This window comes from Pseudopipra pipra, chromosome 3 (assembly GCF_036250125.1).
Source record: "Pseudopipra pipra isolate bDixPip1 chromosome 3, bDixPip1.hap1, whole genome shotgun sequence".
In the NCBI taxonomy this organism is placed as follows: Eukaryota; Metazoa; Chordata; class Aves; order Passeriformes; family Pipridae; genus Pseudopipra; species Pseudopipra pipra.
In genome coordinates, this window is record NC_087551.1 from 8,897,652 (window position 1) to 9,041,830 (window position 144,179).

At 40.7% G+C, this 144,179-nt stretch overlaps 2 long non-coding RNA genes across 2 annotated transcripts; both read right to left on the reverse strand.

Annotated features, from left to right (window-relative positions):
- Positions 1-18,374: 18,374 nt before the first annotated feature.
- On the reverse strand, positions 18,375-73,218 carry LOC135412468 (uncharacterized). The gene is made up of 3 exons (XR_010429663.1): positions 73,133-73,218; positions 70,847-70,996; positions 18,375-18,499 (listed from the first exon to the last, which is right to left on the reverse strand). It is a non-coding gene; the product is annotated as an uncharacterized LOC135412468 (long non-coding RNA).
- Positions 73,219-103,839: 30,621 nt separating this feature from the next.
- On the reverse strand, positions 103,840-109,371 carry LOC135412469 (uncharacterized). Its single transcript, XR_010429664.1, has 3 exons — positions 109,112-109,371; positions 107,409-107,603; positions 103,840-104,794 (listed from the first exon to the last, which is right to left on the reverse strand). It is a non-coding gene; the product is annotated as an uncharacterized LOC135412469 (long non-coding RNA).
- Positions 109,372-144,179: the final 34,808 nt, after the last annotated feature.

The following is a 144,179-nucleotide window of genomic DNA, read 5'->3' on the forward strand; positions in this document are numbered from 1 at the left end:
AGGAGTTTGTCTGATGCCCATAAAGGAAGTTGCTCAGGCTTGCCTGGGCAAAAGCCTTAGTTATCCCAGAGCTCTGCTAAGTGATCCCAGCCTATTCTTGCCTCTTTTTGCTAGAGAACAGTAACTATGAAACATGTACCATGAAGGAAACACTATGCAGGACAGGCACAAGCTCAACACTACAGTCTGCACAGGCCTCCTGAGGTGGGCTTTCTCCAGGTGACTCAAAATACCTGCCTGCATCCTCTGTCCATGCCAGGAGACACAGAGCCATATGCAGAGATGGCCAGCATGGTGCTGTCTGATAAAGTTGTGACGCACAGAGAAGACTAAGCTGCAAAAACAAAGTTCTGAGATAAAACCAATCTGTTTTAGCAGACCAATAAGTACATTTGGTCAAGTACCCTGTCAGGTACACACACATTTCTGCAGGTTACAGAAAACACCTATGGGTGGTGGTGGCTTAGAGGTAAGTCTGTGCACCTGAAAGCTGAGAAGCTGATAAAGACATTATTGCTACCTACAAACTTCTGTCATGGATGCAACATTTCCACTTCACTGTATAGAAGAGGGCACTCGGCAGCATTTCAGTATAAAGCTGAAGAGCTGCTTGAATTCGCTCTTCCACTCCAGCTAACTCTTGGTTGACTTTATTCCTTGGCTCTGCCCTTCCACCCTCTCAGTGTAGAAGTTATCCTGCTTTGCTGCTCCATAACTTATCCCAGCACACGTCACCTCTCAGCCTAGCCAGTTCAGTTTTCTGCATCTTAGGTTTCAAACTTTCCATAATTTCAGACTTTGAAAGGTCCCCAGGTTGCCAGAGAGGCAAATCAGGACACAGTACTTCTAGTGTAAAAGAAGATGCCGATCTATATTTTTACTTTTCATAAAAAAGTATCCAAGAATGGAATCAATGTCAAGAATTAATTCAATGCCAGAACCCATTCCCCTCCCTAGGTCATTCCTTCCTTCCTTTAAGCAATGTTAGTTAATGTCTATCATATTTGGATATGTTAAACCAGACCCTCGGTAATGAGCATGAAAATGAAATGGTTTCATTCAGTTCAGAAAGGGCACAAAGCAGGCAGATGGTGAGGGCTCAGACACAGCTCTGTTAGAGCAGCTTAAAAATTTAGCAAAGCTCCTTCACACACGTACATAACCGGGATGAAACGCTGTTTTACTCCAAGCACTCGTGAAAAATGAGGCCTCACTAGCAAAGTCTGCTGCAGGCAATCCAGCAGAGAATTGCTGGATTGCCTGGAATATGACTTGCCCAGTGACATACAAGTGATGGAGTTTGGGCTCCTCGGTTGCATTGCCTTGGAAATGAGGCAAGGACAGAACGAGCAATTAGTGCAGGTTAAGGTAGGACAGGTGCCTTACCAAAGCAACTGCACATCTGGGCACACTGACTTCCTCAAGGACTTTGACTCCTAAGTGCCTGCCACCTCTGAAGTGGAGATGTAGACTCCCAAATTACTGGAGGCTTTCAGAAATGTTACCCTGCCACGTCCCACCCTTTCCATCACCCACAGAGCAGCTGAACCAGGAATTGTGTCAGACAAGGCTTGAAGAGCAATAGTGTCATTCTCAAGCGGGAGACTCAAATTTGCAGACCCCAGGTCTTCCTTTTAAGGGAAGTCTATAAAGACAAATAAATGAAAGCTGTAGGAGCAGAGGCAGCTGCCCTGACACTGCTAATGTGGCTGCAAGTGCACCAGCCCTGCAAGGAATGAATAGGCCTTCCAGAAATGCTAAAAACGAGAAATTATTGCCTCTCTTCAGTCACTTTTTCCTCCCTTTTTTTTTTTTAGGCAAAATATCTAGACAAATAGAGGAAAAACAAGTGTTTAGTAGTTATGGATAGAGTAGTTCAGGGTAGGTCACAGAAGAAGGTAACATTTAGTGTCTGCAGGAAAGTGATCAGAGTACATTAGACTACATTCTTCACTTCTAAATAACAATATCCAGAAAAAGCAACAAAGATATGCTACACATTAACTTTTAGTGTGGTTTGGGTTTTTGCCCCTGACATATATATTCAAATAAGAAAGGACAAAAAAGGAAAAGGCAATACTGACATGCAAATCAAGATAAAAGCTACAGTATAAAATTTAGTTTATGAAAAAGTAGTGACTATTTGAGATACAAAAGGAAATGGTGTTTCAGGAGAAAAATTAACTTGCTATTCCTAATTATAACTTCACTAACACAATATTCAGGACTAAAAATAAAGTTTGGCTTATAATAGATAGGAATCATAATAGCCAAATGCTGTAAATTTTGACAAAATAACTTCATTCGAAATGTATTTGTTATCTCACACAGAAAGTCTGAAGTGTGGCAGTAATATCACCTTATATAGTATTCTAATTTTTTTTACTGGCCCCAAAGAACAAAAATAGTTTATGTACAAGTTTTTCTTACATATTTTTCCCATTTCTTTTCTTTTTTATGTGTTTGTTTTTTTTTTAATTTCAGGCCTCAGGAGAAAAAACAATACTACAAAGTTAAAAGAAAAGAAGTCACTGTTTTTGTGTTTCCCCACAAACTGTGTGTTGTTGCCCAGTGCAATGTCAGACTCAGCGGAGAGAAAAGCCCTTGAAATCAGAGCAACTTCTTGTGAGTAAGGAGTCATCCAGACAACCAAGGTCTCAATTTTTGGAGCTGCTATTCTGATTCAGTTAAAGTTAGTGTAGCTAAATGAAAGGGCATGATTGGGAGGCATGAAAGGAGTCAATTTTGCTGCCTTATTCACATTTAGGGAACTGCTGAGATTTTCATGTTAAACTGGATCCTCATAAGGGCAGGCTTTGGCCCAAAAATGCATTTCAAAACAATCCAAACAGATGGTAGCACTTAATATATCCACGAGAAGTGTTTCTCACTCCCATGCAAGCTTTCTGAGCTCTCAGCTGGGCGGGATAGGGAAAACTCTCTTTCAAGTCATGTTTGTTTTCTATATGAGCATAGAGAGTTCTATAATGGGGGGAAAATTGGTGAAAACTATCCAATATCAGTCTGCAACAGGTCAAACTGAAGAGAGAAAAGGAGTCCTTGAAGACTCTGAGTGCATGTCCATGCCCAGGACTTGAAGACAATTTTAACTGTGTAGTTTCCATCAAGTTAAATCCCCATATTTTGCAGTAGGTATTTGTTACACCGTGAAACAAATGTGCTTTGTTCAGGGAATCTAATTCCTAATGATGAATATGAAATAGTTTTGTCAAGTGACTCTTTTCTCAAATAACAATTTGTTACTGAATGTTAAAATTGCAGCCTAGGCCTTATTCTCACACAGGCTACACGTGTGACGAACTTGAAAGCGAGTATTCCTTTAATCAACAATTCTGCAGGAGGATTTTCAAAGGGGGTTTGTTTGTTTGTTTGAGGTCTCAGGAGAGCTGCTATCTTTTTTAAGGCACAAGATCCTGGATTCATGCAGATTATGAGATTAACAGCAGTTATTATTTAATCTGCAAGCCAGTTTTTAGCTCAAGTGGTCACGAGGAAAAATTAGGAAAATAAGATTTAAAGGTAGCATGCACAACAAGAACTGAAACAATCCCTCCTCTTCTGAAGCTCACTAGTAGCATGATTTCTAGGGCCTGTCTCAAAAGTCATGGCTATTTGGAATTTTACCTGTAAACTATACAAATAAGCCAATCTCTGGAACTGAAAAAAGTACTAAAGTACTTTTTTTGTGTAAAACACACTCTCAGCCTAAAAATTCTTTCCCTAGTAAAAATGTTCCTCTGAAGCAAGAGACAGATAATGGACCCTTCAAAGCTTTAAGGAGATCCTTGTAGTTATGAGACAACCAAAGTGAAGTTTAAAGCAAAGAACAAGTTAACTCTTTCTTAAGCAGTACAAAGATTTCACCTGTGTGGAATCTGAAGAGCAAAGTGCATTGATATCCTTCATAGTTATTATCTTTATGGGTACTCTGCCTTCCTTTGTAGTGTGAAAATATCACAAGATATTGTGCCTAATTTCAGAAGATGGGTGGTTCATAATTTTTATTTCAGATTAGTCATCAGATTGTTTTATCTGAATAAAAAAGAGAAAGGTCACCTCCTGCTCTGACACATTTCTAACCTCCTGATTTTCCCCTTTTTCACAGACAAAGCTTCCAAAGTTATTTTAATTACTATAATTTTTTTCAACCAAAACATTGCTTCTCAGGTGGAAATGTCAACTCCCTGAAGTCAGTGATTTTACCCTTAATTTAATAGTGGCAAGACTTTACCAACTGCCACTCTTTTCCAGACTTCACACAAACAGAGAAATTGGTTAGAACCTCCCCTCTAATTTTGACATCAGTAGCAGAAAATAGAAGTATTGAAATTAATGCAAAGCTACCTGAATTTCTGTATTTATAACATGTACCAATTATATATAATCTTGACTTTGTATATACCCCTTTCCACTTTCTGTTCAACAAGATCTTTCTTTAAGTTGTAGGGTTAAAAGGCACCTTTCTCTGAACCAAGATTATGAGTCTTTACCATAAGAAAAGAAAGAAAAAAAGAAAAAAAAAAAAAAACAACCTTAAGAAGCCTCATCTGAAGGTAATCTCTTGTCCTTGAGACAGCTCCTCTCCAGCTTTTTAAAGGGAAGAGTGAGCCCACAGTCCCTCCAGGGTATAAGGATCACACACCATGTTCTCACTGCCCGATGGGTTTGGGTCGTCTATTTTAATGTTTCCAGTCCTTCATCTACATATGCCACTAGACATCCTGCCCCGAGCAGCCTGGGAACATGGCCATTTGTTAAATCTTGCTGGCGTCAGCTGCAAATTGTGCCAGCTCGAGCCTTAATTTCTATTCGAGTGTAACTATCAACTCTACTGCTAATAAAAAGTCTTTGAAGAACCTCATCCTTTATTTGTATTCTCTGCTGAATTGAACACCAACAGCAGCACGCACCCAACCTCACACCTGGTGGAGACAGTCAACAAACCTGACTGTTGTGACACTTCTATTTAAGAGTTTGAACCATTTTTCCTGAATTTTACTGTTGTAGAGAAAACTTATTATTAAAAAACCACACAAACAAACAAAATAAGCAGCTAAAGTCACCTGATCAGATTATATGAAGTTCATTAACTTTCTTATTGTCTAAATCAGATTTCCTACTGGATTACAAACCAATCTGAAGAGAGTGCTTTGATCCAAGTTTAATCAGTTGCTTTGTATCATTCATTTACACATTCTGTGTAGGAGAAAATGTCCTTTCAACTAATTGCAGTCCTGAGAAAAAATAAATGGCCATTTTCACCTGCCCCCCTAGCACCTCCTTTGGTTATTTTGAGGCTTTAGATCTGCTTCAGTGTTCAGAGAACTGCAATTATTAGATTATTTGGCTGATGGTGAGAGGCTGGCTCGTTCTCCCCAATAAGATCAGAGCATTGTGCCCAGGGCTCCAGGCACAGACCTGCACACAGACAGATTTTCTAAACACAGAGTTAATGCAACCATGTCATCTCATAACCACTCAAGTGGTTATTTACCCCTTCAAGTGTTTCTCGCTCAGCTGCTGAGTTCAAAAGGGAGGAAAAGTCCAAACTGAATATGAAAATTTTACCTACCTATTTTTGGGGCATAGTCTAAACCACTTTGATTTAATGGAAAGACTCCAGCTGGCTGTGAATCAAATCTAGTATGGAGGTCCTTAAGTGTTGCTGAGTTCTTGTACCATTCACTGTGGAACAATTATTATAATTTTCATATCAGTCCCTCAAAATATGAGAGGGCCTTTTGTATTATTTATGTCTCGTGCTAGGGGTTGATAAAGTTTATTGTGGCAAGGATATTAGTCACTGATTGTAATCTTTGCCAGTTGTGATAGAGTTTAGGGTTTCTTTGTGTGGGTTGAAAGAACAATATGACGAATAAATAAAAACACAGAATTGAAGGGAGAAACGACAGAGTTCCCCTTCTTGCCCAGATATATAGGAGGCCAAATGAGCCCTCAACCCTGCCAAAACATATGTGGGAATAAAAGCAAAATGTGTATGTTCGAGGTAGTTATCATCCGTGTATTTTGGACAAGCTGCATTTGTTTCTTGAGTGCTCTATCAGACAAGGGTGGAAACCAATGCCAACATTGCAAAAACACACACAAAAGCCTGGGGTAAGCCAACTCCACTGGGCACTTTTGGTGCTAAATTAGGGATAAAATGTTGGAAACCAGCCCTAACCTAGCAAAAAATAAACAAACTATCCAGTGATGGAGGAACTGCAAACAGCTTGGTTCAGAGACAGGGTCTCAACTTCTTCCCTATTCAGGCCCCATAAGTTCCTCTCAATAAATAATTCTGGAAATTCTGAAAACAGAATAAGGAGAGTAAGGGTGCAAAAAGAGATCAGTTTCCCTTTTCTAACAGAGAAATGCCTCTTCAATAATTCACTAAAAATATAAATACCTTCTCTAATGATTTGCTTATCAGCACTAAACATTGTTTTTCTAAACATGGAATTAATTAGCTGATAGGAAGTGCTACTAATAAATAAATAGAGATGAAGCCAGTGAGTACGAATATTTTACTATGGAATAAAGACAAACATACTAAGACATGGAGAGAGAAAGATACTGCAATGCACAAGGTCTTTTTCTTGCCAGCTGACACCTTTCTAAAATAGGAGGGGAAAACAATGAAAAGAGAAAGCATCAGCATCATTGATTTGTAAGGAAAAAACAACAACAACAAAAACCCCAAAAACTTTAAAGTTTTATGTTTAGATATTCTATGTAAACAGAGACATAGTGGTATGCAAATGCAGAAGAAACTCATTATTCTAAAGAAAATGCTTGGAAAAAAAATCAACCTGACATGCCTATATTATTTCAATACCGTGTAGTTAATAGAGAAGAACATGAGGATCAATCTGCCTTTGGCATGTGGTACACAGGAAGTGGCACTGCAGAATCCTCTTAGTTTGGGAATAAAACAAATTGAATGGAATACCTATCAGCTGGAGAAAGCAATGTGAAGGACTGAAGGGCAGCAGTAACGCCCTTAGTTTTAACACTGTTCTGAAAACTATTTCATTGCTCAACACCAAAATGTTTCACACCATTTTTTTCTTTTTCCTCCCAGATATACCCCTGTACTGTGCTGTTGTTGAAGGTTATCATGGTGTTCTAGACTGCTAATTTCTTTATCCAGACTCTCAAAGCCATTTTTAAAGGGACAAGTTAAGAGTGACCTACTACCATTCTCCAAAGCAGGAGAAGTTGCTTATTCCCTTCCCTAGATTCAGCCATCAGGCTTCCTCATTATCCTTATTCAGCTAAATTCAACGTGTATTCCATAGATGAGTACAAGTGTTCTCAGGATCAAAGTGTGTTTTGATTTGGAAAAGGGACTTGGATCCATTTTAGAATATCCCATATGTTAATTTTGTAATTCTACCCAAAATACTACAGCTAATACTGGGGAATAGATGAGAGCAGCAGGGTAATTGCATCAGGAGCCACGTGGAAAGAAGAAACTATGTTTTCAACTGACATTTCTATTGGGAAAGGACATGAAGGACACAGACAGAGACATGAAAACTGTTTCAGATGGCAGAATAATAGAGAAAAATTCTTCTGTGTCAAGACAATAATTGGTGTGAGGCGATAGAGTTTAGGCCAATATTGAAAATAAGGGAGAATCTTGTATCTGTTGTTTGGATATAAATCTACACTAAATTATTCAGTCTTACTTCAAATTCAACTCTGTAAGCTAAGATCAGAATATAGCCCAGTATGTTTAAGATTGTAAGCAAATTTTTCCATACAGGAAATTTTCAGCTGCAATAGGACATTGCTGGCTAGAACTTGGTGTCATAATTGAAAATATTCATAGCTACATATAAGTAGCCAAGTAGGACAAATACAAGTTACTCTCTGTAACTTGCATGTGATATGGAGCAGAAATACTGAAAACAAAAACTGCACAGAGACTGTGTCTTCAAAACAAAACTACTCTTGGTTTTTCTATCAGAAAAACTAAGATCCACACCTTGGTCCTTGCAGACTGCCTAAGATGCAGGTAAGTAAAAAAAATGATTACTTGAAATAACTGGTTTTGAGTGAGGAAATTAGGAGTTACCTACAGCCCTAGCCAGAGGAACATTATCTGACAGACAGACAGACAGCTCCGTGTGGAGTTCAGATGCTCACACTCTCACTTCCTCTTTTCCACGCTTCTTAGACTGTCACAGAGTAAATATTACACCACTGGCATGTTAACCTCAACAGTCATGCCATGTATAAAAACAAAATGTTATGCCTTTACTATAAATATGTTCCTGGGATAGAAAGGACTCACAGGTAAAAGACCAAAGGAGGGGAGGACAGAGAGCCTCAAGGCAAAGTTGTGTCCCCAACTGGCTAGAAATATCTGATGAGCCAATAGCTGGAGGAGGATGGGGGGGAAATCTGTCGTCCTAAAATAGAAATCTTTACTATTACTATATAATCAGACTGAATCTGCCTATTTCAAACTTTACTGAGTATAAGACTTGATATGCAAACTGTTTCATTTATTTTGATCATACCAAAACTATCTATTCATCATAAATCTTGTTTTAATTCCAGCCCTGGATCTCACAGCTTTTTTCTCACATTAAATTTCAACTTAGATTGACTGACTTTTTAATGCAAATCATTCCCAAAACAACTTTTATCAGCTTTGGGAAGAAACACTTTCACCTATTGCTTCACACAAAGCAGGACAGGTGAGAAATGGAGACACAGACCCATTCATCTCTGGCAGGAGGATGTGCTAAGTAGCTGCAGACATATTCTTTTATACATTTGGTAAGTCTGATGAATTCTTGGATCTCTTCCAAGGTCCAGACCCTAACTATCACTTCATCTATCCCTGAAAGGCAGAGAACCACAAACACATATGACGTCACCAGGTACAAATCAACTGACTTTATCTATTCTCTGCTCAATTCTGATGAAATGTTCTGGACTTCCACATGAATTCCAAATAGGTACTATAGATCATTAAAACAGAGTGAATTCAAGCAAGTTTTTGTTTGCTGCCCATTGCAGAGCAGAGGAAACTGATTGTTTTTTATACCTTTAATAATACATCTACCAGGTTTCTATGACACATTATTCTTTCCCTTTGAGTAACTTGTTTAGAATGGCCACCTTATTTTATCAAAGTTTTGAATGAACATCTGTATGAAATGGATTGATCCCTACTAAATTCTCTGGTGTTTTCATTAAAGGGACGGGAAACAATTCATGCCACTTCTAGTTTGTTATCGCCTCACTCCATTTTGAACTAGAGCTGATGCCTTCCTGCTGTCTACATAACCCTGCCAATATCTTCTAAATCTGTTGTCCAGCTTCAACCAGATCTGCTAGAGGGGTACAAACTTCAAGGATTAGGAAGTTCCCACAGATTTCAGGAAAATCAGTCAGATTTATGAGAAAGGTCTGGACTAGCCTCCTGACAGAAGAGCAGGCTCAGCTGTTACAAATGCTGCTTGGGAGCAGTCACCCAACCATCAGCACCACCTCCCCTGCTGGTTTGCACGCACAGAGCTCCAGACAGACCACACACCCAACAGCAACCAGAGGTGAGGCCACAGAGGCGGGTGTCATTGCAGCGTAACAGCGTGGGAGATGTGGGTAACAAGAAAATCCTGTTTCATTAGTTCTGCCACTCATGGCACAAAGCATCCCCTCCTGAAGGCCAAGCCCAAGCTGAGCAGGTAATCCAAACTAAGAGCATCAGACCAAACTTTGTGTTTGCTTTAGCAGAATTTACTAATGAATAGATGAGAACAGAGATACAAATTCTTTTCAGAAAATAGTGACCTGGGCATCTCCTTTAGCAAACAAAAGCCAGAGGCTTCCCGTGCACTGAAGATTAAAACCTTTGCTTCATTTAAGCCAGGCCCACCACTCCCACTGATTTCAAACAGACCAGGAATTCGCTCCAAACCTTTAGAGTTTTTCAATTTGTGCTGACAGTTCCGGAGAATTACAGCTCCACAATTCAGAATAAAGGGACATTCGAAATGTCTTACCCTTCACTAAGAAATAACCAAGATCAGGTGGCCCTGTGATTCCATTATTTATGTAATGCCTCAAAACGTCATTTGTCTTTTAATACGAGATGACAGGTTTCACATGTACAAGTTTTCTGTAAGAGTAACGGGCTCATCTTGATCCACTCAATACACACATTGCTAATTTCAGATAAAAGATTTATCACACAGATCCTGTAGTTAATTGTCTGCACTAGCCCCTTTTTTCTCTTTACTATGTAGATTTATTTGGAATTTCTTTATAGATGTTCCAGTTTTCAAAAATGATATATTCAGACCACGGGTTTCTTTTGGGAAAGCTTTTATTTTCACTTTCTATATCCTGGTACCTCACAGTATGTGTTCCTAATGGCTACTTGAGGCTTCCATGTGTTCTTGCATGCTCACACAAGCAGAATAAAATAGGTTTTAATACTTATTTTATTGTTCTCTTTAAGCACCAATAAGAAAATTGTTCATTTTAGTTATCAAACCCCACGTGACATACACAAAACTGTGTTTGTGACTTCAGTGACTTACACTCTTATGCTTAAACTAAGATTTAACTGATATTTGAAATTAACAAAACAGGACAATCTTTCCCCTCAGTGCTGTTTTTTTTCTACCAGCTCAAGGAAGCAGCATCAATTATTATTTGTCATTAGTGTCCAAGTGTTTGACAGCAATTCACCTGCTCAAAGAAAGGGCAACTACAGTACATTACCCCAGACTCTATCCAGCTGCATTTTGAACATCTCCAAGGACAGAGAATTCACAACCTCTCTGTGCAACCTGTTCCAGTGTTCAAACATCCCCACAGTTATTTATAAAAATCTGGAGAATATTTCATTATTCTGCAAGACAAACTGATCAGCTTGGTCCAACAACCTACACTCACAGTCTGGCAGGAGTCTCTCATAGATACACTCTGGGAATGGGGAAGACACGCTGGCTCTAGAGGATGCAAAGCACTGTGAGATACAGGCAACTGGTGTAGTCTGGTTTGGTTAAACTGGTATTAAAATCATAATTGAAACACAAAGTGGCTGTTAAAAACTGCAAGGTCCATTCCCCCATTCCTGCTATCTCTTCTCCTGAGAGAAAAGTCCCTGTTGAGTTTCACAGGAGCTTTGTTTTTCCAGTCTCCAGAACACATGTGTGTTTGGAAGTACTCTCCCTTTACATGTTTAGGAAGCAGTGTTTTTTATTATGGTGGATTCCTTTTCTGTCCATGACTTTTAGAAGATCAGCTCCCTCCTCAGACAATCAAAACCTGTCCTATCTGCAAAACTGTTGGGTAGAAGGTCAAGGATATCACCTGAATGAAGTTTGTAAAAAGAGAAAGAGAAAATAAAAGTGCAACTCGTGAAGTGTTAAGACACATGGTCGAATTAAGCTGACCCTTTTATCAATTCCTTCACCAGACTTGTGCTTAACTAAAATAAATGACTGTGTGAGAGGACATGAAGCAGCATTGCAGGTCACTGCTGACTTTGGTTTCTGACCCCTGACCTCATGTTTTAAAAGGATGGAGGTTACAACAACACTTTGTTTCTATATTGATGATATAACATCGCACCTAGTCTATGAACACAAAAAAGCATGCCCTGAACAAGGACACCTCGAAAGTGCCAAATAGCAAAGACAGACATTATACTCCCTTACACTGGGCCACTGTCCTGACGTTGTGTAACAGCTGTGTTTTGCTTCCCGCAACACTGTTTGCTTTCTATCACCTTTATTAATGTCTTTATCCAAATTCCTTCACCTCCTGCATTTGCCTTCTCTCTCACAGATGTGAAGCAAAGCCGTATCATCATTTCAGGTGGGGAGTCCTCCCCTCTCTCCCAGACTGAGGCTCAAGGTGGGCGGTTGACACTTCATCCATTGGGCTTCTTTGATCACCTGTGTTTTGAGGAAACTCTATTGGGGTCCAACAAGAACCTCTCCTATAAAGTTTAGAGAGCTTGATTTGGGCTACTTTTGCTGAAGGTAATCTAGCACAGGCTATGCCTAATGGGACAATATTCCAGTCTCAGTTACAGAATGGGTAAATCTGTAGCTTTACAGAAGAGAAGAAAAACTCAACATTGACATGGACAGAATGTCAGAGGCAATCCTACACAGGATCACTTTTCTAAGACCTGACACAAGTTTTCAAAATTTGGCAACTAGAGTGAAGTGAATATGACCTTTCCCCAGAGGGGCAGAGACAAGAAAGAAAACTGAGACTTGGAAAAGACACAGTCTCCTTTAACATTATGATAAAAAGAAGCCACCCTTCCTGGAAAAGAAACACTTAGGGGCTTGAAGCCAGCATTTGATCTGTGCTAAGAAACATTTGGATATTTTTATGAGCAGCAAGTTCATCAAGAAACTTGCTTGAGGTTAAACCTCACAGAAAAGACAAAATAAGGTTAGTAAGGACTCTTCATGTGGGCAAAGATGTACAGGAAGAGGCCAATGTGTTGATCTTGCATTATGGAAATCAATTAAGCATTAATTATAAATGTTCCTGAAGGTTAAGTGAAGTGTGCCTTGCTACAGAGCCAGCAGCCTGACGGACCCACAGGGCTTCCTGACACAAACAGCTATGGGTTCCTTGGGCAGAGGGGAATGCTGAGCCTCACTGCCTCTCTGCAGCAGGGCACCTCGCCCTGTAGATATGGCAGGAGTTTGCCACATGCAACAGAGGGGTCTCTGAGACTTGCACCAAGCACTAGGCATCCTTGAGAGACCAAGAGCGATCAACAGTCCTCCTGTTTCCTAAATAACCTCACTCCTAGTCTTACTAGACTAAAATAGCAAGCCCCTCTGAGTTGCTCCCATTGGCAAAAATTTTGCCTCAGCAAGAGCAGAGTGAAGAGATCAAGCTTTGAAACATTCCCTCCCTTGGCAGCATTCCCAGGAGGCAGGTTGCAAGAAAAGGCCCCAATGGAGCTTCTCTTTGTTGAGAATGTGGTACATCTAATGTTGATCAAGCAGTTTCTGCCTTCTCTCCCTTCCCTGTCATGTGGTTCCTGAAAAAGGGCTTCTCCTGCTCTGCTGTATCTGTGGACTAAGGTGGTTTGTCTGCAGTACTCTGATTATGCACAGCTTAATTATCTACTGACTAATTGCACTTGCCTTCTTGAATGTCTCCAGGTAACAGGAGTACTGCTTTCTTTTTGCTCACTGGGCCGTGAAGGCAACCAGTTTGTCTCATTCTTTCTGGTACTTCCAGACAAAGGGCCTTTCAAAAGAAAATAGTCCTGGGCAGATAATCTAAGTAATCCCTCTTTCCCCACCCCAAATAAGACAAATATATGTGTGTGCACAAGTCCATCCTAGAGTCAGCTCTTAATGCAGTAACTTTACTGTACCACCCTGAGAGATTTACCTGTACCCAGAGGAGGAGCAGCCTGCCCATATTTACCTTCCAAGTGATTTATTAAAGGGAATTTTCAGGAATGCAGGGTTAATCCTGACAGCACAAATAAGTGTGTTGCCACTCACCACATGTGGGTCAGTGCTACCGTTTTTCACCTGGGAATTGCCAGCTCTCACCCCGAGGAAGCACTTTGCCTATTCCCCATCACAAGCCAAGTGCAGCAAAGTGAATTACACTTAAAATAGAGACAGAAGTTTATGCTGTAGCAAAACAAGGAGCACACAGTCAGTTTACTGCATCTCTGAGAAGAAGCAGCAACGTGGGATAGATCAATAACCAGCTCACTTGCATGCCCGTGTGATCAGCCCTTACAGAAGGGTCAGCACATATCCCTTGGGACATTCTCTTTTCAACATTTATCTAAAATGGGAAACAGTCAAGAAGTTGAGCATTTCCCAGCAGAGGTCCCTGAGCCAACAGAAGTGCAGGTGATGCAATGCAGCAGCCTCAGCTGCACATCTCCATTTGGGAATACTTGGCATGCTGATGCACTTCTAACTGCATCTGTTCTCAGCAGACTCCAATACCTTCGTAGATTACTCTTCCTGAGTCAACCACAGCAGGGAAGAACCACTATATAAAAACAGGCAGAAAATTCCTTCTCTGGAGATCCAAATGGATTATGAACCCAACAGAGACCCAAATCCCATTGGGAAAATTGTCAGGAAAAACAGGCTCTCTGAGTAAATACCAGTAAGTGAAAAAATAGATTGGCACTCCTGCATGTTTTCTGTCAGCTACTTATCAAAGCCTGATGCACAGGCTTTTGTACTGTGTCTGTCCAACAAGCAACACTCACAGGCCAAACTAACAGAAAAAGGTGGAGGCTGTGGCAGAGCATCTTTCCCTTTTTGGAGTAGCAGCAGATAACACTCACCTGCCATAGGAAACTTGTCTTTCTGAAACCTGAGTTGATCCACAGCTCGAATGGCAGAGTATAGAGGCTGGTCCTGAAAACAAACTTCTGACTAGACAAGCAGGGCATTAAACATTGATGCTTCCACTTTCACAGCTTTGCAGCTAAGGACAGTTTTAAAGCCCACATAAAAGGCAGTGGCTTGGTCAGTAGGTATAAAGGTTGATACAAAGATTTTCTTCAACTGAAATGATCCCGTAATCGTGTTCGTAAAAATAAAAAAATCTCCTCCAAATCATGCATATTCCCCAACTTCCCCTGAAGAGGCTCTGCTAAAAATCCGTTTTTGAAAATTGATTCTGGTACACAAAAATTAGCGTAAATCTCCAATAAAAAGTATCTGAGCGTAATCTGGATACCCTGGGATGATGATACGAGAGGTTATTGACTAAAATGTCAACAAGGCTTTGGTTTTATGTCAGCTATCAGCCTGTTGCTGTCTGGAAATCAATATTTGAAATTTAAATTCTGTATTTTGTGGGTTATTGGAGTTTCTCTTCCCTGTACTGTTTGGTTTTTTTTGTTTGTTTGTTTGTTTTTTTGTGGGATTCCCCCATCCCCCTCCAGTCAGATCTGCTGAGTTAATTCATTTAACCCCCTTGATTTTTCTCTCCTGACATCCTTCACCGTCCTCCCTTTGCTACGAGCTAAACTTAACCCAACACTAATAAATTAAATATATCAAGTCCTCTATCCCCACTGTCATGACTGCATTAGCCCAAGAAATTCATAAAAGCCTCCTTTAAATTTTGTCAACCCCCTCACCACTCTTACCTCCTTTTATGGGGTCTTTTCCTGTGTTACTCTGGGACATGGAACTCAGTCTTGTTCAACAAAAGTAAAGTCTCCTGAGCAGGATTTTGAAACAGGGTTTCTCCCTTGCTAAGGGAATGTGCCATAACTGCCTGTCTCTGGCTCTGTTTTAGACCAAAAAGCCCACAACTGAGTTTTGTGAGGGGTCCAAACACAGTCTGGAAAAAGACCCTATAAAAAGCATTAGCATGTTTTTTTCTATGTCTCACCAACACTTATGGAGGAAGCAGGGAACAAGCTGCTTGGAGTAGGGCAGTTATGGGCACAGAGGGAAGCAGATCTCCAGGTTGCTGAAGAACTCTGAGCCCAAACTGATGAGAGTTGAAGACCATACGCATTAAAACAGAAGCTGAGAATGACCATTCTACTCTAAGAAAAGCCCCTCCATATGTCTTCAGCACCAAATTAGGGCAATAAACTCTTTCTTGTAGAGTTTGTCTGCAGCAACAAACTCAGAGGGGGAAGGTTTATGATTAGACAGTGTCTGCCAGGTAGTTTACTCCTATGAGAGACTAAAACTAAGCCATAGCATCCATCTGAGATTTATACTGCTAAAATAGAAATGATCTAATTGAGAAACAAATGCCTTATTTGCTCTCATGCCTGAAGTTGACCAGAGCTACTCTCCTGAAGAGCTGCTGGCTGCAGAAAATAGAAATTACTGGGGGAAAAATTACACCACACATGGGAAGACAATACCAAGTAACTAGAGAAATGGGTAAATAAAAGCAGTTATCAAATGCAGCATGAAAAGACAAAAGTTTCCTTTTATACTCTGCTTTTGCACTAGTCTTATCTAGACACATCATATGTTGGCACTCAGTGAAGTTAGACGAGACACTCAGCTTTTCTCAGCACTTGGGCACTGATATTTATTTCAGAAATAAAAGGGCCTTGTAATTAATTTGTAAGGCTGTACATGGTTAATTTTTGATGCCTTGTAAATGCTAATTATGAAAGCATATGTTAAAGGGTTCCTCAGGAAATCAATACTTTATTATACAATAATTGCATCTGAAATTATAATGTTCTTCATAAGACTGTGAAAGAATGGAAGAGGTTGGGAGGTCAGATGATGCAAATGGGGGCTGCATGACCTGGAAAGTTATCAAGAATTTGAGGCCCAGTAAAATGTCCACATCACTAAACCATTTTCAAAAATCCAACACTTATCATGGAAAGCAAACTGTGAGTACATCTGTCTAGATGACACTTTGGCCCAGTATAGACCTCGGCACACTTATAATTGAAATGGCTGTTTCGTTATTCATCCAAGAGCCTTGATTATTCCCTTGTCTGAATGATTTGTTTCTCTCAGGAGCAGCATTTCAGCTCTGTCCCCCCTCATCTTCCCCTGGCTCACTCCCCAGTTCTTCCAGCTTTCTACATAGGAATCAGCGATGAGCTACCGTTGGGGTTATAAGCCCTGGAGACAGGATATAGCTGAAAAATCATTCTTCCAAGAATTTCTGGGTCACTGTCTAATTGATACTAGCATTAGCATGCTTCATATTCATGTTTCAACTCCACAGGCAGTACTTACTCTGTACCCAGCCATGTGGGACTGCTCTAGGCGGTGAGTGGGAACCCAAAACAACGCTACTGTATCAGCCTAAGAACGCAGCAGCCCCAAGAGTTTTACAATAGCAAAACAGTGGTCACCAGTGCAGCAGTACATTCCTCTGTTTTTTATTACATGCTTTTAAAAAGAAATATTCCATGTTTCTTAGAGCTTATTAATTTGTAAAGAAACCACAAGTTATTTCCTTACATCATTATGGGGTTTTTTAAATTTTTTTTTTTTTTTTAATTCTTACAGACTATGAAAGTCCAGGGACTTCAAAGGAAATGAGTTTAAGGCTCAGTATGTTATAAAAGGAGTCCAGACCACGTTCACAAATAAGATACCTTTTGCTAACAGCAAAGTATTTCACAGGTTGTATTGTAGCTTATACTCGGTCAAGAAAATGAATGAGAAGTGAGTAGTGATTCATAAAACAATCTGTACATTTAATGCACGATAAAATAAGATAGTATGGCATGGCTTTCTTGGAGAGGCAAAAGGCGGTGCCTTGTGTTCAGCAAACTAGGCAAATAAAAACCCAGCAGGAGGGGGTGTAATGCGGAATTGCTGCAACCACTCCTTAGTGATTCATCTCTTCTCCAGCAACTCAGCTAGTCAGCACATCCAAAATGCAATAGGAGAATTTAATGTACGCCCCTGTCCCCTCCTCCCCAAAAGGGGTGAAAAAAGGACAATATGGGCATATGTTCACACGTGTGGTGTGCATAAAACACTTCTCTGTGAAAGGAGGTTCACTTCTGTGCTGTTGTGAGAATTTTGGTTTGGCTGCCTACAGACAGGTCAGAGGGAATCTGCCTCAATGCCTCAGCCGTATACTGACAGAGGTTTTTTCAGGAATTTCATTTTACAGGAGAAAGTTTGGTCCTTGCTGAACACAGTAAACACCCCAAGAAATCTCCAAAAGTAGGAATCCCGGCACATTGAAATACCCTCTCTTCCTTTTTTTGCCTGATGATGCATTTTTCTGGCACTTGTCCATGATCACTTGATACATTCATTTATGAAGGAGTGACACATCACTGCTTAACACCCGCAAGCAAAACACGCTAAAGAAGTAACCTCATGTATACTGGAGAATTGGCAATGCCAAAAAGGAATTTCTTTTTCCAGCATGTCAAACATGACCTCACTCTAAACCATTAAGGGCGAAGAGCTCTACCTGTATGTTCCACAAACCCTGCCTGACAGAAGATGCTTCGCTCAGTGCTTTGTAACCTGGAGATGTAGTCAACACAGGGAACAGAAGTAAGCCCATCAACACTATTCCCAAACTTTCCTGAGGGTATTACCAACACCCAGGATACACTTTTTAAAGACAAATCAGCACCCAGAGAGTCACCAAGCTAATTATCCTGGCCGGCTGAGTCGGAGTGCTTTGGAAATCTTGCTTTTGTTGTGAAGCCTATTGAAAACCTATCCTGAAAGCGACCCATACAGGGATAGCTTCTCCAGATGACATAAATGTCCTCTTATGAGTCTGGGCAATGAAATTAGATGCATAATTCTAAAAACAAACAAACAAACAAAAAAACCAAACCCCCAAAAATCAACAAACGGGAATAAATAAATGTGCTTACCCTCAAATTTTCCTTTCTTCAAGAACAGCACCTGCTGGTCTTACCCAGCATCTTCACAGCTGTCTGGAAGGCTGAGGACCCAATCCAGGCTCATCAATCCGTGCCACAAGCACAACTCTCCCGCTGAAAAGCCTGTTAGCGAGAACGACTCAAAAGTTATGATTGAAAATGTGTCCTTCTGACAACAAACACCTGTACTTCGGTCAAACACCAAACACTGCATATACACACCTACTGGAGAGCACAGGAACTCTGCCATTCAGTAAATCATGGAATAGCAAGAGCTTATCTTTGAGCTAGTCCGTAACATGTAACCGGCATCACTGCCTGAAGAAGGGAAACAGCAAGGTAAACACCTGAATGGGCTTTTTATTCTTATGCACAATGAAAATCACAAGGGCACCTTATCATCCACAGAAGGTGTGGAAGGAAATGAGATTAGCTTGTAAACACAGTGTCCACCAGGAATAGCTAATTAGGCACACTACTTCCTGCTGACAAAAGCCTAGGCCAATTTCAGACTGTGGAACAGCTAGAGACATTTCAAGGATGTCATTTCAATCAGAATAGGTTTGGCAATTAAGTGTTTGGTCTCAGCTGCAAAACAGGGGTGAGAAGAGGATGGAGACAGCTGCTGTTGGAAGGCCTGCCCAAACCCTACCAAATTGAATAAACTCTACAGATGCAGCTTAAGGAATGCAACTCAGTGTGCCCATCCTGCAGATTAATTTTCAGAGCAGTGTTGCTTCCCAAATGGTCTTAGGGATTTCAGGATGTGGTCTCAGAGATTTCAGGATGTCATCTCAAGTATGAACATTTTCATGTCCAGACACCGAAAAAGTGTCTCCAGTCCCTTCCCGGCTGATGATGAAGCATCACCAGCTATAGGCATAATCTTGAGCATGCTTTGGGCCTGGAAAAGCTGCTGTGAGAACATCTCATTTATCTGCATCTACTGGACAGAGCAGTTTGGCAGGGAGGGATGTTACAAGGAACAGGAAAAAGGAATAGAGTTGAAGGGGGACTGCCCCCAAAGTCATTCTTACAGTATGTAGGATCTTATCCTGACGTCCCCAGTCGAGACACCTCATATCATCTCCCTATAATAAGACAATAAGAACAGTCCTAACAGACAATCATACTGTTCCTTGAGCTTTTGCCCAGAGCATTGTCTGAGAGAGTAAACTCAACAATGCTGTCTCCAGAGAGGCTGACAATCCACTGCTGGCTAGCCAAGATGTGCTTAAAGAAGTCCAAGTATTTGAAGGAATATTTCAGTGGGTTTTCCATGGTTTCCCACAGCACCTGATATTGTCACACTTGGATGACCTTCCACAAACTGACTATGCCACCTCAAGGGCTACTTTGAAGTAGAAGAGGAGCACCAGAGCAGCTCTCACTAGAGCCAGTTTCTAGTCAGCACTCATATGAATGAGTTATAATTTGCCTGGAAGAAACAGATGCTCATCATGAGACTGAATTGGAATGGAGATTAGAAGAGAGGTCTTGCTACACTGAGAGAGATCATTCCTGCTAATGACATGGGGAGATATACATCTCTGTGACAAAATACATACCCATCTTCCTTAGCAGGGTAGGATGGCTTTGTCCCAAACACAGAGAAAAGTCAAGAGGGAAGAGAGTGAATAATTGCTTTTCAATGAGATCACACGCACACACACACACACACATTCCCAAACAGACAGCCCTGAGTGTTTAAAATAATCTTCTGGATTTCTTAATAGTTCAAAGAGCACCTTGCTAAACATGTCATTTAAACGAGGAACCAAAGCAATTGTATTTTTCCTACTTTCTTGTGGGATTTATTGAGGCTTTGAGGTTCATACTTTTAAGTTCTCTCCAAAGCCTTGAGACCTCATGATTTATTGAAAGATAAGATTGTCACATAACATCTTGCCTTCAGAAGCTTGAATTTTAACAAAACACCACTACTGCCATGCTAATGACAGGATTGTAATAGTTGGCCCCTCTCAAATTTGGTACAAACACCACCTGTTGAGTGATCAACAGACGCCTCAGATTGGAATCTGAGCAACATTCCTTTGCTATGAAGTCTCTTCCGCGCCACTCTGGATAAGAAGAGAATATCTACTTCAGCTTATAATTGTCTGGTTTCTGTCATTTTTTTGTTGCAACTTTACCACCAGTGCTGTCATCTCAAATTTGGCTGAAATGACAGATTTTTGTCAAATAGGCTTTCCCAGCATGTTACAAGAAGCAACACATTCCTATGACTTTAAAACAAAAATTCCAGAGCAAAGGGTTGTTTTGGAAAAAGTAGACACTTCTGCAGTACTGAAGCACTAAAGAACTTGGAGGTTGAACTGCTTATAGACAACACTTCAACACCATGTGGAAAAGTAAATACTAGGGGGTGGAGGGGGAAGAAAAGAGGGGGGAAAAAAAAGAGCATTCTAATTTTTCCCTGTTGTCTCAATTTAAAAATTTTTATAAATAACATATTTTTACAGATTCATTTCCCTCCACTGATTTCTAAGTCTTCAGGAAGTTTTCTGCCATACCAAAGATTTTTTCTTTGTGCTAAAGTAGAAGTTCAATAATATCTTGCCCTGACGTAACTTTTTTTGAGTAGACTTAAAAGTATCATTATCCTCATTCCATAGGTGAGGAAATAGCTTTTGTAAATTGCTGAAGGTCACTAACCAGTCAACAGTGCAGGCTCAAGGCTCTCTCTCCCCTCCACCACACTTTACGGGAAATGGAATTAAAGAAAATTTCTAAATGAAGAATATTATTTTTCCTTTTAAGTCCTGTCCTTAATGCCTGACCCAGAGACCACCAGTTCTATGCTCCGAAACATCTGAGAAAGGGGAGAGGTATCTAAATTGGAATAGCTAGCAGGAGTTCATATCAGCAAATGAGGGAAAGAAACCACTACAAACACACTTTCTTTCTGGAAGTATGGGTGCTGAGGCTCTACTTGATTTTTTCTGCTTGATGTAGTTGGGCAGGTGTCAACCCATAAACATCCAGACCCATAAACATCCTGTGCATCTTTGTTGAACAGAAATATCCACCTACCAGGGTTGCAAAAAAACAGAGAGGGGATGCTCTGCTCTTTGCCTTGACCAGATCTCACACCCAAGGGATTCTCCTGTTCTAATGTGCCCATTTATCTTCAGGATTGACATAACAGGACACTAAGTTCATGAAGATTTGACACTGCATCTACTTTGCAGACTCTTCATCTTCTACTCTGAGCAGCTTTCCAGCTCAAACAATGAAAGACCAGAGGGAGAGGTAATAAGTAAAAGTTTCCTGTGGCCAGTGATGCTACTGGCCCCGTATGAATAATGTGCTCTCCCAACCACTTGGGCTCCCTTGCCAATTAGCTATCCTCCACTCTTCACAATAATTAGTCTTTTGCTCTTCTCTTTGTAGACTTTTGAATGAGAATGTCCCCCCTCCCTTTCTAACAGTATTTGGAGGAACTCACAGTATTTACACAGCAGAACTCACTGGCATGAAGAGGCCAAACTGGCTGATGATACCTTAGCATATGACGTGCTCCATGCTAAGCAATTTATTGAAGTCAACCAGTTGCAATTGGTCCTTAAATACAAGTTATTTCCAGCAAAAAGGTCTCCTTTTTCCCCAAAGGTCAAGCATTTTAACCTGCCAGCCAGGTCTCATGCAGAATCTTTGCAAATACAGATTTATGTGCCATTAGGTGTTGATTGTTAATCATCATCATCATAATAATAATTAAAAAAAAATCATAGCTAGCAAGAGTCAGCTTAGCATTTACAGAACATCACTGCTGGTGGACCTACCATTGCAAAAACCTTACACATTTAAGATGTTTCAAAGCAGAATGCTGGGAACTGACATCAGTGCCTTTCACCGAGATGAGACTGACAAAATCGGGCAAAACTTCTACAGCTTCTTCTAGGCAAAAAACTATTGCTTTCAGCAGGATATAGGGATGCTCATAATGTAAAATGACTCTAAGATTTCATGCCTTTTAACTCAAGTGGATGCTGCCAAAATTTTCTGGTCTTCTTCTCTACGTAGAACAGGTCAGTGCTTCCTGCATTAACCTCTATCCGTGCTTCAATATAGCAGGTTTTGTGTTAGCAAGCTTCTTCAACTTTCATTGCACTCTGCCTGGGGTTTTTATGTCTAACACACTAAGGTTACACTCAGAAAGGTTATTCAATCTGCAGCCAACATTACTGCAATGGGAGGAAGGGACGCTCCCGTGCTTCAATGCAGCCAGAACCCAAGTGAGGGTGGCAATATTCACGAGCTCTTCACTGGGAATATCCTCAGGAAAACACAGGGCACCTTACTTGGGAAAGGAGAGGACTAATAGTCTTGCCAAGGTGTGTTTTGTAATTTATATACAATGACCTAGACATATCAGGAAATGGATTTGGCTTCCCCAGTACAAGAATGTATTGGAGAAGTCCAGGGAAGAGATACGAAAATGATTGAGGGACTGGAGCATCTGTCACATGGAAAAAAACTGAGGCAGCTTGGGTTGAGCAGCCTGGAGAAGATTCAGGGGATCTTATCCATGTACATAAATGTCTGATGAGGATTATGATGGGCAATAAAGAAGATGGAGGCAGGCTCTTCTCAGAGGTGCCCAGTGACAAAGCCTCTTCCCAGAGATGCCCAAGAGACAACTGGCACAATTTGAAATACAGAAAACTCAATTTAAACGTAATAAAAACATTATTACTGTGATAGTGGTTAAACAGTGAAACAAGTTACCCAGAAATTTGTGTCATCTCCATCCTTGGAGATATTAAAAAAAAAACCACTGTACATGGTCCTGAGCAATCTGCTCTTGTGGACCTTGCTTTGAGTAGGGTTAGTCAGACTAGATGATTTTCAAAGACTGCTTCCTACCTCAACCACTCTGCAACTCTGACTTTTTCACTTTATAAAATTGAAATAAGTAATTATTTTTTAGCAGTAGTCACCGATAACACCCAAACAGTACAAATGTTTATTTAGATTGAATAACACAGCTGTATTTGAAGTGCTGGCAAAACCAGGTTAGAGTATAAACTAACAAAGCAAGTAGGAATTTAAGGCGCACAAGCCTTGCCCTGATGAAGGTAATTATTAGGTCAGCCCCAGAAAAACTGATGAACCTAACATAACACTCCCAAACAGATCAACAGTCTTCATATAAATTTTGGTCCTGGCTCCTATAAAACCATTAGCATTCCCTAGCATTGTAATTTACAGCCTGATGATGCACTGAATCATATTTTAATTTATCTGGAAGATATAAACAAACATTCTTGGGTGGAAATTAATACCTGATCTTTGGCTACCGCTTGTGGTATAAAAATCCAGAGAGGAATTACATTAGGAAAAAAAAAAAAAGAGAGAAAAAAACATTAAAGAAAATCATTGCCCAACTGATGAGCTTGTCAAATAATTCTAAGGAGAAAATTAGTTCTTAGAGGTTTTGTGTGTTAGAAGCCCAGAACTTACTGTGAAAATGCCTTCTAGAGTATAAGGAGGGTGAATATTTCTGTAAGTATATGCCATGGATGGCATCTGTTTTCATACACAAGTGGAGGGCAGATAAAGAAATAAACCAATGCCTAACCTCTTCCACGTTCCTCATGTCCACTGTTCTGCAAAACATTTGATGCTCTTGTAAGGGTTTTGTGTTTAGAGAGAAATCTGTGAAGCATTGCTAACCTAGGGAGAAAAACCCAGGAAGCTGACATGAACCTCTGCTGCACAACCAGAGCTCTCACACATAAAACCAGGCTAAACAGCTACAAGTAATCCCAAGTATAGTAAAGGTGCAAGATATACAGTTATGGAGAGGAGAATCGTAAGTGCAGCTGGCATGCTGAGAGAACATCTGTACACTTATTGTACCACAGTTCATCAACTGTTTGTTTCACCAAGTACCAGACGCAAAGCAGAAATGGGGGGAGCACGAACACGAAACAGAATTTGCTCAGATATAGAGAATCAGATGGTAGACCCACGATCTGAGTTAAACAAGAAAAACAAAAGAGAGTCTCAGAATGAGACAGTAGTTCTATCTGGCCTCCTACTGAAGCAAATCAGTGTAGCCCCAACAAGGCTCATGGCTCTTATTAGTTCTGGTCTACTTTTATGTAAACCCAGAACTTTCTTCTGTGGTTACAACAGTAATTCAAAAAGCAGTCACATTCCCTAGGGTAGAAACAGAGACTTGTCCAAAGAGAAAGAATTTATGCAACTTCACTGTTTTCATGGGTTTTTAAGAAGGCCTGACAATTTGGGGGTTAGAGTAGAAATTCAGGTCTTGCTCAAATAATTTCCCATCACCACCCAATAAACTGAAGAACCAGCAAGATCACTAGATCACATTAACCGGGGTCAAAAAACACACTTTGGTTTCTCTCTGCATAACTAAATTAATATTGGGGATAGTCTTAATTTTCCTGAGAATTTAGCATTCCCTACCACTCAAGAAATTGTTCCTACCCATATTGCCAAAGGCATGGCTTGTGGGAACACCATCCAATGAAAACAAGAGTTTTGCCTTAAAGACTACACCTATATTAGATGGCCTATCAGTCCAAAATCTTCTCTTGCTCTAACCCTGAGTGTCACAGACCTTTGCAGAGTAGACTTCAGCCCACAGTAAATATATGGTTGGAGAAAGAGCTGTGCCACGTAAATATCTATTGATATATAAAAGGAAATAAGACAGAACACAGTAAACAAGTGAGAAGAAGAAACAGTTCAGATGAAAACACCAGAGAGAAAACAGAGCAACATATAGTCACCCTCAAATCAGGGGCATCATAAAAGGTGATATTACATACAAGTTGATTTTGTGGCAGGTATCAATGTTTTCTGTAACCAAGGTCAAGAGAAAATTATTTTTACCACCTCTACACATTGTGCTGTGGAAGTCAATCCAAATACATAAGTGTTTCTATCACACTCCTCATCATGCTGTAGGTGGTAGGAAACAAAATCTTCTGCAAAGATTGGAAAGTATCCAGTAGTATATGAGCAGAAAAGAGTGACAGCATTAACTGCACCACTCCAGAGCCCCCTGAGCAGCTGAGAAAGTCACTGCCAGGACTACTGTGAAAGGAGATAGGCAACACAAACGCTGCAACAAAGGAAATGGAGTACTCTGATGGATGATAATGAACCAGAGAGAGATGACTCCTGGACAACCAAGAGCAGACTGCAAAGGAGATCTCCACATGGGAATTTGCAAGAAATTGAAGTGGAAAAGAGAGGGTTCTCCTAAGGAGGAGTAGACCAGAAGAGTGCAAAAACATAGCTGTGTCTAAGGTATCCTTTGTACACGAGCATCCTGCAGAAAAAGGCACACTCCCTCCTTACGTGCTAATCTCTCGATGGCCAGCACTCACATTCAGATAGCTACAGACAGAGAAATAAAATTTCATCACCAACTCAAAAAGCCATTATAAAATTTGCTGAGGAAATTGCAAACCCAAAATGGAAGCCAGCTGAGACCACAGCCTGCAGGGTCATGTATCATTAGCGCCAAGTGAACCAAGTCCAAATGTCCAGTTTACTGTTCAGGAGGAAACAAAAGCACTACTATATATGTGGGCAAAGTATCATCTTTTTCTAATCAAACCTCTCTTAGGTCTGGGTTCAGAAAAGCACTCAAGCATGTGCTAAAAGTCTCTTTTTTCAGAAAACAGCTCAAAACACATATTTACCTGTAAGCACTTGCTAACAGCTGTGAATAACAGTGAAAACCATAACTAAAATCTTCTGAGAAAGAGGTGCTAAAAAAAAAAAAGCAAAATGTGATGTGATTGTCCATTGCTGTATCTCTCAGCTAGGAATACTGTGGGATAAACAATGAATAATACAAGACTGCTCCCAGACTAAGATGGACGAGACATTAGGCACAATATCCTAGTCACAAAAAATATATAATCAGCACACCAGCATATTCTTGGGTTTATTTATGGCATTGCCACAGGGCCAGTAAAAAAGAAATTAGAGCAGCTCCAAGTTTTAGCCCGTTCTCAGCCATACAAGTTCCAAAAGGGATTTTTTGCAGGAGTCTGAAGTGAAAGTTATGACCTCGTTTAGTGCCACTCACTAATGGCAGTAAACATGACACAGTTTTCACACCCTGGCTCAGCCCTGATGCCTGCTTGCAGTACATTAATAATCCTGTCAGAGCTGTCAAGGGGACGCAATACTTGCTGTTCTGGTGACGTTCTGTCCCTGTCTCCATGCAAATAATTTGTCTTTCATCACCATCAGAATTGTTTTCCAGCATTTCTGTTTGACTTGGTGACTTTTGATCCCTGGCCTAATGTTCCATTCACCCTTATCAAAAAAAAAAAAAAAAGGAAACAGAAAACAAACCCACAAATCTGAATAATTAGCTAGAAAGTTGCTGGCTAACAAATCTAAAAGGTTGCAAAGGCAAACTGTCACTAATCTTATCGTGATTAATACAAGTTGACTTAAATCCACGTTACCTCCCTGGGAAATACCCTTCTGCACCAGTTATTCTTAGGTGTTATTTCTGATTAATTATGCTCTCGCTCCATTAGAAAACTGATGGCCAACTTTGCATCTGTCTCTTTGCTTTGTATCTTACAAAGACAGTGGTTATAAAAAATTCATAGGAATGAATGAATAAGTGGTCAGTGTGTCCAAGGAGGTGTGGCAGCTCAGGTTTGCTGTCCTGGGAGTAGAAAAGCGAAGGTCACAGAAGCATCAGTTGACACAGAACCTAATCTTCCCAGGTAGAGGTGCAGTTTTTCACTCACTGTGCAGTTTAACACAGTAGAATTATTAACAATTCCATGAAAAAATACCAGATGCATCCTCAGTTTTATGAATGCAAATAGCCCTATTGGACTCAAGGGGAATACTCACATGTGTTTAAGTTAGACACATGCATAAGCAAAGGCAGGATCAGAGCCCAAGCTATAAATATTTATGTCTGCAGTACAACACAGCCTCAAAAATGCATTCACAAAACAAGTTATAATGCAAGATCCTGACAATACGGGTTACTCCATAGAATTTCAATGGAAGGCTCTCCTTTTCTGGATCCCTTTGAAAACCCCAGCCTCTATTATTTTAATAAAGCCTCCAATGTCATTTCAGCAATCTTGGTCAATAACACCCAAAAAAAATCAAGACAGAAAGTATAGTAAAAAATAATAAAAATAATTTGTTACTGTCAATGTAAAAATATTTTCACATTATGTTTTAGCTTTTTATTGATTATTGAGTACTAAACAGATCTGACTTTGAAGCACTAACATACATCTTCAACTAAGATTAGCACAAATCAAGCAAACTCCCACCTCTCTCTTCCTTAGACTTAAAATTAGATTTGGGTGACTAACGCAGACAAAAATATTCATTCACTTCAGCCATACAATCTGGTTTCCTGGCACAAATGTTTGCAGAAAACAAATGTCAAAGCAAATGCCATTACTTACTTTGGAAGAATATTTCTATACATCCAATCATAGAATAGAAACACCAGCAGGTGACTTATGCAGCCAGTCAGAAATAATATCCCTCATATTTGAAACAGTCAATTCACAGAGGAAGAACATTTGGGAAAAATTCTGTCAGATCCACTTGAACTCAGAATACATAAAATAGGAACCAGAAAAGTACTGAAGGAGAAGAAAAGGTGGACTTAGTCAAAACAAATCCCTCGCTCTGAACCCAAGCCAATAAAGGCTTTTCCCCTCCAGTTCAAAGGATTTTGGATCAGGCCCCTACAGTTCAATTTTAAAGGCTCACAGAAACCTGGGCACATGACCCTGCAAGCAAATTTCAGGCACTTGGACTGTTAGAGTATTGCAGGACCAAGTCTTGTAGTGTATCAAACACAAGTTGTAATTAAAATAATTTACATGCTGCTAGCAAGTCAGCTAAAGCAAGCACATCAGGTTCCCAGCATGGATTTCAATTTGCTTCAAAATTACTCAAGGATAGGAGCTCATATTTTTCAAGATCATCCTAGTTAGCCTAGAAAATAATGGAAGACCCAAGTGACAGCTGTTTGATTGGAAGAAGGTGGGGGTGGCAATTACTTGTTAGGTGTTTATCTTTACTCACTTGCCTGGATTCATCATAAAGCAAACATCCATGCTGTGCATACACTACCAGCAAACACGTCACTGGCTGAAAAAGAAACAGGCTGGGTTGTTTTGCCCCCACGGACATACGTGTGATGCTCCACAAGCAGAGCAGGTTGGTAATTCCTAGTGGAATCTGACCTAATGAGAGTCAATCCCTACACATGGATACCGTCTTCACCCTCCCTTGCACTCCTCAAGCAACCCAGTCCTTGATGGAGTTTGCTCTGACGGCTTCTTTCTTCACCCTGGTGTAGTTTCTTCACAAGCTGTGATTGCTTGGCCAGCCTTAAAATCCAGTCAAGTTGTTCTCCCCAGGATGAGTCACCTTTTGCCTATTGAAATACTGAGATTAACTCCAGCGAGTCCTGGAGCAAGCACCTATTCCTCTACAGGATCACATTTATCTCCACAAATGGCAGTGGAGATGGAGGGAATTGTGTGAAAATGAACCAGCATGTGAGAAATCCCATTTCTCCCTCCATGGGTCAAGTACCTCAGAGAAAATCAGATGATGAAAAACACCCCACAGAACAACACCAATATAATTGTAGCATTTTCTAATAGCTATGCACATTATCTACAAAAATTAAAATATATTTCCTGTTAGTCTGTTTGGTTTAAGCATTCATAAGCTCTCCCTCTCAAATGAAGTATGGAGTCTTGTTTTAAGGATGGAGACAATCCGGTTTTCTTATTTTTTACTTAGGAGCAGTGCAGTTGCTGAAATCTGTGAATCTTGGGGGGTTGGGTTCTTTTTGGTTTGCTTGGTTTTTCCATTGTAGAAATTAATATTTTAAGGTCATAAACAAATCCACTCCAATACTTATCCTTGCTAATGTTATAGTGCAGGTGGGTGGATGTTAAAGGTGACTCCTACCCACACAAGCCTCTGACAGACAATCTGGGACATGTTTAACTGCAAACATTGAAGGAGTTACCATACCCAGGAGACCAACCCCCAAGGTAACCATGCCCACGGAAAAGTCAGCAGGTTGGAGCACCTCTGCTGATGTTCCTGAGACTTCACCACAAAGCTTGGAGTCTCCTCTTACAAGGACAGTTGTATTTTAAAACTGAAACCCAATGCTGACTGGCAGAGACCAAAATTGAAACTTCCTAGATCCTTCCTAGATTTGGAGCCTCAGCTCTTGAATATTTCTATACAGGCCACAGAAGTCTTGATGAATCTCACAGCTCATCTGCTATGACAATTCCTTTGCTTCTCACATCTGTAACATAAAAGTTTATATTTAAATCTTTGCAGCAGAGTAGCTAGAGTCTCATTTATGCTCTATTACTTACTGAGCTGACAAGTCATTTAATTATTGCATTTCTGAGGAAGCAAAAGTTAATATGTTGTCCTGAACTTATCAAGATTAAAGTTTAAAAAACCTAATTCATAGGATCACACCTGAAACGAGCAGATCAGGAGTGGAAGTTATTAGCCTAGATTCAAGGTTTTAGCTGGAATAACGTGTGTTCTCGATCTCCACGGATTGTGTGGTCAGGAGGGGGATATCTGGCTAGATGGGATTTTGCACATCTGTCAGCTACATCAGAGATCCAAATGCAAAAGCCAGCATGTAAGAACATTATGTGGATTTGTGACCCTCTCCCGGGGATTTGGGGTCCATAAACCAATGAATGGATTACAAAGAAACATAGTTATAGTATTTTCATCTGTGACAGATACCACTGCACCTCCGGAGTGGCTCACAATATTTAAAGGAAAACCATGCCCATTCTGCACACAGGCCTTGTGAAAACACAAAAGGAAAGCACTGCTCAGCATGAAGAAACTGGAAAATGTATGTTAAAATTGTTTTTTATCTGACTTGAAAACTCCAGATTATTATGGTCAGAACAGTGTGGGAGCTTTCTCCTCCTTCATGTTTGTTCTGTGTATGAATCCATGTAGAAGAGTCACTGGGTGAATACCCTGAACCACATTATAGACACATGCAAAGAAAGTCACCAGAGGGGTTAGAGTTCCTATTCATCCAGAATCAGATGACATTTAATAGGCAAACTACATGATCTTGTTTGTGGACATTTCCTATCAATCCATTTCATACCTCCCAAACTCTGCTTCAAATATCTTAGCATGAGAACTGCTGAGCTTCAGATCTATTTGGGTGCTTTCAGGGAAACCAAGGAAATACCAAAAGCAGATGAAACTCAACCACTAGATGTGTTACAGATTAGAATTTCAAAATTCCCACCCCCAAACTCAGCAAATTTGCCAAGGGAAATTTAACTCAGGAAAAGCTGTGAAACTAAAATTCTAAGGGAATTTAAAATACCGAACAGCACTAAAACCACAAGGGAACACATGAAATAGGCAATTTCTGGTCGAAAAGAAACAGCTAAATCTGGCACAAAGAGGTGAGACAACAGCATTCCCCATTTCATGCAAAACTGTTCATGCTCACAGAGGCACGTGCATTAGTGACCACATTTCCTCACTAAGCTGAGCCCAAAATCTCACCAGTTCTTCGCACCCCAGGTCTAGGTTTCAGAACTCTGCACTTCAGAGAGTGAAGTGCTGAGCAACACATCTTCTCTTGGCTCCTCCAACATGGTAACCACTACTTCAGCTCCCCATAAACCCACTGAAAAAAAATCACATTCTCCCCAGTGATCACCTTTCTCTTTTTTGCAAAGACTATGCTTTTTACAGTCACAAAGATCATATTCTGATCAAGTTGCACACTTTAGAGCACTTTCCACACATCAGTTTTCCCTTTCAAGTCCAAAGGTACACACAGGCTCCTAACAAAGTGCAAAGCATAGCAGCCAAACAGTAGTTTGCTGGAGATCTCCAAGGGTTCTAGTCACCAGAGTGACCAAGCACATCACTGTACAGATACTTCACACTTGGAAAGCAAGGAAAGCAACACATGAATTTATTTTTTCAGCCACACAATGTAAAATTGTTTGCTCGACCCACTGGACTAGTCTGTGTACATCCTCAGTGAGAGAGTTCTTTGTTTCTGTGTTCTCAGGGGGTGGCACCACCAGAAGGAGTCCTATTTGTTTCCTTCAGATCTTGTTTGGAAAGGCAGTCATTCTAATTTGAAGCCAGGGCTGACACTTTGCACCGTGACAAGACATTATCTGTTGGGTTTTTTCCTGAGTTCACCTGTTTATGTTTAATAAAAATGCTCTTTTTTGACTCATGATGGGCTAGAGAATTCCCAAACCATTCAAAATACTTTAAAGTTCTTTTGGGACATAGCCAGATACTTAATATTGTATTACATTTTATAGTTGTCACTTAATCAAGCTATTTAATATTATAGTACATTTTAAAACTGTCACTTAATCACATTTTCTTGACCCTTTTATGTGAATTAAAGATCACTGTAGATAAAAAATGGCATGCTTTAGTTTAAATAGATTCAGTATGTCCAGTTTGACAGTTACTTCTGAGACATTAAAAGAATTTTCTGTGATTAATGTGACCCCCACACGTTAGGTAGTATAATGTTCCATTTCTTCAACCATTAGAGGAAACAGCATTAGACAGAAGGAGCGAAAACTTGTCTGACTGTATGTAAAGCTAAGAAAGCCTAAAGGTAATGTACAGCTCTGTGTGGTGTACTGTGAGACCGAGTTAAACCAACTAAGTGTTCTCTCTTTCCTTACAAATCAAAACAAAAATAATAATAAAAAAAAATGTTCAGTATTAGCCCAGTAAGCCTACATTCCACAATTAAAGAAAGCATCTTACTGCAGTTTGCTCAGAAAAGGAATAAATGCACTTTATGCCATGACAGGTGAGCAGGACTGTCTGCGTTTAATATAAATGATTGATAGCCATGCATTCTAATCTTGGAAGAAATCTTACATACACATTTACTCACAAGAGCAAAAAAAAGTACGTAAGATGTGACCATCTTCAGAACCATTTATAATGGCAATCATCATCATCATTTTATGTGGTTGATCCAGAACTGCGTCATTGAAAGATTTTATGCTTTTAAGTCATACATAGTAAATTACCTTCTCTCATAAGCACGTTTAAAACTATTGTCTTTTACTGTAACCTTGGTCCTCAGATCCTATTTAATTCATCGAATTCTAATCGCTCTTCCTTTGTATCTTAATCTCAAATCAGATGTACCACATTTGTTAACAGCTGTGACTGTAAGTGCTGCCCATTCTTTGAACATTCTGTGTGCTTTTCTTGATAGTTTAATTAGAATAAATACCCTTTTTAATCCATGAAGTGGGACATAGTACGATAACATTGATCTTTCATTTGACAGCAAATTTGTTTGATAATAGAACAGGGTTTAGTGTAACCAAATCAGCAACAGTAATTCATTTTGGATAGTCAATTAAAAATAGTGTGTATACAGTACCTCTGCAAACAATGAACGGTGGGCTAAAATAATCAAGACATGAAAAGAGCCTGCACAGAAATCATGATGCTGACAGAGAAGAATAGTTCAAAATTATTTACAAGAGCTGCCACTGAGATGCATGTGAGTATAAATGTGTCTCTCTCCAAAAATGTGGGCACACTGGGGAAAGAAATCAATTAATGGGGTCTGCTCAACAGAACTGCTGCCTCCCGCTCATTTACTCCAGAAGGATATTTTGTTAATCTAAATTTTGCCCACAGGACAGCCTTTGCCTTCTCCTGGGAGATGTGAACCAGCTTTTGCACTGGACTACGAGCAGCTTGGAAAAGAACCTCCCCCTTCATCCAAGAGCAGACATCATCTCAAGCAATCTCAACTGCTCTTTCCGTCAAAAAGTTACAATCATGAAGAGCAGATTCATACACTAGAGACACACTTTTCCCTCTGTCCAGAAAAAAATTATAGCCATCTAGACTAACTGAAGAGCTCCGTGAACCCAAGTTGCAGAACCTCCAAATTAGTCTTGCTGCTGTAGTATGGATGTCCTAGGCGTTGGACAGTTCTTGAATGTAAGCACAGCAGTAAAGAGGACAGGTATTGTTGCTACCACTAGGTAAATGGATATTCTCCTTTTCCCTTCATCCATTTTTTCTCTTCCTAGTTGTCACCAGCATTCTTAGATCTTCAATTAGATTGCAAACTCCCTGGGACATAAACCAGGTCATTATTGTGTCTTCAAAAAGGGATCATCGCAAGGGGCCAAAATTGTGTCAATGCTGCTTGGAGCCTTTGGGCAAAATATTACTAAATTGCCCTTCAACTCCAACCCAAAATTATAGGCATGCTGTGTGCAGTATTTTGTAAGCCATTGTTTTGCAACGTGGAAATATGCAAGTGAACATGATACTTGAACAAAATAATTCATTTTCCATTCATAAGCCACAATGGGTATCTCATGGCACTGTTTGCTCTTCAGTTTCAAATGTGAACTTGCATACAAAGTCAAGCAAATGAGCTTTCCTTCACGTTGTTTTATTAAGCTCTTGGACTGCACTCTAAGCCCTAGAAGAAGAAATTACAGTTGCTGTTGTCTCACAAAAGCAGTGAAATTCCCAAAGAAATTAAGAATTCGGCCCTAGGTTGTGTATGAAAGCAGCTCTAAGCTCCCTGCACGACCTCATGCTACGTCCTCTGCTGCTTTTCTTATCATTCCTTGTGCCAGCACTGCATTTGTGTTCAAAAGTGAAAATTAAGTTTTACAGCAATATCCTGTAAAAACCCACATCTTAACTTTTGGAGAATATCCTCAATGACATTATTGGCCTGAAAATTTTAAAGATAGCTATGTTTTAATTTCTCTTTAGCTTTTCACTCAAATATCCCATGTATGACATTATTATAATTCTTCTACCGGCTTTATACTTGCCAGCTCCTCTCCTATTCTTTTGTTCTTGGGCTAATCTTTCCTTTTATATTAATGAAGCCCTTTGAAGTATCTCTTCAAATCTTCAACTAGATTCCTTTGTGACTCTTTTCCTCCCCCTAAACCTGATAGGGTCTTTTTACCATGAAAATTATTAATACTTCCCCCACTTCTGGCATTGTACTGTCAGCTTTAAAACGTTCTATTATTATTTCTGATCTTAAGGCGCTTTCTCCTGACCCAGGAATATTGGCAAATTACCGACCTATAGCCAAGCTTTTATAGGGAAGGTCTTGCATCAAGTGGTAGCCTTTCAAGTGCTTAACCACCTAGTAATAATCTTTATGACAAATGGCCTCCTGGTTTGCAGTTATGCCTAGAGTGCTAAGAGTGTCCCTTAAAGTGGTCAATGACTTTTTATAAAACCATACCTTGAGTATCATGTCAGCTCTTACCCACCTTGCTATTAGCACACCTCCAGACACTGCAGATCACAGTAACCCTTTCTGACCATAGGCCAAGTTATAAAACACAGGGGGCTTTGCTCGATCTAAAGACATCAACTTGTCACTCTGGAACATCATTCATCCACATCGAGCAACATGCATCATTTTCTTGTGATCAATGCAGAGTCCACTGCTCCTGAATGTTACTGCAGCTAATCATTAAGACAAATTTAATTGTTAAGAGTACAAGAGTACGGACACTTCTTTTCAGGTGCTTTATTCAAAGAATTGATTCCTACACCTACAATTACGCATTTTGCTGCGAATCAGGCTTTTTTTATATTTTTCTCTTTCTACTCCTTTATCACATTGTCCTAAGGGCAATGCAGTGGTTTAAAATTAAGTTTTTAACAACAGGAAGTGTTTGTGAGTAGGAATTTTCCAGATTTTGTTTCAGGTCACCTTTGTCAATCAAGAGCATGCCTAAAATTACTGCAAACTAGAAATCAAGACTATTAGCCATGAAACAACATGAAAAAAATGTTCCTTAACAGGTCCTTTCCTGGTCACTTAGCTGAGTAAAAATTCCACAGGCAAACAACTTTTCACCTCCCAAACACAATTCATTGTTTTTTAAAATTGCCTCATAATCATAATCAGAGGTTTTGTCATGGCTTTCATCACAAAAACAAACCCAGAAACAAACCCAGATGACAAGGACTGTGACAGATGCCTTTGTTTGATGCAACGATCCTCCCTATGTGGATAAAGAACCACAGTCAAGAGTGGTGAGTATTTTTTGACAAATCTCATTTTGCTGGGAATATTGAGGAGGGAGGTGGCTGATAAAACTTGTTCTCTTAATTAGAAAATTGTCAGCTGGTCCACAGACAATGATATCCTTCTGATTTTCACTAACCTGGCCTCCAATTAACAATAATATTTTTTTACCAGAAATATAGAACAATCAAGCTTATAAAATGACTTTTTAATGTTCAGCTGTATTTATCTCTACTGAGTCTATTTGCAATACTTGCTGTGCTTAATCCAAAAGATGAGGCAAACATCACACATGAATGAAAAGCATTTGGCAAATGCCCTATTCAAATAATCCTGTCCTCTCATATGCCCACAAGCACAAGACCTTTTTCATATCCTCAGCATTCCCTAATACAACTTAATTCAAGTCTTTCTGCTCTCAAATTAACTCCTACCATCATCTCACAAAAGAATAAATTAAAAGGCAGACTTCTTGAGGCTTTCGCAAAGAGACTCGGGCAGAACCAAGCGGAACCGAGAAATCTGCTGGCCCCAGCAAAACCAACCTGAGTCAGCTGAAAGCTCCTAAGGGACAATCAAACTTCTAGGTCAGGTTCCTGGTCATTCCATTGCTGCAGTCCTTGGTCACTGAGACACATTGCAGGTGACAGTTCCATTCACACACTCAGCATTATTCTGCAAGTGCTCTGTTGAAGCTGGTGGGGGCTTCACAGTTGAAATACATTTGAAAACACACACAATTATGATGCTCCAGAGCTGAACTTGGAGCATTAAATGCACGTGCCAAGGACTCCAACCAAAACCAACAATTGCTCCTGGCAAAAAGCTGTTCACTGCTGAACTGGGGATTTGCCTCTAACCTTGTACACAGTCAATGTTGATGAGGGAGGGGAGCAAGCTGAATATTAAAAACTGCTGCCTCAAGAATAATATCATGTACAGATTTAATCATAATAAAAAATGATCTGCAAGTAATTGTAGTCATTACTACATCTGCTAGAGCTGTGGGTAATCATTATGTATGAGTGAGTTAAATCAAATTCCATATCATGGGCCTGATCCTAGCATTTCTTGAGTAAACTCACCTCATATTAATAATCTCCCTGAGTGTAGTGAGTCTATTTGCTTCTATGGATAAGTTTCTTACGTGAAGAATCTTTCAGCTCTTCTGTACTTTAAATGTAATTAAAACTTAATCCAAAAAACTTAAGAAAGTAGACTGAAAGACAGATTTCAAAAGGTGGGAAATGAATTTATTCAGGCTGCTCTTCTCTCTGTAAAGGCGAAGGAGGTAGAGAGCCTGAGCAAAGGAAAAGACAAAGCCTTCCATGACAAAAAGTTAGCTCAAATTCCTTCCTTCTGTCACTAAATCCCATGGTGCTGGAGACACAGGTGTAATTTATAGCACAGAGTGGGAATGTCAAACCCTGACTCATGGAGATAAGAAAAACCTGTTTACAAAAAAGCTGCTGAAGGGCAGAGCTGGAGCCAAACTCAAACTAGATCAATAGCCAGATGAATTATTAGTCAAAGAAATAAATTATTAGTGTAATTTCTTCTCTGTCATCTATGCCAAGTGTTAGAGACTGCATTTTAGTATATCATCATGAAAATCTACCCAAACCAGAAAGTTTTTGCTCCAATGGTCTTGTGCTGACCTCTGTGTATGTTTGAAATGAGGAGTAAGAACTGAGGTCCCGCACGTAGCCTCTGTGCAGAAGGCAAGTTTTAACCTTCTTACAGATAAGGGTCCAAGGCAGGCATCATGCTCTTCCAAAGATGCAGGAGAGAAATACAACTAGGTCTGAATTCTTCCTCACATGTTCTTGGTGAGGTCACAAGAAAATGTGTTATAACCTGAGTTTAGGTGACGCTTTCAATGTCTTCTTCGTGGTGGATATTCTACCAAAAATAGTCTTGAGGGCAGATGGTGCAAGGAGAAACCATAGTAGTTTGCCTCTGTACATCTCCCCATCACCCACAGCTGCACACATATACTCTCACTACTAATGTAGGTAATTGAGTGGAGTAACACAAATGATCATTTTTTTTCTCCTGCAACAGAAATGAGCTGGCAAGCATAATCAAACAATGAGAATCATTTTTCCAAAGAAGACTGAGAGTAACAACAACAAAAAAAATCCAGTGAGAATTATGACAACAACGTAAGAATGCAATCAGGAGAGAAATCCTGATAAATGAGGACCTTACATTTTTAAATGCCTTAAAACCAGTACAAATAAATATAAATTTGAACAGAATTCAATGCACAATTGAATTAGAAGGGAAAAAAATCAACCAAACTGCTAAACTTCCACTATAGAATTGCAAGTAGTTTATCTAGATAAAGCTATAAAATGAATAAAACAGCAGCAAAAAGGATTGAACTTTTGCTGTCAGTAAGAAATCCAAATCACGGATAAGAGTATTATGAATGCTGCATAAAGAGCTCTGCAAAATATCCTCCAGTGAACAGGAACTAATGATAGATGAATGTGCACATGTAATTGAACATGCAGAAAAGAAAACCAACATTCCAAGAAGGAAAACAGAAAAGCTATCAGGAGTACTGACTCATGTGAACATCCACGAGAATGAGATGCATACAAGGAGAAAAGGCAAATTACCGAAAACGCAGCCTGCTCTGTAAAATAAAATACATGTTTGGGTGTACACATATTCTTCATTAGATTATCAAGGGAGCATGTGTCACACTCACAGTCCCAAGGAATGCTGGCAGGAACATTCAACCACATAAAGCTCGCCTGGTTTTGGGTTTCATTACCAACGTCAGGCCTCATGTTGTTCCCATCTTAATTGATGGCAAACTTCCCTTTGACTTCATGGAGAACAGGATCAGGCCCTTGCCATTTAGCTTGCTCGGCAAAGGGTTAAAAACCAAAGTGTATTAAAGCCCTTGAAATGTACCTCAGCCCAGAAGTAAGCCACTCCAAAGAACCGATCCCTTTTGCATTCCGCACCATAGGAAATAGGATTTTCCTACCTGTGTTTTGTGTTAAGTTGTTGGGCTCAGCTAAATCAAAACTCAAGCAAAGCAAACCCACTAGAACTTAAAATCAAATGAAATTTCACACTCCCCCTGCACATTGAAGCAGCCCTACACAAAGGTACTTTCAGCAGATGAAGCCAGTGCACTTTTTAAGAGTAAGCAGAAATAGAACATATTTTTAACAGACAAATTAGAAGTGCATCAAGGTACTGGATGAAAATATTTATTGAACATAAGCCAACTACACAGTAGGAATAGGTTAGAAGGCTAAGTCATTTCTAACCACAACTTAAAGAAGACTTCACAGTAAAAATAATATCCTTTTTTAACTCTTTTCTTCCAAGCACACATCACAACTTTTGTTTCCATTGGTTTTAGTCCCTATTTCAAAAGCAGCATTTGCTGCAACAGCTCATTTTTTCATGCAAAATACTGAATCTAATTGCGGAAATATGTCATTCCCTCCTCTCCGCCACATGGCATGAGTTAATGATGATGAATGAAAGTAATAAAACCCAAATCTTTTTCAAACTAAAGCTCCTGTTAAATTACTGGAAATTATATGCATGCGTCTACAATGAGGACACTGCAGAAGGTCAAAGATCTTGCTTCCTGCATTTGGCCAAACTATTCAACAGGCGGCTTGGCTGAACCTGCACAGACACGTTTTTGCTGAGGTTTGGGGGAGCCACCTAAGAAAAGCAGCTTAGTTCAAGGCTGGTGATTTCATTAGAGCATTTCTCCCTTTCCCCATGGAACACTAAATATTGTTCACCAGAGTCTATGACCTGCCCCACATGTCCATGGCAAGCTATTTTTGGATGTTCGAGGCCGGGGTTTGGAAGAGTAATATATCATCTGATGTGATATACATTTTTAATGAAGGTCCCAATTTCCCCAATACAAAACTTTATTCTGTGGCATTGATATGAAGCAGAAGGAATACAGAAGATTTAGAGCCAGATGCTGCCTCTCTCATTTGCTCTGAATCACACCCAATTTCTCCAGTTGGGCCACTAAGAAGACAGGTAAACCATTCAAAGATTAAGGTCTGTCGTGGCTTAACCCCAGCCAGCAACTAAGTCCCAAAGCAGCCGCTTGTTCACTTCCCCCCACCAGTGGGAAGGGGAGGAGAATCAGGGACAGGAGGAAAAAAAAAAAAGAAAAACTTGCACATTGAAATAAGAATAGTTTAATAATTGAAAAAAAAAAGTTAAAAAACCGCTAATATTACTATCACTAATAATAATGATAATTGTAATAAAAAAAGAAGAGAAAGAGAAAAAAACCAACATGGACAAGTGATGCACAAAACAACTGCTTACCACGCACTGACCAAACCCCAGCCCATCCCCAGACAGGAATGAGCCCCTCCCAGACAATTCTCCCCAGTTTATATACTGGACATCATGTTCTATGGTATGGAATATCCCGTTGGACAGTTCTGGTCAGCTGTCCTGGCTATGCTCCCTCACAGCTTCTTGTGCAGCTCCTCACTGGCAGAGTATGGGGCACAGAGAAGTCCTTGAGTTAGGGTAAGCACTGCTCAGCAACAACCAAAACATCACAGTGTTATCAACATTATTCTCATCCTAAATCCAAAGCACTGTACCAGCTACTAAGAAGAAAATTAACTGTATCCCAGGCAAAAGAAGGACAAGGTCCTACTCAATAAGAACACAGCTGGCAAAATGTATTCCTTTCCTGTCTGCAAACTCTGTTTCTAATTCTGTATGCTGCAAATTGCACCAGTCTATTGCTGTTCTCCCCATTCATTCATTTCTTCATTTTGCTTAACTGGACGACAGTTCTGTGGTCCCTTCTTTTCCTCTGGGCGTTCGGACATTATGTTCTCCCTTCTTTTCCCCTGGCTCACTTTGGAGTCTTTTTGTCTCCCTTCCTTTCATCATCAATTCATTGAGGTTTCATTGTTTTTGTCTTCCCACTATGCTGATCTCCCACTCTCCATGCTTTCCTCTTATGGTCCATTTCACAGATGGGCCACAGAAGACATGGAAAAAGAAACATGAGGAGAGGAATTCCTAATAACTACCCTTAATGTATTTTCTCTCCACAGATGAGTTTGAAGGCTTTGAATCTTGGGCTGGTGTAAATCACTGTGTTACTTTGCACAAGTCAGCGGACTTTATTTGGAAAAAAAAAAAGAAAAGTATTTGTAGCATCAGGTTTAACAGCAGCAAAGCAAAATTTACCATTTTTGCAAGTTTAGTTTTTCTATCCACGAAAAACAGTTTGCAGAATTAAAGTGCATAGAATTAGAAACGTCGGTTTTCAGAAACAAAAGACTTAAATTCTACCACTGATATTCACAGCAAGGGATAACTTACTCTCTAAGCAGTACTCATTTCAGCTTGTTAGAGTCATCAAGAAATCACGTGGAATTCTAGTCTCCAGTCCACTCACTGCTCATTTTTTTCTCTCTCATTGCATAGGCAGAAACAGCCAGAGATGTTATTAGCAGGTAAATAACATAAAGGTACAAGTTTCACATTTTCCGTGGAACTCATGCAAATATGTGAGCAAGAAGCTGAAAACCTTCAATTTGCTTCAGATCTTGCCAGTGCACACCTGGCTCTCAGAAACCGGATTTGGGATGATTCTCCAGAGCTCCCACATCACCACTACACTGTTGGACATTTCTAACTACTCTACTGTGATGAAGTCACTTAATTTTGATCCTGGTCATGCACAAAAGGCGGAGAAAACCTCATAGAGCCACTCGGGATGGTATTTTGCCAACTGTTTTTGAATGGAATGGACACCCGGAAGTTTCAAAAATCTCCATTATCTTTGAAAAAGAAAATGCCTAAGGGATGAAAGCAAACTAACTATGTAACATCTTTGCAAGCATAATCCTCATCTTAATTGTTTAAGACTTGGTTTTTTGGTTCAGTAGTTTTGCATGAAGCTTATAAATATCATACAGAATACATTGTTGTTTTCTGGCATCCTCTGTCCACAAACAGGGCCATGTGTTGGAGTGGGATTAAATCCGTTTGCAAGGCAGAATGTCCAGTTTAAAAGAAGCATATTCTAAGCTTTACCTCTTTGTAGATTGAGAGAAATTGCCTCATCCTACAACTGGGGGCACCCCTTCCAGGGGGAAAAAGACACCACCATAAATAAGTAGGTTTCATAACCAAAGCTGGCCATGTGAGCTTTTACATACTAGATGAATATTTATAAGGACATGTCCTCATTTACTAAGCTTCTGGGAACATTTTCACAATTAAAAACCAAAACAAAACAAATTGAAAATAATTGTCAACATACTGAAAACAATTGGCAGCTTTCAAAACAACTCACAATGCCATCTCCAGGCCTTCAAAACCTCTCCCACAGTGAAATCCCATTACCATCCTATCCAGATGCTTATGTTAATCTTTGGAGTTTCCCTCCATTCCCATGCCCCCACCTATCTAAATGAAACCCTCAGTAAGATTTGAATCACGAACCCAATGCCACATTTCAGAGTCACACTGAGGCAGTCAAAGGAGGGTATTTCAGTTTGTTGCTAAATAACTTCCTTCAGCCACATGGAACGGGTTATAAGCATTGTCATGGCCTGAGCAGATGCAACAATTCCCACTAAGGTAAAATAGATTTATGGAGACATCGTATTTGTGGCCACTGCTGTCAAAAGGAACTGCAATGAAGTTATACAATAAGCATTTCTGATGAAGTTGTTACTTACCATCAAAAAGCTCACAGGACCAACTCAGGACAAGTGCAGCATGCAACTCCAGAACATTTTACAATTTTATCTAGTGCATAGAGGTAGTGGAGATGGCTGCTGAGAATGAGAAACCTCAAATCCTGAGATCATCTCCCCTAGAACATTTGAAAAACAAAGACAATAAGCTGCTGCAGAACCATGATTCAGCCTTGGAAAGTTCTACAGGAGCACTAGGACTCAGAACACCAGCACAGGGAAGCTTAGATTTAATATGAGATGACGGGGGAGCTCAGATCTCATTTGAGGTGATAAAGGAGGCAAGCCTGACCAACCTACTTTGCATTCCCTAAAGATAAGCACAGTCCAGCAAACACTGCAGCTCTCTCATAGCAAAGGCTGCTCAGCAGAGGAAAAGTAAAACCAGAACACCTGGAATAGTGCCCTGCATAGACAGAAAAAGGCCATTTTTAAAACCACAAGCAGACAAATCTCACCTGGTTGCACAACGTTCACACTTTGTGCAAAAGTTTTGCATAGCTGCGATTTCATGACATCCAGCGCATTTCAGGAAAGGAGGAGGGAGAAGGGAGGCAAAGAAAGTTTGCCTCTGGATTCTGCACGGCCAGCATCACAGAACTCTGGAGGCATGAATCACCAGTCAGCTCCAGGAGTGCTGAGCTGTGGAGTCTCTGTGACCGGCACCCACAGAGACACAATTTGAGATGAATAGACGTCTCTGAGTTGGACCGTGGTGAGCAATGTAACACTTTTACAGATGGCACAGTCATAACTATTAAACAGTTATGACCAGCTTGAGTGAGAGAGTGAAGAATGTGTGCACCGGGTGATAAAACACACCCACAAAGTTGAGAAAAACACAGATATTCTGGTTTTAGACGCATGGGTTATCGAAGATAAGCGAGTCCTCACTACAGTATGATCTGTTATCAGAAACCTAAGGCAGCTGGTTGGATTCTGAACTTCGACTCACAGATTCACATTTGGTCACAGCTTTTTGGAAAGCAGGGAGAAAAAAAAGCCAAGAGCTCTTTTAGCACAGGGAGTCTAATCCAGTCAAACGATTTCTCCTTCTCTCCATCCCTGACCCCATTTAAGTGCTATCTTAAATATTCCTAGGGACCCACTGGTCCATAAAGAAAAAACTCTAAAGAAAATATAATCTTTCAAGGGCTGACATTACCTAGTTCCCAGCGCAGCTACAGACTAGTTGCCGTGAAATGCAACAACCTGGTGGGAATTAGAAAACTGTCTTTTAACTGCCATTATTATCTCTAAAGCCTCTCTAACAGCAATCCCAGAATATAGGTTTAAAGAAAAATCATTTTAATGGAGGTCCCAGTACTACATTTTTATATTGCACCAAGTCTAGCTATTGATTAGCTCTACATTAATTTTAAAAGCACAAAAAATTTGTCATGATTTTTCTCCCTTTGATATCAGCGTCCATCAGCGATTGCATCAGTTTTCTGCTGAGCCGCCAAGCAAAGTTAAATGATGATGCGCTTCCTCTCCCTGACTCCTTATTCCAGCTTGGTTCAGCAATCTCGACCAGCCACTTCCTGTCTCCTCTATTGCACCGTCTGGCACTTACTTCAGACAAGTCAATATGTTTAAATTATACCTGTACCAGGCATAATTAATCATAAAGCTTTCTGCTTTGTGATGTTATTTGAACTTCTGCTTGGTGTTCATAAGTAAAAAGCAAAACAAAAAGAGTTCAGTGGTGAAAACCGCACCACTCCCCCCCCCACCTCCTCATTGAGTTGGTGTTCCTTGGATTTCAGAGCAAGAGACGATTTCTCAGGAAGTTGCTGCTCCCTGATGGTTCAGATCTACATTGTTGAACTTCACTAGCTGACAATGGGGTAGGGAGAAAACTCCAAGGAAAGTATTCAGCTTTATAATCAGACATATTTTGTATGGGATCAGCTTGGAACCACAGAGGTAGTTTTTCTGATGTCAGAGCTTGGTGCTCTGTGCGCAAGAGACCACGAGACCCACCTCTGAGTCACAACTCTACCTTTATAACTGCTATTCTCCTGGGCATGTAGTAATTTATAGCCATTAGAGGCCAGCAGTAAATTACTCCCCCAGCCTGGCTCCAAATCAAGCTCTCCAACCAGCCACTGGAGACTCAGTGGGAGGGAAATGCAGAGAGCGAGAAGTGGTTGGCATCCACCCCTTGTCCATTCCAGCCTTGTCTACTTCTAGAAAAGAAACAGATAAACAACTTTTAAGATTCAGCTGGACAGAGTGCTGGGCCACCTTGTCTAGACTGTGCTTTTGCCAAGAAAGCTCGGACCAGATGACCCTCAAGGTCCCCTTCCAACCTGGTATTCCATGATCCTATGATAAGTAACGTTTTCTTCTTCCCGGGCACTCAGCTCAAAGGTCTGAACTACCCTCCCATGGAAGGGCAACAGGAGCTCTGTCCAAAACCAATCACTGTTCCTACGGGCAGCAATCCTGAGCAAGAGCTTAGCCAGCTGCTGAAGTGTTTCTTTTAGGTGTCTTAGGAACAAAGAGGTGTTTTTCAGCAGCAATGAATCTTTCACATAATCCAAGGCACAGTCGCCTTTAAAACACTTCAAATAAAAAATAAAAGCAACAGCAAAAGCCTCTTTTCTTAGAGCATCCCAAGCAATTTTACAGAGATTAATTATCCTTATTCATTTTTGCCTTTCCATATATTCCAGCTCTCCCACAGAAAACCAATCCACTGGATTTCAAATTATGGCACAATTAGCATGAAATTAATTAGCATCTGACCTATCCCCTAGTTTTCCTCCAGCTGAGACTGCCAACTTTTAATATAAGCCTAAAGCAAAAGCTGTAAGACTAATACAGCAAATGGGACAAAGGACTTTTAAATTAAAAAGAGTTAAAAAAAAATGCAGTTTACAGCCATAAGCATTTCCCTCACAACAACCCCAAAACTCCAGCCCTAAAACAAAGTGTAGGGAAATACTTCATGTCCCCCCAACACGCAGAGGGTTCATTTGCAAAGCCTGCAATCATCCCTCCCACCTTAGAAAATTCTCACGGCCTTTCAAAAGCAGAGCCTATAGTTATCAATTAGCAATGCCTTTTAGTCCCATCATGCAAAGTCTCTTTTTCACAAAACCTCTTCAGACACCTGTAAGGATTTTTAAGTCCATCACTTACATATAATCAGTCCCCCAACTGTATCTTAGCCCTCACAATTTCCTGCATCATTTATAGACCTCTGCAGTGTCTCTCTTTGCCACTGTATGTATTTTCCACGTTCCTTTTCACTATCTAGTACTTAAATTTCTTGCTTTCTTTCCTCTTCAGAAGAATTCAGCCATCATTAACCTAATGCTCCTTTTTTGTAGCTACTTCAATCACGGCCATCTCTGTCTTCCACATGAAGCCTGTTATTCACAGTTACCCAATAATATTTAACTCCTTTGCTTTGCCTGGCTGGAGTGGCACATAGCAGCCTGGCAGGATCATCACCTCCTGTGGAACACAAGCTTTAAATCAGAAAACGAGACCTGTGCTCAAAGAATTAGTCAAAAGGAACTTTCTCTCATGACCTGCAACGTTCATGAGTTGTTACAGCGTCTGTGAAATTTAGTAACAGACTCTCCCCTACCTTGGAAGGACAAGAATTCCATGTGCAAACTCCGCTGCCTGTGCACTAGAGAGCAATACAATAGACACGGCTTCATCAGGAGGATTTTACAGCCCTGGAAGTGAAACATCCAGATGATACCCACATCACAGCAGAAAAAAAACAAAAAATTTGGATAAAGCTTGTAGTAGAAATGGGACTAAAGAAAAAAAAAGGACATATTCAGGCACTGCAGGGAAAACAGTATTTAAAAAATGGAAGAGTACAGAAGATGCATGCAGCATATAGAAGAGCTCTATGCATACGCATTTAGATTCCATGTGTACAGTACAGAGTACACTTCATTCTGTCATCAGTGGAGACTACATTCAACATCCAGATCTTGGTCAACAGAGTTGCAATACTGTTAGCCTTCAAGAACACTACAACTCACTCAGAAACCATGGAGAACAACAAACAAAATGAGAGGGAATAAAAAAACATCCGGTACAAACACAATATATTTTCAATATTAGATTTTCATTTTGCAAGTCTTCGGTTTACCTGGACATTTACTAATGTTGTGGTCTGAAAACTCTGGTTTTATAGACTGCATTGACTGTTCTTTCATTCTGTGGTTGCCAACGTTGTTTTTTTGTGTTTTAAGGGAGCACTCCACTTTTTTTTATGAGGTGGCAGCAGCCAGTGCCCCAATCCACAGCACTCCACACCATTCTGCACTTCAGTTAAACAGCCCTAAACCTTCTGCTGATGCTATTCTTCTTCCTTTTGGCAAGACAGAATCAAAACAATTTGTTTGTTCCCTTCCAGACTCAGATAGATGAGGGGTTCAGGGAAAACCAGAGAAGGAAACAGCATCAATAGTCACAGCCTAGTCCAACAGCAGGAGGAACCTGCCTGATGCCCAGGTGATAGGAGTGGGGCACAGTCCAGCAGCTGGGCTCTGCACCTGCTCAGGTTGCCTCATGCACACAGATATCATCTGCTTTTCTGGACCAGGTACAAAAAGAGGGCAAACAGAAGTTCCTGCCCCAAACAGGTATTGCAATCCCACGTGTTGGCATACATGTCACGTGTCAATGCATTTCCACATTTTTGCCCAGTTCCCAGCAAAAGCAGGCAATTTCAAAGACTTCTTTTAGCGGAATGTCAAACTGATGAACCAAAATGAGGTCCCCTTTAACTTAATTTCTCTTCTCCTACCCCTAAATGCTTCTTTCAGAACGGAACAGTTTATGATAACCTGTCTCACACTAACCCTTCACCCACCAAGAATTCACACTATTAATTCTCATAATAAAGCCTATTTTAAATATATTTTTAATCCTCTGAGAAAACCAATTTCATCCTTGAATGTTCCATTGATCTACAGTAAATAAATAGGCATTAGGGAGAAACATTGTTTATTTATTTGCTTGCCACTTAGAATTTAATCCTGGGATTCTAAAGGGATGATTATAAATTTCTCTAACAGTCCCTAGGGTATGTTTTGAGTGTAGTCATCTAAGATAAGACTCTTGCACTCCAGGATGCCAGTGCATTACAGCTTAGAAAGATTATAGCCAAACAGCGCTCATTTATTATAAAGAGGGATGAGTAGTAATTCCAGGACACACACTAGATGAGATTTCAGCACTATCTAGTTTGTGTACAGTGTGGAATGTATCTGGGAGCTTTCCAAAGTCTGCTTACATACAGCACAGTCTCACCAAGAGAGTTCCTGGCAAAATCTTATTGGTAAAGCAAGGAGTTTAGAGCTTCTTCAGAGGAAGAGAGTTTCTACCACTTAATGTGGATTTATTCTCGTGTAGAAGGACTGTGGACATCTGACTTCTTACACTGGAAAATCTAAGGTCAGTGGTTGCTTCATTCAAACTTTCGTTCTTCTTGAAAATCAAAGGACGGGGCTTTTTTGGAAGACACAGGCTTAGGAATGCTGTGCTAGAAGGGACCAGAAAGGTCCCTGCAGCCAATCATATACAACTCGAAGAGTCAAGTCTGCTTGAACATCAGCTCCTACAACCACAGGCAGTAAAACCTTCTCCTGACTCCAGAAATAAAAAGCTTAAATCTAAAAGCTGGAAAGTTATGAAGACCTCACCACATATCCAGCAATGGTTAATCACCCTTACAATTCAAAGAAAAAAAAAAAAAAAAAAGAAAAGAAAACCAAAACAAAAATACCAAAAAAAAAAAAATTCATTTCTTATTTTGTCCAGCCTTTTCTGGGAGACAAAAAAGCCATCCACTAATCAAAAACCTCTTCATCCACAGTGCATCTAGGATATTATTAGGTCATGGTGTTGGATAAACTAACTAGACTGAGCCTCTGTGTGTAGGTTTTCCAAGCCTCTGATCGTTCTCCTAATGTCCTTTTCTAAGCCCTTCCTGGTCTGTCAGCACAACTTCAGCAAAACTAGGCAGCAAGGAACTGTAACAAAATGAGTGAGCTCTTCAACATATTTCCAGCAACATATTTCTACCGTATTTTCAAGGAGTAGGAAGATGTAATTCAGTGGGGAGAAGTGAAAGAAATGGCTGCACCACGATACAATCTTGCTTAAACGCCTTGGAGACTCCAGATCCCCAGTGCATGTCAACACGCAGCCTGGAAGAGTAGCTGGGCCAGAGCCCTAGGTTGCACACAGCCGAGCTAAATGCTCAACACAGCGAGGGTGAAGTCTGCTTTGTGTCACTGCAGAAAATTAGGCTGATATCTAACAGATGACATTTGCCAGTAAAAATGATTGTTCCCATTGTGTTTGTCTTCTGGGAGACATTCCACATCTGACATGCATCCACAATCCATGCAGGTACTGAGTGTAACCTTGCTGTAGATGGCTTCCAGCCTGCTACACAGGTCCTTCCAGGATACAAAGTCTCAGGATAGTCTTTTTCATTTAATTTATCAATCTCCTTCATGCTTCATGCTTTAATTAATATTAATTAAAGACTAATCACATTCATTGCAGCCAGGTGCTGAATAAATTTCTCATTTGTCTTTGCAATGCAGAGCACCGTGGGCCCTGGGCAGGTGGAGAGAAAGGCAGGAATGGAGACCACCTCTCTTCCTGCCTCGTGCTATCTCTAGGCTCCTTTTGCTCACTTTGAAGCACACCTTTGGTGCTCAGAGTTACAGGCTACACCTCATTGCTTGAGGAGTTCTGTGAACACAGGACACTAAGGTCATCTCTGCCTCAAAAATACCTATTTTATACCCTGCCATGAAGGTAAAATGCAGACACCTTGCCTGCAACACCACTTGTTTCCCTTCTTCGTTATGGAGACTCTGCACTGCAAATGCTGATGCAGCAACACAACGCTTGCCATGTAAACCAGCTGGTGTTGCTACTTTTGGCTAAATTTGGGGGCAGCGAAGAGCAGAAAGGTCAATGACTTGCCACAAATCAGAGTGAAAATTGGTAACATATCCTGAAACAGAGTCCTCCTCTGCAGAGACCCACATGGTATCATCACTGTATGGTCAAGATTGGTCAACTGACAACTGATTGCACACGGGAATTGTGGGAAACGAGGGCTCAGCTTCATTTGGTTCATTTGCAAACCAGAATTTGGACAATAAATTCCCGTTCCTACATTAACAGAGACTTGGTTAACACTACAAATCACATGGTATGAAGTGGGAAACTCCTGTCTCTTCTAGATCCTATTTAAGTCAGACACAAAGAGTTTAGCCAGGCAGATCATGCACACAACAATTACTTGAAGCCTATGAGAAAACCCTCCAAGGGCTCATCTTGCTTCTTGAAGAGCCAACACACAGAGGAGTTCCCTGCGATGCCTTTCATGATCTCTATTGTTCACAGGGTACTAAAGTAATGAATAGCCTTTATTTTTCCAAGTTTCAGTCACAGAATGCTCATGCTAGCATTAAAAGGAAAACAAAAGTGCAGAAATGCCAAGATACTATGTAACACACAGCCCTTCATCACTTGCATTGATGCACAGTGTTACAAATTTTATCTAATCAACTGACATTTTAAGTAGTGGAGAATTTAACAAGAATAACAATGTGGTGACAATTTAGTCTTTCTTCCCCCTCCATAAAAACACTGTCTTCTGTTTGGTCTAGATTTAGGTCAAGACATTTCACTAATTTGCTAGTCATTAAAAAGATATTTTTATACCCAGCCTGTAATATTATACTCTTCAGTGATTATGATAGTTCCCAACAGAATTCCAGACTTGAAAATGAAGGCTGGGAAGCTGAGCTGCAATTATGATACTTTAAATAATTCCACAAAAGTAGAACCACTGTTAAATAATTTATAGTCTTTGATCTTGTCACAGATCTACTGAAATCTTCACATCACTCAAGCTAAATGTTTTCAAACAGAAATGGGATAGGTTACTTCCCTCCACCCCCTTCTGTCACTGCAGGAGCTGAGGAAAATAACGGTGCCAGGGGCCAAATTCTTCATTACTTTGGCGTAAACTCCTTCTTGCGTGAAAATTTTTCCTCTGGGGTTTAAATACATTCAGAGATAAGTCTTTCATCACAGCACCTTGAAAGGTTAAGAAAGTAGTGGTTATTTTTGAATCACATAATCATTAAGGTTGGAAAAGATCTGTAAGATCCTCAAGTCCAACCATCAACCTACAACCATTTTCACCCTTTAAACTATGTCCTCAAAATAGATTTCCCTCCAAAGTGACATTATTACCGATATTTTACAAACCAGAAAATGTTATCTCTTGAATCTGCGTCTTACACAGCTACAGAATCATAGAATATCCCAAGTTGGAAGGGACTAACAAGGATGATTGAAGTCCCACTCCTGGCCCTGCACTGAACAGTCCCAAGAATCATATCATTTGCCTGAAAAACATTGTCAAAATGCTTCTGAACTCAGTCTTGGTGTTGTGACCACTTCCCTGAGGAGCCTCTTCCAGTGCACAGCCATCCTCTGGGTAAAGAGCCTTTTCCCAATATCTAACCTAAATCTCCCCAGGGACTCAGCTTCAGGCCATTCCCTCGGGTCCTGTCACTGGTCACCAGATAGAGGAGATCAGTGCCTGCCCCTCTGCTTCCCCTCATGAGGAAATTGTAACTGCAATGAGGTCTCCCCTCAGTTTCCTCTTCTCCAGGTTGAACAAGCCAAGTGATTTCAGTTGTTCCTCATATGGTTTCTCCTCTAGACTCATCACCACGCAGGCAAGCAGAAACAAGAGAAGCTCCACACAGGACACCAGTGCTCACAAAACTTTGTGGGTCTGTGCCAGAAAGGCAAGGGAGCCTTCCACAAGAGGTTCAGCCACACTGTCAAACCTCAGCAGATATCATCAGGCCTAGAGAGACACTGAACTTGGCCAGTTTCCACAAGTAAGTGTCAGATCCTAAAGGCTGGTAACCAGGGAAATACACGAAAATGAAGACTGTGCTAAACTGCTTGGTTAAAAACAAAACAGAAATAACCCTCTGTAATCTGTGGTCCAGTCAGTCTTAACCCACCTTTATGTGGTCCTTAATGGGGTCCTCAGCAGAAGAAATATGTGGACCTGCTGGATCAAGTCAAAAGAAGACCGTGAAGGTCATCAGAGGATCACCTTTGGGGACAGGCTGAGAGAGTCGGGGTTGTTCAGCCTGGAGAAGACAAAGCTCCAGGGAGACCTCAGTAAGGCCTTCAAGTACCTTAAGGGGGCTTATCAAAAGGAAGGAGAGGGACCTTTTATATGACAGATAGCAACAGGACAAGGGGTAGTGATTTTAAACTGAAAGAAGGCAGGTTTAGATTAGATTTTAGGAAGAAATTCTTTACTCAGAGGGTAGTGAAGCAGTGGAACAGGTTGCCCAGAGAGGTTGTGGGTGCTCCATCCCTGAAAGTGTTCAAGGCCAGGTTGGATGGGGCTTTGAGCAACCTGATCTAGTGGGTGGCATCCTTGTCCATGGCAGGGGGATTGGAACTAGATGATCTCTAAGGTCCCTTCCAACCCAAACCGTTCTTTGATTCTTACGTCCTGCTAGTCAGGGGTATGGACTATTCACAGCTACTATCAAGAGCACCAGCCAAATAACCTCCTCACTAGTGAAAACTGGACTACTCAGTTAAAAACATCTTATAAAGTCAAATTCAGAAGCACTGGTATAAATTAAAGACTTGGGCACAGGATCAAGCTATGCTGTTGGAAAAAAAGTTGCCTCTAATTAGCTGAGCCCAGTAGCTAAGAAAAGACAAGATAACATACCTTAAATGCCTTTTGCTGGAGGCAAAACCCAGGCTGCATCTCGTTGCAGACCAGGATGTCTACGTGCATGTGTACATACAATTACAGCAGCTCTGCTGACTGATAACTTGTTAAATTGACATAACTTGACTGTCAGGGTCCTAAGACTAATGAAACATGTAAAGTATGGCAGAAGTAAACAGCAGCTTTCCAGGAAACATTAATTTGCATTCTAATTAATGCAATGTGGGGCAGAAGTCATAAATAAAGGATTCAATCACAGCTCACTGTATAATAGGCAGACTGGTTTTACACACCTGATATGACAGGCAAGTACTAATGTGGGGTTATGGAAGATGCCAGACCTAAACAAGCTCCTCATATCTGCAAGAGACAAAGAGGTGCAACACCAAAAAAAAAAAAAAAATGCAATTTCTCTTTTAAAAGTTTCCCTCCCTAGGAATAAATCACTTTTTTCTTTTTTTTCTTTTTTTTTTTAGAAGATGACAGGTGTAAAGAAAATTTCATCTGGAGGAGTCTTTGCAGGTGCGACAAACAGGATTTGAACACCGCGCCTTCAGGATCGTTACCACTGCTGATGAGCGCTGCTCATACCCTGAATGCCCTGGTGAAGATTGGAGTCTCACTTTTCAAGCAGTTTGCAGAAGTCTGCCCAGAACAGCTGCCACCACCAAGGAACCTCTGAAACGGGTGAGCACCGGATCTGAATCTTGCTATTATATTTGTCAGTCCTGTCACATAAAGCATATTGTCTCCAATAGGCTTTTTTTTATTTTATTTTTGATTAGGCAGAATTTGAGGATGGATTCCTGCTTTGCTTTCACCTCTAGCCTATGGTGTTCCAGCCATTCCCTCCTAGGGACCATATTACACAGTTAATGCTGACTAGGGAACTCTGAGCACAATGGGGCAGCAGAAAAGGAGGCTGGCTGCATTCAGCCACAATAAATAAATCTACATAAAACCATTCAGTAATTCAATTTTGATGTCCTTTATGTGTGGGATAGTACATGTGGTTTACGTTAACTTTGAGAACTCTCTGGTAAGTGCTCAGTTGTATTTATTAAATGCAATGAAGTCAAGAAAAAAACAAGAAATTAGGTTACTTGCTTTCTAATTACAAATAAACAAAATTATTTTAAATATCCTACTTTTCTCCCCTGACAAAACTACAGTAGAAAAAGTAGCCTATGTAAGTGACAGAAGGTTATTGCAAACTAAGCTGATGAAATGAAAGGGGACAGTAAATATCAGCACCACAATAAAAGTAAAGTCCCTTCTTGCTTTTAAACTATTTCTCCTCGCTTGCTTCACATTTCCCCGCTACTCTGCCACAAGCAGCAAGTCTTTCCATGGAACCCTCTGAGCTCATTCATTTTGGTGAAAAATACTTCCTTAGTGGCTATTTGGTTTTTTGCAACCATAGCGATAAAATATATTACTGGCAGAAGTCTCAGGATTATAAATAGGTATCGGTCTTTGTTTAATTTCAGTAAGCCAGGACAAAATCACTGAGGTTTCCATACACATGACTTTCATTAGGAGCAATGTACAACTGAAAACACATCAGGCTCTTGCCTTTTATTTGTCCTTATTTTTATTTGTTTATGCCTTCATGTAACTGGAAGGCTTGAAGTTTTGGGGGTATACAGTAAAGGTCCCGGGGAAAAAACACCAATGACTGGGAAAAGGGCAAAGTCACTCACACCGGGACAGTAACTACCAATCTGTCAGAAAAGTATTTTGTTTTGAGGTTTTCTGCTTGTTTCCATTTTTGTTAAATTGTTTAAGATGTACTACTTTGGTAAATATTCGTCTAACTCCAAGTGCTAATCAACACTCTGCTTGAAGAAAGTCTAGTCTGAAAATTTAATACGTTACGCCAGAAAGCTGTAACCTAACAGACAGTAACTTGCTGCCTAAGTGCCCAGGGTCCCTCACTGAAGCCATGGGAGACCAGAGCTGACATTTCTTATACACACACAGACTATTCTGAGCTGGAAGGGACCCACGAGGATCATCCCGTCCAACTCTGAAGTGAATGGCCCATGCAGGGATCAAGCCCACAACCTTGGTGTTAATAGTACCATGCTCTAACCAACTGAGCTAATGTTTAAACTACTTCAAAGTCAGACAAGCAGTGCCAAAAATAACCATAAAAAACAAGTGCAAGCTCTTCTTTGGGTCAAATCTTCCAAGGGTTTTCTTAAAATTTGAATAAATTATCTTTATGTAGGACCTGGAATTCTTTGGAGTTTTTTCAGGGCTAGCAAGCTCTCTGTATTAAGAGTAAAGAATTAATAAAAGTAACACAATATTTATATGATAAATAGAGAAAGTCCCAAACGCATCACTTTCTGGATTTAAGGATATAATGACACCCTACAGCAAACAGGTAGATGCAACAGTTTAGTCCAAGTGCCGAGTTTAAATCAGGCTGTGACTTCTCCCTCTGAGCAGTGCTGCACCTTGTCTTTGAGGAAGGGCAGGCAGAGGACAGCCCACTCCTCCTCCACACAGGGACACAGGAGCTGATTCCTCTCCAGAAGAGCAGTCTGGGACTTCATCCAGATTACTTTTAAGTAACGCCCTCCTGGGGTTTGCCTGAGAGGACATGGACAATGTGAAGACATGATCAGCACTGCCTCTGGCAGCTGCAGCTGGCAGCTACATCCAGCCATGGTAATGCTTTGTAGCCGAGTCCAGGCCCACAAACACTGGTACTGAACCCTGCAGCAATCCCCACCTTTCCACCATGGCCATAGACAGAGGACCCACCTCCAGGATTAGCAGATCTCAAAGGCCACAGCCAGTTCAGAGGGCGAGGGGGGGGTCGTGTTCCAGATTAGCATTGTAGTACACAGTATTCACAAGAGGGGAGCCAAAAGGATTTGTTGTTTGGGAGCCACTTTATGCCACCCTCAGACAAGTCTCTTGTAGAAGTCAGCAGGATGCTCCTCTGGTTATGGACTGTAGCAGAATTTGGCTTTGGCTCTGAACAAAAGGGATTCATAGGAGAAGCTTCTGGTAGCAGCATGTACACAAGGGAAGTTGGGCACAACAGCATTTTCTTTCAAAATCTCCCTGCTCCTGAAAGGCCACCCATGGGACACAGCCATCTCTCATGTAGCTATTGTTTTCTGTGGACGTGTGCCATGTATTGACAGCCGGAGCAGAGCGAAGGGAGCTCCCAGGCCTTGCACAGAGAAGACAAAGGCTGCCCTCTGCCTTTCTGCCTTCAGAGGCCACTCATAGCACAAACAAGGCAAGGCACCAGAATGCAGCTACAGTACTACCCTCCAAAAATAGGCCCCAACATCACCTAAGCTAATTCCTACAGCCGGCATGGCAACAATGGATGGAGCCTTCCTGGAAGAGTTGGAGAGCACCTGGAGCAGATCACCCTAGATCACTGATTTAACAACATACTCCAATCTAAGAGCCAAAGTCTATACAGTAGTGAATCAGGAGTAAAAAGGGACAGTCCTACACCCATGGTGTATTAAGTTCATCCCTGCCAGGTTGAGCTTCGAAGAAAATGCAAAGTGTGGGAGCTGAAATGAGAAGGTGTCTGCAGCAGCTGGAGAAAGCAACTCACTGAGGATGCTCAGCTCTCTTAACATAAAAGCCCACAGAAGCCATAGCAAGACTAATTCCAGCTCTCCCTCCTTTGAAAGGGCAGAGATCTTTTTGAGTCACCAAGGCTCCACAGCCCTTTCTCAAAGCAGTGTTTTAAGAAGGAAGCACAGTTTGATTTCTCCGCAACCTTCCTCTTCATTCTCACCTTGGCTTTCTTTTTGGGGCAGGGTAAGCACTCCCAGCAGAAGCGGGATGAAATTTAACAACAGCAGAGTTATCAGAAGCCTCACGTGTCAAATAAACGCTACATTTCTTACAAATAGAAAACATACAAGTCATAAATCCTGGGTCCAGCTCCAAGAGGCTAGTTGCTGGAAAGGTGTCAGTGCACATGGATTTAGATGGCTGCTGCCCTCAGGCTGCCCGAAGGAAGTTTTGACCCAGGATATTAATACACCTTATTTGATACAGAGTGAACCAGGCTGGGGCTCCAAGGTCTGTTTACATTACAAAACTGTGGGCCTTTGGGAGATTAACACCTAGAGAAAAAGCATCTGTGTTTGCTCTGGGTGAGGCTACAATTTAAATTCTTATGTTATCACACAAGCTAGACATGATAGATAATCAATGCCCTGTGATAGTTAGTACTGAGGAACTGAGCTAGTTTTGTTTTGCAGGGTCATTATTCAGCATATCATTCTTTCCATGTTCATTCATATTTAAAGTAAAATCAGGCATTTATTTTCCTGAGACTTTTCTGAATTTATATCTGTGTTTTCATTTCTCATCTTAAAGCAAAACTGCCTGGATTATGTCAGTTCTGTGGGTTTTCCTGCATGAATATAAAATATATTATATTGTTGCAAAACACTATGTCACAGAAAACATACAGACACCAGAATAAAAGGAATCTTAAGAGAGCATCCAGTCTATCTTGTCACCCAGAAGCACTATGAAGTTTAATTTCAGCCATGACATATGTCCATCAAACTTCTTAAAACCTTCAAAAGCGTTTTAAGGAGTCTGCAACCTCCCTACGAACCTGTCCCAGTGATTAACAATTCTATCCAGATAGATATTTTTTTAAACAACCAAAAGCCTTGTTTTGCTACTGATGAGGCCAATCTCTGAATTTATTTTCACATCTTTAATCTACACCTTAGGTAACTCCTCCCCTTTGGAAACACTGACAGATGAACATAAGGATACAGCTGCACTGCACCTACAGGTATCAAATTAAATTCAGTGACACAATGGCAATCTGGGGAGAGAGAGCAACAAGCACAGATCCGGGTCAGTAGCACTGTTGAGAGGTGAGTGTGTGATACACTTTCCACACACCTGAGCAAGTAAAACACTGATCTCCTAAATCTGACTTCAGTCTGGTTTTTTTCAGAGAGCCTTCTATTAAACATGTGTGAAAATATAGTCCTTCTGATCCTACGCTCCACAGCCACAGTGACTGATAGATCTGCATCCTCTTTCTAAAAACAGTTGCCTAGAAGACTTATACCCTTCCTCAGACATATCTTTTCTGGACAAACACACACAAATCTTTCAATCTTTTAGCACAGATTATATTTTCTAAGTCCCAAGTCATTTGGATAATTTTTCTAGATTACATCCCACTTGTCTGCATCACTTTCAAAAGAAGTTAAAAAAAAAAAGAAAACAGACCCAAAAATACAGCTGCTGGCTTCTCAGCACTCAACAGAGATGTCTTGTATATCACAGCTTTGCTCACACGCTGCACACACGGAGTTGCTCTTTTAATATAAATATCACATCTTTTATTCCTGTTCCACTTGCCAGTCACTAAAATTCCATCTTGTCTTATGCTGCCAAGTCCCTGTGTGGTTACAGATTCTCTGACACGTCCTACTTTGCAGTTTTATAGTCTGAATGCCATCATACTGATAAATTTTTCCCAATGTATCATGTTCATTTGGTCTTCAAATCCTGCATTTTAAAGCACTTTTGTATCCTCTCAGCCTAAACTTTATATGCTCACTTTCTATTCCATCTTTCAAGCCACTAATGAAAATATTGATGAGAAACAGGCCCATAATTAAGCCTCTTCGAGAGCAAAAGTTAATTCTTCTTTTAGCGGGGCACCACTAATAACTGCTTTCTCAGGATGGGTTTTCAAAGAATCAAGCTCTTCCCTGTTATTCAGGGCAAATTTGTCCAGTTTACATGAGAGCATATAATGTTCCATAGTGTCAAAAAGCCTGGCTTAAGTCAAGATGTATCGCATTTACCACTATCACCTTATCCACTAAGCCAGTTTCCCTGGGAAGGAAGGAAATTAGATTGGTTTAACATGATTTGCTCTTGACAAATATGTGTTGACTCTCTTTTATCACCTTTTTATCTGGATGGTGCTTACACATGGACTGCTTAATAATTTGTTCTAATATCCTTTGAGATATCAAGGTTAGACTGACCAGTGCATAATTCCCAAGACCCTCCCATTCTCCCTTTTTAGAGATAGATACTACAGTCTGTTAAGAAATCATTGCAGAAAAACATGTATGCCTCCAAGAGAAGCAAGACTTTGTATGCATTGTGATAGTCCCATGCACAAATTAAGACAAGAAACATTTAACTATTTTCTAGAAAGCTTGGGCAAAAACAGTAAGTTGAATTTATCTTCTTATCATCTTGGGATGAGACAAGAATAAGCAAAGTGTAGGGTACATGACTAGAAATGAATATTATATAAACAGAATCATTCACTGTCACAGAAATACGATCCCTATTATGTAACCTCTTCCAGCCTCCTGCCAGTGGATGATTATTTCCTACAAAGTATTTTCCACTGCTTTGTTCAAGAGAGATTTAAGCAAATCAGTAAATAGCTTCCCCCTATTTCCCTCGGGAAATTGTTGCACAGCTATATAATAGTCAGTTTGGTCTCACTGAAAACAATAATGCAATACTGAAACATATTTAATAGCAGCTAATTGCAACAATAAATATGTAGTAGTAACACTACCACTCCTTGCCTTGCCCCGTCTGTATCCATCCACAGATATTACACCTACTTATTCTTCTATTGTTTCCCCTCTGATTTCCAAATACTCATACTTTTTTGTGTTTTCCGTTGTACACAATCGTTGGCATTTGCAGAGGCACCTGGAGTATCCAGGAATGCCTGACCTCCTATTTTTTGGATGCAGTTATACCAAGTGCCTCTCATGCTCTCGTTGATCTCTAGTATGGTTCTTGGTGGAGAGACAAGCTTTCATCAAAGAGATGATCTTGCAAACAGGATGAACAAGACAGAACACTACATCAGCCTCCATTAGAATGCCATATATAATGGATCCCATATAATGCCTCATCACAAAGACTGCTGAGACTTATTTCTTTACACCAACACTTGCACCTATTGAAATAAATAGCTTTGATGCTGATTTCAGACGCCCAGCACCCTGCTCTCGCTTTCGGATGGCGGATGGGAGTGAAGTATAGCTGCAGTATCCCGCAATAAACCCATCGCATGAATAAACGCTGTTTCCCATTCTCCATGCGTTTAAATCAGAGGCAGTTGACCTGTTTAGGATATGATCTATTCAGATAATAAAACCCACATGGCACGTAGTAAAACGTTTTAATCCATGATCCATGCATATACTTCTCTAGAAACAAAGACGGTTACAGACTGTAGCATATAAAATTTGCCCTGAGCTAGAGAGCCAAAGCCCTTTAGCACAGAGACACTTTTGAATTGTGAACTTTATAAAACCCAGCCCATAAGTTCTGCAGATGTAGATTATTGCTGAGAAAAATCTAAGATGTTAACTGCCAGTGTTAGCTCATATAAGCTGGTATTTGTAAGTGTGTGGTATAACTTGTATTGTTTTTCTCACCTTTCTTGTATAGTAAAACCAAGCTATTCTAAATTAAGGCTTTTTTTTTTTTTTTTGGTGGGGGGAGGGAGGGAGGAGTTTGGGAGTTTAGAGGGGTTAAGGATGTGGTTTTGTCCTCTGCCATTTCTGAAAATTGTACAAATAGAAGCATATTTTTAAAAGGAATTTTACTACCTGTTTAATAACTTTTTAAAAGGTTCTAGTATTGCATCATGGGATTATGGATATGGTAGGTCTTTTCCTTCAAAAATTACCAAAGAACACATCCAAGCAATGCTTAACAATATTAATGGCAGTTACCATCCAAAAATTCCTTCTGCATTTCAAGTAAAGGGATCCAGAAAACCCAGTCCGCTTGAAATGTTATTTAAAGACATGGGGTTTGGACACAGACCCACGCAAGCTGTTTAGCAGCAGATTATCCAGACCGTATCAGTTTTCCTCAACATTATGTCTGCCTACAACTATAATTTTGAATTGCTTTTATTCAACAGCAGAAATGCATAGAAAGCAAACCAAGATCCTGCACAGAGGGATGCCTTAGACTGACCATTGCTGGCTCTTTCCTTCACCTGGCTGCAGACACACACTACTCAATTCCAAGTATCCATGGTATGACTTAGCCAGAGGCTTTTCCTTTTGGCATTTCATGCTTTGGAGAAGCTTCTTTACATGGCTAATAAAGATGCCAGGAAGACCAGCTGCTCTAAAGCAGTTTGCAGGGAGGCAGATATAATTAATTCACAAGTTGGAAGCATATTTGACAGAAAGAATTGTTTTGTTACCCCCAAACAATCAAAAAGCTCATATGTGAAATGTATGTGCAAGTACATCTGCTCTCACTTAAGTCCCATACAATTACACTACCCTAACTGAAGACACTGTAGTCATCTCTCATAGCCAGCCATGAAGATGATTTGCAGAATAATCTAAATACTGCTGTGCAAGGAAAAGCTTGATCAATAGGCCCCATAACTTAGAAGGTATGAATTTATGTTACTTTAATGGTATGTCCAAGAACATTAAGACCAATCAAAGTCTACCCAGCTGGCCACAATTACCAAGGCCTTGGCTTTCCTTGGGTCATCACAATCATGAGTTTTTACCAAACTCGATGTCCAAGACTCACAGCAACAAAAACAGGATTATTTAAGGATTTTTTTTCCCTTGCTCCTTCTTTTTTTCAACCATGTTCACATAAACTTCTCACCCATTTGCATACATTTGAGCAGTCTGTCTGACTATAAGGCATCTGCACTTTTATGTTCATTTCTCTGACATCTGGAGTACTATAAATTCAATTCTTGCCTTAATTTTTTTTCCTTTTCTCTCTCCCCCTATCCCCTAAAAAAGTATTGGAAGTAGCACAGATCAATCCAGCTCCATTCAGATCCAAGCTCACTGGAGGTTTCCAAGTTTGAATGACTCAAACTGGACCAAAAAGTTAAGAGTAGTGGGGAAAAAAAGACATATAGTGATGTCTCTGTAAGGAAAAAAGCAGCATTGTCATTCCACTGCAATAGGATTCAAAGGAAAATACAAACAATGAACAACTGAAATGGCTAAAGTTTTCTGAGGGCACTTTGGAAGAGAACACTGGGACAGGTATGACCAGCTCTCACCCACTTCTGCTACATCCCTACTGGGCAGGTGGAAGTTGATGCCAGCATCCCAGGGAAAAACATGCCTCAGGGCAGCTCTGGGCTGACCAACAGAGCAATTCAGCCTCCCTCTCTGTTTCCCTTGGGGCTGGGACAGGTAGGGGACTACCATGCCAGTAAGAGTGGGGACACTGGACATTGTACTGTGAGTCTAACGGGAATGTCTGGAGCAGCCGAGCACCCAAAAGGGACGCACGAGAACCACTTTGCAAATCCCCGAGGTATTGCAACACACAATGCAAACGTACAATTAAGTGTTGTAAATCTGGCCAGACACCAAAGGCTTTGGAAGTTGGCTGAACACAAAGTTCCCTGATTCTTCCCCTGACTCTCAGCTTTCCCTGCAGACTGAATCGAAAAGTACAGATAATACCAGGCTGCTCATTCTTCTGCTGCCCATACAGTGATATATTTTTCTTGCTCCGTTGGGACAGATGAAATAAGAGAAACGAAAACAGGGTCAGGCTGATGTCTGTTGAGGGATCATCTCTTACTAACCAAGAAATGGCAAAATCCTCCTAAAGGTTCTTTGGGGAATATTTATTTTGTCCCGCGCTTTTACTGTAATTGTGTTAATCCGACAGATTTGCTAAGCAGTAAAGCGTTCACTGGCATGTCTGAGGAATGCCTGATGGGGAATGTGTCTGCATGGGAAGAGGACTAAAAATGCAGTTTACATAAGGGTGTGGACTGTATGTGACAAAGAATACATTATAGTATATGTTTCCTTCACGGTAAAATATGATGAGGTAATGGGGAGCAGGGTTAAAAGCTGAAGTGACTATATTTATGTGTCAAGTGCAAGGGGTTGTTTTAATTTCTAGACACAATCAATGATGACAAACTTCAGCTCTGCTTCTGTACACACTTCAATAGCCTGTGAGGGGTGGCTACTGCGTGTCTAGCTAGCACACATTTCTGTGCTGGACTACTTTTATTCTCTTAGTCTGGCATTTTGAGTGGAAAGTGTGGTGCCAAGCACGACAGAAAAGGCAAGTGGAGCAGGGAAAGAGTAAAGTTAAATTATGTGTAATTGACCCTAATGAAAAATCTGGGGGCTAAATCAAACCTGCAGCTATTTTGCCTATCACTCACCTACACATCTTCCCTCCACCTAAGAAATCACCCATTTGGACAGATGATTGTCTTTACAAGCTGTAAGGGCACATCAGGAGAACACTTTAACAGTTTCATTTTCTCTCCTACTGAGTTACGCTGCCCACAGTCTCTGGGATCACGCAGGATCCGAGAGCCCACAGCTTTTTTTTTGCAGTTGTTGGCTGCTCTCACTGCTAGAGCTCAAGTCCTGTCAGCAGAAGCTTTGCAGCGGATGCACAGGGAACCTGCCTAACATGTTACAAACTGACACAATTCCAGCAGTAGCCAGTGGTCTCACATAATGCAGTTATTTTTTCCAGGCCTGTTTTCTTCTTCCAGCTGAGTTCCCAAAAGGCAGTAATGCTTTAATGGACCCACACAGTGAAAAAATGAGCAACAGCAGCATCCAAAAGGCTTTTGTTCGTTATTGCATCCAGCCCTTCTGGAGTTCTCAGATGAACTGGAGGGCGAGCTTGGCTAATATTTTCTGACTGAAGTACAGAGAATGACTGGCTCAAAGGTTTCACATGTCAGAGCTACCCCACTTTTTGCTGTGCTACTTCACTTACGAGAAATGAGTGTATCAAAGTATGTGAGGCCTCTCAGATACCTGCCCCTTTCCTCTCCCTTCAGTTGCCTGGGAACACCTGGTCACTTCCAAAGATGAGAGGATGCATCTGGAGACTGTCACACATGCAAGGGCTTTTGTGAAGCATGAGGAAAATTTGGGCCAGTAATATAGCACAATGTAGCTTTGCCACTCTTAACAGAGGAGATAATCTGGGGCTCAGGACTGATTGTTCAGTGGTTTGGGTTTCTTTAAGCAACATACAAGGATCATTTTCAGTAGGATCTAAGGTGCTGAAAGTCCCCGCTGACCCTGGAAGTCTTTGCCAAGAGGTTTTCAAATTCACATTGACCGATGCTACAATAAGCCATTTCCACCACCTACAGAGCTCTGGCTCACAGCAGAGCCAGCAGCTCAGGACAAAGCCTTGTCCATGCTAAATGCAAGGGACAACCTGGCACCAGATTGACAACTCTCACCAGATCAAGGTGAGAGCTTGCTTGATTCACGCCAAGCCCTGTCAAATGCAAAGCCAGTAACAGAGGTGCCAAAGTTTGCAGTGGCACAGATGCACTGAAAAAGCTGCCCATTCCATGCCTCTTTCCTTCTCACCATAAGAACAGTGAAAAATATCCCTTGATTCCTCTGAGGCTCCATACATGCACTTACCTACAGGCCATGCACCCAGTCGCTCTCCCGCATCGTCCCTTCTGCCTCCCCCTACTTTGGCACAGAGCTCCAGATGAGCAGTTTCAATTACTTGAACAATGATCTTGGAAGTAAAGTATTTCCCTGCTTGCCACAAATCTTTATAAGTAGTGAAATAAACACCACAATGTGCCTTCTTCCAACAGCTGGAAAATTATGGTCTGACTGAAATGACATCATTGTGTTTTCCTATGGAATTTCTGTGCTGTGAGATTTCAGGGAGAAACTGTGTGGTGGCTTGAGGTGGGGTGAGAAACAGCCCTGTGAAGTGGACAAATAAAAAAGGTGAAACTGCCCTAAATAGGCTCTACTGTGAAATAAATGTTTACACAAAAACTGGAAAGTTTCCTTAAAAACAGATCAGACAGGCTGTTCTTTAGCTCATAGTCATTCCTTGGTTCCATCCTTCAACAGCCCTGTCCTAACTCTAGCGTACAAGATTAAGTTTCTCAACATCTTATATTGTTCTTCCCCTTTGTCCAATTACATCAGTGAAAAAAAAAGATACAAAAGATATACCCCAGTAAGGAAATACCTCTGTCAAAGCGATGTTGCAATTCCGGCAGCTTTTCAAATGAGACAGCACTAAATCTACACCCTTAATTACACACTCATTTGTGGATGTCAACAGAAGGCGTGTGTCCGTACTGGGAATACTGCAATTCCCTTTATTGCACAGAGGTCATGTAGAAAAGGAAGATTAGTTCCTAAGAAGCTAGAATGAAGTCCCAAAATGTGAGTCTGGACCAGAAGAGACGGGGTGAAAAACGTTTGGTGGTAACAGAGTTTAAAACTGAATTTGACCAGTTGGTGAGAAGAGAAACAACTGCCCACTCCTATCAAAAACCAGCAAATTCAGTTTTTCATTGTCATGGCATTTTGAACTGTAAGTTTTGGATAATTTCTACACTCAGCTTTGGTCAACATTGTGCAAAGAAAATAAAATAACACTTTTTTTTCCCTAAGTTTCTTTTCAATTCCTTACCATGCCAAGGCCTTGTAAGATAGCCAGAGCTACCCAGTTTGCACTCCTTGGCCCAGCAGGGCCCAGTATCGTTAAAAGTTTAGTCATCTTCACTGAAAATTCCTTGAGTACAAGTCTCAATAGCGTTCAGTGCAGCTCAGTAGTGCAATTTGACACTCAACAGATGGATTAAAAAAAAAAAAAAATTACTGAAACCAAAGAGAAATTCTGAATTGTCCTTGGTGATCACCGTTTCACTATAAACTACCTACTTACTCCAAATCATAGCTGTGGGAAATCATCAGCAGCAATGGGGCTGACTACAGGCAGTAATCAGGCTGAGCACAAAAATCAGAAATGAAACAGAGCATGCAAATAAGAGAAAGACAAAAGATATCTTTGCTGAAATTCCTCTTCTGTTTCAACACATGGAGAAAGCCTTGAAAAACCTTCTCAGTGCTCTGAAAAAAACCCCAAACCTCTTCAATAGCTCTAGTTTCTATACACTTTCTATCACTTCTTCATCCTGCCCCTCCTCAATCATTACACCAACAACCTAGGATGACATAGCTAAAAAATCAGTGTATATGTTAAAATTTTCCCCAAAACAGGGATAAAATTCAATCACCTTTCAAAGTTTTGCTACACTCTTTTTTTTATGTAAATTAATGAGCATCATATATTCACACCTGAAATGCCATACTTCATTTGTTAAATTTTCTTGCCATGGCTACAGTGATAAGGAATTCCCCCAAAATATTAAATTTCAATCATTGTATTTAGTGGGGTCAATAATAAAGAGCAACAAAGGTCTATCTTCAATACTTTGACAAAGAAGAATGAAATTGATGTATAACTGTGCATATGAGTTTAATGTATCCAGCCCTATATATAAACATAATTTTGTGTGATTTATATTCCTAATTAGATTCCCATGGCAACATTCTTCAGCTAACAATGTGTATCATAATCACCTTTTCTTCATACAAATGATTTCCTTAACTTTGCATGCATATCTTAGCAGGTTTTATTTTTAAAACTCATGTTAACAGTTTCTCTCTTCTTACCAGTAGGGGTGCTACGATAAGAAACTAATTTGCTGCAAAAATTACTCATTTGTCAAATAAGCATTAAAATAATTGTTCCCCTTTTGACTGTTACCCTGCTGTTTCCAGTCATTTTCAAAAACTAAATTATTTACTCATTTGAAAGTTCAGCTGTGCATATTTTAATTGATATTCCCTCATAGGACTCATATTGTTAATGACAATAATTAACCCGTAATGGCTGCTAAATAATTATGCTGAAAAGATACAAAGTATTTGTGCAGAAAGTAAAATCAGCATTTGAGAAACCATCAAAATGTACAACTTTCTTATTTTATGGCAAAGCATGGTAATAGTTCATAATCAAATTAAGGATGAAAAGAAAAGATGTAGATCACATGCTTTGATGCAGAATACTTTATGTTTCCAATATAGCATGGTATTCTAGCTAACAATGAGTACTCAGTCATTCTAATAAATCCCTAGTATTGCTGTTCCAGATAGTAATATAATGTATTCTCATGAAGCCAGTGCAGTTAGGAATGTAGCAAACTATCCATTAATAATATTTCTCTGCCATCTATCTATTGCATTTCATTCCAAGGAATCAGAGCCCTGTAATAATTTATAGCTTAAGGAATTAATGCTGAAGGCTTTCTTCTGGCAAGCGTTGTTGATTTCAATGATGAGAGCTAAAAGCTATTCGGGCCCAGCTTCTTTCCCTGGACACGTCACGGGCCAGATGCATTACCGACCTATTGTTTGTGAAACCATTTATACCAGTACAAAATCATTTTTGATTTAGCTCCTTTGCCTGTCAATAGTGCAAGTTACGGATGAAGCAAGCTCTGTACTCCCTGCTAAATACAGACAGGATGGGTTTGTCTACAAGGGAAACAGTCTGAGTTAACTAAGGATGTGATTTTAATGTGGGTTTCTATATACAACTATATTAAGCCCATGTGGACTCACTCATTCAGAATTAAAATAACTCTAATTCACTTTAATCTAATTCACTTCCAAAGACCACAGAGGGGTTTAAAGTTGTTTAATCTATTTGAACAGCTCATTTGAATCCACATGCCCAAGTGTCCCCACAGACACTCACACAGGCAAACAAAAACCCAGTAAAGCAGTAGAGAGGTTAAGAGTAGGTTGGCAGAAAGTTTTACTTCATGGCTTTTCGGTGGAAAATTTGGTTTTCAACTACATAGCCTCTTTGAAGAAAGTGTTGACATTGAGTGCTCCTAAATTTCAGCTGGAAACTGAATACTCTTTCTTTTAGAATTCAGAACTCCTGCTGCAGTGCTATTTGGTTGACCATCATGTATTCCCATAGCCTGGAGTCCATGTAGTTGGCCCAGCACACTGTGGTCAGGGACGACCAGCGTGACAGATAAAAGCAGGTTCCTCAGGTAAGTGGGTCTGGAGCCAGAATGCATGTTTGCTGTCTTAGACCAAACCACTTTGATTTGTTATTGGAATTCAAGATTTTTATTGTGGAAATAACTCTCTACCCTTAACCCCTACACCCCCGATCAGTCCTACCTGAAAAGGCTTTTCCAGTAGCCCATACCCACTGAGCATCCTCAAATTGAAAGGTTAGGTGGTACTTGCAATAAAAACACTTGTCCTCTATTTGGAGACCATCCACTGTATCATCTTCGTGCTAAGCTGTTAAAGGAACATGGGTGCAGTTGAAGTTGTAGTTTAAGAGTCACCAAATCCTGACATTTTGCTCTTGTCAGAGAAAAGGGGAGGCTTGAACGGGGGTCGCTGCTCACAGACCTGGGTGAGGGTTGGCAATAAAGCAGAGCTCTGTAGCTGACAAACAGGAATGAAGGTTGGTCGTATTCCTGCTTTGGAGTAGTTCTGGGATTTGTAAAAGGAATCGATTTTCTATAGGTGTTAGTTTTTTAAGACCTGAGAAGCAAGAAGACAGCCCACCTCAAGGGAAAGTCATGGATTAAGTATAGATGTGTTGCCAACCCTCGCAATTTTGAGCGTGTTCACTGTAAAGCTCCCCCTCTTAGAATCAAAGGAGTAAATGAGACTTCTAAAGCAAGTGAATTTCTATTCTTTGCTCTAAAGGAAACCAGGAAATTCTCAACTGAATGAACTTCAAAGGTTTGAAAACAAAGAAGCATATTTAAAAAAAAATAATTCTGGTACTTTTGAAGAAGTAATTTCTAATTTTTGAATGATTTCATTTAGTAAAATGCTTCCTTACAGCAACTTAAATACTCCTGGTTGGAGAATGCTAATGTGAACACATCTGTCTTATTCACTTGAATTGCCTCTGCAATTCTTGTACATTTTCACATGCAGCTTGGGGATTTGCAGCAGCACTCACAACTCAAGTATGCCTCTGTGAAAGTTTGGCTCATTTAAAGCTACCTTCCACATCCTCTAAGTTATATTTTGATATTTGAGACAATAGCCAACAGACAAAGAGCATATTTAGGAAAAAAAAATTCTTTTAATTGCACAACCTATTCCTGTTTGAAAAATAAGTGCAGGCTATTACTGGCACCAGACAACTCCCGGTTTTCACTGGCCAGCAAAGCTACATCTGCAAGTTCAATGAGATCAGTAAACAGTGTAGGTTAAGCAACTGGTTACTAATATTTTCCTTGAGCTGCAAAATTTTTAAACAAACAACAACAACTGTGATCACAGTAACCTTCCAGAGGTTAACAGCATGCAGGTGGTCAATCGGAATGAAACGCAAACCAGACGGCTGCAGCATTATAAACTGAACATCTCAGCTCAGTTTGCCTCAGAAATTGGGTCTTCTTTCTCAAAAGCCTCAGTGATACAACACATAAATGTCAAAACGACAAAAATAAGGAAGTATGTCATAGACTAAGCATTTTAATGCCTTTTCTGGCTCACTTTTGCAGGCTGAACTGTCTGTGTTGACCACATTTGATGGCATCAGTACTTAGAGTGCCTGTGTGCACGAGTTTAACAGCTGACATAAACAGAGATGGCCCATCAGCTAACTGAACTGTGCTGTGGACTTGTTTTAAACCACTGGTATGATACACTTTATATTTCATTTATGATGCCACTCTGCTGACCTTGGGAGATAGCTTAAGTATTAGTAATCAGATATTGAACTGGAAGCAGGTTGAAATCCAGCTAGTGATGGTATAAGCAGTGATCAGAACAGATTATTTATATTCTGCTACAGACCTTTTTTTAAAGCAGGTCTCAGTCTATTCCTAAGCAGAGACAAATAGCTAATACAATTACTGACCACCAAGAAACTTATTTGGAAGGTCCCCCCAAATAAACACATATTACAGAGTTCCAGGAGCTGAGAACAGTCTTGTCCAAGATAAATGCTTTCTCCAACCAGATTAAGAGAGGCTATGAAGGGAATCAGGGTACATTAGCACTGATAGGGACTCTTCTTAGGGGACTGAACAAAAGTTACCTGTGTGGTTTCCAAACACACTTAAACTGAGCACCTGTGAAATGCCCCGTAAGTTTGGCTCACAGTGTATATAGCAGGGCAGAAAAGTTCCTACTGGAATGTAAAACAAAATCAGAGGAGAAAACTGGAAAGTCCTTCATCCCACATCAGACTTTAGGTAGGTTCAATGCATAAAGCATTTGCTTTAACAGCTTATAGCAAAATATTTTTCAAAGCCAGAATCTCCCATTCACTCACCAGCCCATCCAAGCAACACAGTTGTGAGTAACCTAATGCCCCAAGCCCACAGGCACACAGCATCCTCTGCAAAGACTGAGAGACAGAAGGACCATGATCATGTCAACATGCACCAGCCAGCACTTGGACTCCATGAAAAAGCACCAGAACTTCTGAAACTTGGCGCTGCTCATAGATACACACTCAAGTTGAGTGGCTGCCAGTAAATAAATACAAATCCGTTGTCATGGTGTTTCATAATGACTAGCTCCTTAAAGCTAGTAACACTCATCTCCTAATGAAGCAATATACCTCTAGGTATAATTGTTTCTCAGGATGCAATATCACCTCCAAATCTGCTGTCCTGTATCCTAACGCAGAATGTGAGTCACAGGTGACTCCCTCGTGCTTGTGTACAGCAGCATGGTGCCAGTGAGCACAGGGCACATGCCCCTTGTCATCTTCCAGAGGCTGCTTGAGACCAGTCATTGAGGTTAGAGACATCTCTAAAGTGTATCATCACATTGTCATTTGTGCCAGATTCACATAGAATCACAGAATTGCTAAGGTTGGAAAAGACCTTTAAGATCATCAAGTGCAACCATCAACTCAGTACCATCACCATTAAAGCACGTCCTCAGCTGCCATATCCACGCATTTCTTGAACACTTCCAGTGATGGTGACTCCACCACTGCCTTGGACAGCCTGTTCCAGTGCTTTACAACCCCTCCTGTGAAATTTTTCTCCCAATATCTGATCTAAACCTCCCCTGGCACAACTTGAGGTCATTTCCTCTCATTCTGTCACTTTTTACCTTGGAGAAGAGACTGCTCCCCCCCCCCCCCCCCAGCTACATCCTCCTTTCAGGTAGGCGTAGAGAACAATAAGGTCTCCCCTGACCCAGCTCCCTCAGCTGCTCCTCATCAGACTTGTGCTCCAGACCCTTCACCAACTTTGTTGCCCTTCTCTGGACTGGCTCCGGCACCTTTGTTCCTTAGTTGTGCTGCTTATGAAGGACACATTTCCTCTGCATACCCGTCCTACATCTCACGGCCGATCCCTCCCCCGTGCCCTTGCACAGGCAGGTATGTGCTGGCCCTGGATCAGAGCTGAACACGTACATGTCACCTTGATGTTTTTCCCAGCAAGCCAAGCTGGGTGGCCAAACCTAAGCAGGGAACGGCTAAGCCCCACCTGTAGCCTTTCCATTACTGGTAGCACCGGTTGTTCTCTCTTCTTTTCATTCAGCCAAGATTTTTCAGAAAATTTATAGGAATTTCATTACCTCCATAAAAACCTAGTTTATATTGGCTGGTTCAGAAGTTGTTAGGAAAAAACAAACACTCCGGCAAGATTTTAACACGCTAACAAGGGCTTTGACCCCAGCAAACACTTAGACAATTGAGTGAACAATTAAACACTGAATATTTTGAACCTCTTAAAATGCATATTAACCTGTGCTGCAATGAATGTCCAATATTATCCCTTGCTAAAAACACCTCTGCTCTCCTTGCCATTTATTTGCTCTGTGTACACCTATTTCAGCCAGGAAAAGAAACACATAACTGAGGTGCTCCTCCAAAAAATCAGCAGCAGTTCTATTACCAAGAAACTCAAGGAATAAGGTTTTGTATCTCACCTGAAGCAATGGAGCCTCAAATCTTTAATGATATGATGATTCTTTTATAAACAGCAACTTTGGCTTCAGCTCCGAGGCAAGAACATGTAGCAATGGACTACAGGATCGAGAGGAGTATTTTTCAGCCTCTTCAGCCTCACTCTGCATTACCTGTGAGTGATACATTACAGAATTGAATGCCAGAAAAGTGCATTTTATAATAAAATGTATAGTGTTTCATAATTTGATTTAAATCAATTATTCCATCTCTCACTGGAACACTCATGAGCTTCAGAAATAAAACATATAAATGAAACCAGCTGCTCTGGATACTCTTTCCTTGGGATAGATTTCACTTGAACTCAACAAGCTTTCTTCTGCAGTACATTACTGTAATGCAACATCAGAGTGGAGAGCACACAGTGCTGTATGAGTTACTGCAAGGTAAACAGTTATGGTTAAAAAAATGCAGAAGATTAAAATTCTTTCCTGCAATGGCTCCCTAAAATCTGAGGAATTAATAATTCCTCTGGGGCTGACAGGGAAACTGAGGTAGTTACTGGCACCTCAGCAAAATCCATTAATTTATAGCTATTTACTACATCACATAATCTTTCTGATTTGTCTCAGTCTGGAGCCCCTCTGTGCCCAAAAGCTTGGAGGTCTGCAGTGTTTAGGATGAAGAATAATTACAACTGGAGAAGCACATGCAACCAAAACTCCATGTTCTTTAATCTCCAAGTCTAATGCGTGTGTAGATTTTGGCATGACTCTTAAAATGATTGTTTGTAACTAAATACCATATCTCAGCGCTTAGATAGCACGATGACTGAGCTTTTCATAAATCAGAATAAATATATAAGGCAAAATCCTGGCTGTACTGAACTCAACGGGAGCACTGCCAGCCACTTTAAGGGAGCCAGAGTTTCATGCGGAAAGGTTTTCAGCAGCCCAAACTGCCCAGTGCTTTGGTTGCAGTATTTTCAACTCCATTTCTCGTCAAGGCCTCTTTTCCCATCCAGCATCTGCAGTAGCCTTGCACTGAGATACAACTGCGTACTGAACTCAGAGCCAAGGTAACAGGAAAATATCCTCTGTTAAAATAAGGGGCAATTCCAGCTTCAGTTAACAAAAGCAACATAAAAACATCCTCTGAAACTGTGCATGTAGATTCCTCCAGGCTTTTTCTGTACCTTGTGGCAGGAGACAGACTCCTGCCCAGAGTGGAAGGGAGCATCCTTCCTAGGTTTCTGCTCTAAAGCATTCCAGGAGGAGTCCTCCAACACTGTTGTTACAAACATGAATGGTCCATTAACTTAAGCAAGGAGTATTGCCAAGAAGAAGAGAAGGAAGAAGATATTAAGTACCAGCACCACAACCTCTTATACAGTTTTTACAGTTCATATTATTTTAGGGTTCATTTTGAAAGCTCCACATCTCCCCCTTTTTCGATCTTTTCTTAAAGAAACAATAATTTTCTGATACATCTACTCATGTATCCTCTCTTATCGTATCATCCAAATGTCTTACATTCTTCTGTAGTCTCACAGGATTTTCCTTCAAAGTAAGTAAACGCCTCATTCTACAGCTAGACTATTCAAAGAGAGACAAAGAATCTGCCTTCTTAAAGATATAATGGCACCTGTAGCTGAAAACAAAATAATTTTCATAGCTACTCTGTGCTTAACTTTCTCCAACTCAAATAATTTAGAACACAAAAGCAGGTGCCATGTGGAATAAGTGGTGACGGAGGAGAGACAAGTGAAATAATGACTTATGCACTACACTAACAGGCTAACAAACTCTGTTTACGTTTATATACTTAAAAGACTTGCATTCCTAAGAAGTCAGTACCAGAAATGTGTTTGTATAGGATTAACAGTGTCAAATTAATATGTATGACAAGACAGCAGCTTCTATAGTTGACAATAAAAACTAAAATAATTTTTAAAATATTTATGTCTACAAATCCAAATATTCTTTGGAATGAAGAGATAAAAAGAGGAGGAGATGGAAAAAAAACAGAATGAAATACAAGTAAATAAAACTGGTGGGCTTTTGTTTACTATTAGGAAAAATGAGCTAAAAATGTGATTCTCTTCTTTTTCCTAAAAGATTGGAAATGCAGATCCTATTGCTAGAATGATTAAAGTAATAACTAATAAACAAAATTATTTTGGACAAGAACAAGTTATTACTATAAGTCCAAACTGAAGCATGAGAATTTTTTTTAAGACATAAAAAATGTTTGAGGAATTGGAGGATAACTGTAAATAGGTGAAATCTTACCACCAGGAAACTACTCACTTGTGAGCAGACTCATGTTCACGTTCCTTGGCACATTCAGTTGACGACCCACGTGGCACAGTGACCTCAGGATCCCTCATTTCTTTACCACTATGAAAAAAAAATAAAAATCTTATAAAAAAAGAGAGTCAAGGAAGCAGGTGTTGTGGTATATTTTAAGTAACATTTTCTTCAATGAAAAACGGAAGCATGAGGTTTGACCCCTAATGACAACATCACAGAGAGGGGATGGGAAGGTTTTAAAGTTTGAAGGATGACTCCCCCATAATGCGCATCTGACCTGGTAACCCCTGTAAGACAAGGTAGACCTGAGTTAAAGAGGAAAGAGGGCTCCAAGAAACAAACTCCAGATTTTCAGAAACAAAGAGACTAGTCAAATGTGTCTTGGAAACCACCTTAAATGCAACTGCAGGGATCTACAGACTATCTGTTGTTAAAACAACACTTTCAACAGCTGGGAACACTGCTCCAGCTAAAGCATATTAAAATATATATATATGTGAATAGATGGGGATCTCTCCCTCCAAAATCTCCTCTTATTCCAAATTTGAGCACTGGACACTTTGCCTTTCATAGTATCTAAGTTAAGTACCCTTCTGGCTTGACTGAGCTGTCTTTTAGAGGACATCCTTACTCACAGTGGTCGAGATGGCATTCAAGGACTACATGGCAATAGGTAATGGCCATTGAAAATACTGTATTTCCTTAAAAAACAGCAGCACAAGACTGGGGAATATGGTCAAGAACCATATTGCAGAGGAATAACCACTACTAAAACCACCCATGGGATATTTCATATCCCATCAGTTTCCTTAAGTGTAATATGAGATACTGAACTTCTATTTCTTATGGTCTGAGGAATAATAGGAATTAAGCTTTCAGTCATTTTAACAAAAGACATGCAAGGCTGTTTACCAGACTGTAAAAGCAAACTCCTTCTCTGTCAAAAGACAGAACAGTACAGAAATTAAGTAAGATCAACAGAGCATCCAACATGCCTCTTAGAAACGTACTGTAGACGTAACAGGTGAAGATCAGCCAGATTAGGCACAAATGAAGTTATATTGATGAGTCTCTCTCTGGTTTTACCAAAGAAGTGACTAAAGCTGATGCTTAAACTGACCTGGGACCTACTTGAAATGCCATGAAAAAAATTAACACAGATTTAAGAATCTCGCATTCCTCCCTACCTTTTTTTTTTTAATTTACTCTTTCTCAGCCTTCAGGTTAGGGAGAAGCAGATGGACTCCTCTGAACCCCACACTTCATTATTCACCGACCATCATGGAGAGCTGTACAAAACATTTCTTGTGCCCTCAGGAAGCTGCTGAAATTTAAAAAGAGAAAAAGCACACAACTTTATTGAGGTCGGCACAAGCCCAGAGATTTGCAAGTTGCATGTCTCCGTTAATCAAAGTGACTGTGCCAACATGATTAGGATACCCACAAAGCCAAGCCAATCAAGCAGCTAACTGAGGGAGACCACAGAGCAGATAGCAAATACCACTGGAGTTGTACATTGTCTCAAAAGATTATCACTGCAGTTGTTCAAACTCTTGTGACCAACAAGGGATTTCAGTGACTCATTGCTATTGTGTTTCTGCAGCTCAACATTATGTCCCATGCATATTCTGGAGCTCCATAGCACCACATGTGTATAACAATGTGCCACACTTAATAAAATATCTTTGCGGTAAAAGAAGTACCAAAAATATTTGCACAATAGCAGAATGCCAACCAAGCACTGAACTACATTAGAACAACTCGTTGGGTGCCATTCCAAAACAGCATCTGCCATTGCCCCAGGAAGTAGCTTTAAAAAAAAAAAAAAAAAAAATTAAAATAAAATAAGAGATTTTTCTGAAAGATCACAGCTTTTAACATACCAAGGAAACGTCAAGAACAAATTAACATATGACTCACCTCCCTGAGGTCTATCCCATGGTTTCATTATCAGTCAAGCAGAATCCATTGTTGCAAAAGCAGTTCAAAGCGTCCACTCCATCCATGTGCCACACTGAATACGCAGCAAGTCTTCATGTGTATACAGCTTTGCTAAAAAGGGCGGCTGGCAGGATAACATTTAAAAAGAAAACAAACAACCCCTCCCGCACTGCAGTTGGAAAGGCCAGAAAAGCCTATACTCTGTCAGTAAGGGCTAGGAAAGAAGATGGTCATTTTTCAGACACTCTTGAAACTTTCCCAAGAAAATGATGGCCTGCAGCTGGGGCACACCAATCAGCTGCTCTGGCAAAGGTCACAGAAGGAAAGAACCCCTGCTAGTTCAACAGCGGTGCTTTCTTAAATAATCTTGAAATGACGAATAGCATGTGAACGTGAATGCTTCTTCCTCCGCAGGACTCAGACAGGAAAGTAGGGCCCACCTAACTGCTGCTGTCCTCCTGAAAGTATTGCTTCTGAGCAGAGCAGAGCATCCCCTCTGGATCAGAGCAACCAGGCATGCTGAGATGAAAACAACGGGCTTAACTGACAACCTGGAAAGGAATCATGGAGGAGTCCCGTCCAGGAGACGTGTTTTGGGCTCCTGCCACAACTAAAGAGGTGGATGTAACTTCTGACACTGACAAGCTCTGAGTGCCATATCAGATGAAGGCAGGAGATAACAGGGAAACCCTCGATACATCAATCATGTCACAGAGAGAGGGTGCCATGCACAGCAAGAACTTGGGCTGAGTTGAAGGTAAAAAAAAGGAATCATGACGTTAGGCTTTTCCTTAGATAACCAGGGGAGGGAGGAGGAACGTATTTTCTAATTAAACAAAGTCCTGATAAAAAAATGCGTGTCCAGAAAGTGCTCTAACGTCAGATTTAGTCTGCTGGAAGGTGGATGAACAGCAGGTGGGAGCCCTGCAGGGGAACTACGAGTTTCCAGGGATGCTGATTCTTCCTCTACTTTCTCCCAGCTGATGACATGACACACAAACCTCAGGTAGGGATCACATTGAAAATATTTATGCTCTTCTCTCTGCGTTTTCTTTTTCCTTTTCAGAGTCCTGCACTGGGATAGCAAAAAAATACAAGGAGTGTCATGGACAACATGCACAGCCCACACCAGCACCAAGCCACAGCTTGAGTGCCATCATACATGATGGCACTTCCCCTCAACAAATAGTCCTTTCTCTGCTGGCATTCCAAACACCAATGGAAGACAGCAGTTTAGGATTTCCAGTCTGTTGTGGCCCCACATGCCTGGTGTGGTAACTACTTCCCATCACTGCATTATAAAAAAGCCTAAAATTTAGCATATATCTTATGGTGAGAGTCCTGTTCTCCATGGTAGGTCTTGAAAAAAATTACGTAGCTAAAAGGATGGATATAATAGATTGGAACTTCACAGGTTCTTTGTGGTCCCCCATTACCACAGAGACAGAGCCTTCCACTCACAATGCTCCACAAAAACATCCAAAATATAAAAAGCTTAAAGTGAACTGAAACTTTAAAGCATCACTGGAGTTTACCATGAAAGGTGCACTGTGCATACGTATAGAACAGGAACTCTGCAACACACAAAGCTTTCTACAGATATTCAAGACACCCTTTCAACTTTGATTCACTTAAGCAAAACATCACTGAAGCAATGTTAATCCTCTTGTTTACAGTTACACCCACGGAAAGAATAGGAATTCACAGCTCGAGATCAAACAGATACACTAAAGGGAGCTATTTAACATCACTAAGGATAGCACCCTATAATTACTGTATTGGAGAGGTTGGATCTTTCAACACAGGTTTTGCTTTAAGAAAAAAAAGAAGTAGGGAACTTTATTCGGCTCTGATTTTACTCCAGCCTCATATCTATTTCAAGGTAAAACTAAATCAATACCAATTTATCGATCATTGTTTCAGGACCCCAGATCTTCCAAACACTGTACAAAATAGGCAATACTGCTAAAGCAACATCAAAAACATAGAGCAATCAAATGCAGCTGCATACCCAAATATGAATATTTTTCCCTTTGCACCTGCAAAGAACAACTGTTACCAAGGACAGCTTGAAAACTGGAGGAGAATTCTTGAGGATCTCAGTGCAAACATAACCTTTGAGGGTTAAGACTCTGAACATCCTACAGTCTATACATGAGGTCTTATTAACTTCCAGAGAGTATTTTTTGGGCAACGTGGGTGCCTGCTTTTTGATACTGTATTCACAGTACCATCAGGAGGTGGTTTTTCCAAGCAGTCTTAGCCTCAAGGAGTAAAATGCCGTAGCTATACAAAGCAGATATCCAGAAATGCAGACAATTCAAGTTTGGGACCTTCTGTCACATTGACAGCATTTGAGTAGAATCTAGGCTTGGCACTTCAGTTCTGATAGCAGTTCTAGGTTCAATGTTAATGCCAGATTTACAGTAAATCCCCTAAACTATTTAAAAAGAACTGACTTGTTTAATATTCCCACCAAAGTTTGGAGGTAATCAATTATTCACCAGAATTCACCACAAAGTCCACAAGATTTTGTGAACTCCTCCAGTAACAACAGCCTAAATACAACTATAGGATTCCTGGTAATAGAGAATTTCTTCACATCTTGATATTCCCCATAAGGAACAAGAAAAATAGAAGGAAGTTTGTTCCTATGAAAACAAATGGATTTTGCTAGCAACTTCACTTGAATAATCTCTGTTGCATTAAAATCCCAGTAATGCAACTCCTCTGTGCCCTTGAGAAACCCCATTCGCTTTGAGCAGCTGAAGCATTCAAGATCTACAACATAAAGCAATTGGATTTTGAATGCAGGTTGCTTCATTTTAAAACATTACTGCTCTTTGATGTTTATCTGTTTAAGAGAGTTTATTGCAGCTAATTCACAGCAGGAGTGCCCTGTGGCATCCTCAAAAATTATATTAAAAATATAAAAGATAAGAAAGGAAAACATAATAATTATATAATCTAATTTTTTATGGCTACACAACAAAAATTGAATCCTAATTTTGTAATGTATATGCATAGAACTATTTCTGACACATACCAAAAGCATGAAGCCATCATATACAGGCCTTTTTATTGGAAAGTCTGACAAACTGAAACAGCAAGAGACTCAATACCATATTAGTTAGGTTTCAACTTTATTTATAAAATGAGCTGCAAGGATAAGCCAGAAACATATGGGTAAAAGGTTGTTATCCATGAACGGAATTAATGTGCAAATGGTATTTTTTTATGAACTAGTACTACAACAAGTGCTGCAGTTGCTCCCCTGCACCACTTATATTAAATTAATTACTGACTAAAAATTGTGCGTTTTGGTCATCGCATGTTGTTGCACTGCCTTGTGCCATCTGATGGGCATCAGCTGCCACTGCGGGCCTGGGCCAAAAGTACCACCCGAGCTTTTCAGGGTTCCACTGAGCCAGGGCAGTAAGGAAGAGGAGTATTTGGGAGAACTCCCTTGTAACAACTTGAGATGCTCATGGTATGGACCATTCTGGTGCATGGCCTGATTTGCTCAAGGTGCTACTGGAGGTGCCCATGGCTGCCAATGTATTCAGAATAAAGCCAAGCCATTAAGACCTGAAAACTACGTTGTGCCAAGCCCAAGGTAATGTATACTCAATAAAACACAAATATCATTACCATGTTTTTATCTTTAGCTGTATCTTTTGAAGGCAGAAACTAGTGGGGTACATCTTTATTGTTTCCTGAGTAGCAAGTTTGGTCCAGCTTCATTATAGATCAATTATCATGGACCAACTGATCTGTAATTTCAATTGCAGGCACTAAAGAAAACATTGTAAATGGCAAAACTGAATAGAGAGCTGCTGTTAAAATCAAATACTTCTTTGAATAGTGCCTTCCACAGTAGTGGCACATAGAAGAATCAGACAGAGGTATTCTAAACTACCTAACACTGCAAGCAGAGGCAACATTTGTGGAATCACATTGCAAAGGAGTTTACACAAAGGAAAGCTTCAAGTGACAGATCTTCCACTGAGTCATCCTGCTCAAAACAACCCCTCAAAAGAGTCCTTCTGAGACGCTTTCCAGAAGTCTGTGGATTAGACTGATTTTTCTTAAAGCCTTAAAGTTCTTTTGGGGTTGGTGCCTTCACGACACATCCCCAACTCAGCCCATATTTAATTGGAAGATCTGCAGTCATGCTATTCCACAGGACTGGCAAACCTAAAGATGTTGAGTTCTCCCACCCAAAAGAAGAGGTACAAGATTATCTATCCCAGATGTAGCGTCTGGGGAAAAAAGGGCAATTCCAAAGGATAAATGAGAACAGATATCCAAGGCCCTGTTTGTGCTAAAATGAATGAGTGGCACCAGACACCTAGAGGTCAGCTCTGAGCTCCTAAGTTTCACAGTGAGACCCACATGTTGAGATCAATACAAACATCTTCTGAGGTCAAGGAGGGTTAAGAATAAAGACTAACACTGAGGAAATACAAACAAAATACAAAATAATCTTCTACAACGACTGAAATTTCAGATAGCAAGGTAGTTCAACAGAAAAAGGGGATGTGTATCAATGTCCCTGAATGTGCTTGAGTAGATACACTAGGAATCAAATTCTTCAAAAACAGAGGCAAAATAACCTTGATTTAAACAGCTTGGGAATGTGGGAACCCACCTGAGAATCAAATATTTTCTCATGTTATAAACAGCCTAAAAAAAACCAAAAACTTTTGAGTACTTGTTCATTTGGAAAGAAACTGTGCCATGGACTTCATTACAGTCTCAGCACATCCTTTTATTCCAATGCTGAAGACTGCTGATGCAGTAAATCCTGCCTAGAAAACAGAAAAAACCAAAACAGACAGATACCTTTCCAAAGAGACATGCATAGGTAGAGGACCCTTGGAGGAAAGAATCCTTTTTCCAGCTATTGCAGTCAACCCATCTGCTTCCTTTTGCTGTTAATCCATCTAGTCTATCTCCAGACCAAGTAAAACTGAAATATTTCTGAACTCCCTGGTATAAATCCTCTTCATTTTCATGGCCATCAACCAAAAAATGAGACGCTCCTTTCCAGACACACTGAAAACATCTCTTTCAGACGAAAACTATCCAATGAATACCAGATTCTATGCTCAAATATTCCCTTCTCTGAAATTATACACCCTTCTCCAAAACACAACAGCCTAAATTCTGTCTAAAATTCTGAGTGGATAGGCACCTTTGAGTGCTCAGAGCCAGCAAAAGGCAGGTGGGAGAATCTGAGCCAGCCCTAAGTGCACATGTAGCTCAACACATTGACCAAAAGACATGCTTGCTCTGCAGTTGAGATCTGCAAAGGCAATTCCATTCCATTCTGGCCTTTGCAGCCAAGATACAGAGGCCTTTAATTGTCCTCTGTCACTATTTTACTAACACCACATATATATACTGGCTTAACGAGGGCTACCTCTGCACAGAGGTGTCACTGACCAGAAATTCCTGCAGAAAATGAGAATTAGGGAATTTACACATAAGTCCCGCTTATATGTACGTATTTCCTCTGCTAAAAGCTGACTCAGACTTGAAAAGAGGAACAAGTAAAATTGGAGATCTGCTACACTTAGCATGTCCATAACAAAAGGTGGCAATGAAAGACTCCAAACCCGCATTCGCCATTTTTTATGCATCTTCTATTTCATTGCCATCACCAAGGTACTCCTCACACATGAGAGAGGGAGGGAGAAAGGAAAGAAAAGATTTAGTAAATAACAGAGAGGAAAATCCTGATGACGTTAATCTCAACCACAGCGAAACAATAGTTTGAAAGCAAGCCAGGTCTCCCTACAGTCCCAGGCTGAAGTCCAGCATCCAGCTCGTTAAAGTAAATAAAATATAACGGTGAATGAAAAAGAAAAATAATAAGAAAGATCACATGAATAATAGAGAGAATCTGAGCACAAGTCCAACCAAATGATGTCAACTATTATTTAATTTTTACTTTGCTCTCTCAGAGAAAACACCAGAGAGAGCAGGGGAAGGGGGGCCTGGGGAAGTAGTGTGTTAAGGAGAGACAAGCAAGGATATCCCAGAGGGGTTTTGATAACATAATCACTAAAATAATATATATATATATTTATTTTTTTTTAAAAAAACCTTTTGACATTATGCCCTTCTAAAGATAATACAATGGAAAGTCAGTGGGAATAAAAAAAGTAATGGTCAGAATTGCAGGAACATTTACACTGAACAGCTCTGGGCTGTTATATCCCAAATGCACCTTCACTAACGGATGGAATCTGGCCCAGAATGGACAGTTGTTTATATAATTATTATGGGGGTTAAATCAGTTCTTGGCAAAACAATGATTGACTTTAGTAGGTTAAGTCATTCTTGTCTAAAATTAATAGTATTCAAGCAGGGATTCAAATTTGGATATAAAAAAGATGCTACACTTTTTCTTCTAGTTTAGTAGGAAGCTAATCAGAACCATTGTGAGAATTACTTTTTGCACACATCCAAGGAGATCTTTTCCAAGCAACTAAGACAATTTTTAATATACCTCCTCTTCCCACCAAATCTCACCACAGCATTCTGGCTTCTGATCAACACCACCAGAACTGAAATTTGGTCTGGAGACATTCAAAGACCCAGGAGATTTGATCATAGAAAAGGAAAATTCTCCATAGGCTCTGATTGGCAAAATTTTGCCAGGTACTGGCATTAAGCATATGTTTAAAAATTTGTAATAATCAGTATTTGAGTAAAACACTCTGGATTCTCAGAATCCAGATTGTGCAGGTTACGTAAGTTTAACCATTACACCACCTTAATAATCAGTCCTCATTCTTAAATCTAAGAGAAAATCAAAAATCATGATGATTGCTGTTACCTTCAGCAAAGCCAGATTTTCATCTCCAGACAGAAAAAAGGTCACTACAAAACCAGTATGTTACCAAGTATGTCTTCAGCTCTAAGCCTTAAGCAAAACCTCAGTCACCTTTATTATCAACATGTGAATTAATGACAAATACAGACTTTTATACTGACCTGAGTATGATTCTTGTGGAGCTGAATGCACAGCGGCAGGTGGGGGGAACCTGTCCATGACTATGCATTTCAATGCAGCAAAGCAGATTTGCTAACTTTTTTTTTTTGCTGCCTTTGCTGTCATTTTGGGGTTTGATTTGACTGACCTTTTGTATCATCCTTCCTCAGTGCTACATGCACATGGAAATTGAATATATGAGTAGGCATTCATGTCCCAGCTTTGATCCTTGAACATGAACAGCACAAGTTATCAAATATTGAAAATATCATATTTTAAGTAAAAAAAAAAACAAAACAACAAAAAAAATCATCGTGTCTACTTCCACCTGAATGTAGTATTACAATATTCACAAGTTACACTTATTAGTTAGGAAAGCTGATTGTCCAACCAGGCAGCAGGCTAAAAAAGACTAACAATTATAAAATATGAATTGCAAATCATGAGAGCACAAACCCAAGTATTTATGAACAATCTTCAAACAATAAATTATTAATTGAAGAACTTTGTGAGCAACTTCCTACTGCAAATAAATCAGAGAATTCTGCAATCTGCACAAACAATTTATTGAATAAATTATTCATTGGGAATCAACTATTCACTCAGATCTGAATCTTTCTTTTTTGGTTAATCACTATGAAGATTAACCAAAAATCTGCCTAATTCTATTGCTATGATGTGAAATAAAATGTATCCATTACCTATTAGAAGTAGTCAAGCACATGACAGAAAGATATTGAGGTCATTTAAACCATAATCTATTCCAATTTCTTTTACCGTAAAGTGAATTTGGGGTACTTTAGAATCACAGTGATACATGAGAGGGATGTTGGATACCTGCAATTAATGGACTGCCTCAGAAAATCCAACTATAACTGCATTTATATCACATACGAAAAAAAATGCAAAACAAGTTTGGGAACAAGGTCAGCCTTTTATTCTCTTTAAAAACTGGGAGAGGAAAGAGGTGGTTTATGCTGATTTGTTTAGTATGCCCTTCAAGATATTCCCTGCCTCCAAGACTTTCTGGATGAACTTGGCAACTTAGAGGTCATTTGTTCTCATTTTGCCTCAGTTGCCCTGGTCTGTAAGGAAGATAACTTCTCTGGGCTGGAGAACAAACACACTGGGCTGATCAGGGCTTAAGATGAACAGCCAATAGCAAGCTTGAAAGCCAGAGTATGGGACTGGACTTCTAGGAATGAGCATCATGTTTATAAAACAAGATTACAAATAGCAGCTTTTAACTTCCCTTCTTGATAAACCTACACCTTCTGCCTTCACAGCTAACATTTACTATTAGTGCACTGGTTTAAAATGTCACCTTAAGCTACAGTAAACTCTCAATACATTGGATAACATAGTAGAATAATCCAGAAAAAGAACAGGGTGAATTGCACGATCCATTATTTAGGATATACAATGAGCACACAACAGAGAAAGAACATCTGTGACGCTGCTGGGACACACGGGGATCCCTGAACACACCCCAAAGCCACAGCAGGGAGCACAGCAACCCACAAAACATGGGTCTGCTGCTCCCAGACCACAGCAGGGAAAAAATCTATGGCTATGCTCATAACATAGCTAGCATTCCCAATAATCAAGGGTTGACTGGCAATTTTTTTTTTTTTTTTTTTTTTGTGATTATGGCCCTTGAGGTCTCCAAACACTGTGGAGTTTAATAACATAATTCTCCATCAGCAGCACAGACAACCACATCCAAAAGAGGGTTTGAGGAAACCAGGAAACTAGTCAGGCACAGGCAGTGCTGTGGGATTGCTCTTTTTGTTTCATAGGGCAGACAAACCTTTCCTGAATCATCCTCTTTAATATGAAGGGGCATCTTGAGATAGAGATACAAGAAAGGCACATAGCTAATCAGGCAACAAGACATCTCCAGTAAACCATTTCTTAATTTCACTTTATAAAAAAAACTTCTAATAAGCACAAGTGTCTATTTCCAACAAAAGCTTTCTCCACCCCCTCTGGACAAATTATATTCAAAGCTGAATTTGCCCAAGTTAGCTTAAAAACACTGTAGCAAATTGTAAACCTTTATAAATTGAAAACTTAGAGAAAGGTATATTGCTGCTAATTCTGTTTTGCCCTTAGAACATACTACTCAGTAATCCATGGCTCTTAACTAAGGCTTTTAAAACTATTATTTGCATTAGATCACATTATGATCTTGTTGAAAGTTTCCCCAAAAATCGCTAATTTTACTTAGTGGAGGTAACTCTGGATTTATACTAGTACAATCGTGGTAATAGTCTGCTCACTGGCTCTTAGGGTTTTGGTTTGGTTTAAACAGCAGAGTATTAATATTTTCATTAGTCATCACCAGAGAATGAGCTGACATAAGTGTCTTCCAGAAGTGAGTACACATAGAAATAACTGGGTGCCTGTATCAGGACGAAGCACTTAAAATTTTTGTTGGGGGTTTTTAGTAAAAAACAGAATTGGATGTTTTTCTACACATCCTCTCTAACTAAACTTCATCTCAGAGTCCTGGCATAGAATCCACTTTATTTATTCTTTCAGTGCCTCTCACCTCTACGTCTGTCCTATGTTTGATCCAAAGGGCTAAGCAGAAAAAGGGAAGGACAATCCACTTAGAGCCACCTTTCTCCAAATTCAAATGCCCTGTTGAATGTCCTCTTACCTCACATCTCTCTGTTGCAGCTGCAAATGGTTTTCATGCTTATGTTGCTCACAGAACAGCAAGACAGATACTTGCTACAGTTACAGTGAGTGCATTCATTTTTTTTCACATCAATAATACTATTTTTAAACATCTGATTTGCCCTTTCAGTTTTCCATAAGAATTTAAAAATAGTAAAGCCAGGCTTAGAATAAATAGCTTGCATTTGCTACCTAGATTTAATTTCTGCTTTTTTTCAAAGGATAGTTAATTTGCCATAAAACTTCAACCACTGCTGATACTGGATTCCAGCATCCATAGTTCCCTACAGAATTTTATTGCCCCTAATATAATAAAATGTAGTTTAACCTTCACTACTAATTTCAGAATTAACTACTACAAACCTGACTAAACGGCCTTTTTTATCCCATACACATTATCTGCTCATTATTCGCCTGAATCTGCCTTCCTTTCACAGCTAAAGTTCAGTAAGGGGTTCAATAGAAGCTTTAGAGCTACAAAGGGTAACTCAGCACAGAAAAGCTTCCAGAGGAAGGATATCTAAAAGATTGCTGCAGGAGGAATGTTGCAAATCCAGCACCACTACAATGCAAAATAATCACAAATTCTTGCTAAAGAGGGATAAGGTCAGCTGTGTAGACTAAGCGTAATCTTGATAATAATCAGTTTTCCGTCATAATATTAATCAAATGACAATGCTCTGAGCTAAACCTCTGTGAGATGTAGAAAACACCTAACTTCTGGCACTGGTGGCACTTTAGAAAGAGATACCCACTAGTTTACAAATAAGTCTTTTGAAACTCAGGTGAGACACAGCAACAAACATTTTCATGCCTTCCCATGCATTTCCTTTTTGCAGCACCAAAACAAAAAAAAATCCATCAGTATTCTCTTCATTTAGATAAGCCCAAAAAGGAATATGCTGTTTATTGAAAATGGAATATTTTAATATTACTGTAGGTTTGTTTGTTTGCAGGATTAAAGAAAGAATAATTTAGTTAAAAATAACAGAACATTTTGGTCATTGTCTGCCTCTAGACCCAAACCTGTCTCAGTCAGACTTAGAAATCCCATTAATTCACACTTTTTATTGCCAGTGCCATGTTGCCTGGAATGCCATAGGCACTGTAATAGGCACTCACAGTGTGGATGCAGTGATGAATAAAACCCATTTTAATCTCTGTTTAAATGGATGGCTTTATCTCGAGTCAGGTATTAAGCAGTGAAAACTCCTAAAAATTAGCAGATACTGTTAAAATTCACCAGCTTTAGTGATCCACCATGCCTAATTTTGCACATTCTGTACTGTAGCAAGACTACAGTAACAAAGCTGAAGAAGAAATTAAATGACACAAATCTTAATGCAACCTTAAACCTCACCCCTCTCCTTGCAAGTCTCAGCTTAGTTCAGAGAGAGTCACTGAGTTGATGGGAAAAGAAGCTGGACTGGTGGGCAATTCCACCACCACACAGTATTTTTCATTCAACAGACGTGCCAAATAACTCCCTTTGGAGCCCACGGCTGGGCTGCACCGGGAGTTCTCACTGATGGCTTGAACTGACCCCCACAGGAAGAAGGTTGCTTTGACACTCGACATCTTCTCTGACCTCAGACTGCCTGGGTTTCCCACCATAAAACGTTTCAAGCCTGCCTTGACTCCCCCCAAAGCACATCTGTCTCCCTCTTCTAATCTGGGTAACACCCTCAAGTTGTCTGAACAACCCTCCACCAACACTCTTTTGTTTTCCTCTTCCCTTATTCTGCTCAATAAAGCTGGCTTTTGGCATATTAAAGCTTAATTTGTTTAAGAACAAACAGTTGGGGGCCTGCATCTCACAGATGAGAGTGACAGATCACATGAGGAGACCAAAGACTTCAGGGGCTGAAGATTTGGCAGGTTTGTGTCTCAGCGGAGATACAGAGCTCATTGTCATGTTTCCAAAAGGCATTACACAGGGCTCCAAGGTGGAGCTGTTTACCAATACTGTGATCTCTCCCCAGATGCAGTTGCTACTGCAGCTAATTAAGAGAACAATTAAGACTAAGGCAATCAGTCAAGTACACAGATTCGAGTCATTTTCTCCACTCTCCGATGCTGCGCTGGCTCCCAGAGGGCTAAACCTTATTCACTCATTCAGAAAATGACAGGAAGAAGCTATTAAATATCTGAAAACCATAAAAATGCAATCATACTGTTCCTGAGCTGAGCCACTCACCAGAGACCAATGCCAGGCAACTTAAGAAACTTGCTGGCCCCCAGAATTCACATACTTACAAATAAGAAAATTAATCAAAAGCAGTTCAGATCAAAATTTAATTAAAAAGAAAAGGATTGCAGAAGACTTCCTGAGATTTCTCTGTTTTATGTTTATGACTGATCAATATTACGTGTTATCAGCTCAGTGTATGACAAATTCCACTGGGCATCTTTAAAGAGGAAGTAACAGATTAAATATTGAGCTAAACAATTTAATCTCTGCTTTAAAAGGTTTTCAGATATTTGTAAAGGTAAATCCTATTAGAGTATAAATGTCTCCATGTGCTAGTGCTGTAGTCTCGTCACAGAGGAATTTGTAAACACCAGGAGACAGGCCCTCATTAAATATAAATTTCCTTCTTTTGTAGAGCTATTGATGAAAAGAGAGAAAGCATTTATGTCTTCAACAGAGGGGGAAATGGTTTTATGAGTGAGATTTAAATGTATCTATAGGTATAAGTAAATATGTATCACACTTCTAGAACGGTCAATGCCAACTGGCTCCCTAAATCCATTTAAACACAACTGAGAGCACTGATCCTTCACACCTCACAGTGATGGTGGGAAAGACTCATCTACTGGAAATAAAAACATAATCAGCTGTGCCAAGAATGTACAAGAACTGAGAGTTACATGTGATAAGGAAACAAATTAAGACAAAGGCTAAATCCAAAACATACTGTACATTTAGCTATTATATACATGCACCAGATATGTGTATACACATGCAGGCATACAATAAATGTGGTTTGTCATACACACATAGGTCATACTGCCAGTGTAGATGTTAAAACCAAGCAACATCAAGGGAGCACAACATGTGCCCTCTCAGCTGCAGAGCAGAGATGTAGAAGGTGCACAAGGCCTTCAGAAGTACTGCAGCACCCCATCCCCTCCTCACTGGGGGAACATTTTACCCCACTGACCAACATCTGTTCCTCAGCATCTGCACAGGTGTCATCACTGGGACTTACAGCACACACACAGCCACAGGAAGCGTTGTTTCAACCATTGCTGCAGCTCCTCAGGTGACCTTCCACCTAGAATGCGGTCCAGAACCTCTGCTTATCTATCTGTATTCCCCTGCCCCAAGTATCAAGCCTATCTCTAATAAATAAATGTCAATCAGTGACCAGCACGAACACCACCAGTCCCCCAAAAGCGGTTCCTCAAGTGTTTTGCCACCCAGGACCATCCCATCACACTACTGGTGGAGCACCAGGCCAAGCCAGCCTCCTGCATCCATCCCCCCAGAGCCCTGCAGGCAGTTTTGCTGTTTCTGAGCCAGTGACTTTCTTCATTTTGCATTTGGGAATTAATGTCTTTTTTTTTCTCCAATTTTATGTGAAAAGGGATTAAAGTAATTAGAGGTTTCACACAGTCCCTTCTCCTATCCCCTCTCTCCCCCGCAACCATTAATCAGCTCTATTCAATTTCTACCCAAGCCAAAAAAAGAGGGAGAGGAGGAGAAGTAATATTTTGAACATTTGGAGGAATTTGACATTTGTTACGGAAGGCTGGGTGACTGAAGAAGCAGAAATACAAAACAGATACAAACAAATCTATTGTATATAATGTTGCCATGAAAAATAAGAACATTAATAAAATGGGACAATCTTTCTATCAGATGAGAAAAAAATGACAGTAATAAGGATCTTAACAGTTTCTCAGTAAAAACTAGATAAACTCTCAAGGGCTAAATTTCAGAAACAAAATTACTTTAAGCTACAGGAAACTTCTTTAGTCCAAAAGTACAAGTTACTACATAGATACTACAGTTTTCTGTAAATAGAATCACTAATATTTCAAAATGATGGCTTTGCTTCAAAACTAGACTACATACGAATGTAAAAGTGTTGCACTTGGTCTTTCCAATTCCCACTTTTCAGACATTTACATATTTGGAAAAAGAGATAAAATTTTGTCATGAAGTCAGTGACCAGGATAGTCAGTCTTTTCCAACCCTGAACTGAGGGATGCCAAATGAACTTCAAAGGGAGTGGTATAAGATGAAAGAGAGACTCTCACCTTGGTGGTCCTGCCCCAGGACACCATCAACACTAACAGGCAAAGGAGGAATAGAAAAGTTATGGCAGAGGACACAAAGGGACAAAAACTCCCTGCTGTTGAGTTTTAAATAAAGGCTAGCACTTCAGGAAACCCCATTGCAACAAGCTTGTGTAGGTTAGGAGAACCTGTACAGGAAGCATTTGCTCACCCACTGCTCACGCTCTGCCCTGCCACACGCTATCTCCCATCGTCTGAGACAAACAGCTGCACTAGATGGAACTGAATTATGGCCTTCTCTGAATATTATGTTTTATATAATTGATTTCTGGAAGATTATCACCATTGAGAATCTACCTTCTTATTACTGTTTAGCCTTAGTTTCCCATCTCGCCTTAACATCAGGACCCAGATGTTTGGGGGCCTTTGTTATGTATTTTCATGAGCAGGGCAAAAAAGGGAAAAAATCCACAGCCCTGTGTGATTGCATTTCAATACCAAATGACTAGTGCAGAGAAAAACAAGGGGTTTTTTTCACCCTGTGTTGGATGGAACCACCACTGCGCTTAACTAATTATAGTTCTACTGTCAAGGGCACCACAACCACAATATGCATTTGACACTTGGGATAAGGTGGAAGAATACATTTCCACAAAGACATGCTCTGCCCTCGGCTACATACCTGGTGCTGAACTTGAGCAGCATCTCAAAAAAGGCAAAATTTCATGGGACTCCTTGCAAGCACAGAGATCTGGCTACATCCAGCTGGTAAACCTCTGCACTCAGCTGGTCCGTGCAAACTCTTAGAGAGATTTGCTTTGACAGGAATGTGCATGGGAGCTGCCACAGCAGAATGAGCCCAAGCATCTCTGTCAAGGTTAAAGTTGGGTCCAAATTAGGATTTTTAACTTAATGCCCCCTACAAGTACACGTGTACTGTCTGTTCTTATGAATCTACCTTCATTAACACACTTAAGGAAACACTGAACAAATAAGCAGTGATACAGACATGAAACTGGAGTCACAGAGGACTTTCATGCCACTAGGTGCTGTGAAAACATAGAACTGGAAGAAGCAGGTCCATCACCTTCTTCAACTTGCTCCCCTCAAAACTCTCTTCTGTCTTTTGCAACCTCTCTCACTCACAAGATGCTCAGCAGCTTTACCAAGCAAACAAGAAGGTGCAATTTAACTGCTACGTTTTAGAAGGTGTGTATTCCACGTGCTGCTTTTGCAAAGAGAACAGAAAGCAACATGGAGTCGAGGACGTACCAGGGCTAATCTGCCTGGAATCCCAAGAATAAAGGGGAGTTCGCCCTTTAAATGAAAACCATCTCATCTCCTTTGTTGTTTTAAAAGTGTTTGTTAAAAAGCCAATTCCTTGATAGAGTCTCATATTGTGCTATTGATTATTATGCGGAACCTCCCACTCCCTTCCAGCTGAAATTTTGCAGGAGTTATGCTTTATAATCAACAGCATGTTCCACACTGGATGGACTTGCCAGTGCAGCAGCTCTCCTCCAACACCCCCAAGGACAGCTGCAAAAAATGAGCAGGCTACCTCCTGGAGCTATCTAAGGACCAGATCCAAACTTCATTGAATTCTATGGAAAAATTCCCACTGACTTCAATGGGCTTTGGATCAACCCCCTGCAGAGGAACACTTTTTAAAATAAACATTAGGGGGGGAAAAAAAATCATTAGGACTATAAAGCCTTTCATATTATCTCCTGGATACATTTTAAAGCAAGAGGGTGGGAATGTGCTCTTTTCTCCTTATGAATGTGTCAGGGAGAAGTCATGCAATTGTGAGATTGCAAAGAGGGGAAAAGAAATATGGCCTAATGTCTACAAAATCAACCTCTGCCTAGACCTAGATTTCATTAGGAAGTTTTAAAAAATACGAGTTAGCCACACAAAATTTCAAAAATCTTTTTAGAAAAAAAATAATGTAAAACTCCCCAGATTTGTAAAGCACTTTGCCAGTAAGTATAATCTTGAGAGTGTCTAAAATACACAGGAGAAAAGGAGAAAAGTTAGAATAAAAGAAATTACATTCCACATGAGCTTTTGATGAAAACGTAATATTATGCTTAAATATGATTAGGAGAAACATTTGGTTTGTTTCCTGTTCTCTGTGCAAAGCATACATAGCAGTGTAGGAATTATTCCTGGGGTTTTGCCTCTCCAAATATACTTCTACCTGGGACCTAATCAGGCAGAGCTCACACTCAGGTACATATACTGCACCCTGTGCAATCAGAATCCTTCCAAAACGCAAAGTTTCCTCCTGTTCTCAGAAGAATGACACCCGGGGCCGAGTCTGAAACCAGTAAGCCTCTGGCTAGCTATTATTTCTAGGATCAGAATTTGAGATTTACCATCCACCTTTGCCAGTTCCTGTACAGTTCCTTCACAGCAAGACAGAGGTTATGCTGCTGTTAATCCCTCTCCAAAAGTCCTGCTCTGGTCAAGAGCTGCAGATGGATTTTCTGGGCTCAGTCATTCTTTTAATCTCAGCTTTTAAACTGCCCCTGCAGATCTGCACACAGAAAAATGCTCGAGCCTGGTCATGAATGTTGGCTCCAGGTCACCCACAGAGAAGTGACACCATCAGGACTATGGGGTGGAAGGGCTTCAGGGCAGATTTGGCTCAAGGTCCAACTGGGCACAAGCATGAACTAACAAACTGCCTGATCTGAGGCAAGCTCCATGCTGTGAGAAGCTTCTGCAGAAGCAATGCCCTCTGATTCTCCCTTTCATTTAATTGTTCCCAGGATCTAACCTTGCAAATTTAACTACAGCTATATGAATATGAAAGAAAGTTTTAAAATGCACCAGCTCAGGATGACCAGAAATCAAATATTTCTCGGCAAAAATGAATAAATAAGAAAATCTTTTTGAGGGTAGAATAAAAGTGTCATATTGCACCAGAAAGTATTTTAAAAACAATATACTCTTTAAGAATGAGAAATGTTATTAAAAGGAAAGAAAGTTTCGTTTAGATCAATATTAAAACATTTCCTTTACACTTTCCTGGGATTTTGTCCTTCTACTCAGCCCAAACTACCATCTGAATTTCATCCAGACTTGCAAATAATTTCAATAACCACAAAACTGGATTTCCATTTCTCTTTTGGGATAGCTGAGAATAATCTTATCTGAAAAATAAAATAATTCTAACTGGAACACCAAGAAGGAATAAGTCATGCTCAGAGCTGAAGTCATTGCACGGGACATTTCAGATGCCTTTGCAAGTCTGTAGTTGTACACACATAGAAAGTTTTGGTTCTGGGAATTCAGACAGAATCCTTTCAGCTCTCTAGCTTCCAACAATTTGTGACAAACATAGCAATATTTAAGGATAGGACTATTTCTTTTACTGTAATTACTTAATGACACTAGTGAAACGATCAAAGAAGTTCCAGAAGCTGAAAATTCATTCCAATGCAGACATAAAAATAATTGGGTTGAAGAGTCATGTTTTAGCACTTTCTTCTCAGTTATGCCCCAGAGATTTGCTCACAGCCCACAACAATTTCAAAACCATACTTCTGAGGAATAGTACAATATAACCATAAAATTACACTTGAGATAAGATTTAATTATCATTCTCACCTTTCCAACACCTCTCAAGAAGTAATCCTTAAAACCCTCACAAGAAAGAATATTGCAATTAAAATTATAGCATGCAACAATGATATTAAAAGAAAGACAAACTGCTTTATAGGTTTTATAAGAGCTTAAGTTCAACAGCTTTATTAAATACTACAAGTGATCCTGTCTGATGGATTTTAGATATTCACTTTGGGCCAGATGATGTTAGAGCTAAATAAAACCAACTGTCATTGCACCTGAAGAGATCTTTTCATTCCCTTGAGCCAGGAGGCTGAAGGAAGCCGATGGATCTGCAGTGGGTGGACCAGCGTGCAGGAAGAATCATGTTCTCATGTGGTTTAATTTCAGTGCTGTTGAATTCACAATAAAAGCAGATGCCACTCCATGGTACTAACTTCCACCTTCTCCAGCTACCCCTCTCCTCCATGCTCAAGAGTCTATTGACAGTACAATACAAAACAAGAGACTGAACCACTCTGGACTGCAAGATCAGGTCCACCAGCAGCTAACTTGACCTTACAGTCTTACCCAGGGCAGTAGTTGTCACACCTGGAAGATACTTCTTTGTAACATTTTTCAGGAGCAGAGGCCAAACCAATTTGTGTTTGGGAGATTTCAGGCACAGAGGGAGGACAGGCAGTCCTATGAAGCTGCCAGCATCTCAGAGGCTTGAAACCTTATACCACTGTCATTTTGGTCTCTTATTCTCTCAGGGAATGTGTAAATCATCCTCCAACTGTGCATGCAGTGCCTGTAGGTAAGACACACCTCAGCAGAAGGGAAAGGGAAGCACAGCCTCAGTGATGCCTACATTACTTCCCCAGTAGATAAAAATCCTGGGGTCAGCTGGACCTTCCAGACAAAGGGGAGTGTGCCCTGCAGACACCCAGCCAGCTGAAGAACCGAATTTATTTTAATTACAACAGCAGGAAGCTCTAATTTATGTTCCTAAGAATCTGGTACTTCTTAGGATGGGTAGTTTGCTTCTGTCAGTTGACTGTCTAAAGTGTGCAGAGGACCTCCCAACACATCATTATGGGCAGATTTAGAAAGACAAGACTTAGGGGTTGCTGGTGAATCCCTTAAAACAAGTATCCCGGGCCTCTCTGAACCAAAGGCTAAATGACAACTTTCATTCAACCAACCTGGAAATGAACTGTGGGCAGGGAGAGAGAAAGGAATAGTCTGGTCTTGCTTTTTAACCAAAGGATGCAATATCTTCATAAATATTCCCAGAAATACTCCTAAAAAGAAAAGCTGATCCTTCATTAATGATTATGTATGGAAGGGAAGAGTGGGTTCTCCCTTGTTGCCTACATCTTAAGCAGAAGGAAAAGAGCATCTTCCAATTAGATGAGTAACTATGAAAAGGTGGACTTCATTGTATATTCCAAATGAATTCATCAAGATCAATCACACCAAGATTTCTTTCTCTCTTTCCAGAGCAAAGAAAAAATAAACCAAAACCATTAGGTATTTTATATGCTTCCAAATAGAAACTTTCACTTTGTTGTTTCTAAAGCCCAAATCCAGCTAGTACTGCTTTTAAAACTCCTATGAAGAAGGTAAGACTATTGAATTCAGAAGTCAAATCACTGCAAAGAATATTTCACATTTAAGCCAAATGCCACATCCTTCTGAAGCAGCACGAATGCCTTCAAGGGAAGATGGAAAATGTAAATCACTGGAAACCCTGAATACCCAATAAATCACTGGCAAGCTGGCCTGGGCTTCAGCGCTGAACAGAAGGAAAGCAAAAGAGTTCCAGAGTCCAGCAAAGACGGAAAGAAAGCGTTCATTGTATTGGGTGTGTTACACGATCCGTATCGGACCTTTGTGCACCACGCTGGGGCAAAGAATTTACACGGATGCAAGGAAGTGGGAGGTGTTAAGAAGGGAACGGCACTAGAGTTTATACAAGTGTTACCAATGTTAGAATAACGTTTATCAGTTTACAGTATTTGACTTAGCATTGCCCAAGGGAGGAGGGAGAGATAACAACAGTCCAAAACACGTTCCTCTACCTGAAAAGCCGGAAGGAGGTCTAAATTCTCCATTTGAAAGGGAGCCCAATTAACTTTATCTTGTATATCTGAGCTCCAGCTGGGGAGACAAGTTCACTGGGGGTTATAATAATAATACAGCATGTGCAAACATTCTGACTACTGCATATACTGAAACATCAGAGAAAGAATATTGTGTTGTGGAGAAGGTTTATTGCATCGAGTCCTGTTCAGCATGATTCTTTGGAAGATGCCTAAAGTCAGGCACACACTTAACCACTTTTATGATAGGAAACTAAGCAGTTCCCATACACATCAAAAGACTTGGCTAACTCAGCTGCACTGCTTTTCTGAAATAACAGGGCTGTGCTGATTAATATCAGCCCAAGAACTAACTGCCCACGATTCATTCCACTACACCAGCTCAAGGCAGGAACACAACAGAAACAAAATACTCAGCTTCTGTGCTGGAGAACTGGTCAACCACAAACTCTGTGATGAAGTTATGGGAAAGAGCAGCAAACACTTCATTAATTCCAGAAATTAGTTGCTTAGAGTGGACAGACACAAGGATGAATGAAACTTGGATTCAGCCACCTCCTTTGCAGCAGCCTTCATATAAGGTTCAGTCACCTGTCATCCACCACAGGCAGGAAGCTAGACTTCATCCACATCCACTTGCACATTGAAAAATATTTCTATGCAAAATAGAATGTGCTGTGACTCTTCAGTCTAGCAAGAGAAATTACTTTGGACATGGTAAGAGCCTAAACTACTGCACGTAGCCTCAAGAAGATTGAGGGGAAGGACTTTACCAAATCTTCCAGTGCTAGACAAAGTGTCATCAAATAAAGCTTGGGAAGCAAAATTCAAAACACACAAAAGGATATGTAACACCTCTGTTCTATAAAGAGCTACCTGGAGAACTCCTTAACAAAGGATGCTGGGATTATAAAATATTCACAATGGTTCAAGGTGAAAACTACACACGTACACACCACACAAGGATCAAGCAATCCTTTGGTTAGAAAGTACTAGAGGACTGGGAGGGTGTTGAAAAGGAACTGTCATACACACAATCTTCTCTAAGTATCCATTTGCAGCTATCAATGGGAAGGGGACACTGGATTTGCTGAGCCTTTGGTCTGAAGAAATACAGCAGCTTTTATTCTGTTGGTATGTCTGTGGAGATTCTGATTATTACTTAATCTTTATACATGAAAATACAGAGATAGAAATCTGAAAACTGAAGAAAGATAATAGATGGTGAATAACACCCAATAAAAAGGAGCAGAGGACATTAACATTTAATATAGCATCATTACACAGAATCACAGAATCATTTAGGTTGGAAAAAACCTCAGAGAGCATCGAGTCCAACCTTTGATCACCACCATGTCAACTAGACCACAGCACTAAGCACCATGTTCAGGCATTTCTTGAACACCTCCAGGGATGGTGATCCACCATCTCCATGGGCAGCCTATTCCAATGTTTAACAGCCCTTTCCGTGAATAAATTCTTCCTGATGTCCAGCCTGAACCTCCCTTGGTGCAGCTTAAGACTCTGTCCTCTCGTCCTGTCATTTGTTGCCTGGGAGAAGAGGTCAACTTCCACATGGCTACCACCTCCTTTCAGGTAGTTGTAGAGAGTGATAAGGTCTTCCCAAAGCCTCCTTTTCTCCAGGCTAAACAACCCCAGCTCCCTCAAACACTCCTTATAAGATTTACCATCTAGACCCTTCACCTGTTTCGTTGCCCTGCTCTGGACTCACTCCAGCACCTCAATGTCCTTCCTGAATTAAGGGGCCCAGAACTTCCCTGGTCCTGGTGGCCACACTATTCCTGATACAGGCCAGGATGCCATTGGCCTTCCAGGCCACCTGGGAACACGGTGGGTCATGTTCAGCTACTGTTGACCAGCACGTGCAGGTCCTTTGCCGCTGGGCCACTTTCCAGCCACTCAACTTCCAGCCTTTAGTGATGCAGGGTGTTGCTTGTCGTGGCCAAAGTGTAGGAACTGGCACTTTACCTTGTTGAACTTCACACCATTGGCCTCAACCCATTCCTCCAGCCTGTCCAGACCCCTCTGCAGAGCCCTCCTGCCTTCCGGCAGATTGACACTCTCACCCAGCTTGTTGTCATCCATGAATTTACAGAGGATATGCTCAATCCTCTCATCCAGATCATTGATAGAAATATTAAACAGGACTGGGCCCACTACTGAGCCTTGGGGAACACCACTGGGGAACACCACTAATGACCAGATTACAGGTAAGTAATTTAATTGAAAAGATGGTGAAGGTCTCTGAAGTAATTTTAATGTGTGCTATGCACTGCTGAGGTTAACAGGAATTGCAAATATTCACATAGGATTCTTGGCCCTGAGCCTATTTTTATCAATGAATGTTAGCACCAAGTCCACAGCAATCAGAATTTAGGTCTTTGGTCATCAGTGCTGCTGCAGAGAAGTGTGGGAGCTACTGAATATGAAAATCCAGGAGAGGCAATAACTTGAGAATTATCATATTTTCATGCACTCCAGATCAGCCACTCTCATTTAAAAGTACTATTCCACTAAAAGAGGTTCTCACTTTTGGGTTAAACCAGCTATGGGGAAACAGACACGGTAGGACTACTCTGAGAAAGGTGCTCTGGGCTAAACATCTCTGTGCCAAATAGATCATTTATAAGGCCCACAAAACTTCAGAATCAAAGTTCAGAAGTTTCATTTTCAGACAGATAATCTTCAGATTATACATGTGAAACTCTGGTGTAATATCTACCTCACTGGTAAATTCATCCTTGCTGTAAATCTTTGAATCAAGGAATATTTTCCACCCTGCTACAGACATAACTTTATGTCCAGAAAACAAATCTGGCAAAGGTTCACTTGCCAACTGATCTTAAAAAGTTCCACTTCTTTGATTAAACACATCTATTTCTGCAGAGTTCAGTAAACGCGTGAATGGAACATGTGACAAGCTGTTGGCAGTGTATTTATTTCTACAACACTCTGTAAATCTTCTTGTCTAGGCTGCCTCCATCCTCTCGTTTTCTTGTCTCTATTACTGTTCTTCACAGCAAGTCTGTGGCCTTTTCAAGTACTCAGACATTTGGGGGCTGCTTACAGGCCTTTGGCTGCTGCCCTTAAACTGCTGTGTGAGATGTGCAATGATTGCTCAGAAATGCACTGCCTCTTGTGTCATATTGCTTAAATATTTTTAGGTGCTCAACCAGGAACTTTCAAGGAGTACCTGTGCCATCTAGATCTCTCATAAAGTATTGACACTGCCAGAAAGGAGGGCAGGGGGGGAGTGGAGGTGAAGTAAATCTCTGAACTAAAAAATGTCTGAGAAAGACAGTCAAGGGTGTGGGTGAAGTTTTCTAGGGAGCCACTTTTCACTCTCATATGAATTTTTGGACAGGAAGATACACCGTTAATGAAAAATGCCACATTGTCATTATGATCTGACTTAGAAACAAATAAAACACCAAATTAATCACAACAGCTTCAATGTGAAAAACTGCCCTCTGGCCCTAAAATTCCAGGTTTATTTCCTGCAGGAAGAGGTAAAACCACCAACAAAGCAGCAAAAATTTTCCTTTAAGGTTACATGGACAATGGGACCTACAGAACAATGTACATCAGCTGCTCGTGGTGTAAGAAGATGAATTATGATTTGACAACCCAATTTAAAATGAAGAAAGAGAAAAACTTGTTTGTACCAAGTTTAGCCCACTTCAGAGTAGCAGAGAGCGGAAGGGAGAAGATTCAAATGCTTTTGACAAATCAGAGAAACAGACAGAAAAAATAAAAAGGGGCAAAATTAAACCAGTATAAGCAGTACAAGTACAAAGTGATGTTGGACTGTTTAACTGTTTAAGCACAGGAAGCGTGTGGCCAAACAGCAGTTCTCCAGAAACATGTGCAAGGGTTACTGGATCAGAGTGAACAGAGCTCTGCTGTTGAGAAAAGGCAAAATACAATGCTGGAGTAGATAAACAGGGTATACAGCCTTGAATACACACAGAATGACCCCTCTGCTCTCTGCAGTGTCAGTAGGGCTTCACATGAACCTTACATCCATTTCAAGACTGGATGCAGCTGAGCAGCAGTGGGATGAAGTTTCTGGAAGGTTCAAGACACAAATATAAAAGGTAAGGACCAGAGCAAACACAAAGAAGCACCAGAAAGAACTGACACAAGGAGTTACATAACCTCCATCACTGATTGCCCCTCAGAATGGTTTGGGAAAACGTGCCACAGGATATCATCCACCCAGTCTACCTCGATTGTTGTAACTCCCCACACATGGGAGGGACACCTTCCAGACCAACTTTTAATGGATTCTGAATTCCATGGAATTGGAAAGGAATCCCTTGGGAGCGAGGGGAGGGGATTCAATGCTTTCTCTCCAACATAATTCACACTTCCTCCTCTTTTAGGTCACGCTTACCTTCACATTCAGAAAACCTTTTGGGTTGGAGAAGACCACTGAACATCATTTTCAGTGTTCAGTTTGGCTTGGCAGACCTATAGAACACATACACACATTTAGACCTGACTATTTCGTGCATTCTGGGACTGCATCCCATTTGCTCTATCATCAACACGATTCCAAGGCCTTTTCTCAATTAAGGACTGACCCAGCTTTTTGCTAACTTGGCTTCACAGGTACGCATGAGCATCTCTGCCTTGTGCTGCACCCTTCTTCATCCTCACACTTCCTCCCTTGGAATCAGCACAGGCATCCCCCCCAGCCCTGCACTGGGCTGCTCACAAACACCTCTCTGCTTAGGAGTTCTCCTCTTCATAGCTGAGGCAGACACACTATTAAAAAGGATCTCTGCTGCCCTCTTTCACCAATTAGTCCATTTGAATGCGACAGAGCAGAGAGAGAGAGAGAGAAGGCAGCACTTTGGGGAGGGGAGAGAGGCAGTGATAACATTGGAAAGACATCGAGCGCTCAATAGAGGTGGATAGAGGGGACTGGGCAGAAACCTTATGGGGTTTATCCCTCCAGAAAGCCAAATTTGAACTGAAAACAAGCTCAGACCAAGACTTCCTCTATTCTACTGGGCTGAGTCTGGGTAAAAGTCCTACTGAATTCAAACTGCAGCAAAACCAGCTTCAGTCACAGCTAGACACAACCCCCAAAAAAAGGAATAAGAACAATTACTGTTTCACTTCCATGATGACTTGACTAGTGATGTGCAAGGTGAATGCTGGAGCTGATTCTACAACTAGGATCTCAGCTAGAAAACAGAGAAATCAGCAGAATGATGATGACCATCACCAAATTAAAGGAAAAGAAACAAAAAGAGAAGTAGTTGCCATCACAATCTAGTTTGGCACTGATGTCAGTGACATGATTGTGCCTGGAGCATAAGTTAAGATCTTTACTGTGACAACCTTAGCATCAATTGACAGAAGTAACAAACAAGAAGGAAATTTTTGCATTCATTCTATTGCCTTCACTGTCAATATAGCAGGAATAACAGAAGGATCATTGTCTGCACGTGAGAGCAAACATTAAGACTACCCTACTAAAAATCCTTGAGACTTGTTCAGCGATAGGTGACTGGGAATACAGTGCCAATAAACACAGGAAAACATAATTATGACAAAGTCACAGCACATCCAAGTCTGGAGTACTGCAGGTGGTTCTGATTGCCCCACCTGGAAAAGAATCCAACAGATCTGGGGAGGAGTAAAGAAGGAAAGGCAATTCCTGAGCACAGGAGGGGACACTCAGAGTAGGGAGACAGTAATCTTCAAGGTGGAAAATTGCTATCTAAAGGAGATTGTAATAGTGAGACTTTTAAAATCATTCAGGGGACACAGGAGGCAAAGATGCAAGACACTATTTTTCACAACAGAGCTCCATAACACCCAAAACCACTAGGTAGATTTAAATCCTAGCAAATGAAGTAAAATTCCAACAGGAGACTATGAAGACAAGAGAGTGCGTTGGGAGAAAAAAGATCAGCTTCTTGAAGAATAATGTGTTAGTGGTTATTCAACATGACAGACTGAATGGACACTATAAGGTTAAATTGTTCATTACACTGAGTTTCTGAGTGCTGCAGAGAACACACAGGTGAGAAAGAAACGAAAATTTTAAAAAAGCATGAATATCCAGTTTGCCCTTCTGCAGGGACTATCCTAACATCTCCTCAGTTTTCCTAGCCCCAACATCTAGCATTTGGGGATAACCAAAGACTGTTCCATATACATCATCTTCTGTTGGTTGTGCTATGGGCTGAGACAACAGGCAACACTGTGGCTCCACAGGGAATTGTTTGATGGGAATCTCCAGCAGTTTCAGTAAGCAGCACTAAGTGGACTAGCAGACCAGAGAATTCAGACCCTGTCACCTAACGAATCCACCTTTGTTTTCCTGTCACTAGCTCCAAGCACAAAACACCAGTTGGACTCAGCTGCTGTTTTTAATTTAAAACATATACAGATTTTGCTGAATATTGTCAAGCAGGGCTTTGAAAAGAGAGATGAAAAAACACCTTCTATTAGTCACACGTTAAAAGTTATTTGTTTCTCCTGGAATGGGACTGAGGTACTGTCAGATCTCAGTGCCTAAACAACTCTTTTGGGCTAGCACAAGTTATTTGACAGCGCTCAGGAAAGTACACTAACTCCTAGAGTCCTTCTAACTGTGTGTTACTAAATATGATTTACCACTACAGCTAATGTACCACAGTGCATGAAGTAGCTCTAGCAGATGCAGTCCAACAGCGCTTTAGCCTGAAGAACACCTAAAAAAATACCTATAAGGCTCAAGACAGCCTAAAACACTCCTTCAGTCTAACTGAACTACAGATTTCCATTCCCTTCAGCACAGAACAGCCAAAGACATTCTATTCCAGTACCTTGAGTGAACGTGGGGTAGCTCTGCATCTGCTGGGCAGTGATGCAAAGTCACTGCCTCCTCCCACCTGGCAGAAACCAGGCACAGTGGTTGCAAGGCCAGCTTTGTGCCATCCAAGGACTTCTCTGAAAAGGAGGCACATGCAAAGTCAGGTCTGCAGCAGCCTTTTACCCCCAGCACTCTGCAGTCTGAAGTTTGAGCAGGAGGGGGCTTGGCTGGGGCTGGAAAGCAGGAGGACATGATCCTCTCAATTAGGAAAATCGAACATACCCAGCAAGAAAGAATAACACTGCAGTCCAGCCTTCAGAACGCATTTTTCAGGGAAGGAGAAGGAAAACAGCCATGAATCAGTACGAGAAATACGACTTTAAAGCCCTAACAAAGGAGAACAGATGGGAGCATAGCAAAGTGCTCGCAAACTTGAACTGGAATAGCTGTCTCTTAATAAAACCTCTCCAAATATGAAAGCTCCTCAAACATCTACAATTAAATCCCCTATTAATCCCAACTATATTTTAAAGGCAGTTGAGCCAGGCTACTAATCGGGCTATCGACAGACTGGAAACTATACCAGGAGGACAGAGATGAGAAGAGCCAAAATACAAACTTAAAACCCAGGGTGATAGGGCTGGTTTTTCCACCTCCATCTCCACATAATTAAGATCCTCCTGAAGGTTTTATCTCTAAGTGCTGGAGGGGGTTAGGACTTCGGTGTTTTTGACTCACCCTGATTTCTTACATGCTCACAGGAATGAAGATAGGGAAAATATCACCACTTCTGTATTATGGAAACCTTGCAATTAATAATTGAGAATCTTTTTATCTCTCTCTCCCTTTTTCTTTCAGAACTAGAGTGCTCTCTTCAGCTTGTTAAGCTTAGTTCACTCCCACTGATAATTCACTAGAGATCATAATTTATGGACAATTGAAGCTGCAGAAACATCTCTTAGAAGGAATAGAGCAGATCCATAGCAACAATTCTTCAGGGGAATATTAATCCCCAGCTTTATGTAGTGCTAAGTGTACAATAGTAATCAGAACTTGAGTAGAAGCTGCTAATCATTGAGGGAAAAGGCTGTATAAAGAATTCATAATGGAATTAGCCTGCGGCAAACAAAGAAAGACAAAATTAAATCAGCCATCAAATTGCACCAAGGAATTTTAATTTACAGGTTAATGTAGGATTATGTAACTAATCACAGCTAACATTTTCAATGAACAACCAATAAAATTCTGCTCTTTTTTTATTCCTGCTAATGGTATTCCAATAACACACTTTTATCACCATATAATGTGTTAAGAATGATTTTCAAAAATTCTAAAAATCTTCCAAAAAGCATTATGACTGAGCAATCAATGCAAAATGCTGGATTTAAGTTAATTAGCATAAATATACATCTAGATGATCTACTGTTTGGTTCAATCCAATACAATAAAGTTCCTCGGAGTCTGCATGGGACAGATTTACATAACCAAATGTGCATAACTGTAGCTTTAAAATATATGCATGACTTCCAAAGAGGGAGATACAGCAATACAGAAAGCCTCCAAATTAAATAAGTCAAACAACTTCTGAGTACTAAAGTGCATCAGCTAATTCTAAATAAAAGCCTTATTATAGTATTTTCTATCAACATAGCATATATATCCCATGACATACACACAAAGGATTGCTCTAACAGAGTTTGTGCTGTTTATAATATGAACATCATAAAAAAAGAATAAGGTTTCTGGGATAAAAAGTCGATTTGCTTCCCCTGGAGAAAAAAAGAGAGACCTTGTATTTGACCCAGTTATATTTTGATATTGGCCAATGCAAGGAGATGAAAAAAAGAGAGAAAGAAAGGAAAACCTCTCCATTCAAAAAACATATTTAAAGACCACTAGTTACTGTATGCAAATATATAGAAAAGACTCACATAACTCACATAACTCTTTGCACATTTTTAAAGGGAAACTCCAAAATTATACTGTATGCTTCAAAACACATCAGCTTAATCAAAAAGATCTTTTTTGTAACATATGGCAGCATGAAAATTTTTATAAATGGAGTAAAAAGCACTTTCATAAGCTTTACTTCACTTAAGAGGAATGCTGGGAAGAAAGGCAACAGCATTCTTCCTGCATATGTTTTTCTTGTTCTGAACAATGTGGGAAAACCTCATTTTACTTTAATCTAACAGTTCATTTTATGGAAGCAGCAACATTCTGCCCATTTATTAGCACAGAGGGTTTGGGGTTGCGGGTTGCTTTTTTTTTCCCCCTTCCTTTTATAAAGTCTAATTTTAAGATGCACACTTCCAAAAAACATTATGGTGTCAATTGCACTACCCTTCAGCAATCCTGTAATAACTTTATTCAACCATTTCTAATTATAATTATATTTTCAATTCCTTTTAGCTATAGAAACTCTTTATCAATCAGAGCACAAGACAGAAAATTACTTTATTACAGCTACAGCTCGTTAGTCTGAGTGCTCTTAATGAAGCAGCCTCATAATCAGATGAAAATCATGCTGAAGAAAACTTGCATCATTAGTCTGGGCCTTAATTACCAAGAAATATAGTCACTAACAATGATACTCCATTTCATGATACGGTGCATGCACCTTCTACAGTGCTTGCAATTAATAATTCCGCAGACTGCTACAGAATCTTTCTATTTATTCATAACAATGGAGGGTAAAAAATTCTAAATTTAATTGAGCGGCTCCGAATTCACTCTCTCACTCTCTCCTGCTCAGATTAAAATGTCAAAAGGCTAATATTCTATCTTACAATAATTCATCATTTTAATTACATATTTTATGTATGTGGAATGTCCTTTTTACTTTTTCTCCTCTTGATCATTTAGGGTGACATTTTGGGGGGACGTGTATCGAAAAAAATCTCTCCTTGTATGTAGGTGGCCCACACCAGAGTAGCAATAAATAGAAGAAAAAAGCATTTATTTTCCTTCTCAGTGAACAAGATCCATGTTGGATAAGCTTCAGAAACAAGCACAAGACATTCATTTAAATTAATTATGCCCTTCATCCAGCACACTTATCAGCAAGGATGGAAAGATTCTTGAACAAGGAATATGTTGATCCCTAAAATCGCTTATGAATATGATCCAGCACAGGGTTAGTAACTTCTATACAGAAGCCTCTTCTAATCCACTGAATTTTCTGTATGCTTTTGCACCGAAATGCTCGTCTGAAGTCTCCACTAAGCACACGAAAGCACCAGGAAATGCCGTGAGTGAGAGTCCCCTTCGTCCAGCTAATGAACCTGCTAAAAGATCAGATCACAGTCCTCGACACCGAACACCTGGAGGATATTTCACTCTCTTTTACAGCACGGAAAATGATTCCACAGACATCAGCGGGAACGTTCACAACTCACAGCAGCGTCCCCGAGATCTGTACCTGCTTCCTCCCTCCCTTGCCTTGTCGTGACTGAACCCTGACGGGCTCCCGAGGGCGATAAGGAACACAGTTTTCCAGCGGATTAACCGAGGCAGGGAGCGAGTCCTGCTGCTCCGCTGGCTGCAAAGCTGCACGTCGGGAACTGGCGATTCCACTCCACATCAGAATAGTTTGGCATCAAGATATTTGACATTATGATTTTTTGCAAACTGCCCAGTCCTTGGCTGCTCTGTTGCTATCTAAGTCACATTACAGCAGGAAGAGATCACTCTGGAGTTAAGTTACTGAGCCTGTGATTAATCTCAAGGGCATAAGCTAAATAACTCCCTTGTACCATTGAATTTTCTAGCTCTCACACGGTGCTGTGCTTTCATGCAAGCACTTCAAACAATAACTAGCCATTAGACAGGCTAGATGAACTTGCCGTAAGGATATTCAGCATATCCTGCTTCCCGGCACTGCGCTCCACGAGGCATCCTGGCTGTCGCCTCTGTTAAATGATCTGCTCCATCTTCCCATGATCTTTCTTTGACAAATTGTTGTCATCTTTTAAAGCCTTTTACGTCCCCTCCTGATACAGAAAGTAAGCTCCCTTCTCCTGAAACAAAAAGTAAGAAGCTCCCTTCTCTTTTTTTGCTGCCTCCCATGTGTGGCACAGTTGAGGGTTACTCAGCAAGAGAAGGTAAAACGATAAATCAGCCTAAAGTTCTGTAAAACAAATCTGTAGGTAGTTGGAATAAATAAATAAATAGATAAATAAATAAATAAATAAATAAATAATTTGAAAGTCTTTCTGCCCACTCCCTCCTGCAACTCTTATTTTTCTTCCCTCCCGCCACACCTCAGTATTTTTTATTTTAGGAGAACTTCTTTTACGTAGTTGCTTCAAGAATTTGCATCTGGCACCAGCAGCCGACAGAGACAGGAGACTGACAAGATGGACCGTTGTGGCAATTCCTATGTTCCTACTACATTCCTAAGCTGTGCTTTTTGGCATTGAATATGGCAAGAAAAAAAGAGCATATTTAGAAACGTGACAACTGGAAAAAATATTCTTAAACCTTACAGTGCCTTCTAAAATTGCAGAATAAAATTAATTTATGTTATGTCTATAGCTGGCCAAAACCCAGGGGCTCACAGTAAACCAAATGGGGTAAAAAACTGGCTTTGAAAGGGATTCTGAGGTTTTGGCTCTGTCCAACAAGTATACTTATAAACTTATTGTATAACTTCCTGGCAGGAGAGCAGCATCAGACTGACCTCCACTTGCATCACAGAAATTACACATTCATTGTCTTTGAGGGGAAAATGTTCTTATGGTACCATATTAATATCCTTTGTGGGTTGGGTCATGAATCAGCATTGGCAGCCACCCCTGAAGCTGTCTACCTGCCAGCCTTCCCAGCTGGAAAACTGGTAACGCAGGAGAGATGTATATATAAGGGAAGTGATGGTTTCCCAATTCTGAATTGATTTGTACATGAATCCGCTCAAGTTTAAAGCACCCCAACGTGCCAGAAACCTGGTCCAACAAATATATATAATGGTGAGTGCTCCCTGCGTGGGCTCGGGGTCGAGCGTCAGCGAGGCTGGGTTTGTGCAGCCCCGGCCCACGCAGCCAGCGCTGCAGTGATCCCCACGCTGCCCTTCACAGCGGGGCGACGCTTCCACAGGGAAAAACAGTTTGGTCTGGCTAAAATTCGGTTTGTTTGGGTTTTTTAATTTTTCTTTTTTTTTTTTTTTTTTTTTTTTTTTGTTGCCATGCCAGTAAGGAAGGGCACACGGGGCAAGAATGGGAGGGGGTGGTGTCCCTAGGGGTTCTGACGGCCGGAGGGCAGCCCGTGGTTCTCGGGAAGCCCTTGGGAATTGCCCTTGGCTCCCTCTCCCCGCCGTGTCTGGGGGCTCGGCGCCCTCTGCCGTCAACCCGCCGCAGCAGCGGCACCGGGGACTGCGGGTTCGAGCCCCGGCTCTGCCGCCGCGGAAGGGGAGGAGGTGCCGTGGCCGCCCATGCCCCGCAGATCTCCGACCTACCCTTTGGTAGCGCTCACAGTGCCAGCCTAATCGGTGCTTCACGAATCATTAATAACAAAGAGCAATAAACCACGGCGCTGTCCCTCGGGGTACAGCTCTCCACCCCCACCTAAAAGCATCAAGCAATTGGAACAAGCAATAATTTACATCTGCCAGTACCAATAATTAATGGCAAGAAATCACCTTGATGGGCACATGAGACTGAGTGTCCCCAGCCCAGCTTCTCTGGCAGGAGGGGCATCACAGTTGGGTCTCAGCCCGGCCGGCAGAGCCTGGAAACCCTCCCAGCCCATCCCTCCAGCTCTCTGCTCAAGAGGCTTGGAGCAGTGGTGCCATGGCTGGGGATCATTGTAACTTCAGTCACCAGGCACTGACTGCCAGACCTTTAGGCCTTAAACCAGGAGGAGGACACTCACTCAGCAGCACAGAGAGGAACTATTGTATTTTACCTGTCCAAGTGTTTCTGCAGTCCAGCCTCAGCTTCATGGCTCACATCCCTGAACTACAGCATGGCGATTAGGTCAGTCCAAGTCAGCACTTCTTCGCATTTTATCTTCTTAATTCTTGTTCCAAACGAGAGTTGTGTTTGCACACTCCTCCTCTTCTTCCCCCAGAAAGATTTGTCCCAAACTTAGAAACTAATCCTTCAAGGAGAAAAACAGGATTAGACTGGCAAAGACCTGGGTTTGGTGGAAGTAGAATAGCTGTGGTTTCCCAAATGCTCATAAATCCAACCCGCAGGTATAAGCTGCTCGTCTGAGCTGCCACCCGACTGTTCCAAACGAGCACCACGCTGCCCATGTTCCTTGGCCATGCACCCTCCTCAGCTCCACTCCCTGTGGGCAGCCAGGAAAGAAGCTCCAGCAAAAAACAAGGAAGCTCCAGACACGGAGCCAGACTGCTGCAGCAGTAGGAAGGACAGTTTTTCCTCAAGTAAAGACATGCCAAGTCTCTTGGTTCCCTGTGCCTCTCACTGAAATTGCCTGCTATAAAATCCAGGTGGAATGTAAAATGCAGTTTAAAAAAAAAAACCAAGACCAAATCAAGACAAACAAGATTTCCTTTGGTAAGCAGGTCAATACTGGGTTAGGTAGCACACAGTGTCCTTTTTAGGACACAAGAGACTACAGGTGAGTGGAATGGTCCACCTAGATGGGGAGCAATAGGCAGCTGAGCTAAGAGAACATGCAGCAGTGACAGTTTGCTTGGGAAAGGGGATGGACACGAGACATCTTGCAGGAATTGGAGCACAGCTACAGCGTAAGAGAGTCTTCAGTCACTGGATAGATACAATCCATTTCCATAACCCATTACACCTGTAATGAAAGCATGGAAGTACACCCATGTGAGATGCCTGCACTTCCCACACAAAGATGCTTCTCATCACCATCATGGTTTTGCACCTTAACCTCAAGGCAACTCTGCCTGCTCTAGCACTGCAGGAGCTCACAAAGACCAGGGCAGAGGAAGGACAGGCCTGGAGGGGTCCCTAGGTCTGCCCAGCTCTGGACAAACTCTGCCTTCTCAGGGCACAGTGCAGAGCTGCTCTCCTTTGCTTCCTTCTAGCTGGGGTCACTTAGACCATCAGCACAAGAGGGAAGTGCAAAACCCAATTTGCCTACACTGACCCTCAACCTGGCTGTCACAAGACACTCAAACCTCTCCCTCTCTCCAGCCTGCAAGAGGCATTGCACTGAGGTGTTCCAACCGGCCAAAAAGACCATCCACCACCATCAAGGTACACAATTTCTTCTACACCAGCAGTCCCCTACCTCCTCTCCTTGCATGTGGGCAAGACTCACTATTCGTTTCCCCCACATACTCTGGGAGAAGGGAACTATGGCAGGGCTCTTTTGGTGATGGTGGGGTGTTATTTTGTTTGTATTTTTTCCAAAGCCAGTGGGCAGAGGGTGAAACAAGCCTGTGCAACGTGCAGCAAAACTGCTGCAAGTTCCCATCAGCCATAGTGGCACATTGCCTGGGGACGCTGACGAAATACTCTGGGCTTCTGCTTGATTGCACAAAATGTCCCTGAAATTGCCAGATCAGGAGGAAAGGTGCAGTGCAGGAGGAGGCAGAGAGCAAAACCCTAAAAGACCAGCCAAAATCCATGATCCCTTCTGTTCCTACACCCGTGATCCAGCAAACCCACCTCACATCCTCCAACAGCCTGGGATGGAGTCAGCAGATATTGAAAGTTTATCGGCTCTTACTTCACAAGGATCTCCAGAATTATCCCCAACCTGTATCTTCCAAGCACTTTCAAGACTCTTGCCGTATGAAAACAGAAGGGACCAGAGTTGGGGTTTTTCTGCTGTTGGATGATTTTTTTTTTCCCTTCTTATACGATGACGTGGTTTATATTATTTGTTCAGTGGGATCACTGCCTTTCCACTGAAGAGCCTATTTTAAATATCAACACAGGTTGGTATTTTAAGAGTTATTTAAAATGTCACCAGTCACAGAATGTTTAATTATTGCAAACATCTTTCAAAAAATTCCACCGTGGATTTCTTGCACCAAGTGATTTATTTCAGATATAATTTCTGTTTAATTAATAGGGGATTTAGCTCTGACCTGGAGGGTGTGAGAACCAGCAGAGGAGCTGGAGTTTAGTTGGGTTAACATTAAACCTGCTTGTGCCTGTTGGAGGCTGAGAGGAAAAAAAAAAAGAAAAAAAATTGGGCTGGCACTTATTCAGGTGCTGCTGCTACCCCAGCAATATTCTCATGTTGATTGCAATGGAAAAATTGTAAAGTCAAACAGAACTTGGGGGAAAAAAATTAATCACCAGAATATGAACATTGTGCTTTGTTATTTATTTTAACTATGTATATAATTTGCTATAATTATCCCTAATTTCGGCTGAGATAATATCTGGGCCACGCTTTGTTATTCACATAGTCTCAGAGAGCAGTTTCTCAATCAGTCTGGCCTGAATTTCCCTACACCTTGAGGACAATTGGAATCAAGCACTAAAAGTATATTTGGGGAGGGAGAGAGAAGGAAAAAAAAAAAAGGCACCTACTTAGAAAAAAAGAATTACAAACTTGGAAAATACCTAATCTACGCTGCTCAAAACAGCAGGTTACATCAGAACCAACTTTAATATCCTGTAAAAATCTCTGAGTATGACGCACATACAGCTGTCTAATATTGCTGCTTAAAATGCCCCCACATTAAATAAGATTCTATGCTGTAAAACTTTGCAAGGTGATAAAACAAAAAAATTATATAATAAATATAAACCATCTGCATTTTTTAACAAGCCATTTGGAAATGGATTTAATTTATATTTAGAATTGTTTTGAAGTGTTCTCTTTTTTTGAAAATGTCCCAGTTACAGTATATTAGGTTTTCAGTAGAAAGATTAAAAGAGCTGACGCACAAATAAACATGCATGCACACCCAGAGCAATTTCCAGAACTATGAGAGCATTTGATTCTTCAAGGATACTACAGCTGGCTTTTAGTCACATAAAAAGGGTCAGTGTGTGCAATCGGCAGCTCTGGAAAATGGATTCACGAACACAAAAATGCATTAAAACAACATTAAGATTTTGGCAACAACCAACATAAGCCAGGAAACTGAGCTTCAGGCTGAGCTTGCATCCTTAACTCCTTCCATGGCACTCGTTGAAAGTCAGTCTGCAGGAGGGGAAAGCCCATCCTGGGGCTTCTAAAGGTCAGAGCAGAGGTAGCAAAGGGAATCAGGGCACAACACAGGAAGGGTATAAAAGGGAATCAGGCTTCCTGGTATGACCCAGCTCCCATGGCATTATATCCTTTAACAGAATCACACTTTGTGTCAGAGGTCTGTTCAGCCTGCATGTCCACCTAAAAAGCTTTTCACTTAACTTCCCTGTATTACTTCTACTGCCTCGCACTCCCACCTCCACTGCACAGGACACTCCTGAGTGCTTTCTGAGTGTTTGTTTCCAGCAAATCTCCCAACACCAGTGAAACAGGGATGATACAGCACTGCTCTGAGCACCTATCAGCAGCAAAAGAGGTTCAATGTTTTCAAAACTGTAAAGAGCTTTGTATGCCCTCGCACCACTGCCAGGCACCTTGGGCCCCCTCCCCTCTCATCTTGCCATCAGATGCACATTAACCCCCTAAATCTTAGCTCGGTCTCTGAGTGAATGGTATTTACCTTTTTTAACTCCCTTCAGTTCAGTATTCCCAAAAGCCAGAGAAGGTTTTTTTCAGCTGAATCCCACACCTAGAAGAACTAATGGGTTTGGCTACAAATCCTTTCCTGAGACTAAAAATCAGTTTTTTCTCCCCAGTACACAGATGGTGGTGTAGTACAAGAAAAAAAAAAAAGGCATTTTGTGCCAGACCAAGCAGGTAATGCATAAAGGGGATGGGACTGGGACTATTTTACTTCCTTTGCCATTCCTTCTTCTAGTAAAGCACAATCTGCCAGGAACTATTACAGAGTAGGAGAAAGTTACTTTACTTTTTAAAAGAAATTGAGCACCATATTAGAACTACAGGCATTTTCATGTCTACTCATAAATATCTGAGTGGTCATTTGTTTAATTTTAAATCATTTGCTCTATTAATAAGCAAATGCACTATTGACTAGATACCAAATGTAATTCTTCTGCCTGAAAACAGATACCAAGAATGTTAAGTTCATCATCATTAAGGAAAAAAAGGAGCTTTTATTGGACTCTCTCTTTCTATTTTATCATTTAATTACCTGGTGCTAACGTCTGATCAATGAGATCAAAGTTTGAACAAGCCAGGGATTTTTCAAAGACGCACCTCTGGACAGAAAACTCTGCATTTACAAGCACAGCATTTTGCCTTTTTTGGTGTCTAATTGCATTCCTGTGCCAATCAATGTATAGCTAACAGAGATCTACTCGCTCTGCTGTAGGATGTGCAATCCAAATCCTCTATGCCCTCCCTGGTGTGCTTCTTCACAGCCTCTCTGTTAACATCATCACAGCTCTGCTTGAGTACTTGAGCTCCTCACTTGTTTATTTTGTGGTTTTTTTCTTTGCTTTAAGGAAACACTTCACTGCTCACACAACCTTAGGAATTTCAGGACTCAAAAAGAAATTTAAAAAAAAAAATTATTCTAAACTTGTATTCATGTATGCAGTTTTTAAGGCAACTGTGAGGGAGAGGAAGAATTCCTTCCTACCTCTGAAATGAGGAAGTTCAGCCAAAGAAAATTACCCAGCTGGTATCTCATTCCCAAACATAGGGTGGGGCAGTCATCTCCAAACAATTCCTTTTTTCCCTTCCTGTGTAACTCCCCTGTTCCATTCTCTTCTTTCTGAGGACTTTGGGAGTTCTTTCCCAAAAAAATAAAACACTAGAAAAAAACAGAGGAACTTCATATCTCATTCATACCTACTTCCTCTCACAGTCTTCACTCACTCAACCAAGAAGAAAAGAAGCTGTACTTCAGGAAAAGAGGAAGGATTTAGAGGGAAAAAATATCCTTTGGCTATTTTCTGGATTACTTGGTTTCTGATAAGAATGCCTGCCAAAGAAAGTAGCTGCCCAGGGAGATGGAGCTCTTCAAACGGAAAAGATACAGAAATGGCAAGATGGCAAGACTTTTTCAGCAAGAAAGATGTTAGCCTTACAAATAACAATTTTTCCTGTGTTCCCTAGCCCCCTATCTTCAGCACCAAAATTCCCCAGAAGCAGTAGTGTTACAGTACCCACAGTGTCAGAACAAAAATTTTAGACCAGCAACTCTACAGAAATAAAAAGGAAAATTTAAAGTTATAAATGTCTGAAAGAAACATAACAACTGCTTTGGGGGAGAATGTTTTCCCCTCAGGGTTTGCCACTTCCTCTCAACAAGGACTGGAGAAGGAAGAAACTCCTGTACTAGGAAACAATTTTGTCCTTTTTTCAGATCTTCAGATGCACACAGAGAGCATGTTCCAAATAACAAACAAAATTAGAGAGTTTTAAAAACCAAAACCAATAACCATCAGGGCATGAAGGAGGTTTGGAGGTGTGCAACACCAGTGGAAATTGCTGAATAGGACAACCTAAACCTGTTCTGAGTAATGGACGAAAATAAGGCACAATGCTGTTTTAAAAGCAGGAATTTTTCCTTTGTCTTTAAAAAACCAACAACAAAACAACAACATAATGTCAGTTACAAGATTTGACCTCGAAGTTCAGCACAGAACCACTCAGCACAAGACAGCAAACCCCTGCACAGAAAAACAAAACCAAAACTAATCCTCATCCCCATCCTAAGGATGCTTCAGGCACCATCCTGGCAGCCTTGGGCCATGTGAATATGGACAGAGTGAGGATTTGGGTCTCATTCAAAGGCTCTGAAGGACTCCAGTTAGGTTTGTATCAGGGGGCACATCTACGAATCCACATCACCCATGAGGGAAATGTTCAGGAGAACAAACGTGGCTGATTTGCTCATGCAGGTTGGAGTGTTTGCATGCCCAGCTCTACATGTGTTTTATGTTGGGGTGCAGGAAAAGGCCCAAGCCCGCATCCATCTACAGCAATACCTCAAAAATACGGAAACCGATTTTTTCCCTTGCTGTCTAAAAATCTCAGTCCTAGAAAATGTACTGTGTGTCAGTTAAGCTCAGGCAAGACAGAAGTGTAGCTTTCTGTGGCCCAGCTCCAGCTCAGTACTACTCCAGCAGGACTGCTTATATTCCACTGGTCACAAGACAGTCACCCAAATTCTCACAAATTCAGGCTTTGCTCAGGGGCAAGTGGGGAAGCTGTGGCCCACTGCAAAAACAAAGTGGGGAAAGGTTGCTTATTCCTTGCCTCTACATTCCAAATTTATAGTAGGTCACCTTGCAGAATACCCTAAAATCTGTTGATGGACAGATGAACAGGCCAGAGCAAAAACAGTTTCAGGGCTTCCTCCCTCCTCAGCCAGGGCCAGCATGCAAAAGGAGGATGATCCACCTTTTCCTCCCCTGGGATCAACTCCAATAACGTGTTACTCCTCTTGTTTCATCCCTTTCTTCTCATCCACATCTTCTGTTGGTGTTTTTCTCCTTCATGCTACAGTAGAGGCAGTCAATGTTGATGAGGCAATTGTTGGGGTGATTCTAGTGAGGTAGCTTTTCAGATAATTTCTCATGACCTCAATATTCAAACTATTCCTTTCAACAGAGAATACAGATCTAGATTCCTATTTATCAGCATGTATTGGTATTTGGTATATTTATGGTATCAGTATGTATTTGGTAGTCACTGGAAAAGTCTGAAAGGCAGGAATATTTGACAGGAGCCCTGATTTCTCTCTCTCTCATCCTTTCTCACTAGAAAAGTTACTTGCAATCATTATCTTTGCTCTAAGGGTGTACATGTATAATGGGTAGCCAAGACTGCAGCAGAAAAAACAAAAGGTAAATTTCAGTAAAAGCATTATTACAAAATCTAGTCAAGCATTGTAAATAGAACTGCCATATTATTATTGAGAAAAGGTGTAGTGCCCATGCAAACTACATATTTGATTAGGATCTGAACTCTTTGCTGAACCATGAATCTGAAATAATTTAGGTGATACATATAAATTTAATTTCTTTGTTCAATATTCCACATCTGAAACGATGCACTGCAAATGTGTAGCTCTCACTGAAGTCTGCAAAATGAGTCTTCTTATAACTCGCCTATACTGTGTGGAAATAATCTGAAATAATCTTAAAGGAAAAGGAATAAACCTATTTTAAAAACAGCTGAGTCCTTTAGATCGTATACCATAACCAATTTATGGAGATAAATGGAATTCAATATTAAAGAAATACTGGGTTTTTTCCCCTCCTGTGGAAAGTTTAAATGCAGAAAGAAAATGAAAGAAAGAGAAAGAAAGAAAGAAGTGGTAACACACAAGTAACGCTTGGCTATTGTTTCTATGTTGGTGCCTGCCAGACACACTGTACCTTGTTTTTCCTGGCCCAAGCTAAAGGCAAGCTGATTGTGGAAATGACTCATTCCGTCTCTATAATGGAGATATACCAGCTATTGGACATCTTTATTTCTCATTCACTAAATGAATCCAGTGTCTACTGCTATGATAGCCATCAACAAAGACAGACGAGGAAATAAAAAAAAAGGGGGGGGGGGGGAAGAGCAAGAAGGAGAATACAAATGAATATTATAGACTACTGTATGGGCCCTATTACTAAAAATGAATACAAAATACTTTAAAAAAATACATTAAGCAGGTATTGGCTTACAGTGAGGTCAATATTGTGATTCATTTAACTCAGGGGACAATAAATCTTGATATTGACTGAAAACATAAGTCAATATGCGTACTGTTGTGTGCATTCCATTATAAAAACGAGAGGGGGTAAGTGTATTGGACACTTTTAGAAGAAAATTAGTTTTGCCAAAAGATTTCTTTCTGCATTTTCAATTCACTACTGCAGTCCATTGTAGCTGAATGTTTGGTTTTCACCTTTAAGGCTGTAGGTTGGTGTTGGTGGCCGTCTCACCCCAGACACACTGCAAAGCTCCAACACAACTGACAGCCTTAAAGGACCAAAAAAGGTGAGAGGCTGCAGAAGACAGTCACCTCTAAATGGCTGATCTCCATAAAGTTTAGGCCTATTCCTGCCATCTCCAAGGACAAATTCCGTGAGCAAAGTCAAATATAATCAAACCTTTCATACTAGTATGGAAGAAAAGAGTCAGAGGATCTGTCTAGATTCCTTCAGTTTTAAGTTGTGTTAAGTTGTAGGGTTCTCCCACCCTACCTCTAATGATCTGGGAAAAAAACTATTTAAAAACAAAACAACCCTCAGAGAAAAAATGAAAAAAACCACACACACACACACACACAAAAGAAAATCTTTACATTTTTAAAACATCAGTTAAATGCAGAGGCTATATGTCTAATGTCCAAGCTCCCAGTGCAGCTCAGCTCCTGCTCTGGACTCTGCAAATGCAGCCTGGCACTGGCATAAGACCAGGCAGACCAACCGAGGAGGTCTCACAGTCCCCATAGCTCTGAAAGGTCATTAAAAAAAAAACACCTACATTTTGATGTTAGCAGACTGGTTGATCCAACACACTGTTTTGCTGGAAAACTCACAGCTACATCTAAACTACAGACACTGGGCTTGCCTGCCTGCATTGTCTAAGCACGGTTGTCATTTGCACTTGCTACAAGGTTTTCCAACACATCTCTCAAAGACCAGCTGGACCAGGTGCCACAGGGAAACTGCCCTTGGAAAAGCACTCTGTTTAACTGAAATAAAGTTGTTCTGTTATCAGTGAAATGCTTCAAGTGTCAAATTAAGTTTTCCATGAACTAAAGGAACAGCAAGTGACACCCCAGACCTGGCCACAAGTTACTGACCTCTGCAGTCAATCAAGGTGAAGAGCAAAACTTATTGACTCAGCATGTGACCAGCTTCAGCCAGCCAGCAATTGAGGAACATTCCTTCTGACCTTATGTCCAGCGGTGCTGAACACTCATCATCACCTCCAAACTCTCCTGGAAAAGGAATGGGAGGCACATGCAGAGAAGATGAGAAAAAGCTCTCATCCACCTGTAAAATCACAAAAGAAAAATCCCAGGACCTGTACACAAGCATGCACAAATCCAGCTCTTGCATAGGCCAGGATCACACTTACCCCATATGTGTATGCACATATATATGCATATATATACACACACGTATCTGCAAATGACAGTACTTCAGCACATAATCACAGAGAGAAGGGAACACGAGTAGAGATACCTGTAGTCAGTGTTTTCTGCACAAAAGTAGTGTGGCAACACTCACGAAGTCATACAAAAGAGGAGAAGACTACTTCTCACAGGACAAGCTTGATGTCCTGGATATACTGTCAGAGAGGCAGGACATCACCCACACTCGATCACAACCCAACCTTGCCCTCTCCAACCAGCTTTCATCCACACCAGCTCAGGGACAGTCAGCAGCAATCAATACCCACATGCTGAGCTGTAACAACTGAGAGCACTCCTGGCCTAATGCATCTCAGAGAGAAGCCAAAGAAGCTCCAGGCCACTTACACGCACAAAATGCAGAGGTTATAGAAACAGGGCCCTTGCACAAGTGAAAAATGCCTGCAGTTGTTTAAGAAAATATATATCCAGGCAGACTTAGCCCAGGGACATGTTTAATAATGCCTGCCTCTCTCTCCTAGTCCAACATATTGACCTGGTTCCGGTCAGAACAGGGTTAATTTTTGCAGTAGCCAGGAGGAGGCATAGCCAGGACCTGGAGGCTGTTCTGTACCACCTTGTGTCATTGCCAGGGTAGGGGGAAGGGAGTCTCTTCTGGGGAGAAGGGGTCTCCTCCAGTCACTGCGGCATCTGTAGTAGGGAGATTTCTGTGTGGATCGTTTGGCTCTTTCTTGTTCCCCCTGTCATCAGGATTGTTGCTGTTGCTGTTCGTTTTCTTATCATTGCTGTTCACAGTAAATCGTTCTTGCCACAACCCGTGATCTTTACCTTTTGTGCCTCCAGTTGTCCGCTCCATCTCACCACAAGGGGAGGGGAAAGGGAAGCAAGCAAGTGGCTCATGGTTTGGAGAGTCTCAGTGGGAACACTAAACTGGGGAGCACCATTCCTAAACCACAACACATATGCTTAAAGGAAAGCAAAACGGTGCATAGGGAATGACCTTAAGGTTTCTGGATTTATGTGACATCCTTCTTAATATGCATGCAAATCTTAATGATTTGCCTATTCCTATGGTGCTCTTGACAAAGATGGCTCACAAGGACCAGGCCAGCAGCAAAAGCAGAGAGAAGGACATCTCACTAATTTTAATGGACATGTCAGCACTCTGTTATCCTACCAACCTTGTTTAATAAGCTTTCTCTCAACAGGGAGTGCATCATCATTAGGAAGGACTAGTCAGAGTCTTGACTAAGGCCCATTTCTAAGGTCTTGCTATAAGCACTGTTTGACTCCAACAAGGCTAGATGCAGCTCTTGGTTATGCTACTGCTTTTACACATTCCTCACCAGCATGTCAACAGTTTAGAGATGTGCTACTACAGTCAAAGCTTTGCCTGAAACCCCCCTGAGACAAAAAATCAGCACGTTCCCGGGTTTGTGTCTGTACAGATACCACCTGGTGTGGCTACTTGCAAACAAACCCTGTGCCCTTTCACGCCGAGAGTCAAGAGCCTGGTGTCTTGCATGGAAGGTGACTTCCAGGTGAGGAAATCTTTGTGCAGCTTCAGCTCCCCTGGGCAGCAGCTGGGTGCCCTTTCGTGATGGGGCTCTGGCTGTGAATGACGGGGAACTGGGGCTGCAGCTCCACTGTGACAACATTCCCACATATCCACATATGGACAAGAGTTCTCATTGCATATGGACCTTGTAGTGCTGACAAATGGTAAGGAGGTTGGGATCCCAGCTGCAGCCCAGTCGAAGGACAACGCTGCGATACGGAGCATGAAGATGGCCACTTCCAGCTTAAAACAGACACTCTGAAAACTTGGGGCAAACTTTGCTGGTTTTGACTGGTGGTAGGTCAGAGAAAGCTGGCCATTCCCCTTGGCTTAAGAAAACAAAACCAACCAAACAAAAAGCAACCCCCAAGCCCCCTAAAATCGAACAGTGGCATAACATGACACTGCTTTCCAAATTAAAAACACTAGAATTTGTTCCCATGGATAAAGCTTCAGGAGCCTTTATTCTTGTTCTGAGTAAGAAGAAATCTCTTTTATATTTTTAAAGGCACTAATACTTTTGGCCCAAAAGAAACTCTCCTCAGTGTGCTCAGATTTTCTCTCCCCCAGCCCAGTTGGCCTCTGTAGTGAGCTCTGAGGCAGAGCCCCAGCCCCTACAGATAAGCTTCCTCTCAGGCTCTCAGCTGGCTTTGAAGTCATTCCCAATAGGTGCCAAGAGTAGTTATGAGAACACTGGCTGTATCACTCTTCCTGCTGCCCAGGTTCCACTTCTGTTTCCATGCAGTAAGGCGACAGAAAGCCCAGGCAACAGGGGGAAGACAAAGGTGAGTTCAGAGCCTGAAGGCAGAGCCCCAGCTATTAACAGATCATTATAGGGACACACACACCTTCCTTCACACCCGTGTCCAGGCTGGGACCTTAATTCCTTTCCCTGAGTTCAGCCTCCCTGCTCATACCTCCATCTCACACCACACCGCTCCCTCCTCTCCTGGGGCTCTCCATAAGCCCAGACACCAGGCATCTCAGCACAAAGCAGTGTTCACCCCCCAGATTGTGGGAGGTTCAGGTCTGTTATGTGTGCTTCACAGCTCAGACCCACAGCATAAAAAACTCTGGTTTTCTCTCTCTCTTTTTTTTCATTCCCCTTTTCTGAAAGATTCCTCCAGAGATAGACAAGGAGGAAGCATTTTTGCCTCCATGAAAGGATGAAAATTACAACCCCATCTACATAGCAAAGGATACTTTACCCCTGGGTGCAGAACAAGAAGGCTGAAAGAAATGTAAGCTAACACAAAAATTATGAGTAACATTGGATGTGGGTAGGTCTCTGGTGTGAGACCAGGATGCAATCCTTTCTTATTTCTATTTCTAAGATGCAGACAGATATTCAGATCATATAGTGGACAAGGCAGATAAAAAAAGTTTTCAAGATTTCAGAATACATACAGCTCTGTGGTCGGGGGTCTTATCACACAGGCAATGATGAAGAGTAAGTCCTGCAGAACTAGTAAGAACAGGAAGATGAAATAAATTTAGTGCTGTGATAATTAATTAAACTACTTCAGTTAGGGACACAGGCTGATGCCATTTCTTGTGCAATGTATTTACAGGCATACCAGTCCATTAATGATGGAAAGTGAAACCTGGTCTGAAATACTGCTCTTCAACACCTAGATAAGCACACTAGAACAGCTCTCATACAAGTAAGCCAGTCCTTCTCCAGCCCTCAGTTACTCTCAGCCAGCTGTTTAGTCTTCCATAAAGAATACCAACATTTTTCCTGCATTCAAACATTTTATCAAACTGCCATATAAAAGCCAATGGATATTAAAACAGAGTAGTACTGTATATTCTTGCTACAGCCCCGAATTCAATTATAATCCTTCAAGACCCCAGGGAAAAGTTACAAGTGGAAACATTGTGTGCTCAAAAAAATGAGAAATGATGGCATTTGGCATCTGTAAGTTTATTTCTAATGTCTTTCCCGAGGAAAGCAGGTACAAATAATTTGCAGTCATGATATTGCTTTTGTTTGCAATGCTTCCTTCACTTTGCTGCTAACTGCAGGTAATCTTTAGTTTAAGTTGTCTCGCTTACAAGGATAACAAAAGATTCCCCTCTCTACCAAGGTGCTTCCAAAGCATTAGGCTTTTGACTAAACAAGGGAAGAGTCACAAACCCAGTGATATTTATTCCCCCCTACCAGTCACCAGCAACTGCATTAGAAAAACAAACAAACAAAAAAGGCTTTTTTTCTTTCCTCCATTTTTTCTTTGTGTTTTTTTTTTTTTTCTTTTCATAGATACCTTTAAAGACTTTTACATCGAGTGAATATGGGACTTGTCACTTGATGATTAATTTGCATGTTGATAGGCAGTCAGTGTAGCAGCTTTCAGATTAGGGACATTCCGCTGCACACTAAAAGGCACAAAGAACAAAAAGTGAATTTCAATCTTGCCCTTCTTTTCCAGTCAGTGCATTCCCAGCCCATGTCTATTGATGAGCAGTTGGAACAATACCAAAATGCAGTGTAAGATCAATCCTGCTGTTTACTTCGCTGAGCTGAAGGAACAAAGGACAGAAGAAAGGACTTAAACCCAGCTATAGTAAAAGAGTGGGGATGAAGGATGAAAAATGTGCCTGATGGGCAGTAGCACAGAGTAAACTCATTTAGAAAATAGGCAGCTCCAGCTGAGATAAAACCAATGATGATTTGTATTTTGTACTGTATCTTCAGGGGATAAAAGCACTTCTATCAGATACCATTGGAGGCAAACTTGAAACACTGCATTAAAATGCTATGTTCCCTACTAGGGAGAGAATAAAAATTCCCATAATTGCAAAGGAGTGTTAAATATCTGATTGTGCATGCCTCTTTCCTCCCATGGTGAGATAACTCAACCCGGTCCTCTTTTTAACTTCACAGGACCTGTCTAACAGAATATTCAACTGGATGCTTTTGTATCAAATGCAGCATGACACCGTGTTTTACTTTGATAAATACTGATAATTATAATTTGAGGGATTATTAGCCTTTAAACCCTTTTTTTTTTTTTAAAAAAAAAGCTATTTCAAGTGAGAAGGATGCAACGCAAGTGCCTGAACAGGCAGGAGGATGTGAAGAGAGAGGAAAAAGTTCTTGTCCAAATGCAAATATCTTAACAAATTGTAACTAATGAGAAGGAGAAAATAAAACACTCCCTTCTATCACTAAACAAAAATCACCCTAAATCAAAAATCTATTTACTTTTACTGAAAAGCAAGAATATCTGACACAATGAACTACCATCATCTGAGTCAAGGACAGCACAGCACAGAATAATAGAGATGGTAAAAATGAACAGCAGGAGAATTGATGGTATCCTTGTTGACATTGAAGTACAGGGGAATTTGGTTGTTTACTGATCACCATTTACAGGGTTTGTTCACCTATTTGGTTCAAAACATTACTTCCCAGAGGCTATTACTTGCTGATAGGAATGTGTTGGTTCCTCACTTACACTGATCAATGTACATTCTTCCAGTAAGGATAAAATTTGAAGTAATTTATTTGATTTTCTATGATGCTTCAGAAGAATCTCTGACTGTCACCAAGCAGCAGATAAACAACGTTCCTGTTTGCAGGAGTAAGCACTTAGAGACAATTATAAATTGACCTGCCTAGACACCAGCACACCAGAGTGTGAATTGTCTTTGCAAGTAGGGGGCTGGTGTAGACACGTATATACATATATAGATACACACACACATATATATATATGTGTATTTTGGGTTTGGGAAGGTTATTGTTTAAGGGAATAAGAGGCAGCAGTAGAAGAAAGTAAGTAGACAAATCTGAGAGACTTGCACAAACCCCACATTTGAGAGAAGCCTCAGGAGTACATCCAAATGCAGCTGTGCCAGCAGGGCAGGAAGGATAAAAGGGCTAAAGTTGGTACAAACTTCTCAGCTGCTGACTCAACAGCTGAGATTTTTCTGTGGGTTGATGAAGATCCAAAACATTTTCTCCGTTTCACCTCACTTTCCAACCCCACTGTTTACTCTAAAGTGACCTGACGTGTCTCTTTTGTCCCAGGATACAATGGCTAAGAAACTTGGGCCCTGATTCTGCAGCTCTCTTTTTTCAGTGTTATTCAGCAGCAGACGTCAAACCACTGCTGGTTAAAAGCCAGCATATTAGAATTAGAAAGGAGGTACACTCTCTCTTGTGTTAACATTGCTTCTACCAGCCCATTTCTGTGCTAGAAATTTAAACCTTCCTTTTTACTAAAATATTACACCTGCAGGCACCCTCCTGCCTGGACATTTCTAAGGGCCTGCCAGAAATGTGTTTAGCTGGGCAATAACACATCCACCTTGCCCTGGTGAGAGAGAATAGCACTGCTTATGGACCAGTTCCCAGAAGAAGGAAGGGGTTTTGGTCTATTTACGGCAACTTTCGCTGAATGTAGAAGTATTTCTGTTTAGTTCTGTGTGCACACCCTCTTTCTTTACATAACAAACAGCAGAATCAGATAAACTGCTGTTAATTTTAACTCTCTCTTCAGAACATTCATACAAGCACACCCACCCGTGTTTGGAAAGAATCCTCTATATTTATCCATAAGCATAAATATTTGGTACACTGATGGATCCTAAATTTTTAACTACGTTCTTCCAAGCCTGAGAGTTCATGTTACTTCAGAGACAACACGAGCCAGTTTATAACCCTCTAGAAACATGCAGACTCTGATAAAGGTTCACACAGCTGAAACAACCCTTACTACAGTGGTAAAAATACAATGCCATCAGTATAAAATAAAGCAGCATTATTCTAAGCAATCCTATGTCCATAAATACTGCAAGATTAAAGTGCCTATAAATTGCAGAGTCTTATTTAATTCTAGATACAATTACATTTACAACAGATAAACGTCTAAAGTCTTTGAAATCTGAAGTCTCTGGTGTCATTCTCTGGATACAAAACTATACTGTGTGTATCTGTAATGCACATTCTTGTCAAGAGTATAATTCATAGGGAGTCTAGTGAGAAAAAGTCTACCTCCTTCTTCTAGCTTTTTATTCCCCAGTCATCAGCCTTCTCATGAAATCCCTGACTGTTATCTTGAATCTCTAGTGCTGCAATTAAAAAAAAATAAACCAACCCAGTCATATGCTTTTCTCTTTTAATTAAATAGCATCAGCAAGTGATGCTCAGGTCTGTAAAGCTGCATATGACCACATCTCCCCTCACTTTTTCGAGATGAGAGGAATTTCTGTTCACCTTTTGGAGACATCCCCAGCTTAGCCAGCACAGCGGCTCTCTGAAGATCCACAACTCAGAGCAAACACTGCAGACACAAAGCCAAATTTTCAGCAGCTGCCAGGCATTTGAGGTTCTCCGATGCTTCACCTGGATTCCTCATGTCGAGGAAGTTGAGTCCTTGAAAGAAATTGTCCTTTTGCAATAGGAAAAGGACATTTGCAAGCTTTACCCTTGCCACTAAATGGGAGAACAGTTTCAAGAGGACTGTGTGTTGCATGGGGAAGCACATCATGTGACACATAGGCACACAGATCCATCAGCCAGTGCTAACAGGGAACACATTCAGCACACCTGGGACAAGCCCTCTGTCCCCTTACCCCCCCCCAAAGTTCATGCCTAAACAGGCACAAGTAATATTTGAGCTACACACTGTAAAAACAGGACTGTTGCAAACAAAACACACACAGAAACATCCATTCAGTTTCCCAAAATAGTCTTTGAAATCCCACAATATTGTTTAATTCCTTAATTACTAATTACTTATAACCTAATTACTTGAATCCCACAAGCAAGATCTTTTTATGTAGCTGACACACATTTTTAGAGATTATCCAAAATTTCACAGACCTTGCCAATTTAGACGTACAGTTGGTTCCCTGGACAATTTCCTTGGGAAAAAAAAAACAGACAGTCAACCAGACCTTGAAATTGCACTAATGTCTTTAGGTTCCATCTCTTCCCTTTTCAACCCTTTTTTTGAACAATTGTAAACATAAGAATGTAGAGATAGAATGTAGACTAAAGTCTCTTTTTGAGGCTCAGCATGCTGGTATCCTTATTTATAGATCTTGTAGTCCTAGAGATGGATTGGTAGGAAGAAATCAGGCACAAAATCCAAGTTAGATGGTTTGTCTTGGCAACTGAACCATCAGCTCAGTTTCTCTCTGAAACAAGTACAGTAAGGGGCAGTTACTGGTGTAAATACCCCAACAGCCTCTGCTTGGATCTTGCTGATGCCAAAAATGGAGTGATGGACATAACCAATTCTTGATGTCTCTCCAAGTAGCTACCAAGCACAAAGGTAATGCCCAGACATCTAGGGAGACACATCATGAAATTTCACCTTTCTATTGTAGATTTTCTGAACCTTCCTTTACATTTCAACTGGTTTGCACCAAAGCCTATTTATTCCTAAAGATTTCCGCTAACATTATCCTACCATTGCCGCCCAGAAGCAACTCAAGAGTCATGGAGCAGACACAGTTGGCCTATCCAGAGCATCCTGCTCCAGAAGGATTTTGCTGTAGGGTCAAAGCAGTAGCCAACATCCTCTCTAAGCTTCTTCTCAGTGCCCCCTGTTCTCCAAGACATACCCCGAGCAGACAGTTGAACATGGAATTGTTTTAAAGGCAGGCCATGAAAGAAAATATCTAAGGCAGACACAGAGGAAGAAAGGGGGAAGAATTAAGAGCTTCTCTGTTAAGTTTTTGCAATTTGCATCTGAAAAAAAGAAAAAAAAAAGTTTCACTGCTTGAGCTTTGACAAGAAACCAGCTCCACAGGCTCTTTGAGGTAATTACAGCAGCCTTCCAAAAAGGTTCTGGAGCACACAGATGACAGGCAGAACATAAGCTAAGAGGCCTGGAATGGGAACAGCAAGCAACAATAGGTCAGAGTGCAAGGCTTGGACCTCTGCTTTTAAGGGGTTAGCATGTAAATAAAATAAATAAATAAAGGAAAGAAACCTGAAAGCCAGTGCTGACTTTTAGCAGGGACCAGGGTCAAGGCTGTGAATGACGGCTCTAAAAGGCTGGACTCCATCAGCACTTGAACTGCTGACATCTGCGGGATTTACAGACGGTGGCAGGAGACCTCAGGCTGATGGATTACAGCAACACGGCTCTGACCTTCAGGGACAACATTTCCAGAGCTTTTTGCGGGACCAGCTGCCTTTCCCAAGACAAAGTCAAAACTAGTCGGGGCTCTAAGCACAGTCCACTAGCCCTCTCTGTGCTCCATACCACAGCAAATCACTCGAATGAGCAACAGTGAATTTTAGAGCTTAAACCAATGCAGTGGGGCAGACCCCAATAGCTACAGGTTCAGTTTGCCTGCAGACTCAGTCATCCAATACATTTAGGTGCCATCCACAGTGTCCTGCAGCTATAAAGGCCTGAGGCTTTTCCCATACACACATTTCAACACCCTCTTCAAATGTTACTCTGATTCCCACTTCTTGATAACCATTCCCTTGCTTTCTCAGGTTTCACAAGCTTCTGTGTCACATGCTCCGTCCCAGTTCAGTCTTTCCCAGCAATACAGAGAAGAGAACAGAATGAAGGTGTTAAAAAGTGGCAATTTTCTAAAAGGCTAAATAATATAAGGGATTAAAATAAGGTGTTCAACCTCTGCACAATTCGTTCTCATGGTTTGTCTGTTGTGAAGGAATCAAATGTTATCACTGTCTGACTGATGTGATTAAATGAAACATGCCAGTGGTGTGTCTGGCTCTGCATGTTCAAATGTCAAAACTTCTTTCCAACCCCCCTGAAAAACCAAACCAACAAACTTGTCTCCACCTTCCACTTTTCCCAGCAATGAAGTCAGAAGCTCAAGAGATAAGAAGGAATTACTCCTCATGAGATCTAGTGAGTCTGAGTGTGTATGTTCCGTCTGAGAAAAAAATCTCATATAGATCCTAAAAATAAGATCTTCATCTGAGGATGTCCAGGAGGATCAGCTCAGGTCTCTAAGAGGGAATAGCATTGAGAAATCTGCTCAGACACAGCCATATAGGCAGCAGCAATAGGAAGACCAAAATAGTCTCTGTGACATCCTGCACTTGTCCAGATATTTACATATTTTCCTGCAGAAAAATGGTGCAAATGGCTCAAGCATAGGGAAGAATTTAATTTCCCCGAAGAACCAAGTGTCTCCATCTTCAACAAACAGAAAAGGGGTTTGGCCTCAGTGAGCCCAATCACATATATTTGCTCGACTTGGAAAGCTTCACCTTAAGTTTCACCATCCTCAAAAAACAAAATCCCTGGAAAATTATAAATTTGCTGATATAGTGATAGCAGATTTACACCAAACTATCCTTCCACCTTGGAATGAGAGCAGCCAGGGACAAGGGGAGCTGAGTAGAAAGAGGGGATAAAAAAAAAAAAGAAAGAAAGAAAAAGAAAGAGAGAGAGACAGGATAAATCAAGGAGCAAGGAAGAATGGATGTCTGAACTCATCCCCTTTTGTACTTGGGGTCACTAGCTTAATTTTCTCTTACATTTGAGTTGTTTTTAATTTCCAGGAAGTCTTCTCGGATATCTTGAAACTTTGCCAAATCATCATTAAGCCAATATTTTATCTCCTCGTAAAAATGCTACAGTATCTCCCCCACTCCATATATACTGCAGGAGTAGATCTTAAATCAGGGAGGATGGGAATTTGTTTTTAAAATGACTTAACTATTTCAACCATCTCAGAAAGAAGGAAAAGCTTTAAGGGGAAAAAAAAATCCCTTTAGTGCTGTCGTCCCCAAATAGAATAATTATTTTCCTGTGGCTCTGTTTGAAACATCAGCACCGCATATCAACATTATGATTGCTCTTCACCTTGCACAGCTGACCACAAATGAAGTCTCACAAGAAAAATAGCTATTAAGCTTCTATGTGTGAGGCATTTATAGACATGGGATCTACATAGAAGCTTCACAAATCCATCATTAGTCATGGTCTCCAGAAGCCCTGTAGGGAGGAAGCAAGAAAACCAAAAGTACACTGAAGTACAAATGCTCCTTTGTGGATCATAATAACCTGAGAGAGAAAAGGGATGCTCAGACAGTTAACAAGTCTGAATCCAGCCCAAAATGGATGTTTGACAGTCCTTCCCTTTATTAAAGCAGTGCGTTTTCAGAGCAGACATTTTTTTGCTCCCGTTGTCACTACTTCAAAAAAAACAGTAAATAAGCCCAAATTTGGCCCAGTGGAATAGCTGCACCATTTAGTACAAATGGCCATTTGGTCAGATGCCTTGTCATCGTGGAAGAGCCCAGCGAAGAGCACAATTCCAGGTAAATGATGTATAGGAAATGCAGGGAACTCATCTAGCCCATCATTAACCTCATTCTGAGACAGCCCCAGAGGCAGTTCTTTAGCCACCAGCACAGCCAGCTGTCAACTGTGTCAAACCAGTAACACATTCGTTAGTAGGGGAGCAATCTAAAAAGCCAGCCGTAGATCCAAATGCCTAAAAAATATTCTCAAATGTGGTAATTATGTCCTGCAGCTGCCAAGAATGTCCGCGGAGAGCTCGCAGATATGTTGGTCGTACCAGTGAATCTCAGCAGATAGCCACTGTAGCCTCAGCAGGAGCGTTAACAACAGGCAGGGCTCCCTCAAAACTTGGAGGGATTGATTCTGAGTAGTCAGCAACAACTGGCATGCTAATTGCCATGCTACTCAAAAAACAGTCCGTTTTCACTTCTTAAAAGCCTGCCAACCTGGGATCTTCATTGCTTAACACACAATTATTTTTAAACACAGTGTAGGACATGGCACGATAACAGAGATGAGTTTCACAGAGGGATCCACAGAAATCCTGGAAAATGAAGTTTGCTTTGCAGTCCCAAAGGTTGGGCCACTAAGTGTGGATGCAGGTCACAGAGAAATCACTGTCAGCTTTTGAAAACACTCCCACATTTTGGCTGGGGACTGAAGGAACAGGCTGTGTACAGCCTCCTGTAAAGGGTCCAAAGGGATTTACTAACCAGTCTGAAATTAGCAGGTGTTTCATGTCCATCTTGCAGTAGAAAAAAAAGCTTGTGAATGATACTTGGCAGCTAGTAGATGACAGAGCAAACTTCTACTCCTTTCAGTGATAAGCAGCAAGCTAACAGGACTGATAAGGTTTGGCAATAGTGACAAGACAAGTAACTATTACCTCTGAGCAATTTCCAAAGGCAGAGATTAGAATAAGGGCAGAAGGAGCCACCACAGAACAGCCCCAAGAAAACCAAAAACCAAATCCCAAATTCCAGAACCCACTGACAAAATGCAACTTTTAAACCCTACTCTGCAAAGCTGTTGACTTTGATTATGTTTTCTGTGGGGAAAAAAAAAAATATGGTTTTTTTTTAATTTTTCTGTGATGTTTAAATTCTGGATTTTACTCATCTGAGATGTTTTGATTCAACTTTTCACTTTAAGAAATAATTCAAAACAAAATAACTCAAGTTATTTTCCAGTAAATCTCCTTTCTCTTTTCATCTGTGCTTTCATTCACATGCAGAATGAAAATGATTGTTTCTAAGAATTTGATTTTCTTGTAAGAAGCTCTAAATTGCAGCTTCTCTTACCACAAACCAAAGAGAAAAATCATCCAGATTTTGTCCAGAGTCCTAACATTCCTGAAGTCAGAAGAGCCAGTATAATCACATGTAAAGTTTCCTATCACACCACAAACTAGCCACAACTTCCCTTAAAAAAGCTAACCCGATGTAATAGTAGAGAGGAACAGAATGCAGGCAGATCTCAGATATATCACAAAGTACATCCTGAAACATTAGGAAATTGTGAAACATTAGGGGTTGTGAAAACCAGAACTTCTGGGGAATGCTCAAGTGAAGATAAATTCTCTTCTGAGCATTTCGGAGACAGAGCAGTGCCTGGAAGAGTGTCAAAATTCGATGGTCCCAACAGTGGGGTGTAACACTGAAACACAGTTGCAACAATCCTCAAAACTCTCAGTCATAAAAGACAGGATACCATGAAAATCAACTATAAGAAATTAAAACAATCTGGAAAAGAAAGTGTATGTCATTTAAAGTCAGCTAGATCAGATTTGCTTTCCAACTTTTGTTGATATTTCAGCATTTAGCATTGGTATATTCGCAAGACCCAGAATGAATACTCAACAAAAACACTCACAAAGCATTTCTTGATGACCAAATGCAAATGTTACAGCATTCTACAGAAAATACAATGACCAACTTTAACTCTGAGAGGCAAAAAAACTCAACAAAAAACCCATACCCACAATAACAACAACAAATTCCACACACAACTTAAGAAAATCAAGTGTGTTCAGCAGAAAGTTTCTTATGTTCCATAGGATTTTCAAAACTCATGGTACACTTTAGGTTTACACCAGAGAATGGAAAGGAGAAAAAAAAAACACCACAACATCAATTTCAAACCAGATCTTATACAGATTGTCAGTGTGACAACCCCAGATAAGTGAGGAGCAGCATCCACATAAAGGGGACACAGAATCCCCAGCACCACCTCTGACTTTTGGAGGAGGCAGGTGGCCATTCATACCCTTTGAGGCATTTCCTCCTGCAGTCATTTCTTTTCCATATCTTAATTTAGGAGAAGTTTAGCAGGAAGGATGCTAATTCAGGAAATGATTGAGCATGATGAACTCAGGTAGCAGAAACCACTGACTTTTAGTCCATTTCCTCTCATTTCTTTCTAGACCCTTTCCCTCCTCTGCAGTCCCTCCTCTGCAATCGCTAACATATTCTCCTCAAATTTAATCTCAGTTCCATCACCATTCTAACAGCCAAAATATCTACAAGCCTCTAGATATCTGCCCAAAGTGGAATAGCACTCCAAGGGTAAAACAGCAATATTTAATTAAAATTAAATAATGAAATAATGGTCTTCCTGATGACAAGAAATACAGATTTTTCAGTAGGCTGTGGTTGTTGCACAATAGAAACTGTTGGTAACATATATCTGTTTAAAAATTCTGAACACTTTTGTTAGGTCAGACAGATCAGCTGTTATTCCTGTTCCATTTTTACCTACATGCACATCCAAAATGTTCTTGTCAATTGACAAGATTTTCATTATTTGAAAAGACAAGGTAGCATTTTCAAGTCCATCCAGGTGACATTAGCTTTTCAACACCTGTATTCAGATATGACTTAAAACTTTTTACCTTATACAAACTAAAACTGGGGAAATTTATGTAATATTTTTTTCCTCTATCCAGCTTTAATCAAGTTGGGAAAATAAACAGAACTCCTGAAGCTACTGTAAAGGAAAACTTATTTTATTTAAATACAGAAAACATCTATCATTCTCATGGTGAAGATGTCCCTAAAGAAGAACACATATGGCGGCTCTGGTTTTCTGTTCCAGACACTTAAACCTTGAAGATGACAATATATTAAAAAAAAAAATCTTAAGTTTAACTATTCTGTTGCTGATTATTTTAGCAGAAAGGTCCTGCTGCCATAAGCCTCTTGCATGCTTTCTGCTTACAGAGGTGGCACCTCAACTATCCCACCTAACCTTTGAACACTTCACATTCTCCCTCAACAAATGTCAAAATACTGTGTCTGTGTGCTATCCCAAGAAAAATAATCATCACAAGCACTAAGTCAGGTGGCACAAAATGGAATGCTCAAGAGAAATAAATAAAAAACTCCACACTTCAATTCTCTAACCAGAATCAATGCCCAAGGCAGATTTGTTTCCTGGGATATGCTCATTTTGCATGATTTCTTACATCTTAATATAATATTTCTTGAACAAACTTAAATATTTTAAGTCCTCAGTAGTCTTCTGATTACTTGAAAGCCCTTGGGCTCATGAAATCTCATCGCAGAGAAACAAAAGAGGTTACAATACAAGGATTTTCCTGTGTATGAAGTCCATGTGAACCTCAGCATAGTCTCTGAAGAGTGCAAAAGTAACTTGTTTAGAGTCGAATCTTTTAAAAGACTAACAAGCCCTGGAGCATTGTGATTAAGCACTGCTGATGATAAAGAGATCATCAGCATGACAAAAGAGCCCCACCTGCCCCTTCACCTCTCTCAGTAGCCCCTAATATTTATTCCCTAATATTTATTAAGTGATTCCCTAATATTTATTAAGTGATTTATCATTTTCCAGACTCGCTACATTTCGTAGGTCGGTGTTTCTTCTCAGCCTCTCCACAGTAACGCCCAGGAAGACCAGGCAGCCCAGGGCTCCCTCGGGGAACACAGCAACGACACAACTTTTGTCTTGTTTACCAGGATACCAGAGATTGGAGTTCAGCATGTGGCTCCTTTGCTTACATAAAGATGATCTGTTCTACAAAACTCGCATCAATTTACTTTTCCCGAGCACCAGCCCGCAAGCACCAGGCACCTCTCCTTGAGTCTCTAGTACTTCACCAGACACTCATCCAATGCACAAGTTTGGCTTCTGCAACTGTTCCCACTCCTCCCTCCTCCCCCATCCCCTTTGCTGGACTTCATAATCACAGATAAGAGACAGAAACTAATGGCTTCTCATAACCTTTTCTGAATTTATTCACCCTGTGAATCTGCCAGAAAATAGTCAGCCAAAAGAATATCTCCTTCCCACCCATGCCTTAGCCATGACATACAATATCACATATAACTTGGTGATGACCTGCTTTGGCTCTGCAAGTAAACAGCCTGTTTGCAGGAGCTGCCAATGCTCAGTTTTAGCATCTGCTGAGTTTTGGGGGTAGTGTTAAAAAGGCACACTCTGCATTCCTCCTGCCTGGACCTGCCAGGCTGGCTTACCCTATTTGGGAATTCGGGAAAACAGTTCTTAAATAACAGACTAACTTAATAAAATTGCTGACAAACACAAATATCTTCTTGAATCCAAAGTGTTTCATAGTTTATCATCATTCATCAGCAAAACACTTTGCAGCTACCACTGTCACCACCAGCACCTGGGCTGGATCTCACCATGGATACTATCCTCAGATAAGATCTGTCCTGCTTGGGTGAAAGGAGACTGTACCCAGGTTGACAAGGCCCTCACCTGCCCCGCAGTCAGCACCAGTTCCCTCCCAGCAGGTAGCAGCCTGTTCATACAATGAGCACTCCAAAGCACATGCTTTGTTGTAAGGGGAGGAATCACATGCTTGCATGTGTGCTTTAGAATTCTACACAATCTGCTTTTAAAAACGAAGTACCAAGACAGCCAGGACTCCTCCACCAAAGCCACCAGGAAGCCAAAATAAAACTATACTTTCACCACCAGCACACACTGAATATGCAGCTAAAAGGTATTTCACATACAGGTGGCAGTGGTCAGTGCAAAGCTGTAACACTGCTGGTAATACTGTCATTTACAGGCTTGGCTCTCACAGACAAATATTTAAGATGATAAAATAACTGGCCAAACACCAGATTTGGCTGTGGCTGCACTAAACATTTTTCTTTTCAGTTGTAGTTCCCTTTCCCAAATGCTACTAGAACTCAATATTTGTGTCCTTAAATGGATCCATCTTTCTCTATTTCTTCCCCAGATTACTAAGATTATTCCAACTACTGATTGTGGGAATTAATTTTCCAAGAAAAGTTAAACTCCTATACATCAAACTAGATTTTGCATATGGTTCTCCGTATGAAGGCAACTGGTACTTATTCAAGAGCTCTGAATTGAAATCTTTGAAACTGCTGAAACCTTTCACCTGGTGCAAGCACCAAATCCCAGTTTTTAGCCCCAGCTCTAATCCAGAAATGGAGCTACGTATGGAGCAGCCACTGCAACTTCTGCTGAGTACTACTTCCTATCTTCTCTTCCCAAAGAGATGGAATAATTTCCTTAAATACTCGCTCTGATTGCGCAAACCAGCACTCACCTTGAGACTGAAGCAGATGACATCATGTAGGTGAAAGAAAACATGACAGAGGCCACTGCTACCCAGCACTTCACAAAGACAGAAAAGGCCTCAGGGTACACAACAGAACGAGAAACTTTTTTTTCTCCCCTTACCACTGATGTTTATTGATTTGTCCAGTTCATAGGGAGCATCCCTTAATGTTCTGCTTTCATGTTTCTGCTTTGTTGCATGGGTACAGAAAAGAATATTGCAAATTGATCTTTCTTCCCTGCCTTTGTTGGGAACGAAGTCCTATTACATTGGCTCCCCTGGCCTGTCAGCTCCTGCTCACTTTGCCGGTGTATAATCAGCATGGCTAAACACTGAGGGTTGAGCTGATTAATTTCCAGCCTTGGCCACTGAGCCCATTGATGCACTCCCTGTTTGATGATCTGTGCAAGAGAGGACCACTTTTGATTGCTTGACCCCTGCCCTTAAACCTCGAGCTGTCGGCTCTAGCACCTGTCTAAGTTAACAGCACACACATTGTGTTTATTTTCGGTTTAAAAGGAAACCCTAGCAATGGATTAGCATTCTCAAAACACAAAGAGCCTGATTTTCTGCTCAGCACTGAACTCTTGCAACTCCCACACATGCCAGATGATTACAGGGTACTTGGTACCTCCACGGACACGCCTGGAATACAAGTTTAAACAAAATATATCTCACTCCATACCTGGATACAAATTTATGAGCCATATCCATGAAGTAAAACCAAGATGGGAGAAAAAAAACCCCACCAATTAACTCACATCTTCATGCTTAAATTATTCACCTGATCTGGGTTTAGGTAAATAGCAAAATTTCCACTGACTACATTTAAAATAAAGCGTGCAGCATTCATTTTTTCAATGGTGCCAGAGATGTTGCTGCTGTTTATTTCAGATTAATAAACAGAGTTAGTTTATTCCAGGAAGGCGCAGTGAGGGATTAGTGTGTTAAGATTGTAAGAGTCACAATACCTTTCCTTACAGAGAAGTCTTACTTAAATGCCCAATGTTTATTTAAAAATGTTGTCTTGGAGTCCTGGGGATGTTTGGAATGAAGGACAGGAGAGGACAAAAATGGCAAAACACACAGTGGGCAGTTGGCTGGATTTTTTTTTTTTAAATGTAAATACGTACATATAATTATTAAAAGGGAATATCTACAGATATGAGCATTAAGTATGTTGTACAATAGAGATGTACAGTTTAACTGTAAGACCTTATCCTGGCAGCCACATCTTCACAGCAGCCTGAAATAATATGCCTGGTGCAGCAGGGGTGCACCTGTGCTGCAAGAAGAAAAGGAAAGAAAAAATCTGTATTCATGAGTGCAAATTGGGTAAAATTGACAGACAAGCAGTATTCAGGTTTTGCTTCCCTTAAATCCCTTCTTTGCAGATCATCCTGCAAATGCTTTAGGTAAGGGCTTTCTGGGAAGAGAATTTTTTCCACTCTTCCAGTGGTCATCACAGTGACCGGGTTAGAACCTGCCTGTCCTCAGAGCTGGCAGATCAGATGTGGGGGAACAACACTTTTCTGGTGCAATGCCAAATTCAATTCCAGGTGCTGCTTTCAGTTTTATGTGTCACTTAATCCCTTTGCAGAGGGTAATGGGCTCCAAGTGGACGCCCCCATCCAAAAGTCTAGAACCTGGAAGTGGATGCAGAAAGCTGCTGACTCCTCACAGCTGCCTTGAGGAGATGGGAAATTTCAGAAGACATTTCACCTGTCAGAGCACCATGGTGAGCAAATGTTTCATGAAGACTTCATGGAGGTAAAAACCATACTCCTAGCCTATTAACAGCTATTCATTCTTAATACTTATTATCCTATATAATAAATACAATAAATTCCCTATCCTGAATCTTCACCTTATTTGTTATGAAGAGGTCAGATGTCCTTGATTTTAACTGGACTAACTACGTAGGCTGTTGTAGCTTTTCCATGTAAAAGGAATCTTCTCCTTCTCCTCCTTCACCTCTCTGCATGTGTTCCTGTTTGAATTCTTCCTTCCTGAACATGGATGACCAAATACAGCGAACAGTAAGTACACAAGTTTTCACCCATGTTTTTCCCACAGCAAAAAATTTCACATGACACTTCCCAGGCTTGTGTTAAACACAACCATTAATAATGGCCATAAATTTGTGATCAGAAGAACACTTAATACATGTAGGTCTGATTCCACCAGTATGTCCAAATGCAGCATCTCCTGTTTGTGGCAGAAGTTTATTTTACTTCTTATGCTCATGACTTAAAATTTGATGCAACAGTACTATCCCATTTTTCTCCTTCCTCAATTACAAAGTTCTCCAGTTCTTTATGATGAGATGTACATCTTCTATCTTTGCAATTTCAAAAATAAGTTTCAACAGTTTGTGCCCTATAGCTTCTGAAGAAAACATTAAACATGACCAAACCAAAAATTCCCTCCCTGAGGATGACCTCTCACAGGTTCCCTTCAGCCAAGCAGCTCCCTTTCACCTTAACCTTTTCAGCCTTCTCTTTGGCCAGGTTACAGTTGCTTTAATCCCCTTTCACTTCACTTGAGTAAATTCCTTTGCAGCCACAACACCATGAGCTTCAAAGGAACTTTCAAATTTGCCTATTGTATTTCCTTCTTTAAAATAAAAGTTACCACCACAAGATATGAGGTTGGTCCTGTGCCAAACATGAGCAATATTTACAAATATAATCTAATTGTCCAAAGAGAGGATAATCTGAGGTCTCACAAGAAGCGTATCATTGAAGGGCTGATTCTGAAGGAATCATCTATTCTCCACAGCTTCTGGTCTTAGGACAGAGAAAGAGTGGTCTTAAATTAGACATAAAAAAACTTATAATTGTATTGGGAATTTGCATGGAACAGACAGATTGGGAAGCTCCTTTTCATGTCATCATACAGCTGAAGACCACGGATTTGACACACCCTTGGAAGGCCAAAATTTACTTGATATCTTGCAAATTTTTTGTCTGTTCCTTCTATTGCCACAGTGCTGGTGGTGTCTGTGCTGAACAACATTTCAACCCACACTTGTGTCATGCTTTCTTGATTTTCCTCTTACTCTTTCCTAACCTTTTGGACATGCCAAGGTAACCAACTTCTACCTACCACTTTCTGAAAGGTGGGTATAAGTTCTAGATGCTTTTTGAACCTTTAGGAGTCACCTTGAAGTTGATTCCATCTTCTAGTCCTTGAGTTTTTCAGTTCATCTGACTTTTTACATTTGCAGAAAGCCAAAACACAGACACACTGTGTGGGGTCCTTATTCCCAAATAACATGCTGCCATGTTCCACTGCCAAAGCCATGAGGAGTTGGATGTTCATCTCCTCTTTGATGTCTGAATCTCAGTTCAGGAAGAAATTCCTTGACCAGAACACATTAGGACACACTGAGATGAAAATCACACCTCTGGCATCAAAACTACAGTCAACCTTCAAAAATTTACACCAGCACTTACAAAATCTCTAGAACTCTAAAAGTTAAGACCAAGCTCACCATTCCTTTAATGAGGAAGAGATTCAGACCCAAATATGAGCAGAATCCAGAGGTATCTGATATCCTATTTACCAGAATTTTTATTTGAATAATAATTTGAGTTTTTCTTTCCCTATCCCCCCTCTATTGCTGCTGTACTGTAGACTGTGTTACTTCAGAATTGCAGTAGTTATGTCAAATTACCATACAATTGGCTTTAATCCTATTTACCAGTGTTTTTAATTAAAACATAATAAATAGGAAATTATATCCCTGTCAAAACCTAAAACTACATTGTTTTTTAAAAATTCAGTAGATACTTAAAATACAGTAATTGTCTTAATGCAGCTTAATTACATCCTTACAAGAAGACAATTTGAAGAGTGACCTATTTTATTCTGTAAATTTACATAATATAGCAAGCAATCAATGGTGTCCTGGATACCTGAAAGTGAATATTTTAAAGATTAAAATGACTGTTGAAATAGCTACTTTTCACAGGGTTTGTTTTAATACCTTGATGGGTTTTAATCTGAAAAATATTCAGAGTGAATAGCACTCTATAATGATAATGCTTCTAAGGAAAAGTGAATTTAAAGCTTCGGAGGAAAAGTCAACAAGACAGTGACAGCACACAGAGACACGGCACTGACCACAGCTCCATCTGTGACACTGACCAGAGGGTGGGAGCATGTGAGGAGAATGCTGGGGTAAAAAGCACCACAACACTTTCTCATATTACCCCCCAAAAGGAGTTACAAAACTGTTCTGACACAAAAGCCGTCTTGACTTAGGATATACTCCTTTCCATGAACCAAGTTCCTTGGTGGTGCTCAAAACAAGTCTAACTGCTCCTCTGGGTGGGGTCCTTATTGCCAAATAACACGCTGCCATGTTCCACTGCCAAAGCCATGAGGAGTTGGATGTTCATCTCCTCTTTGATGTCTGAATCTCAGTTCAGGAAGAAATTCCTTGACCAGAACACATGCACTTGACTCCTTTGGCTTGGATGGCACTGTACAGTGTGGTGACTGAAGTGCACTGCTGAACAAGGATGGCCTTGGATACACACCAACTGCTGTGGTAAAGTTTGGTACCAGTGAATACATCTGTGCAAAACTGAGTCCTAAATGTCATCTGCTTCCATTAGAGAAACGCTTCAGGGAAACCAGACTCGCAAAGTAACACCAATTTCTGAACAGTTCAGCCCTCAAGTGTTTTCTCAGGGATGCTTATATATTCATTTATGAACAGGATAAATGCCCAGATTCACTTACATGGATATAGAATCAAAGTCATGGTGATCTTAAATGGCTTTTAATACAGTAAATACAATACGCACCCCAGCTCTCAGAACCAGCAGAAATCAACAGGCAGGACAAGGTAATGACTATCCAAGTACATCATGGGGAATTTCTCGTGTTTTTCCCAGAAGATCTAGGGTCAAAGTTACATTTAATTATCTCAGCAGAAGAAAAATGGTTGAATTTGCATCAAACATCAAACAAAATTGCTGTGGCAGGTTTACGACGGTTTTGACACATCAGAGTAACCTCATCCAGCCAAAATCTGGACTCTACAGGGCACCTGGAAGTAGAAATGTAAAACATGATAAAACTACAGGGCATCCTTTATGCACTGAGAAGGAGGAGTCACGTTTTTTCCTGTTCTTTTCTAGGAAGAAAATCCATAAAAACAAAAGAACTGGCGCTGCTAAACAATCTTTGAACTGATCACTGGTCCAAGGTCTATATTCTATCTAGATGCAGAAAATGGCTTTCTAGACTGACAACTGATTAGTATACAAGGATGATTATATGCAAATCTCCAATTTCTATTGACTTAATTGTGATCTGATGTAACATGTATAATTAACACATGCATTTAAAATAAATGTATATTTAATTAACATGCATATTTATAAAATGAATATTTATATTTAGCATATAATTTTGGGTGAATTTAGGTGGCACAAAATTGAGGGGTTATCATTACTGATGAGAGCTAGTCACAGCAAAACAGCTTTCACACCTCAGGCTCTCCCAGGGGATTTCAGTCCCAATTTATCTCACCTCTGGCAGGCCAGCCTTGGGCCTTCCTCCACTAAACCAAGTCTGCAAGTCACACCAGACAGATGCAACTCTGGTAAACATCTTCATTAAGGCTGGGGGAGGGGAGTCACTCAAATCACAGTTTGAACAGAAAACCACAACTGTATGACAAGCTCAGTACAAACTAATCTGAAGCCAAAGGTCAGGAAGTTAAGCACCAGATTGCCAAAAATTGTTTTGTATTTCCATTACGGATACAAGCTGCTGTGTGACTCTGCCAATTCAGGCAAGTTTATCCCCATGAAATTCTCTTCTGCAAAAAACGAAAAATGTAAGGCTTTTGTAAATAGCTGAGACACTGATTTCAAAGCAGTGCAAAGACATGATGCCTTAAACACTCTGGAAAGACCAGCCAGTGCAACAGACTGCAGCCCTGAGCCAGAAACACTGATCTGGAGAGTCCATCCGAGCAGCTTTGCTTCTTGCTACTTTCACAGACAACTGGGTTTTTTACTTACTACTTGGTGCTTATCACCAAGGCCTTCACTGCCATCAGTACATGGTACCAAAGGCACAAGACACGACAAAATATTTATGTAGGACAAAATATCATGGGTGACTTCTCTAGTTAAGAACTTATCTGGTGCAAGCAAGACTTTCTGTGACAAATACAAGGCTCTCATTCCCTGGTGCTCCCCAGGGAATAAGCACCCTCAAAAAGAGAGAGAAATTTCACAGTCCTGTGACTCTGTGACTATATTTCATATCATCTCTTCTCTCCCCGAGGGAGAAATAGTGAACATGTTGCTTTAATACACTGCTGAGGTGCTCAGTTGTGCTGGTGATGTGCATCACATGGAAACTCATGTGAAACCCAACCCAGAAATTCAATCATGGACTTTAGCAGCATTCTGAAGCAGGGCTCGTGTCATGCAACCACTTGTTTCCTACTAACCAGAGTCAGGACTTGTATGAAAACAGTTATTAAATACCCAGTTTCCTTGGGAAAAAGAAGAGGAAAGTAATAGCACATCTCCAGCTGAGTAGCCATCCATTTCTCCCCAGGGAGAACAGAAATACATTTTCTTCTTCACATTTCAGAGAAGGTAGAAATCCTGTCTGCTGTTGCAAAGTTCAAAAATCCCCTACAACATGATGGAGCATATCCTCATTATAAAGGCCTAGAATATAAACCATTTCCTACCTTGCTATACCTGCAGTATTTTGATCAAATGTCATCTAATTCTAAACAAATACTCCTTCCTGACATATTTTAAAATCAAGTTTAACAATTCTTTTGCAGGTGAGGCAATCACAATAGCCTTTCAGAAATGTATAAAAAAAGGGAACACTATAACTAGAAAGACACTGTGCCTTCCAGCACCTTGCAATGGCAAGGATTACACATCCAAAATGACCTAGTCCTGCGAACGCAGAGTTTGGCAGTGATGTATTTAGACAAAAATCAAAACTTACAAGGGGAAAAAAAATAATTAATCAAACCATGCATTTCTTCATTAGTGGGATGTGATCTTTCTTCTCTCGCACCAGATCTATCAAATCACAGATTTTGCAGTTAATCACTCGGATTGCACATCTCCAGGAAGCCAAGGAATCAATTTACAGTTGCCTTTGTCCATTTCTTCTTCTGCCCCACTCCCCACACTTTTCTTATGTGGTTTTATTGCCTGTCCCCTCAGACAAATCTCTTCCTTGCTGCTGTGAGTCTCCCATTCTGTAGCCTCTGCTCCCCAGAATGGCTTTCATTTCTCTCCCTGAGTGCTCAACTTTCCCTTCTATTCTTTCCATCTTTGCCTATGTCTCTTAACTCAAAGCAATACAGAAGAACAGATTTAGATTTAACAACTGTCATGATGCCTTTGACAGGAGAGCACGTACACAAAATGAGTCTGCATTGTGCTAAGGAAGGAAGGCCCACAAAACAGTGTTAATATTTCTATTGGTATCAACAGGTGAATCAAAGCTTTGTAACATAGAAGGCAATATCATTCCATCATTGCCATGGTTAGTAAATGAAACTGAACTTGGTTGCTTTAGGAACAGGCATTTTTGCTGACCTGGATATAATTTCAAATCATGGTCAAGCCTGTTTTCATTCTCAAAGATTTCCTGAATGTTCATTTAAAATGTGCATTTCCAATACATGCGTTAATTTATAATATACATACTTCTCTTCAAACAGATCTAAGTAGTTTGTAAAATGACCCTTCAGTCACAGTGACAAGGAGCACACCAAATCCTGTGCAGAGAACTGAGTTTCTCCAGGGCAAATTTTATAGAAATACATATATATATTCTTCACAATGAGAACAATTACACATTGAAATATGGTTGCCCAGGTGGAATCTCCCTTGCTGGAAACAGTCAAGACTCAGTTTCACAAGGCCATGGAAAAGCTAACCCAGATGATAGACAGCATTCTCTTCCAACATCTTTTTCATACCGTGTTCCACTTCTGCTATGGAGTTGCAGCACACCTTCTGAGGTACACACAAAATAGTGTTAAGTTATTAGAGCCAAACATCATAGAAGAGGCAGAGCTTAAACTGATAAGGAGAAAGACACTGAACCCTCATTTGTGCCTCCTGTACAGTCCAGCTGCCTGCTACATCCTGACACACTGTACTCGTGTTTGACTGTATTACCGAAATTATTCTTGAAGAACCATATGAGAAAGGAAAAAATCCACAACCAACGTGCACATGTTGAATGTCTCTCCAACAAGAATATCTTCTGTCCCATCTAACACTTGGAACGAAGCTGTATATACACAAAATCACTGTTTACTAGTTTATATGCATCCCAGAAGGATCCTGGAGAACACCTACAAAAGGCTTCAAAGGATCGCAGCAAGACACATCAGGTGGTGTACTGTGCCAAAGAGATGTTTCCGAGGACTCTGGAGATGCAAAGTTTTTCCTTGTGTGTATCAGACTCCTCAGAACACCTGCTGATCCAACAGAACACTTATTTTGGTATTTCAGGATGGTTATATGGGGTTTATAATAGCTGTTCCTCAAAAAAATAACTGGATATCCTGTGAAACTACAGGTTACAAATTCCCATGCTTTGTTTTCTAATTAACAAAGTCTTCCCTTTCTTTTCTTTCCCTCCTGCCTTCCCTCAAAAAAAAAACCAACTTACATCTGATTTATTAAACAACTTAAGATCACCAGCACTGACTTCATTTTACCTCAAATTAGTTGGCATCTCTTCCAGTATTCAATATTGCATGGAAAAACAGCCAGCTTTACCAATGCCCCGGTGCAATTGCCTCTGCTCAGGCAGGAATGTTGGTGGCACACAGCCTCTGACACACTGTACATCTGTGCTCGGATCACTTTGTTTGTACATAGATTACTGGATTTTACCGCAATTGGGCACTTTCTGAGCACAGAAAATACTTTATATGTGAGGGATGAGTAAATGAAACTACACAACGTGGTAATTAGTTCTCACACTTTGTAAACAGAGTTATAAATAAAGAGAAGGAGAGTACTTTATAAATAAAGGGAAGGGTAGAGAAAAAGAACCAATTGGTTTCAGATACAGCACAGTGTTCAGTGCTAGCATTTGTGCCAATACCCTGTAAACCATTTCCCTTTCTCTCTCCTTCATTGGTATCACTGCTGGCAGTGAATATATCAGGAACCTTTCCTTGTTTGTCGCTTGTGAGAAGAAATGAATGGGACAAATGACCCAACAATGATTGAGAAGGTTCGTCTAATTAGACAAGACAGGAGATGGATGTCCTTGGGTATTTCTTCAGTGAGGAAATCACAAGATATGGGAGAGGAAAGCAAAAATGCAGACCAACATCTTCTAAAGCAATTTCCCAAGAGCCTGCAAGTGAGTTTGGGAAGCTGAGTAACTCTGTGTTCAGGAGAGTGTGGGCACAGCAATCTTACACCAAAGCCCTTTGACTTCTTCCAAGTGCCCACACCCACAAGGCAAGCCTGCACACTTTGGAAACAACACAACACACTGTAGATTTGCTAGGAATGGGCACAAGCACTTTTACAGGAAGATTAAAGCCAGTGTTACCTTTACTGAGGAAGAAAACCCAAGACAATCTCACATAAAAAGCTGCATTTAACAAAATGTAATTTTATGATTTCTAATGTGAAACACATTTTTAAACACCATAAGCAGAACTGCTCTGCAGCACCCTAAACCCAGGCTGCTGGTCCATGGGAACAAGGCCCTGAGCAGCCTGCAGGGCAAGAGGTGACTGAGAAGAACCTTTAAGCATGTCAGCTCTGCCTTGGGAATCTCAAGTATTGGCGCAAGACTCCTTAGCTCCAGACATATACTTGCATTAAGTGTCAGAAAAATCCAGATTCAGCCCAAATGGCACAAAGTGCAAAAAAATCCTTCTATAATAAGTTGGCAGCAGAAAAATTTATTAATAATTCAAAAGGAGATGCAGAACTACGGCCTGAACTTCCAACACGTATTATGGACTCCAACGCTGATGTGGACACTAAAATCCAATTGAGGTTATTGTTGGGGGGTTTTTTTACACAATTTTGTTTTATTCAGTTATCCTTACTCATATCATGCTGTTGACCCTATTTTCTGCTGGTGTTACTTCCTGGGTGGAGATACCAAATCCGTATTAAAACAACAAGATAACATTCCACTTACTATGGATGTTAACGTTTTTTTAGGCACTAGGGATGTTTAGTCCAAATATAAATCTATTAGTATATATAAGAATCCTCTGTCTCCAGAAAAATCTTGATTAATTATGAAAGTTAAGCATAGCTTAGGCTGAAATTTGTTTTTTGAGGAGACCAAACAAACAGCATGTATTATTGCTACCCTCAGTGAAACACAATAGGAGAAACCTACCCCACGTCTATGAGCCTGACCCCTTCTGTTTTGAGATGACACTCAGCTTTACCCTTTGGATGGTTTTTCATATATTGCTAGTAACATGTTACAGAGTAAGTAACACCTTATTGCTTTTATCCACATTCCAATCCTGCAGTCGAGTCTAATTAAAGGCAATATGGACAAGCAATAAGCAATGAACACACGGTCTCTGGGGAAAGCACGACAAGAGCAAATCGATGAGGGATCATGCAACAGGAAGCCTCTTCTTCAGACAACCTTCTCCCTTACTCTCAGTCATTACCCAGGCCAAAGGTCAGCAGCTTGTCACTCACTGGAGGCAGATTCCAAACACCTCATGAAAAAGCCAAGAGCTGGGAGCAGGATTAGTGCAAAATGAACACCGTGGAGAGGCAGCTCACACCATCTCGAGGCTCCCACTTCCAAACTCCAGGAGCTGCCGCTTTCCCCAAAGGCAAGATACTGCACCAAGGCCCAGGGTAACACTTAGAGTAAAATACTGCTCCATGAAGGACCAATTCCTGCCCTGCCCTGAGGTCCCAGCTTCAAGCTTCATCTCAAAACAGAGAAAAATCACAACCTGTCACAATGCCCTTCCAAAGACTACACATCTCTGGACGGTGGGACCTCACAACAAATCAGTACAAGTTACAAAGACCACATTTCAGAGCAGCCCCTTCCCAAACTGAAGCAGGACATCAAGACTGTACAAATGCAGAAAGCAACGCTACGCAGGAAATTTTCATTTACAGAGCTTATTCCCCCCACTTCTGCACGTTCCACCTCTTGTTCTGGT